This window comes from Bos javanicus, chromosome 6, assembly GCF_032452875.1.
Source record: "Bos javanicus breed banteng chromosome 6, ARS-OSU_banteng_1.0, whole genome shotgun sequence".
Lineage (NCBI taxonomy): Eukaryota > Metazoa > Chordata > Mammalia > Artiodactyla > Bovidae > Bos > Bos javanicus.
In genome coordinates, this window is record NC_083873.1 from 59,530,110 (window position 1) to 59,674,288 (window position 144,179).

A 144,179-nucleotide genomic window follows, 5' to 3' on the forward strand; every position below is an offset into this window, starting at 1 on the left:
GGATGGGGGTAGAGGAATAGGCAGGGGCCATGTTTGGAAGGGCTTTGAAAGTCAAGCTGGAAAGTTCAAGTTTGACAATAGGGAGTCAAACATATTCTTACATTGATATAAATTTTTCCAGGGGTATATACTGCCATACCTCATTTTATTACACTTCATTTTACTGTGCTTCGAAGATACTGTATTTTTTAAAAAATAAATTGAAGGTTTGTGAAAACCCTGCATTAAGCTAGTCTGCTGGTGCCATTTTTCAACAGCATTTGCTTACTTCATGTGTCCAAGTCACATTTTGGTAATTCTTACAATATTTCAAACTTTTCATTATTATATTCATTATAGTGATCTGTAATGTTACCACTATGACTTGCTGAAGGTTTAGATGATGGTTAGCATTTTTTAGCAAAAAAGTATTTTTATTTTATTTTATTAATTTGTTTCTTGGCTGCTCTGCAGGGCATGTGGGATCTTAGTTCCCCTGACAAAGGATAGAACCCATGCCCCTTGTAGTAGAGCATGGAGTTTCAACCACTAAAACGCCAGGGAAGTCCCAGAAAGTATTTTTTAAATTAAGCTATGTTCATTGTTTTCTAGAGACAATGTTATTGCACACTTAATAGACTATAGTATAAACATAACATTTATATGCACGTTCAGTTCAATCACTCAGTTGTGTCTGACTCTTTGCGACCCCATGGACCGCAGCACGCCAGGCCTCCCTGTCCATCACCAGCTCCCGGAGTTTACCCAAACTCATGTCCATTGACTCGGTGATACCATCCAACCATCTCATCCTCTGTTGTCCCCTTCTTCTCCTGCCCTCAATCTTTCCTAGCATCAGGGTCTTTTCAAATGAGTCAGCTCTTCACATCAGGTGGCCAAAGTATTGGAGTTTCAGCTTCAACATCAGTCCTTCCAATGAACACCCAGGACTGATCTTCTTAAGGATGGACTTGTTGGATCTCCTTGCAGTCTAAGGGACTCTCAAGAGTCTTCTCCAACACCACAGTTCAAAAGCATGAATTCTTTGGTGCTCAGCTTTCTTTATAGTCCAACCCTCACATCTATACATGACCACTGGAAAATCCATAGTGTGTGACTGTATTGTGATATTTGCTTTATTGTGATGGTCTGGAACCAAACTCATAATATCTCCAAGGTATGCCTGTCTATGTGAGTTTATTTTATATTTTTTAATGTAAAGATTGTAACCTGTGAGGCCCAGTATTTAAAAAATAGAGGAATGGATAAAAATAATCTATTGGTAATTTTATCCCCCGAGACAATTCCTGATAGTTATTTGGGGTTGTTTCTTCACAATCTTTAAAAACATTATTGTAATCATAGCGTATATACAATTCCAAGTCCTGTTTTTCTTTTTCCCCCCACATAATCTTACATCATGTAACCACATGATTTTCCCACATGTTATTTTTAACTAACTTTGTAATAGCCCAGTAAAATAATCTACCTAACCACTGTTTTTCTTTTCCAGATTTATTGAGACATATATGATGAATAACCATTTCTCTATGACATTCTGCACTGTTGGCCATTTAGTTTGGGTATTGGCTAATTTTTTTACACTTTGTAAGATGTTGATAGCTTCAGTTGGAAAATTTTTGTATGTTACTACATCATTAGAAGCCATTCAGTTGCAAGTGTTAGAATAACAAACTGTGGCTTAGATAATGCATGCATTTAATTATCTCACATAATAAAAATTAAAAGGTAGCAAGTGGGTCAACAATGTTCTGGCTCTGTGTCTCTTCAGTGTTTTGGGCTTTCCCTCTTGTCCTGAGATGACTGCTGTAGCCCTCAGAACATCGAATTCTCATACGACAACAGTCAAAGCATGAAAGGAGCACAGGTATTTTTTGGATGTTTCTCACTGTTCTAACCAGTAAAGAATACTTTTTACTGGAACAGCCAAAAAAACTTTCCTGAGTATTTCATTGAGCAGAACTGGGTCACATGGCTACCCGTAGCTGCAAGGGAGGTTGGGAAGCCAGAAACCAGAGGAATCTCTCACACTACCTTAGACGGGACATCATGATTCATCCCCTGATTTGGGACACTTTGCCTATCACCAAATGGAGATTCTTCTACCAAGGAAGAAGAAATGGCTATTGGGAAGCTACTCATCCAAGTTAACAGTAAACTTTGGGACTTATTGCAGACATGAAGAAAATTGCAGAATTGTTTTTTCAGGTTACGATCTCAAAAACCTGCCCTATATTGCTACATGGGCTAGAAGAGAGAACCAACTCTTCAGAATATGGCACTGTGATTTCACATTACTTTAAAAAAAAAAAAACCCACATATGCCTTTTTTTTTTAATTAAAAATTCCTAGCAAATCAAAAAACTGAAGTGAAACCACATAGAGAATCACTGACGAGAATAAACAGTATGTTTAGATCACTTTATTAAAGAAAGCTGGTAATGTTTGTTTGACAGATTATAGAGTTAATCCTTACTTATAGCTAAAAATTTGAAGAATACAAAAAATTAGAGAAAAATAAGTGAAAAAATTCTCTCCAATTTCACCAGAGATAATCACTATTAATTTTTGATATAATTATTTTCAGTCTTTTAGACATGAATAATTTTTTCATATAAAATTAGAATTTCATTGCATAGATACTTTATTTTTGTATCTTCTTCTTTATACTAGTAAATCTATAACAGATTTTCTGGATTTTTTTTACATGTCTCTATTCAATGTGAAGGACAGGGAAGCCTGACATGCTGCAGCCCATGGGGTTGCAAAGAGTTAGATATGACTGAACAATAACTTCAGTGTTTATTTTGTATTATATTTTAATAAATCAGTAAGAGTAATTTGCTTTTTGGCAGGGAAAATAATATAGAAGTAAATTGATCTAGAGAGTTCTCTTACTGACTTGCTGCGTGGTCTTATACAAATTGTTTAATCTTTTTTAAGTTTCAGTCTTTTCATTTATAAAATGAGATTCCTGAGAATAATATTAATACAGGTTTTGCTATTTTACAGTGATCCTGTGAGGACCAAATACAGTAATGTACATAAAAATAGTTTGTAAATTGAATCTGAAAGACAAAGATTCAAAGTTATAAGAAAACTTAGCATTTTTCTTCCAAAACATTAAAAAAACTCATTATTTTCATTTTGAAGATTATTTTAAAGGATAAGAAATATAGAGAGCAAAACAATCTTATTTTATGTTTTGAACAATAAGCATACCCTAGAAATAGCTTTGTTGGGAATTATAAAAACCATTCTGTTTCCGATAAATCTTTGAGAACTTAAAATTTTTATTTGGAAAAAATATTTTAATAGAAATTTTGCCTTTTTAAAGGTTTATGTGGTAAAAAAAAAAAAAAAGTAAAGGAAATAGACATTTGTTTAGGACTAATCTTGAAATTTTATGTATAATTTTAGGTGTCATTTAAACAGAAAGCACTCATTAAGGAGAATTTACAAAAATACTCTCTTTTCTCCAAAATGGTTAAAAAATGCAGCTATAATAATTTAGGTAATAATAGTCATAAGAAAACAGCAGGTTTAGTTTGAAACCAAATCTTGTAATCGTTGACTGCCCTTGTCACAAACATGTTTACCTTTCATAAGCACCAAGCATTTCCCACTACCTCTTTCTTTTTGAGCTCAGACACTGAATAAATTTCCCGGAAACCTCACTTTTATTTCTGAGTACTCCTTTATCTTTCCCATCAGAAGATAAAGTTACTAAATAGCCTAGGCTCTTTCCCAGCTTTGATTCCTATTTTAAGGGAAATTTAAGATAGGATTTCTAAGAGGTTTAATGTGAAAGCCTTTAGAATCCCTTATTTTTGAGTCTATGTGGAAGTAGAATTTGCATTTGGTTGGAATCATTTAAATGTGACCCTGTATAGGCTGAGCAATGAGGAAGATGACTTTGCAAGGTTCAGCTTTGGTTCAGTGATTCTCCTCTGAAAATCAACTGCTATAAAATCACTGGTTATTATGCAAAACATACTGTGACGGAAGCAGTAACAGGGTTTATGGGGAAAAGTTAGGTGGACTTTCTCAATGCAATTAAAAAAACCAATACTTTTCTATATGGGTCATATAGTTGTTTTTCATAATATAGAAAATTTGAGAAATACAGAAAAGGAAAACATAAAAATTAGTGATGTCCTGTCACCTAGAGGGTTACTCTACTAATATTTGCATATGTGTATATATGTGTTCGGAGCAGACAATGGCACCCCACTCCAGTACTCTTGCCTGGAAAATCCCACGGACGGAGGAGCCTGGTGGGCTGCTGTCTATGGGGTCACACAGAGTCGGACATGACTGAGCTACTTCACTTTCACTTTTCAGTTTCATGCATTGGAGAAGGAAATGGCAACCCACTCCAGTGTTATTGCCTGGAGAATCCCAGGGACGGGGGAGCCTGGTAGGCTGCCGTCTATGGGGTTGCACAGAGTCAGACACAACTGAAGTGACTTATTGAATTCAAATTCAAGTTTTGTCCAGTTTTTCTTTGCATTAACAATATATTACATGTACATTTCCATGTTATTAAGCACTTTTTGATTCATAGTGAGCTGAAATTGCTTGCTTCTTAGGACTGAGTCACCATCAGTCAAGAGATGAAATCAGTGTCTTGCAGAAGCAAGTAGTTGCCTCTACTGCCTACACCAGCCTCTCTTTCATTGCACCCATAACCAGTGTTTCTAATAAGCAATGCCAACTGTTGTCAAGTCTCAGCTGAATGACATGATGCTTTGTTTGATCTTATCGGCCTGATAAATATTTTAAATAAAAACTTTTGCACATATGTTTCAAGCTAGTTCTCTCCATGAAGGCTGTGTCAGTAATAAAGTGAATGGAATTCTTAATTTTACTTCATTGAGTCAACATTTATCATTTAAGCAAGTGGGTGTTTCCAACACAGGAAGTTAACTGTTAAGGAAGAAGAGCTAAGCTCATTTGAATCTGGCTTCCCAAAGCTCAGGCCATATTATTCCAGATTTACCAAACCAGTCAAATATAAATTTTCTGTTGAAATAAACATTGGTTTAAGAAGTATTGCTACTTTCTGGTGAGCTTAAAGAGATCATGAGCTGGTTTTCTTAACCATTTGTGATATTGTAAACAGCATCTTAAAAAACAAACAAAAAACAACATTCATCCAAGGCCAAAAATTTACATACATTCCTGGTATTTGTGCAAAAAAAAGTTTAGACTGCTATATGTAATTAAAGCATCAATGGTCATCTTTTTTTTGACTCAATATACCCTGACAATCCACATAAACTGTAGTTTTATGTGCTTTTAAGACTAGTGAATTGCCTCTTCTATAAATCAGCATTTATCTGTAACAGCTTCCAGAACTTTATTCAGGAGGTCATATGAGAGCCATTTTTACACATGTCCTTCATGTTGTCAGCACAACTTTCAGTAGTGGGTGAAATTCCTCTTACTTATTGGTATAGTGCAATAACTAACAAAAATAGAACCTAAAAACAAAAATGTCTAACATTCACGCCTATACATTGAGTTATCTTAGGAAAAAAAGACAAAGACAAAAAAGAGGCAAAGAACTATTCTTTAAAAGTAGACAAAAACAATATATTTTTTGAATGAGCATAATGACAGCTTTTGAAATTTAAAATCAATCTTCATTAACAAGCCATGTGGTAATTCAGGATCAGGCAAACAGGTTTGGGATGTTGATGTACCCATCTGGTGTGAGAGACCCAATAAATAACATTTAAATGATATAACTGTATCCGGTAGTTAGGTTACCAAAGATATTGGCAAAATTCAACAGGCAACCATCATAAAGAAATGCAGATGGAATATGGAATCCACGTGTGCTATTTACTGCTTTGAGATCTTGAACAAGATTCATGACCTCTCTCTGCCTCAGTTTCCCCCTCTGCAAATGAAGATAATAATGCTACCTACCTCATAATTATTGGGATGATTAGGAAAATGCATATAAAGTACTTGATTGGCATATGTTAAATGTGCAATAAATGGCAAGCCAGTGTGACTTGTTATGACTTGGTTAAAAAGATCAAGGGAAGACAGAATAATAGCAAGTTGAAGGACAAGGCAGCATTGAGCCACTGTATCTGAAAAAACTTACTACTCTGGAATCTTCCACTAGGTACTTAGTTTTGGTCATGTATCTTTGGAGTTATCAGCAGTCCCTCATGAAAATGACTTACAAAGATTCAGAGAAGAGAGAGTCAGAAAGGACCAGGAAAGGAGGAGAAGTGAGCAGTTAAGTGAAGGCCTGGGGCTGACAGGTGAGCATGTACGAGTTTCCCTTTCAATCAGGGGAGGAAGGGGAGCTGTCCCACTGAGCTGGGTGCTTGGCTCCTCTCTCCCAAGTTTGAGTAGAAGAGGAAGCAGATCTTGCATCACTGAGAAGGCCAACTGATCATCAAATCTAGGGATGTATGCTGATGTTAAGGACCACTGCTCATTAAAGTGGTTATTGGACCTTGAAAGACTTTATTTCTCTCATCTTCACACCCAGGATTTTCCTGAGCCATCCTGTTTAAATATGCATCCCACCCAAGCTTCCTGTCTTTCCCTGCCTTATTTTCCTTTTTAGTAATTAGCACTCTGTAACATTTTATATTACTGAATTATCTCGCTCATCACTTTTCTCTCCAGTGGATATACAAGAGCAGGCTGTTTTACTTTGTGGTTGTTATTGTTCACGGCTGTCTCCCTGGTGCCTAACACAGAGCTCAATAAATATTACAGCAAGGGTTCAATAAATATTTGTTGAATGAGAAAGGAAAGAATAAATTCTCATTTATCTTAAGATGTTTGTAGGGTGGTGAGCAGATGAGTTCAGAAGACGTTTCTGGAGATTCCGTGATTGTTCAAATTGTGCAAAAAGAATAAATTACCAGTAACAATTTGTTTAAAAATTTTCTAGACCATGTAAAACTGTTGAGACAATCAACATAGGACTTAGAATCCTGTGCATGGTGTATAAGCTTGTACAACTTGATTCAACCAGAATCTGGCATTGGCAAAGCTTCTCAAATTCTGAAAGTCAACAGTTATCATTTAAAGCGGGAGTAGGAATTGAGGGAAAAAACTTCAGAAGGTGAAAGTCCAAAACAGGATAGATTATGAATAGACACCATGTACTGAGTGTCTACTACATTCCAAAGACTCTATAGCCATTTTCCAAAATCTTTCCCAGGGAGGTGTAATTATACCTATTTCTCAGCTGGGAAGATCAGGGCCTCCTCCTTGCTCATAAGTGGGACTGAGATTTGAGTCTTACGTTATCTGAATCCAAATTTATAGCTCTCCAGAATTTCAGATTGTTTTGGGTACAAGTTTTAACCTAATCCCTCTAGAACTGTGCAGGAGATCTGTTATTTTGAAAAGATGGCAAGTTAGTAGTCATGGCCCTGCCTTTTAACTGAAACGTCTGCAACCCCCACTCTGAGCAGGTGTGCGAAGATGCAGTTACCCTGTGATGTGTGTGCCCAAACTGAAGATTCCTATCAAAACAACGAGTAAAATATGAATGCGAGAAGAAGCAGTGATGGCCTTTTTCTTTTTTTAAATGAATCAGATATTCTACATTAGAGAGGAACTCCCCTGGGAGTTCATGCACTTGACCCAAAGACACTCCTTTTACTCATATTACTTTGCAAACTCCTCTCCAGGATTTGCTGTCAAAGCCCGAGGCACATTCTTTCAAGTTTCTTCAATGATAGCCCATCTTTGTCCTTTTTGGGTGGATTTGATTTTGCTTTGGACCTGTATCCAGTGAATAAGGTAGGTGAACAAACCAGATTATACTTTGAGTCAAAGGCAAGTTGTGAATAGAATGTAACACTACTGGTTTTTCTCTTATAGTTTAGTAAGCTGTCTCTAAAAGTTCTAAAAAGGTCCTAAAAATGCTTTGCCTGATGTCAGCAGGGTTGCAAAAGTGCATTAACTAACCAGGGATGGCTTTGAAGGGTAACGGGCATTAGACGATAATAACCCTATTCTGACACTTAAAAAAAGAAGTTACACCACAGCTCGAATGATTATGTTGAATGCTATCATCTTTTGCAACAAGACCCTGCATTGTTATGAATTATGGCTCTGCAATAAAAAGAACCAGGATGTAAATGTTTGCTCAATAAACACAGTTATACACAGCAAACAAACCAGGATTAAAATGGCAGTTGAGGATCCTGAGAACCTGACATTCACTGAAACAAAAAGCAATACATTATGTTACAGTAAAACAGTTAAAGAGAAAATAGATGATGAGAATCACAGCAAGGGAAATGGTTTTTTTATAGCTATGGCTAAAAGAGGGAAGCTAAAAGATGTTTGAAATGATATTCTTACCTGGTTAGGAAGGCTGATGTTTATAATGATTCAAAGTGCATAAGGAGGTAATCATTCATGTGATTTCTAGCCTGAAACATTTCTAGCATATTTTAATATTTAGAATTTAATGGGTATTTTATATGAATGTATCTTTACACTGAAAGTGACACATACTAGTTAACCTTTTTCTCTTCTATAGAGCTAACATTTTATAATCCCCATCATAAAATTTCTCAGTCAGAAGGAATGCATGTTTTGGTTTAATACAGTTGCTTATCACATAGTGGGGAACTGGGTAAAAATAAATAGTCTGTCTAATGCCCTAGGTTTGAAACTCACAACAGTCAAAGTTTTCGTACATCTTCAGAATCCACTGAAATATTTTATTTTGTTGGGTGGCGTATTGTGAATGAACGTCTGTGTAAACATTAAAAGCTACTCACTAAATCTAAATCATTTCATTAACAGAAGAAGGGGGAGGCATCTTACTGACTCAGGGTGAAAAATAATTTGGTAAATGATTGATATCACAGTTTCCAAGGTTTACTATTCATTACAATTAACACTGTCATTAAGAGTTCTCTCTGGTATAAAAGGCAGAGACCTTTGCAATGGACAAAAATATTACTTATGTGTGAGTTCAGAGTACTCAGTTGTTACATTATTTTAAAACCCTCAATAAAAGACATGCTCATTCTAGGAGACTATTAAAGAGAAAGCAAGCTATTGGTCTGCCATATAAGAAGACATCTCTTTTTTAAAATAATTAATTTTTGGCTGCACTTGGTCTTCATTGCTGTGTGCGGGCTTTCTCTAGTTGCAGAGAGTAGGGCTACTCTCCAGTTGTGGTGCACGGGCTCCTCATTGCAGTGGTTTCTTTTGTTGCTGAATACAGGCTCTGTAGAGTGCTCAGGCTTCAGTAGTTTGCAGTTCCCGGGCTCTAGAGCACAGGCTCATTAGTTGTGGCTCAGTGGCTTTGTTGCCTCACGGCATGTGGAGTCTTCTTGAACAAGGAATTGAACCCATATCCCCTGCATTGGCAGGCGGACTCTTAACCACTGGACCACCAAGAAAGTCTGCTGCTGCTGCTGCTAAGTCACCTCAGTCGTGTCCGACTCTGTGTGATCCCATAGATGGCAGCCCACAAGGCTCCCCCGTCCCTGGGATTCTCCAGGCAAGAACACTGGAGTGGGTTGCCATTTCCTTCTCCAATGCATGAAAGTGAAAAAATAAAGTGAAGCCGCTCAGTCGTGTCCGACTCCTAGCGACCCCATGGATTGCGGCCCACCAGGCCCCTCCATCCATGGGATTTTCCAGGCAAGAGTACTGGAGTGGGGTGCCATTGCCTTCTCCACCAAGAAAGTCTAGGACGTTTCAAATGAAGATCTTTTTGAGAAAGCAAGTCTTGACCTTTAGCCAACTGTGTTTGGCAGAGAATCTCAGAGGAAGGGTGCTCAGAAAACAGAAAATGGACCTGTGGCTTAGGGTTTAGGCTGCTTCCCTGTCCCCACAGCCCCACTCTCCCCCTTGGGAGCCAGCAGGGTGAAGAGCCACAACGGATGGATGGGTTGGGCGGGGGTCTTTGTTCTGCTTTTGTGGTCATGTACTTTCATGCAAATTACTTAGCCCGCTGAGGTCTTCTTAGCTGTAAAAATATATTAAAAAATGATTACCATGTAAGACTGTGGTGAGGATTAGATGAGAGAATCAGTCCATGGATCAGCAAATGGTTCGTCAGTGGCTGACTATGAGGTGCCTGAGATGCACCAATGAGCAAGGCCAGGCCCTGGGCCTCAAGGGCTCTGTGCTGGATGAGACAGGGCTGTTTGGTGAGTGCTTGGCAGTTAACAGAAGGTGCTGTGGGAGCTTATGGGAGAACACTAGTCCAACTCACAGTGTGGTGAGTGCTTGTCATGGAAGCTTCCCGAATATGGCTTATGAGAGGCCAGATCCTACTGGGAACTCCACACCCAGGATTTCCTTCCTTCCCACCACTTTGAATTCCCCAGGGTTTCCCCTCATCTCAGTCCCAAGGCTGGGCCTCATCTCTGTTCCGAGGCCCTATACAGCCTCAGGACTTACATACCCACAGGGGTGTGTGTGTGTGTAAGCATGTAGCATGTACATGTATTTTAGGTTATTTGCTTCCTCCCCTCACCACTACCCCTGTCTGTTAAAAGAACGAGAGAGAGAGTGAGCTAGAGTGAGAGAGAGAAAGATTTCCAGAAAAGGGAAAAGTTAGATAGCTGTCTCCCAACCTTCTCCTACTCCCCTTCAGAAAACCTCCTCTGACATTAAAATATATGTGAAGAGTCTTATATATTAAAAATATGTTTAGTGAAGACTAAAGATATATAAGAGGCAAGAGGAAAAACCGTTTCTCGCTGTCAGGAGCGAGAGGCTGCACAAAGCCTGACTCTATGAGAACATCTAAAACTACAGTTACCTACACAGAGAGAGCAAGGCCATCAGAAGAGGCAGTGGGGGTGGGGGTGGTGGGGTGGGGAGCCGGGGAGCCAAGCAGGAAAGGAACATCTTACAGCCAACTGGCAGTACTCTTCCCAGCACCAGCCAGAGCGGGTGGGAGCTCTTGGGCCTTCAGACACACCCTGATTACCCTGCCCTGGAGTATATATGTTCCTCTGTGAAGAAAATGCACAAGGCCCAACACCCTGAAATTACAAACCAGACTGTGGTGCCTTTTGCTCTGTTTCCCAAAGGGCAAAGTCTTGCCTTCTTATGGAGGTGAAGCGGGGCTACCCCTGGAGGCAGCTGTCCTTGCTCAAGGACACTCCTCTGCTTTTTCAAGGGGCGCTGGGTCACTGAGAAAACCACTGGATCTCTTCCTGGAAGCACTACCAATTTTCAGCTCTTTGCTGCCTTCAATTTTTTAGAAGCTCAGATGAGAAAACAATTTTATCCTGAATTTGCAGAAGCATTTCTGAAATCTATTTTCATCTCTGCATTAAATTGGCATATCGAATCAGGACCCTCTCTGATGTGCCCCTGGGATTGCTTTTAGTGAAGTTTTTCATGAGATGAAATCACCCTATTTTACACTGAGGAAAAATATGAGGAGCCATCTCTCGAGCTTGTGGCGGGCTGGGTTTAGTCTAAGGGTGGTGTTTCACTTCGGTTGTGATGTCCTTCTATGAGAATGCAGGTGCCAAATTTCTCTTAGCACCCTCTCAGCACCAAAGAGCCAGGAAGCCCTCCTCATCCTGAGCAATGTGCTCAGTTTTCTGCGTGGTAGTGTTTACTGCTTCACACCAGTTGCTTAAATGCTTAGAACTACATGGTATTTTCATTTTCTCATTCAACCTTACCCCTGGCTTTAGCTTAATTTTCATCTTCATTTCTTTTGGCTTCATCTTTCTTGTTTTAATTTGCTTTATTTTGGTAAGGTATATGTATTTTTATATGCCGCCCTAAATCTTTTGATGACCCAACTAGAGGTAAATAAAGTATCCACCAGCCATATGTTCTGCTTACCTAGTGACATTATGATGGTGATCTGACTTTTCTGGGAAATTTTCCTAAAAGGAAATATGTGCTTATCAGAGGGCTCAAAGATCTCACCTCCCAGACTGAGTTCTTATTGCACCTTAAAAATTGATGCCTGGGTTCAGGGGTTAATGAGTCTCCTATGGACTTAGTAGTTGTATGAGCATCTCTGAGAATGCTCATTTTTCACCACTTACGCCTGTCATCATTACACACCAGACACATCAATCCTCTTTTACTTCCTTGAACATGCCAAGCATTTTCCCACCTCAGGGCCTTTACACATTATTATTGCCTCTGATTGAAATGTCTTTCCTTCTACTCCCTTTAGTAGAGTACTAAGTACTAGAAAGTAGTACTACTCCCTACTTTCCTTCTACTCCTCTTTTTCAGCAATAGAGAGGTAACTTTACATTATAATAATGGGGGGAATTTATACTGATGCCCAAGCCCCAAGTCAGACAAATCAAACTGGAGTCTCTGGGGATGGGGCCTAGGTACTGATATACCTATGTAATTTTTTGCCTGTTGGTATTGCATTAGAGTTCTTAGTTCCCTGACCAGGGATTGAAACCATGCCCCCTTGTAGTGGGAGTGCCAAGGCCTAACCACTGAGCTGCCAGGGAATTCCCTAGGTACTGGTATTTTTCAAAAGCTTCTCAGTCAGGGTTGAGATTCACAACTTCAAGTCTCACTTTGATTGTCAGATACACAAAGAGGCCCTCCTTGACCACCACCCCTGGGATGTACATCTTGTCTTGCTCTGTAGTTCAACTTCTTTTCTGATTCCTTTGCAATAGTTATTACAATCTGTAATGATGCATTTGTATGAATGTTTCTGTCTCCTCTGACTAGGATGCAGGTGCTGAGAGCACAGGGAATACGTCTGTCTCAGCCTTTGTGTTTCTCTTCAGTTCACGGTATCAGGCACATAACAGAATTCCGCATCTGCAACACTGAGGGCATGAGGGTGGCTATCAGATGATGCATACACATCTGAGTGGCTCTCTGAAAGTCAGTCGAGTCTCCCTGGGATATTACAAAAGAATCCATGTTAACATTCAGTAGCTATCCTAACTGGCTAAAAGGTTGTACACACTTTCCTTTCAACTGACTCCGGTGTCCCAGGATTTTTCGCGTGAGATTTTTTTTTTTTTTCCTTTTGGCTATGCCTTGAGGCATGTGGGATCTTAGTTCCCTAACCAGTGATTGAACCTGTGTCCCTGCAGTGGAAATGCAGAGTCCTAACCACTGGACTGCCCAGGAAGTCCCTGGAGTGAGATTTATAAATAGATCCTGACTCACAGCATTTCCTTTATGTCCCCATCTTTCCCCTTCACTTGACTTTGACCATTATGAGTGAGAGATTCCATCTTGGAAAATCCCATGGACGGAGGAGCCTGGTAGGCTGCAGTCCATGGGGTTGCTAAGAGTCGGACACAACTGAGCGACTTCACTTTGACTTTTCACTTTCATGCATTGGAGAAGGAAATGGCAACCCACTCCAGTATTCTTGCCTAGAGAATCCCAGGGATGGGGGAGCCTGGTGGGCTGCCATCTATGGGGTCGCACAGAGTCGGACACGACTGAAGCGACTTAGCAGCACAGCAGCAGCAGCAACACCCTCCCCTACCCTAGCACTGGACTTTGCACACAGTAGGGGTTCTATAAATGCTTGTTAACTTGAGTGGAGTTGATTTTATCCTTTTGGTGTGTAGGCATTTTGACAAAGACTTCACCCTGGGAGGTAGCGTTGATTAGTTAGGGATTTGAGGCGGGTGTAGCGGGGAGACTGTGACCATATCATAAAAGTTAAATGTATTGGTACAGGCAACACAGTCATAATCTAAGTGTGTGCAGATGGTCTCTACACCTGGATTGCACTGGAGGACAGACGTGTAAATTTGGGTTTGGAGGCAAGTAATGAAACTCCGAGGAGTCTGAAAACAACTCTTAGTCACGTATCTCATAACACAGGTGTGGGTCCATCCAAGGGTAAATGTGTGGCGGGGCTGTCTGAGCTCTCACTAAGGCTGAGTCTGTCCTTTCCAGATTGCTGTTTGGTAGTTAGTAATAAAACAAAGTGAATCACCCACATACGGCTTTCCCTCCACAGTCAGTATGTTCACCAAGTTGACATGAAGATATAAGGTGCTTTTTCCTAAGCTTCAGTGAACCAAGACCAGTCTGTGGAGTGGCCCTGTGGCCTTTTTTTTTTTTTTTCTTGGTTTGTTTCACTTCCTTAAGGAATCATCTTGGTTTTTTACTTTTCCTTTCCACAATTTTAAGTAGGTGGTTTGCTGGTGGGAAATTGGGGGAAGGGGAGAGGGAAATGGTCCCCCGAGAAGTGATAAATTCAACACAAATCTGCCATGCAGCAAAGGTCTTATTCTGTCTCTCATTCTGGGGAAGTTTTCATATTGTCATGGAGGAAAACACACGTGCACACACACATACACACATCACTAAACCCACACAAATGAAACCCTCTCTTCGGAGAAGCCAGCTACAGGAAATTGACTTATGCACAGGAACTTGCTAATCTCTTGTCACATTCGGATTGTTCCTGCTGCCTCAGTCACCACTCACACCAAACCCAAGCATCTTGGGTTTGATTCTCTACCAGTCCAGCTCTCAAAATTTTAGGTCTTCCAATGCGAGAAAAGATAGATCCTAGAAGGAAATCATAGCAGTGAAATGACTTGGGCTGCTTTTGTTTTTACTTACCTGCACTGAACAAATTTGACTTCCGGAGTCAGTCATTTTGGTGTCAAGAAATTTCTTCAGCATTCTACAACAGGTAAGACTTTGACTTCTTTAAAAATATTTATTCACTGTCAAAAGAAATCTTTCTGATTTTATTTAGCTTTTACTATAGATTCAACATAGTGATTACTCTGTTCAACTTGTTATGAAGTATAGAACAGTGTTACTCAGGCAAAGGGAGTTAGTTTGATATCCAGCTACTCCCCATGCCTGCCCAAGTCTAACAGGATGCATTTAGTTTCTGAAACATTAAACATTATATAGTTGGCTTTTTGGTTTTCCAGATAGTCTCCTAGAGAATTCATATGCTTATAATTGGCTATGATTGAGCTCAAATATTTTGGTAGTTTAAATATCATCCTGTTTGATGAAGTAAATCCAAAGATCCTCTAAACTGTGCAAATATGAGTTTAAAAATTTTCTAATTCAGAAAAGAAACAGAACCAAAATCCAAATGATGTAGATTCATATCTGAAATTCCTAGCTTGTAGTTTCACCTATTCTCAATGCTAAAGTCCCTTTTTCTAAAAGTGATATTTGATGTATAAGTACATATTTTTAAATGAAATCAAATTTAGTTTTTTGAAGTGGTCTGATTTGGAGATAGGCTGTGAGGTATCACTTGGTAGCCTGGGTTGTAACTAAATAAAGTTAGAGAAATCACTGGTTTGGGTTTCTTTACTAAATTAAAGCTAATATTGAAATATTCAAGAAAGCTGCAAGTAGTTGATTATCACTTGTTGATTCTAAACTGGTGTTATGAAGGATGTAAGATAAATGTAAAGATTCTCTATTTTGAAGGATCTAGTAGATGTGATAAGAACTAAAATCCAGGAAGCAGTGCAAGATGGGAATTAAGGAATAGATGGAATGACCATAGGCTGTAAGAGTTACAGGAGTTCTGAGAATGAGATTTGAGGGAAAGCTTGAGTAGTCTGAAAGACACAGGACTTGGAAAGATGAGAGATTTGAGTAGATGGAAAGGGGGTTAATTCACACTGGAAAAATTGTGTGGGCAAAGGCACAAAGGTGAGACTGACTAGAAGATGACCATCCCACTTAAGGAAATTGACCTGAGAAAAGATGAAAGCTTGTTTTACACTTTGGTAGGAAATAAGGTTGAAAAATTAAGGTGTAGATGGGTTATGGAAGACCTAGAAGGGCAAGGCTGCTGAGGAGAAGAGTCTACTCCATTCAGTGGCTGTCTAGGATTCTTAGGCCTTTGGGCACTTCTTTCTCAGCACTTACAGCTCTAACAATTCCATGTGCGAGGTTGCCTCAGGATCCTTGCTTCTTCGTGCTCCGGGCTTCCTCATGTATCTCCCACATCTGTGATTCTCCACTTGCTCTCCTTCTACTGTCTTCCCCTTGTACATTGTTAATGCAGAGAAAGATTTGTGTGGCTTACGGTACCTATAAGAGCTCCATTTTTGGTTACTACCTGCTAAGGAGGCCCTTCAATCATTTGGTAATTGAAGTAGACTTCCTCTTGAGAGGACAAGCTGATTGACTAATTATAAGCAAGTCTCCATTCTTCAACAGTCAGACCCCAAATCTCATCTGTTACTTCCTTGGTGTGTCTGAATGATAAGTTGTGGATATGCTGCTGTTCTTTCCCTAATGATTCCGAATACTTTTTCCCCCTGGACTATGAAATATCTGCATCCACATAATAACAAAAGTGCCTCCCAGAATACAAACCCAGACTTTGGAGCTAGATTGCCTTGTGTCGAATCCTGGTGCTGTTACTTCTCACCTATGAGAACCTCAGACTCATTACTTAACTTCTTTAATCCTCATTAAAAAAAATATGTAAAGTAGCTCTAACAATAAATTAAAATATCTACTTCAGAGGTTGGTCGTAGGGATAAAAGAGATAAAAACATGTAAAGTATTTAGCCTAGTGCCTGGGATAAAATAAACTCTCAGTAAGTGTAGCTATTACAATTCTTATCAAGAATGGGAACACTAGAATGAAGATGGCATGGTCCCTGGCTTAGGAACAACATATCTGTAAAGTTACTTTTTTAATGCCAGTATTCCTTTCAAAGGAAAGTGGGAGTGATAGGTAGAGGCTGAGATTTAACATTTTTTTTTAGCACCAAGAATAGACAAGGCACAGGGTTAGATGTATTATAGTGGTAATGTACATGAGAAAAGGGAAACAAGATTAGAAATAGATTTTTTAAGCCTTTCCTTAGCAAATTCTCAGACTTATAAGACAACTCTCTGAGTGACTGCTATACTATTTGTGGACATCTATGGTTGATGCTCACTGAATGCTTTGGGTGGAATTATAGAGTACTTGGAATTAGAGATAAATGAGTAACTTGCTTGGGCTGTTTAAGTGAAATTATGTATTTTATGATATATTTTAATTTTAGTGCTGAGAAGGCACTGCTAAAAATCCATTTCTATTTAGAAATCTGGACCATTTTGACAATGAATGCCCATAGTGCTTATTTAAATTCTGGATGCTTGGATCTGGACAAAAGCCAAGATTAAAAAGCATCTTGCTTTCCCATTCTGCTCTTCAGATCAGAGATTCTTTTGGCTTTAGAAAACGCCCTTTAAAAATGGGTATACGGCCAGTATACTCATTATGCAGGAGATTCTCAACTGCACATGTAGATTACTTTGGTTTTATCATAGTATTTTTTTTTAATAGAGCTCCACTATATTCTCAGGGTGGAAATTTGGGGGCTTTGTGTATGTAAAGGGAGGACACAAGTTCGGATGGATACCAAAGTGGAACATGCTACAAAGCAGCCTCACAGTATCGAATGCTGGGCTGGGCAGTGAGGGGTGGGGATCAGAGATGGAAAGGATGAACAGAGGGACGTGGAAGGTGCCAGAATTAAGGCTTCTCCTCTGAGGCTTTTCAGTCATTTGACTCCAACTGCTGCTTGAATGCCCTAAGCAACTTCTTGATGCCTCATGTAGAAAGTCATCATACTGTTCCCAGATTTGGATCATTGTTCAGTTTGGATCATTTGGTTTGATTTGTCTGGTTCTGGCCTGGAATCATAGTTCCTCAAGTTGGCTGGACATCAAAACCCTTTGAGAAGATTTTCAAAATTAGCAATTCTCTTGTATCACACCCCAGACCTGGAGTGGGGTCCAGGAATCTGTGTGATAAAAATACACAATTTTTTCCCACTCAAGTGATTTAGAGACAATTGTTCTGTAGGTGAGCATTTGGGAGCCATTGATCCAAACTCTCCTACCAGGGCCCCAGCACCAAGATGGTAAGTTGAGTAAGTGCTGAAAAGAGGTAAAAAACCATCTTCCCTCTATTGCTACTAACGTGCGTGTGTATTAGTTGGTTAGTCACGTCCAACTCTTTGTGACCCCATGGACTATATAGCCTGCCATGCTCTTCTGCCCATGGAATTCTCCAGGCAAAAATACTAGAGTGGGTAACCATTCTCTGCTCCAGAGGATCTTCCTGACCCAGGGATTGAAACCAGGTCTCCTGCATTGCAGGCAGATTCTTTACCATCCAAGCCACCAGGGAAGCCCTTGTTAATATCACACAAAAGCATTTTCCTTTGTTTTGAATTTATTTCTTAGGAGAATTTCTGGAAGTGGGATGATTTGGTCAAGTATGTGTTTAGAGTTTTTGTTAACCATATTTACATGTTAACTTGCAAATGTAGGGTGCTACTTGAAAAATCCTGAAGTGTTATAGACATGTAGAGGCTATTCAGTGTCACGGAAAGCGCAAAAACAGGAATTTGCTTTCACATGCTGCTGCTGCTGCTGCTAAGTTACTTTAGTCATGTCCGACTCTGTGTGACCCCATAGACAGCAGCCCACCAGGCTCCCCCGTCCCTGGGATTCTCCAGGCAAGAACACTGGAGTGGGTTGCCATTTCTTTCTCCAGTACGGCTTTCACATGAGATAGTGCCAAATCACTCTCCCACGTCTCTCTTCCAGTAAAACACAATACTAATGAATTACTTTTGGAAGAAAATTTCAAAGCATTACGGAATACTCGATTGCTTCTTTGAGCATAAATTGAAGTCTTCTAATCACTACATTAGTTTCCTGTAAAACTGAAGTCAGCAGTGACCTCTTCCCCATTTCGTAGAAAAGAAAACCAATGAAGACAGTGGTTAGGTAACATCAATATGGTTCTCATAATATGTGCCATGAGAACTACATATAGTTATCCAGTCATCGTTCAAGTAAATAAATGATTGAGTGCTTTTTAATAGGTGACCCATGGAAAAAACACCAGTAAAATGAATGGATGAAGAGTGTATTACCCAAATTGGGGGAGAGTGGGCAGAATGAATTTACTCACATAGACCTCCTGTTCTTTTCTCTCTCTCTCTTTTTTTTTTTTTGGATTATGTTTTATTCACTATGCATTATCATAATTTGCTAACTTAAAAGCATGGCTGTTGCTTGTGGCACAGATGGAATCAGGTGAATTTTCAATGGCTTCCATGAAAAAAAAAAGGTGTGCTTTTGCAAAATATCTAGTGAGATATAGGCAATATCTAGTGAGATATATGTGGGAGCCTGTACTTGCTTGCAAGAACTGATTGTGTTATTCCAGAAAATTTCCAAACCAGTTGTTAAATAGTCACTATTAAAAATTAAATTCTATAAATCCCAGTTCAATAATTTATATTAAAAATAAATGTAATATTCAAAAATCTTATTACTCCTGATTATTTACAATATTTTTCTGTCATCTGTGCTTTTGAAGTTATCATCTCCAATTTATCTGTGTGATAGAAATATTATAATGATGTGATATATATATTATATCAATATATCATATAATGATGCTATGAAACATCTGTATTCAGTGATATCATGTTCATCACTTGAAATTGGACCTGATAGGGGTATTTATACCACAAAATTGGCAAATGCTATAAATCAAACTCCACCCTTTTTTCTTTTCCTTTGAGAAAAATCTATTAAATAAACATTTACCAGCATATTGCTTAGGAAATGTATAAAATACAACCATGGCAACTTGGCAATATGTGTCAAGACCTATCCAAATGCTCATACACTTTGATCCATTAATTCTACCTCTGGGAATTTATTCTAAATAAATAATTCAAAGAAGGAAAAAAGTAACATGCATGAACTGTATTGTTCATTATGTATTGTTATTATGAAACTGTATTGTTATTAGGACAGAATGATCCAAAAATAGCCTAAATAATAACCAAAAGTGATCTGGCAGCACTAATACCTGTGCAATATTTTATAGTCTTAAAGGTCATCATTAACAGTAGCTATGAAAATATATTTGATATAGTGTTAAATTAGAAAATCAGGATTACAGTTTTCATGTCACATTCTGGTTTTGTTATGAATAAGGATGAAATGTGAACACCAAAAAATAAAGCATTTATGTTAGAATGGTGAGATACTAGAATTTTGTTTTTAGTTCATGTATTGTAGGAGTGGTGTGTGCCTTAAAAATGCGGAGAAAGACTGTAAATAAGCGGTTTTAAGTAGTCTTAATATTTAAGGGCAAGGCTAAGAGGAGTTTTGTGGACCAGATGGGGCTTGCTTTTGACATGCAAATATGTGCTGTGAACCCCAGGTAGAGTAAATGGTGTTAGGATCCAGGCAGTCTGAAGTGGTGGATGCTAAGGAGGTTTCCTTAGGGCAGCTCTGGAAGAAAGAAGCCACTGGCTGCCTATGGAGATTGAGGAAGAGCCCAGAGAAAAGCTACTGTCAAAGGCAAGAGAGAGGGAAGAAGATTTCTTAGGAAAAGACAAAGAGATGCTGATCTCAGAGGCAAGTCAGATGAGTATGAAAGTAGTTCCATTTAGATCTCAAAACAATAGGGCTCAAATCAGGAAGAAAATGATTCTTGTAAATCATGGGTTCTCTAATCTCAGCTGGATGGATGGGGGATGTATTAACAAAAGCAGCTTTTACCACCATGGATTCTGATCCAATTGGTCTGGAGGTTGGCAGGAATATTTTTAACTAGTCCTCTGGCCTCATAAAGATTCTGAAACAAATGGTCTGCAGATCATACTTTGAGAAATGCTAATGGATTAAAGGTGATAGTTTGGGTTGGCTTAGAGAATGTGCGCGCGTGCGTGTGTGTGTGTGTGTGTGTGTGTGTGTGTTTGGGAGCAAGCCTACTAATACCTTGAGGCTTAGGATCAAAAAGAGGAGTGACAACAGAGAAAGCCCCAAAGGGACAAACTATTGTGTTGAATCTATAGAAACAAACTAAAACCAGAAGGCCACACTCGTGATACCCCTTAAAGGGGAATGTAGATTATGCCGTAAAATTCCCTTCTACAGGCATTTGGACCAACTGAAAGCAGCTATGAGCAGGGGATCTACAAAAAGGAAGCACAGAGAAAAATGGTCAAATGGAGAATTGAAGACCCATGAATATTCTATTTCAAATCATTGGGAAGTGATCATCAAGCATAAACCTGGAGGAGAATACACATTGCCGTGTTTAGAAAATGTTTGAGCTGTAGTGTATAATAATATCACATTAAAGAGGTAAAGAAAGCCTGATGTTTGATGAAATGTAGTATTTTATATAGAGAACTATAGCCCTCAAAGTAATAACATCAGACATGCGCCATAATAACAACGTATGTATCACAAAATAAACATATTGAAGTAAATGCATTGCAGTAGCAGAAGCCATTGGTACTGAGATTATTGATTTCACCTGGCTTTAAAACTTTAGTGACAGTAATAAGCTCTCAAATCATCTTTAATATTTTGGTTTTTTTCTACTTTATGCTGAAAATTCTTCAATTAAAAAAAATATTTCACATTCCCTATCGTCGGAGCACTAGTCTCTCAGGATGTTCATAAATTCCTCTGAGAATCTGATGAGAACCAAAGACCATATCCCTGAGAAAAAAGCCCATGTATAGAAACTGCATATTTGTCATACACTTTTAGGAGATTTAGGGATATCCTTTAGAGTGCATCCCTGGTGGCTCAGATGGTAAAGAATCTGCCTGCAATGCAGGAGAGCTGGGTTTGATCCCTGGGTCAGGAAGATCTCCTGTAGAAGGGAATGGCAACCCACCCTAGTATTTTTGTCTGGAGAATTCCATTGGACAGAGGAGCCTAGCGGGCTACAGTCCAGGGGGTTGCAAAGAGTCGGACATGACTGAGCAACTAACATTCAGAGTGCATCCATGGAAGATCAGTAGTCCAGATGCCTCGTATTAAGAAATCCTGCTCAGAGACTGTCAATGCAACAGAGGAGGCCTTGCAGAAGTTTCAAAAATCCTGGTCATTGCTGATGTTGGACTTAGCTGCTAGAGAGAAAAATTGATAGTAAAAAGAGGACAAGAGGGCAGGTACACATGTAGTTTTATAGCACTGGATCCTTAAGCTGGGTAAACATGTGGGGCTAGAGCTGGTTCTTGTCAGAGTATATATGACCAATGTTCTAAGTCCTTAATTCTAAATTCTCTTATGTGAGGCCAAGATCAGTAGCCATTCTGGAAAATAGTCTCTAAGATTCTACTTTAATGTCTTACTGACTGTCGTGTGGTACCTACTTGGCACAAGAAATGCAGGCAGGTTTTGAATACCGATCTAGCCAACTCCAGAGTGTAGCGAGTGGTGCTCAGTGAGTACTGGATACCCAGCCAGGCTACTTTTAGAGGCAAAAGGCATTATTAGCTTGTGTGTAATGTGATCACTTCGGAGTGTGAAGTGTTGGTTTTCCTATCTGAAGCTGAACATCTGTTAGGGCCCTGATTTTGGAGATAGTACTTTTCCTGTGTAGCCTCTAGACCACAGAAGCCCAGTTGGCCATCTTCCATTAATGGGTATCTGACTTGCAATTTGGGGAAGTAGGTGTTTTTGGTTGAAAGTTCATGCCTTTGTTAATGTACTGTCCACTTGGACAGTGATAGGGACTTAGGCAGGGTATGGAGATTTACCCCAAATTCATCTGTTTAAACTGGTCAACTCTGTTGAAAGTGATAATGAGATGCAGGAGACTTGAGAGTGGGGGAGATACAGTATGGGGAGGGGAACTGCACCATCTTCAACCTTCCAGAGATAAAGTATATACAATTGGCTTAACAAATTGTGAAATTAGTGAAATTGTGATATTGAATCAGGCTTCTCTTGGTTTGGCATAATGTAAGGATTATATGTCTTTCTTTGAGGTAGAATAGGAAAATCTGTAACAAATACCAATATATATTTAAGTAAGTCGTGTACTTCACCTTCTACAACCATTTTAATTATTACAAACGCATGACTACAGCTCCTGCCAATGTCAACTCAGTGTATTCAATGTGTTTTTTGATGTATTCTGTGTATTTTATTATTATTATTTTTGGCCATGACCACAGTGTGCAGGATACAAGTTCCCTGACTAGGGATTGAAACTGTGCCCTCTGCATTGGGAGCATAGAATGTTAGCCACTGTACTGCCAGGAAAGTCCTCATTAAATGTATTTTAATTTAATACTTTTGCATGTGTGCCTGGTCAGTCGCTTCAGTTGTGTGTGACTCTTTGTGACTCAGTGGACTGTAGCCTGCCAGGCTCCCCTGTCCAAAGGATTCTCTAGGCAAGAATACTGGAATGGGTTTCCATGCCCTCCTCCAGGGAATCTTCCCGACCCAGGGATTGAACCCAAGTCTCCTGCATCTTCTGCATTGCAGGTGGATTTTTTTTTACCTACTGAGCTACCTGGGAAGGCCCTAATACATTTAAGGCATTTAAATAATAATATTGCATATAGAATTCTCAGTTACAGCTCAGAAAACAAAAATATCCCACGTGCTCCAAAGGCCACTGGCAAACTCTTCTTCCCCTTTTCTCCTGCAGATTGCTTCCCCTGCTTCAGCATTCTGCTTAGCAACCTAATTGCTGATGTGGGAAACTGACTGACATTTGTCTTTTTCTCCATACTTTTCCTTTCTTTTCAGAGCCTCCTTTGAAAAGTAGAATCCCCACTTTTCCTTTGTTTTCCCTAGTGCTATTCCAGGTGCCTCCTTCTTAAGCACTAAAAAAAATTAATAATAAATACACATATCTTATCATGAAGCTTTTTCTCAGTTGCCACAAAAAATTCTACCTGTCTTTGTTCCAATCTTGAGCTGAAAATGATCTCAACCATGATTAAGAAGTATAAGAATGCCTGTGATTAATCCTTCTAACAAAGGAGGGCCATGTATTGGGATTCAAATTTAAATAATGTAAGACCATTGTCATCTGCTCCAAGTACCCTTAAAGAGTTCAGAAATCCCTTTGGTATATTTTTATGGGGGGATAAAACCTGACTTTCCTTGAGCTCCAATAACTTTGGACTATAACTTGCTGTAATTTATATCGATAGTCATTCACTCACTCTCTCTCTTCCGCTGGCTATAATAAGGAAGTAGAAGAGGGTGTTGGACATATATACAGGAAATAGGAGGGGAAAGGCAGAAAAACCTTACATGTTGACAGTACCACAATTTCCTACATTTGTTGATATGACAAATGATACTGTCACTCTATTCCTAGGCACAAACTATCTGGTAATATTAGAAATATCTGTAATGATGTTGACTTTATAATGGGCTTCCCTGATGGCTCAGAGGTAAAGAATCTACCTGCCATTTCAGGAGACATGGGTTCCATCCCTGGGTTGGGAAGGTCCCTTGGAGAAGGAAAATACTAACACATATTTGTAAAAAATGTAGCATATGCTTTTAATCTAAATATACATGTATATATTTTATTTATGAGTACTTGGGTTTTCACGTATTAAAAACACCGTCATGCTAGTGCTTTCCCTCCAAGATGTGCAGAAACTATAGAAAGGCGCTTGAACGTTGCTTCTTAACATAAGAGAAATATAGCTGATGATTAAATGGATCACTTGAATTAATGATGGGCAAGCAACTTTGCTGACTCCCATAGGTATCTTTTCTTCCTTTTTGTTCTCTACATCTCAGGAAAAGAGATTTCAAGATGTAGATTATGGCAATGTTTCTATTAAATTCTAGAGCCATGAAAACACACAGGCAGTTTTGGCATCGTGACAGGGAAGTTCTACGTAAAACTTGGACCAAACGTTGAAAACCCAAACCAATAGTTTTGGATTTCCCCAAGGGCTACCCATTTGATATGTCATCCAGGAAAGACCCAACACACACAAATATGGAAGGAAAAACAAAAGTTTTGTCTTCCAACAGGGGCTAGACTCTTGTGGTTTTCAGTTTAGAAACTAAATTGTGCAACTGCACTCAAGAAGAAAAGTCACCAGCCTTTTCAGCTTAAGCTCATGTTCAACTTTTTCTTCCGACCTGTGACCAGTCAATCTTATGAAGTTATATTATCTTGAAGCTCCCTCGGATTTATTGTTCTTTTCTTTAGAGGGCTGAAGTGATCATATTTAAAATTTTTCCTACATTTACCCTGTTTGGAGTTTTCAGTATTAGTGCTGCTTTATATATTTGGTCATGACTGGTTTTATTTCTCAACAGGTATGTATTTCATTATTTTACCTACCGATTATAATTGCTTGTTTCTTTTGCCAATTTTGCAAGTGCTTAATGATTCTTATATACTAGATCTTTAACAAAGTAATTACAAAAATGTAGGGTAAATAACAAAGCAAATTCACTTGCCTTCAAAGAGTTTGATGAACTCTGAGTTCATCAGAGTTTGTTTAAGAGTTTGATGAACTTTTAAATTATTATCAAGTTTTTCCTTTTCCTGTAAAATAAAGGCCAAAGTACAATTTATAAATAATATCTCCAGTCAGGGAAAAAGGTTTCACATGGTGAATCCTTCTATTCACCATGTAATATGCTCTGTTCTAAATTATTATTTTAAATTACTTTAGGCGGCTATGGAAAGGCCATTCTTTTAAGAAAAATTGCAAGTAACTGGGCAGTCTGAAGGAATAGCCTTAAAATGTCCTATCCTGTGACTGCTTCTAAGAATTGATCCTAAGAAAACAGCAAGTGTTTTACTATAAAAGCAAAGCTTTTCAACACAGTAATTTTTTGAAGAATGTTTAATAGGTGAGAAAAAAATCAGAGTTTAAAATCATATATTTTTATTTAAAAAGGCTTATATATTCTTACATGAATTCAGAATATGAAGTAGATAAACTAGTATGTTAAAAGTTATCATCTAGTGTATGATAAAATTATATATGGTTTTTATGTTTCCTATATTTTCTGTGATTTGCATATATTATTTTTATAATAAAAAGGAAAAAATCTTTTTAAAAGAAAGTCAATTTATGGGGTGAGGTTAATAGTGAAACTAGTAAAATGATTTTGATGTGAGAATTATTTTGACATCTTGAAGAAAACCTAGTGCTTGATAGTCCTAAGCCTATAATTAAATTTTATCTTTTAAGATTTAAATGATCTTTAGCTTTAAAGGGATTTCAAGTTTCTTTTATCTTGAACCTTGAAAATCACTTTTATGAGAGATTTTGGAGTTATTAAATAGGTTTGATTTATGTTTTTAAAATAAGAGAATTAGCTTTAACTAGTATCAGAATTTAAGTAAAATATATGATATTCAAATGATGAATATAGATGTTTATCTAAAAGTTTTTTAACACGGGAAAAGATTCCCAGAGGGATCCTTTAAGAAGCACATATTCCTTATGTTTCTTAAATATTTAATTTAGAAATAATTGACTTTTCAAATATTTTGAAAGATACCTACTAGGCAAATCATTTGTTATAAAGTAGCAAAATTAACTTGTAGCCTTTCATGACCATTTTTCTGCACAGTAACAGATATCTTAAAGTTTATTAGTTTCAAATGCTAAATATTATTTCAAATGCTTTAACATTTATTTGAAAAGTTGATAAGTGAAGGAAAGCATTTTCCTTTAAAACATGAACAAAATCTCCTGTTTGACTGCATAATATTTCTGATCACATTTTTGTTTGCTTTTGTTTGTGCTTCTCTCTGGCTTTGGTTTAACAGTAATTCATGGTTATGTTAGACAAGTTATGGTTCATGAGACACACAACATATCAGTTAGCAGAGCTTTCAGTTGCAAGTTGCACGATACCTAACAATAGCTTACCAAAAAATGGATTCATTTCTCCCTCATAGCCAGAAGTCTGGAGGTCTGTGTTCCTGCCCCTGGTTCAGGGCTCAATGATAGTGCCTCTGCAGTTTTCCTGTGTGTCATCATAGCTGCAAGATGAGAGATCTTGTGCCTCCATTAAGTCGTAGAGTTGGGTGACGGGAAAAAGGATGCTGATCTGGCAGTAGCTGCTGCATTTTCTAGGAAAACAATAGTTTTCCCAGAGATCTCCTCAACAGATATCAACTATCTTGTCATTGCTAGGATTGGGTTACATGCCCAGCCCAGTTGTGAGGAGGGTGAGGAAACAGGAAGTAGAATTGTTACATAATTGTCTTAGGCTATGCATTCCCAACAGGGAGGCAAGTGGGGAGTGTAGTAGGATGAGGTATGGGTAGGGGTGGGGTGAGGGTAGATGGGATGATGATGATGATAACTCCTATGGGGGAGAATTGTTTATTGGTGAGGAGGAGGGGCAGAAAAAAGATATTACTCTTTTTATGTATAAAGCACAGGTATGCTTGCCATACACAGAGTACATTTATGATATTAAATTTTAATGAGTGGCATGATTAGGAAAAAAGTGTCTAAAAATGCTTTGAGGCAAATGATAATGAAAAGTTGAGAAATGGTGGCTTAGGCCAAGCCTGGTCCATTAGTTAAGGTCTTGCACATTGTCTTGCAACAAAATTGAATTCTATTTTTAGGAAAATATTATTGATATATTTGGCTACACCATGTCTTAGTTCCGACATGCAGGTTCTTTGATCTTCCTTGCGGCATATGGAGTCTTTAGTTGTAGCATATGGAGTTTAATTTCCTAACTAGAGATTGAACCCAGGCCCCTTGCATTGGGAGTGTGGAGTCTTAGCCATTGGGCTACCAGGGAAGCCCTGGATTCTATTATTAATGACAAAGAGAGGCTCGGATATTAGGTAGAAAACTAACAATGCCTGCCACAGATAATGTCATAAATTAAATTAAGGAACAACTTACATTATCTTGTAATTGGTGATCTTTTCTCACTGGATTGGCAATTTCCTAAGAATGGGAACTGTGTTCTATTCATCTTTGTATATTAGTATATAGACCCCCCAATATATATATTTTGTATGTTGAGTGGAAAAACCATTTTACTTGTTTTAAAGCTGGACCAATCACCCTAGGCAGTAATTTGAACTTATTTCCCCACCCAAAAGCCTTCAGTAGCTTTCAGTTTCTTACGGGCGCAAGGTCTACCTTCTCATTCTCTTTTCCTATCATTTCCTCAGCTCTGGTCTAGGGTCCAGGCATGCTGATCCACTTTGTTCTTAAGCACATCTTTGCTCTCAGTCCTCTGTGCTTTTGCACAGGCCAATCCATTTCTTGTTACCCTTCCAAATCCTCTCCCCTTGGGACTCTAGTCTAAGTCACTTCCCCTGGGAATCCTTGGGCAGTTCCACTTGCCTAGAAGACCTTTTCCTTCATCTCCAACCTTTTTAATCCTTCTCCTCAAAACCTAGTTTAAGCCCTGCTTTCTTGCAAGTTCTTTTTTTTTTTAATTAAAAAAATTAAAAAATTGGAGGGTAATTGCTTTACAATGGCGTGTTGGTTTTTGCCATACAACAACGTGAATCAGCCATAATGAGAAGGAAATGGCAACACTTGCCTAGAGAATCCCATGGAGAGAGGAGCCTGGTGGGCTACAGTCCATGAGGTCGCAAGCCTCATATATATATATGGGCTTCCCTCATGGCTCAGTTGGTAAGTCATCTGCCTGCAATGCAGGAGGCCCAGGTTCAATTCCTGGGTTGAGAAGATCTCCTGGAGAAGGAAATGGCAACCCACTCAAGTATTCTTGCCTGGAGAACCCCATGGACAGGGGAGCCTGGCAGGCTACAGTCCTCAGAATCACAAGAGTCCAACATGACTTAGCGACTAAACCACCAACCACCACCACCATATATATATATATATATATATCCCTTCCCTTTGCAAGTTGTTTACAGTGCCCCCAGCCCAGGCACATTTCCATCCTTTTTTCTTTTTTTCCCCCTTCCTTCCTTCTTTTTTTTTTTTAAAAAGTAATTCCAATTCTTTTAAAATCCTATAGTGTTTATGATCTGTTTCACTCTTTGGTGTACTTAATTAATTGTGTGTGTGTGTGTGCACACGAGTACGCGCATGCATGCACATGTATGCTCAGTCCTGTCCAACTCTTGCGGCCCCATGGACTGTAGCCTGCTAGGTTCCGCTGTCCATGGAATTTTCCAGGCAAGAATACTGAAGCAGGTTGCCATTTCCTAATGCAATAGATCTTCCTGATCCAGGGATCGAAACTGTGTCTTACATCTCCTACACTGGCAGGAGAATTCTTTACCACTGTGCCACTTGGGAAACCCCAATTAAGTAATTAAGTGTAGTGGTAAAGAACTCACCTGCCAATGCAGGAGACATAAGAGACTCAGGTTCTGACCCTGGATCGGGAAGATCCCCTGGAGAAGGAAATGGCAACATTTTCCTAGAGAATCCCATGGAGAGAGGCGCCTGGTGGGCTACAGTCCATGAGGTTGCAGAGAGTCAGACACAACTGAAGTAGCCTAGCACACACGCACATAATGTCTTTAATGTTAGTTACCTGACTCGAGCATCTATATCTTGTCTTCACAATGGGCTAAATTCCAGGAGAGCAGGGAATCTCTCACAATGTCCACTGTAGTGCTGTGCTTCTAGAAAGCAATTGGTAAAAGCTGATTATACTAGCTAAAAGTGACAAACATCAATAGATGAGAGCCAGTAAGTAGCTGGACGTGGTTTTCTTTGCAGTTCTAAAACCCACTGTACACTATTTGTGTTTTAACATAAATAACCAACATCGTGGGAATTCACTTATAAGAGACAAGCCTAAAGGCCAGATTTAGGAGCTGGAAACGGTTCACTAGCTTGATTCTGCCTTCCATTTCCTGATCTTCTCTGCATGAGAGAATTGGAGGTGTGGAGGCAGGGTGTAAAGCTCAGGGTTTTGGAGTTAAGCAGGGTCAAGTTATTTAATTTCTCTGGCTCTCAGTCATCACATTTGTAAAATGGGGATAGTACTATTTTCCTTGTGGGACTGTCGTGAGGATAAAACGAGGTCAGATATGAAGGTGCTTGCCTCAGGCACCATGGCACTCAATAAATGGAGCTGTGGATGGCTTAGTTTATCCACCCGATGCTTCAGGGGCAATATATCTTTGTTTTACTGAGTTTCCCTCTTAGCATTCCCCTGAAGAGAAATAGTCACTTAGGTATACTTATTTAAAAGGTATTTCTACTTAAGGAGTTGGAATAGGAGTAGTATCTACATTTCATAACATTTCAAGCTGGAATGAAACCCTCCTATCTTTTACTCAATGAAAGAAGCACCTAGAGGTGAGTGGTTACTTCTGGTTACAAGGCCAATGACAGAGATGAAATTGAACCCAAATATCCTGACTCCTGATTAGGGCTTTCGCCTCTAGACTAGGGTTTTGTTTTGGGGGGACAATTTTGTGTGTGTGTGTGTGTGAGCCAAAGCTGCTTCACATGTAAACTGGGGATATTAATATAATAATTATATTTTCCAGATTGTGAAGGTAAAATGAAAAGCTGTATGGGAATGCTGTACTTAGCTGTGTAACACTGTTTTTCCAATTTGACTGCTTCTGATGACTCGTACTTTGAAAATTGCCTCCCTGGTTCTTCCCAGACCTATTGAATGTGAATGTCCCCGTGAGGTGCCCAGGAAAACATTTTAAACAAACTCTAATTTTGAGGATGCTCACATTTGGGGATCTCTGACTTCACCTCCTGGACATTGATCAGTTTATCTGTAAACTGAGGGAATTCTCTGGTGGTACAGTGGTTAGGACTAGGTGCTTCACTGCTATGGCTCTGGGTTCAATCCCTGGTTGGGGAGTTAAGATCCTACGTGGCATGACCAAAGGAAAAAATTTTTTTAATCTGTAAATTGAGAATAATGATACTTCCCAGGGCTAATGGTATATCACATCACTGTGGGGCAAGTGCAGTGAATAAATACCAAGTGTTTCTTTAATACTGTAGTCAGTATTATATTATACTGAGACGCCAATTCTTTGGCCACCTCATGCGAAGAGTTGACTTATTGGAAAAGACCCTGATGCTGGGAGGGATTGGGGGCAGGAGGAGAAGGGGACAACAGAGGATGAGATGGCTGGATGGCATCACTGACTCGATGGACATGAGTTTAAGTAAACTCTGCGAGTTGGTGAAGGACAGGGAGGCCTGGCGTGCTGCGATTCATGGGGTCTCAAAGAGTCGGGCATGACTGAGCGACTGAACTGATAATACTAAATACTTGCAGCATTTAGTACAATGCCCAGCACATATTTAGAGTGCAGTACATATTGGAGGAATGAGCACATGAATGGTGTTATTGAGAATTGAGATCAATGACACTTCAGATTATCAGTCTGCAGACAGTACAGGAGACTGGTAGGCTACCAGTGCTATTCCGGTTTAGGAAGCACCTGGATATAGAAGGGAATGACCCACAGAATGGGATTAATGACCAATAAAAGATATCGTCCAGTGTCTTACCTCTCTTTGTATACAGTTTTTGCTTTTTTTGTGAAAATTTCTCCTCCTCCAACCAAAAGTGGCTTTGACGATAGAATAAGACTTGAACACATTCTTATAAATATGAAAACTGTAAAAAGGGCTTTACCTTCTAAGGATATTTGCGTTCCAACAAAGCACTGAACCTCTGGAGAAAGGGCTGTTTCAATGGTGGGAGGATGCGCAGCAGGGAGGGGAATTCCCACCACCCAGATGTCCCCTGTGGAGGCGGTACCTTCTGGTAAGGCTGTCCTCTGAAGGGCACGGACTGGGCCTGCTATACCAGCTGATTGGGAAGCCCACGTGTCAGACTTTCTTTCAGGGGATCCTTATCATCAGGATGGCAGCTACTACTGATAGACTGGGAAGCTGCTTCCTTTGCCATCTCCTTGTGGCTCACTGAGCTGGGCCTCTGGATGATCCCAGATGGAGAATTGTGCTGGGGAGATCTTACAACATGCTTCTGAATTACTGTCCTCCTTAAAAAGGAGGAGCCCAGAACTGTCAGTTCTACGCACGAGAAGCAGTGATGACTCCTAGTTGAAAAGACACTGGAATACAGCCTGGAGAATATCATTAAAAGGAGAAGATGGGATAACAGATCTTACATGTGGCACAGAAAGGAAGTCCTCTGTCTCTTTCTGTGCCCCATGATGCAAAAAGAAAAAAGAAATTACCTACTGATAGTTAACTCTGTGGTAGTCAAGTTTCCTGGGACTTTAGAAAAATAACAAGTGTGGGGAATTCCCTTGCAGACCGGTGATTAGGACTCGTGCTCTCACTGCCAAGGGCTGGGGTTCAGTCCCTGGTTGGGGAACTAAAATCCCACAAGCTGATTGGTGCAACAAAAAGTTAAAAAAAATTAGCAAGCATGAACTTCACTCTTCTAGTTCCTGATTGTACACATACACGCACATGTGCACTGGGCTAGTCCAGCTTCATAGGAAATGAAATACTGAAGAGTTCATGAGGAGGTTTGTGAATTTAATCTTACAAGGTAAGCACTTTGGGCATGATAAACCCCAAAGAAGTGTTCTGATGGATGTCTGCATGAGATATGTGAGTGTTGTAAGATACAGACATAATGTACAAGTGAAGAGGTGGTTAGAGGAAGATGGAATGAATTTAGGGGATTACCTTCTGTTGCATTTCAGTTCACTTTGGAATTATGAATTTGAGACATTGGCTAATGCTGATATCCTGGGGTTTCTTTTGGAAACTTACTATTGTCTCTTGTAAGTAATTTCAAGTAGGCTTGTATCATTAAGGCAAGACTTGGGTAGCCCAGTACAAGAAGATGACTAGACAGTCATCTCCTGAGAAGATGCATTCATACGAAGAGATATCGACCAGAAAAAAGAGAGTGGTGACCCATGGAAATGTACAAAACAAGCAGGTCTGAGAATTGTACTCTGGCAGTGACCTTCCATGCATTGCCAAAGAACAGAGAATCGCAGCTAACAGACTTCCTGTATTAGGATCTATTCACAAGACTATGTTCTTCCCTGGTGGCTCAGACAGTAAAGCATCTGCCTGCAATCCAGAAGACCGGGGTTTGATCCCTGGATCGGGAAGATACCCTGGAGAAGGAAATGGCAACCCACTCCAGTAATCTTGCCTAGAAAATCCCACGGATGGAAGAGCCTGGTAGGCTACAGTCCATAGGGTCACAAAGAGTCAGACACTACTGAGAGACTTCACTTACACTTTCACAAGACCATAGAGATGAAGTGAGCCTTAGGCTAAAGCATGCCCTTGACCTTTCTGATACTCAGTAACAAAAGGAAATACATTCCCATAAATCCTAACAGTGGTAGTCATCTCTATTACACAAAAAGCCTCTTTCCCTAGAATCTGAGTCCCCCCCCCGAGAGATTTTTCTTCGATGTTGAGCAGGGCAGTCTGCACAATCCACACTTCACTGGAATATTCCAAAGTGTGTGTTTGTTTGCTTGCTTTGTTTTTACGTGAGTGGTATCTGAAAGAGGAATGAGGAGTTCCAGACTGAGTAAGAAAGGAACTTACAGACTCAGTGAGACCTGCTCATCTGACAGATGAGGTGACTGTGGTGGGGGAGGGGAGGTCCTGGACTGGTTCCGGATCATTTCATTAGTCTGAGTCTGACCCAGGATCTGGGTCTCCTGTGTGATACTTTCTTGAAAGTGACTACAGTATCTGGTGATACTAGCAAATGCTATTTCTATCCAGGAAGATGCGTTTATGTTTGCAAGATGCATTTATATTTTCTTTTACAGAGTCATGAGTTACTTTTACAACTCCCAAGACCTGGGTTCAATCCCTGGGTCGGGAAGATCCCCTGGAGAAGGAAATGGCAACCCACTCCAGTATTCTTGCCTGGAGAATCCCATGGATGGAGGAGCCTGGGGGGCTACAGTCCATGAGGTTGCAAAGAGTCAGACACGACTGTGCAACTTCACTTTCACTTTCACTTGTTATAGAAGAAGTGTATATATATATATATATATATATATATTTTTTTTTTACTATGCCGTGTGGCATGTGGGATCTTAGTTCCCTGACCAAGGATCAGTCCCGCATCCCCTGCAATGGAAGTTCAGAGTTTTAACCACTAGACTATCTGGAAAGTCCTTGGAAGCAGTATATGTTTTAAAAGGAAATTTGTAAAACATAGATAAGCACACAAAAATCTGTGATTGCACCAATCAGCACATCACTAACATCTGGATTTAGCTTCTTATTCCTTTCTCTAATTTTACTGAAAAATCAGGATCATGTTGTATACACTGTTTTGAACTCACTTTTTTTTTTTCATGTAACAGTGTTGTCATATACTTTTCTCCATATTATTAAATATTTTTCTAAAATTATAAGGAATTCAATAATAAAAACATGTGTGTATTCCTTTGAAAAGTTATCCTTTGTGGCAAGTTGTCTTGTCTTTAAGAAGTTAAGACAACTATGAGGGCGAAAATGAGTAGAAATGGCAAGTCCATTCTACAAGGAGTGTTTTCTGGAAGTCCTTGCTATTAGAAACAGATTTAGGATGAGGCCTCCTCTCATGCATGTTGAGAATACCTGTGTGGAGGTGGGAGAGTTGGCCTAAAGGATGAACACCAAACTCCAGGTAGGATCTCTGGATAATCTAGAGAGAGCCATGAGTTACCACGCCAAGAGAGGATGGTTACCCAGTCCCATTCCCTGCTAGGACCTGGTCATTTTACTGTCGTGGGGACCACTTTTACAGGCCTGGGAACTTCTGTGTGGAGATTTGGGAGGCAAATGAGTGACGTGGCCAATGGCTGCTTTTTGTGCCAAGAAAAGCCGTGAGGATGCCTTAGAGAACTGAGGGATTTTGTGGGGTCTAAGTGACATTCCCCTTTGGGCCTTTCTGACACCTTGCCTACCTAGTTGTTCTGCTGCCGTGGTCTGTAAATGGGCTGGGGATTTTCTCCAGTCTCTGAAAACTCTCTAGAGTGCAAAATGTTAACAGGTTCTTTCTGTCACAAGTTAGGCCAGTGGATGCTAAATTGGACTGGTACATGTTCCCAGGAAAAGAGGTGCAAATTCTCTTTCTATCTTGTGTACTGCTAAGATGGGCGCAACTGAACACTGTCTTGAAACCAGACGCCTGCCAGGGCCCCTCATGCTTTGTTTGGCAAATGTGCCCGTGCCTCTGCATCACGGGTGGTTTCCCAAAGAATCTGCCTGCCAGTGCAGGAGACTCAGGAGACACAAGGTCGATCACTGAGTCAGGAAGATCCCATGAAGACGGAAACAGCAACCCACTCCAGTATTCTTGCCTGGAAAATTCCTTGGACAGAGGAACCTGGTGGGCTATGTATAGTCCATGGTGTCACAAAAGAGTTGGATATAATTGGTCATGCAAGCCTCTGTGTCAAGGTAGGAGGTAGAAAAGGAAAGACAGTCAAAGATAGGTGAAAAGAAAAGTCGGGAAAGGGTATCAGAGGCAGGAAGGTTGAACCATCTGCCCCTCCATGCTCTTCTCTACCAACATTTGCTCTCAAAGCAATAGCAGGGTTTAAAAGCATTGACTCCAACTTTGAGAGAAGTTCTACTGTAGGTAAAACAGCATCGCATGCTACAAAGAGATTGTTCATGAAAGGAAAAGCCCATCCATGTGGCAGACTTCATTTTTGTCTTATTTTAAGAAACTGCCACAGCTGCCCTGGCCTTCAGCAACTACCACCCCAATCACTCAGCAGCCATCAACGCTGAGGGAAGACTCTCCATCAATAGAAAGTTTATGACTTGATGAGGGCTCAGATGATGGTTAGCATCTTTTAGCAATAAATTACTTTTTGATTAAGACATGTGCATTACTTTTAGACATAATGCTATTGCACACTTAATAGACTTACAGTATGAGTTTGAGTGAACTCCGGGAGTTGGTGATGGACAGGGAGGCCTGGCATGCTGCGATTCATGGGGTCGCAAAGAGTCGGACATACTGACTGGCTGAACTGAACTGAACTGAACTGAACTGAAGTGTAGCTTTAATATGCAATGGGAAACCAAAAAATTCATGTGACTCACTTTATTGCAATATTTGCTTATTGTGGTGGTCTGGAATCCAAATCCACAATATCTTTGAGATATTGCCTGAAAATCTGCTGATAAAGAAAAAATAAATTGAGAAAAGCACCAGGGAGTAAAGAATAGTATGCTATAGTTTGTATATTAAAAAAAAGAGCAAATGTGTGTCATAATTACACATATTTGTTCATACATATATGTTTGTGAATACATGTCATGATGTAATAGCTTTGGGAAAATGCATAAAAAACTTCATATAATAGTTATCTCTGGGAAAATGGCCTGAGGCCCTGGAGGGCAGGCAGATGAGAGAGATGTATTTTTCACTTTTGTCCTCTTTGAATTTTACAATAGACATGTATTAAGTATTCAAAAGGTAAACATAAAAACACTCAAAGATTACATGTGAGCTCAAATAAGGGGAGAAAAATAATGCCTATGAGGAGTTTCAGGAAGGCCTCCTGGAGGAGATGGCATCTGAGCTGGGCTCTGGGCCAGGCGAAATTTTACCAGGAAGAGTCAGAGCAGAGAAGAAGGTATTTCAGGAGACGAGAGCAGCACACTTAAGATTGAAAGTGAAAGTAAAAGTTGCTCAGTTGTGTCTGACTCTTTGTGACCCCTTGGACTTTACAGTCCATGGAATTTTCTAGGCCAGAATACTGGAGTAGGTAGCCTTTCCTTTCGCCAGGGGATCTTCCCAACCTAGGATTCAAACCCAGGTCTCCCACATTTCAGGTGGATTCTTTGCCAGCTGAGCCACAAGGGAAGCCTACACTTAAGATTACTGAGTCAGGAAAGGCAGGGAGAGTTGGGGGATGTTACACAATCTGGAGGCAGCGATGGCTTGGTGAAGTGGGGCTGGGGAAGAGGAGAAAGGTAATGAGAGAGATGGTGGAAGGAGGTTATTTTATACTTGCCATGCAGAAATGAGCCATTTACAAATTGGCTTCAGTGTCCCTTTAAAAATGATCTCCCTCCTGTGCTTCAGTCTCAAAAGCTGACTTTCTGCCCTCCCGTTATACAAACCCTTCTCCTACGCACATCTGGACACTGGCCACTTCTCTCTGGATGCTGTCCACCAATCCCATTTTCTCCCCCGCTCTGCAAGACCTATCTCAAATGTCACTCCTTTCTGCTTCTTCCACCCCCACCATCCTGGAAGTTTTAAGCACTCTGTCCTCAGCATTCTCTTGGCATTTTGCATTTACCTTTATTATGGCATTTGTCCATTTAAATTTTAATTTTTTTTCCTGGGAGGAAGCTGTGCATGAGATCATTTGTATGTAGAAGGTTGCTTCTTTTCTCTCTAATTTAGAATTTTTTTCTCTAAGATCTCAGCTATATGGGGCCTTATTATGATGAAGAACAGCCATACCAGCTACCTTTCCATGGCCATCTCATTACCTCTTCTTAAGAATTCACTTCTTCTATAGAGAGCAACCTCAACAAAGAAGTGAGGGTCAGAGTCATTAACAAAATAGGAAAAAACTTTTTTCAAAAACAAAAAAAACCTCTGCTGCTGCTACTGCTAAGTCGTTTTAGTCGTGTCCGACTCTGTGCGACCCCATAGATGGCAGCTCACCAGGCTCCCCCGTCCCTAGGATTCTCCAGGCAAGAACACTGGAGTGGGTTGCCATTTCCTTCTCTAGTGCATGAAAGTGAAAAGTGAAAGTGAAATCCCTCAGTCGTGTCTGACTCTGTGCAACCCCATGGACTGCAGCCCACCAGCTTCCTCCGTCCATGGGATTTTCCAGGCAAGAGTACTGGAGTGGGATGCCATTGCCTTCTCCCAAAAAACCTCTAGGCCTAAGCTAAACTATATTAACATTTTCTTCATTATCTTCTGTCCCCATTAAGCTCTTTAAAAGAATTCCTAATTTAAAGGCAATTAAAGTCAGATATCCTGTCATCTATTTTCAGACTTCTATGGATTTGGAACTTAATAGAACATTATGTATGCATAAGCAATAAATTAAACAGTTAAAAGAATAATTTTGCTCTGGAGTATCTTGATAGTTTCAGGTTCATTAGGAAGTTGTTTCTCTCAGTTTCTGTAAGACCTCCATCAGAAGTTGAGCATCCAAGGAGATAGCTAATCCCACTGTTGTGTATTATAGCTGCAACATAATCAGTATAGGAAGTATAAACATCGATATTCCAAAAGGGGATTTTAAAAAACCTAAGACACGCTGTACAAACCTGTATTCTTAGGTTATTCCTCTTTGTTCCTCTTCTCCTTTAGACAACTTAGGGAGTAACTGGGCTTCCCTTGTAGCTCAGTTGGTAAAGAATCTGCCTACAATGCAGGAGACCCAGGTTCGATTACTGGGTTGGGAAGGTCCCTTGGAGAAGGAAATGGAAACCCACTCCAGTATTCTTGCCTGGAGAATCCCAAGGACTGTAGCCTGCCAGGCTCCTCTGTCCATGGGGTCGCAAGAGTCAAACACGACTTAGCGACTAAAGTACCAGCAGAGAGTAACTGCCGTGCCCTTAGTACAGTTTATCTGTAGAGGGACATGTATTGGATGACTGGAATTCATAATAAGCCTCGTTGTGTCCACTACTGCACAGATACTTTCACTCTGCATAGACCCACTGTACCCATGGTACCTTGTAAGAGGTTGTACCTCCTAACCGCCTTCACCTGTTTCACCCCTACGCCTATCCTAATGCCACTCTGGCCATTCTGGGCACTCAGGGGCTTCAGACCAGACTTGTAGATTTTCTTTCTATATAAATGAGATTCTTTAATGAATTGTTCAACTGCTTTTTTTAAAGTTACCAATATGTCACGGGTACCCTTCTTGTGCAATACATACAAGGAAAACCTAATTCTTTTTTAAAATCAAAATATAGTTGAAGTACAATATTATGTTAATTTCAAGTGTACTACATAGTGATTTGATATTTGCATACACTGTGAAGTGATCCCCACCATGAGTCAAGTCTGGTAACCATCTGTCCCCATATAAAGTTATTACAATATTGTTGACCATCGTTCTACTTAGTATCACATTCCTGTGATTTATTTTATAATTAGAGGTTTTCACCTCTTAATCCCCTTCACCTGTTTCACCCCCACTCCTATCCTAATTCTTTTTAATGCTGTATTGGATTTCATCAAATGGATATGGCACGATTAATTCAACCACTGACTTATGATGGAACTTTTAGTTATTCTCGGTTTTTTTTTTTTTTTTTTGCTATTGTGAATAACGCTGCAATAAAATTCTTGCACATATACCTTCACTACTTGTATAGGTACAACAAAACAATGCATTTAAAGAGTTGGAATTGTTGGGTTAAAAGGTATATGCATTTAAAATTTTGATAGCTACTGGCAGGGACATACCAAGGTCATAGGGGTGGAAGGGGTCCACCCCAGGTATAGGCAATAAGGGAGTGAATCATCTGTCAAGAATTTAAAGACAATAATAAAATCAATGTGGGTCTGCTTTTTGTTATCACCACGCACTGGCAGTGATAGAGTTAGTGCTTAGGGGAGTGTGTGGATTCCATTAGAGCTGACTTCAGGGATATATTGTGATTGCCTGGAGCACTGCATATTCCTGACTCCTAAACAGTAGATGAGAACTAAAGAATGATAACACAATGATTATAGAGACTATGAAACAGAACTTGATTAACTTTAATTCTGCTATTCTCTGTGACTATTTAGAGTTTTGTGTTTAGATTTAAAACAGTGAGTAGAACACAAATAGCAGAGTATAATATTTTTGATTGATAATTACAAGTTTTAGTTCATACACAAAATATTTTACTGCACTTGAATAATACTTTAAAAATTGAAATTTATCTTTGGTATAACTATTACTTGTTTATTTTAAAGCTAAAGAATGAATCAGGGAAAAAATGATTGTTCCTGACTCTTATACATTATTTTGAAACTAATTTTGCCATGTAGATGAAAGAGTTTAAAAAATGATCAGCTCCAAGTGTCAAAAACAATAAGTGTGCTGCTGGATTCTGTCAAATCGCCTTCTACAAAGATGGTGTTCTTCTGTACATCTTCCAATGGTGTGTGAGAGTGACTGCTTGAGGGAGAAATCTTTCATATGTTTTAGAAACCAGGCCTGTAGTAAGAAAGAAATCACCCACCAGCTGAAAAATGTCTGAGTCTACCACCTCACCTCCTGCTTTAATTTTAGGATTGTCTCTTAGTCTATTTGAACTGCTATAACAAAATGCCACAGCCTATGCGGTTTGTAAACAAGAGAAATTTATTTTTCACAGGTTGAACAGTCCAAAATGATGTCTCTCGTGGATATGATGTCTAATGAGGGCTTGCTTCCTGATTTTTTAGACAGTGCCTTCTCAGTGTGTCCTCATATGGTGGAAGGGACAAATGAGCTCTCTGGGGCTCTTTAATAATGACAGTAATTACATTGATGAGGTTCCACTCTCATGGCCTAGTCACCTCCCAAAGTCCCCACCTCCTATAACTGTCATCATGGGGGTTAGGTGTCAACTTAATTCACTCTGAATTTTAGGGGCACACCAACATCAGATCATAGCAGATTGCTTAGTTTCATCAAGATGGCAAAGACAGACAGACTTGCCCCAAATGAGAGAGAGAGGAGGGGAGGGGAGACAGCTCTGTGAATGGACTTGGAGGCAAGGCCTCCTCGCTAGCTTGTTCTCTTGGGCAAGTTACCTTACTTCTCTGTGCGCTCCCCAGCTGTAGAATAACCACAGTGGTACTGAACACATAATATTATTGTAATGATGAAAGAGTTAATTTTCATAAAGTACTTCAAACAGTATCTGACCAATGCTAAATACCATGTGATTATTGTTATCCTTATTCACCTAATGGCTTCCCTGGTAGCTCAGTTGGTAAAGAATCCACCGGCAATGCAGGAGACCCTGGTTCGATTCCTGGATCCAGGTCTGCTGGAGAAGGGATAAGCTACCCACTCCAATGTTCTTGGGCTTCCTTAGTGGCTCAGCTGGTAAAGAATCCACTTGCAATTCGGGAGACCTGAGTTTGATCCCTGGGTTGGGAAGATCCCCTGGAGAAGGGAATGGCCACCCACTCCAGTTTTCTGGCCTGGAGAATTCCATGGACTGTATAATCCATGGGGTCACAAAGAGTCAGACACAACTGAGTAACTTTCACTTCACATTTATTTACCTAATAGGTGTGCGGCTAGGCATGGGAGATAGAATTTTTTAATTGCCTTAAAAAATCCTTCAAACTCTGCACTATTATCCACATCTTGCAGTTCTGGTTATGTGACCTGCTGGAGGTTATACTATTAGTCGGCAATGAAGATGAGAATCTAACCGAGGCCTGGACTCCACAACCCAGGCTCTGTGCAAATGATGTAACATTACCCATTTTATACTTTGAAACTGAAACTAAGTCACCTCATTCCCTGCCGTGCTCTGGGTTAAATTTCCAAGACAAAATACCTTCTTTTATAGTTTGAACAATCTGTAAATTAAGGGTTTACCCTAATTCTAGAAGGTGTTGGAAGCCTTAATTATTGCCCCGGAAGAGAGATGATCAGTCTCTCAAAGAAAGTTAATGAGTAAGAGAACATCTGTTTGAAAACAAGTTGTATGTTAAAACTGGCAGTTATCTTTTGAGTAAAAAGCCACCTATTTGAATTATAGATCTATCTATATGGGTTTACATTTTAAAATTAAGGAAATTAAGTATGGGATATAAAATGTAGATATACATATTTGAAAAAATACAGTGTAGATGGAAAGAGTGCTGACTCAGTGATTCAGTTTCTGGGCTTCAAGTCAGCCTCCAGTAACTAAACCACTTGTCTCACGGCCTTGGTTTCCTCATGGGAAAATGAGTGGGTTGAACTAGATGACCTTTCAGGTATTTAATCGTGCGAAGTTTCTTTCCACAATCAGGGGACATACTATTTCACATGCTATTTAGTGGTTGCTCAATGATGGGGGAGTACCAGGAGTTTGGGAAGTTCTCAGAATTCATGGACACAAAAATATATAAGGAAAAATTGCTACATATGTATTTAAACAAGAAAGGATTAATATCCTTAATCTCAAAAAGATTTTTAAAAATCATCATTTAAGAAATGATGGCCACCTTACTAGAAAAGTAGGCAAAGTAAGTGACTTATGAAAGGAGAAATATGTGGTCAATAAAAGATGAATTTTAATTTTCACTAGTCATAAATGAAATGCAAATGAAAACAGATCTAACTGGCAACTATTACCCCCAATGATGGTTGTGTGATGAAATAAACATATTCATATATGGCTATGGGGTACAAATTGATCCAAGTTTTTCATCTTTCTTAGTCTAGTAATTGTGCTCATATCTATTTATACTAAAAGAAATAATTGTATATTTGTACAAATTTATTTTTTAAATGTTCACTCAGTGTTACTACAGTAAAAATTAGAAACAATTTAAATAATAGTCAATTGCTTAAATAAATAATGCTACATTTGTATAATGAGGTATGACAGTCATTAAAATTATGTTTGAAGAATCTTAATAACATAAGAAATATTAACAATGTAAATGTTAAATAAAAAGCAAAATGCCCAGCTGAATATAAAGTATGATATTAGATTTGAAAAAAAAAAAAAGGCACACTGAAAAAACGAAACAGGAAAAGGTACACTAATTTCTTGCAGCTTTTGGTTTTAGGTGGTAGTTGCTTTTCTCCTTTAGGTCATTTAGATGGTTTAGTACTTTTCAAATGTTCCATAATGTGGATGAACTACTTTTATAATCAGGGGAAAAAAAGAATGCAGAGATGATCCAGAGAAAATGAGGGGAAAAGTAAGTCAGAGTGAGGAGGACATCTTCAGTCTGATTGAATCAGCAAATAAGGGAGGAAATGTTGTTACCACTATTGGTTTGAATATGTGTGTTGAATGATGGTGGTGGTGGTGGTAGTTCCGGTGTGGGGGATGGGGGAACCCAGGGATGTGATGGTTTTCTTTGTTAGAGATGATGTTTTAGAGCTGGGAGGTATTTTGGGCTTGTGGAGTCTACTTAGATATCAGGTAGATTTCCTATTTTCCAAGTAAGTAAAGATCAGAACTACTTTAAGTCTAAAGAGGAAACATAAAATCTAAAAGTAGAAACTCCTCACTGCCCCTTCACCTTTTCAGACAAAAAAGACCCCAGCGGGGAGGGTCTGCCTCACATTCAGAGTTACTTTGATTTGTCATCTGGTTTTATGTGGGTAGTCCATTTTCACTCTTGAGTTTCTTGCTTTTTAAAAGTAATTTTCATTATTACTGTTTGCACTTTTGCAAAGAGCTAATTCTGCAGAACTGGAGCAAGGAGGGCCAAGGGAAGTTAGTGAACATAGTTATACCAGTTAGGAAGTTCAGGTAACCTCAAAGGAACTTCAAGAGTATCCTTTGGCTGGAGTATTTTCTAGACGTGGCCTTTGCTTCCCAGAGACAGGTGGTGATGACGTACTGAGATGCAAGTAGACTTGTACTTGAAGTTGAAGGCTCTCTTTTTATGACTTGGCTGGGAATCCTCACCTGGGCATGGCTTTTCCTCCTCTGTCTCCCTTCCACCAGCAGGCAGGTTCTAAGCCTCTGCACTGTCTACGTTTATGTCGTCTGTTATTTGATGCATCAATTTTCCTTCAAATACTTGAATAAGTCATTGTGGCACAAAGTATACTTTTTATTTTTTAGTGATGCTTTTCTGTATTCTCTCTAAAGCTAAATATGAGAATGAAACCACAGCTTTGACAAAATGCTATAGAAAACAAAAGATCCTACGCTTTAAAACTTTTATCGTGAAAAATTTTGAACATATATAAAGATAGTGAGGATAGACTAAAACCATATACCATCATTCAACTTTAACAGTTCTCAATATTGTCCCAGTCTTATTTCATGCATCATCCTTACTTTTTCCCCCTTTTCTGGGATAATCTAAAATAAATCCCAGACATCATATTCATTTCACCTGTCAGATAAGGACTTTAAAAATGTATACGATCACAATGTGATTATCACCTAACAAAATTAGCAAGAGTTCCTTAATGTCATCAAACACCCTGGCCATATTCAAACTTCTTTAAATATTTAGAAAATACAGGAAGGATGAAATTTCCCTGGTGGTCCAGTGGTTAGGACTTTGAGCTCTCAGAACTTGCTGAGGGCCCATGTTCAATTCCTGGTTGGGGACCTAAAATCCTAACATCCCACAAGCCACATGGTGCTACCAAAAATACACATACATGGGATTCCCTGGTGATTCAGACAGTAAAGAATCTGCCTGCAGTGCAGGAGACCCGAGTTTGATCCCTAGATCGAGAAGTTCCCTGGAGAAGGGAATGGTACCCTACTCCAGTATTCTTGCCTGGAGAATTCCATGGATAGAGTAGCCTGGTAGGCTATAGTCCCTGGGGTCGCAAAGAGTCAGACACGACTGAGCAACTAACACAGGCACACACACACACATATAATATGACTGAGCAACTAACACACATATATTTTATACATATATAAGGGCTTCCCAGTTCACGTTTAGTGGTAAAGAAGCTGCCTGCCAAAGTGAAAGATGTAAGAGACTTGGGTTCGATCCTTGGGTCAGGAAGATCCCCTGGAGGAGGGCATGGCAACCCACTCCAGTATTCTTGCCTGGAGAATCCCATGGACTTCCATGGGTTACCTTCCATGGAGTCACAAAGGGACAGACATGACTGAGTGACTGAGCACACACACACACATATAATTTTAAAAATTCTCTCATAAGGAGAAAAAGGAGAGATGGGTGGCTTAGGGCATTTTTGAGAATAGGCATAATACACACAGCTTAGCTTGTCTTCTTTCCAGGATAGGCCTTGGAAAAAAGAACCAGAAGCCAGAGATACTGCTTCTCAGAATTTTAAACAAATTCGGCTGTTCAGATATAGAGAATTTTTGTCTTCAGACACTAATGGGAGTCATAAACATTCTCTTGCCTCAAGGGACCTCAGATCACTCTTTTCTGACCTTTCAAACCTAAAACCTAAAAAACAAAGGAACACATACAAAGCACTTCAAAACTGTACACATAACTCATGTTTAATTTTAATTTTATTTTAAAATGCACAGAAGCAAGGAGAATAAAATGAGAATCAGCTATAATTCCAGGAATATAGACATTTCATCTTAACATGTTGGTATATACTGCTTTTCACACAGTTTTTCATAACTGTGCATATTCTGGAATCATACTGTTCATATTTTGAAAGCTGCTTCTATGGGGGTGGGGGCTTCCCAGGTGGTGCTAGTGGTAAAGAACCCACCTGTCAATACAGGAGACACAGGAGACAAAGTTTCGATCTCTGAATCGGGAAGATCCCCTGGAGAAAGGAATGGCTACCCACTCCAGTATTCTTGCCTAGAGAATTCCATGGACAGAGCAGCCTGGTGGGCTACAGTCTATGGGGTCACACAGAGTCAGACTGAGTGACTAACACTAACTTTATGTCATTCAGCTTAGGGACCCTTTTCCTGTGTCAGTTAATGCGCTTATACTCTGCTATTTTAACTACTGAAGCCTGGGCACTTAGAGCCTGTGCTCTGCAACCAGAGAAGCCACCACAATGAGAAGGCCAGGCACCACCACTGGAGAGGAGCCCCTGCTCACCACAACTCAAGAAAGCCTGCACACAGCAGCAAAAACCCAGCACAGCCAAAAATAAATAAATAAATATTTTACAAAATAAATAAATAAAAATAAGGTTACACCTTTACAAGAGATTATCTTCTGAAGGAGTATTTTATCATAAATTTTTAATCTTGCAAGATGTTCATTTCACTAAATCTCAACTGTCTTAGTAATAGTAGTAGTTAGCTGCTCAGTTCGGAAAAGGCAATGAATGGCACCCCACTCCAGTACTCTTGCCTGGAAAATCCCATGGACGGAGGAGCCTGGTAGGCTGCAGTCCATGAGGTTGCTAAGAGTCGGACACGACTGAGCAACTTCACTTTCACTTTTCACTTTCATGCATTGGAGAAGGAAATGGCAACCCACTCCAGTATTCTTGCCTGGAGAATCCCAGGGATGGGGGAGCCTGGTGGGCTGCCATCTATGGGGTCGCACAGAGTTGGACACGACTGAAGCGACTTAGCAGCAGCTGCTCAGTTGTGTCTGATTCTTTGTGACCCCATGGACTGTAGCTCACCAGGCTCCTCTGTCCATGGGAAAGCAAGTAGAAAGCAAGTCAGAGACCAGGTGACCTTTCCTTGAGCATGTCTTGTAGGGGTTCCACCCTCAACTCCAAGCAGTTTTTCAGAAAATTCCTTCCAACTGCTTTAAGAGAGGTTGCAGTAACTACACTTTCCCATCATGTAAATTTTGAGATGAGATTCTAGTGTTTTTAAGGGTGCTCTGGACAGTTGCCTGGCTGGCTTGCCTTGTTTTTGACTCTTAACTTGGACCAAATTGAAAACTCTAGACCTGTGGTGAGAATCCAATTATTGTGTTCCTATGAGTGGCATGGACCAATCAGGGCAGGGTGGTTGGGACAGAAGAGGGGAAGGGTGCCATTGTCCCTGCTTGGTATGGGGTCAGAGGGACAGGGCTCTGGGTTTGAAGAGGGCTCAGGGATTGGTGACAATCCATTTTAATTAAACTGTAATGGGATTACATAGGCTTTAAGTTTGCGAATGTAAATATTGCTTAAATACATTCTGGAGAACACATAATAAAAGCCACAAACCATCTTGCAAGCAAAGTTTCAGAACAAAATCCATTTGGAATACAGATTAAAAATAAACTGATTTGAAAGTGATTTCCTTTTGTGATTTGGAGGAGGAATTTAATCATTATTTGTGGCAATTAGAAATGCACTAAGGGCAATTACTGAAGTACAGTTGAGAATTACGACTTCGCTGTGGCTCAAATGGTAAAGAATCTACCTGCAATGCTGGAGACCTGGGTTGGATCTCTGGGTTGGGAAGATCCTCTGGAGAAGGGAATGGCAGCCCACTCCAGTATTCTTGCTTGGAGAATCCCATGGACACAACTGAGCAGCTAACTACTACTACTACTAAGACAGTTGAGATTTAGTGAAATGAACATCTTGCAAGACGAAAAATTTATGATAAAATACTCCTTCAGAAGATAATCTCATGTAAAGGCATAACCTTATTTTTATTTATTTATTTTGTAAAATATTTATTTATTTATTTTTGGCTGTGCTGGGTTTTTGTTGCTGTGTGCGGTCTTTCTTGAGTTGTGGTGAGCAGGGGCTCCTCTCCAGTGGCGGTGCCTGGCCTTCTCATTGTGGTGGCTTCTCTGGTTGCAGAGCACAGGCTCTAAGTGCCCAGGCTTCAGTAGTTACAGCATACAGTCTCAGTAATCGTGGCACACTGGCTTAGTTGTCTCGAGGCATGTAGGATCCTTCCGGGTCAGGGATTGAACCTCACTGCAAGGCGGATTCTTAACCACTGGACCACCAGAGAATTCAGCAGTAACCTTATTTTTTTAAAAATACTTTTTTACTGAAGTTTAATCTTTGTATGGAAAAGTAAACATATCGTAGGTCTGCAGCTTGAGAAATTTTCACAAGCTGAACACACTTGTGGAACTAGCTTCCAGATCAAGACACAACACACTTTTTGTAAATATCAAGAGCTACTCATCTGTAGGAGTAGAACTGGAGTAGGGACCTGACTGAAGGATGGCCAGAAAAACTGTCTCGAAACTGGGATTGCTCAGGAACCTTGGTTTTACTTGAGATGCCTTGGATTGGGCAATGGGAATTGTGGGGTGTAGGTGACACACGGAGCTGCTGCAGCTTTGGGGTCATCCTCTATTTAGGTCTAACTTTGTCTCTGCCATTGTTTTGAAGAGTGACTGTAGGCAGGATTCTCAACCCCCTGAAGTCTCTGCAGTTCTGAAATGTAGATCTCCACGAAGACAGCAGCCAGCCTGCTCACTACCATGCTATTAGGATCGATACAGTGCCTGCCACAAGAAGCCCCAGAAAACTGCCTTTAAAAAAAAAAAAAAGAATAAAACAGCTGATGAATACTATATACAGCCCCTGCTGCTGCTGCTGCTGCTGCTGCTAAGTCGCTTCAGTCGTGTCGGACTCTGTGCGACCCCATAGACAGCAGCCCACCAGGCTCCCCCATCCCTGGGATTCTCCAGGCAAGAACACTGGAGTGGGTTGCCATTTCCTTCTCCAATGCATGAAAGTGAAAAGTGAAAGTGAAGTCGCTCAGTCGTGTCTGACTCCTAGTGACCCCATGGACTGCAGGCTACTAGGCTCCTCCGTCCATGGGATTTTCCAGGCAAGAGTACTGGAGTGGGTTGCCACTGCCTTCTTCTATACAGCCCCTAGAAGATGTTTAATGATGTAAATAAAAGTCACAAAATGAACTCATTGATCATTAATGCTGCATTTATAAATATATTATCTAAGAAAATTGTTCCACATAATAATTACTTCCATAAATGCATATATATTTAATATATAAAATAACACTTGTTAATGACTGTGAAATACTGAAACTAATTCAAAGACTGCTAATAGTGGGAAATGGCTATGCACTTATGAATTGTTGAAACAATGGAAAACTATTTAGTTAAAACCTGGCAAGTATGTAGACTGTTGAACATAGAAAAAATTTTATGTTGAAAACAATGTTTAGAAGATATATAAAGTGTATATTTACTAGTGAATGAAACTGAGTGAGAATTTGGATTGAGAAAGTTTAGAAGTGACTCTACTTTTCCTCTATGAAGTTACTTCAAATTTTTGAATGCCTTCTCTTTTCCCAGAAGAAAACAAAATGAAATGAAGCACCAGCCCCCACGCCCAACTCCCCATACTTGGATTCGTTCATCCATCCCCAGCAGGGCCTGCTCTTGCTGTGTTGTCCCTGCCAGGCTGTTGGGGGGACATGGAGCGAAGGCACTGGCAGGAGATGAGTTACTGAGAAGCATGATGATTTCCTAATCATCTACGTGCTAGATTCACGGCAGAAGCAATTTCCTTAATGAATGAATTGGCTGCTGCCGGAGCAGGTCCTTTGCCCAAAACTCTTTTAAGAAGGATGACATTCAGATGTATTCTCTGTAATTGACAGGCCATCCTCAGCTGATGGCTGCCATGGATTCATCTTTAAAAAAATAAAATAAAAGAGTTTTTATCAGTATTTTGGCTTCCCTGGTGGCTCAGATGGTAAAGAATCCATCTGCAGTGTGGGAGACCTGGGTTTGATCCCTGGGTTGGGAAGATCCCCTGGAGGAGGGCATGGCAACCCACTCCAGTATTTCTGCCTGGAGAATTCCCATGGATAGAGGAGCCTGGCAGGCTACTAGGTCGCAAAGATTTGGACACGACTGAGCGACTGAGGGAGAAGGCAATGGCACCCTACTCCAGCCAGTACTCTTGCCTGGAAAGTCCTGTGGATGGAGGAGCCTGGTAGGCTGCAGTCCATGGGGTCGAGAAGAGTCGGACACGACTGAGCGACTTCACTTACACTTTTCCCTTTCATGCATTGGAGAAGGAAATGGCAACCCACTCCAGTGCTCTTGCCTGGAGAATCCCAGGGACAGGGGAGCCTGGTCGGCTTCCGTCTATGGGGTTGCACAGAGTTGGACACGACTGAAGTGACTTAGCAGCAGCAGAGCGACTGAGTACATCAGCATTTTGAAGTAAGCCACCTCAATCAAAGCCCAGATAACCTAAAATGTGCAGTAACAATTATTAGTCAACGAGTCATGATTTCATCTTAGTTTTATTTTGTTTTTCTAAGCAATAGTTTATATTGTCTATTATTGTTTTTCTTTTTTAGATTATTATTTTTTATGCTCTATCATTATGAAGGAACTTTCTCATAAGACAATCAAGAGGTATTCTTGGATGTACAAAGTCTTATAAAAGTACAAGCATCGATTATTGCTGTGTTGTTATCATTTCCATCTGGTCCTTATGAACTCCCTGTGAGAAAGCTCTCATTCCAGTTTTTCAGGTGAGGGAGACGTGCAGGAGGACCAACCATGTGAGCAGTGTGATGATGGAGGCACAGGGGGGTATTATGGCAACACAGAGGGGATATCTGATCTAGCAGCTGGTCAGGTGATCAAAGATTTTTCAAGAAGAGGTAGAAGTTGGAGGAGTGAGTCTTTCCTGGAAGACAGAGTACCGGAGAATGTGTCTGAAGAAAGAATGATAGTGGAAAGTATACGGTAGTTGGGATGAGAACTGAGGCTAAAGTGAAATGAGGCTTTCCTACTAGACAGCCCTCCAGAAGATAGAATGGACCAGGATGCGTCATCTCTAAGCCCTCCGTTTTTTCTGTCTCTGTGCCTTTGCTATGATAGATGCTATTGCCTTTGCAAGATGAAGCCTCCCTGCCTTTTTCCTATCTCTGTGTGTGAACCATGGGGCTCTGGGAGAGCATCTTTTCTGTGAAACTTTGGAAAGAGGAGAGAGGGAGGTTACTGAGACCCGAGAGGCTCTGGACTTGAAGGTTCATTAATTCCAATCTGACTTAAGTCCAAAAGGGTCACTCACGATGCTATCTGAAGTCACTTTTGGTAACTCCTCCGTACTGACTGACATAAAATTGGAGCACCCCTGCCAATTAGCCACTAGCGAAATATCATTGAAAACCTGCTTCTATTTTTCACCCAGAGCTCCTTTGAGGAGAATCTTTCTCTTCAGGTGAAATTTTCCACTGAAATAAAGCCAGTCAAACTTCCACACATTATGTAGTGACCTGTAGTGGCTCTGTTGTGGGCATCACCTGAAGGTGATCTATCATATCTGTATAGGATGTTGCTCTAGTTTAGACTATAACTCCTCCCACTACTCCTTTCCTAGATCCATATTTAGCCATCTGCCAAAGGCTACACATGTCATCAAGTTTTGTCATCTGTCTTTGCTGCTACACTGGTGCTCTGGAATAATATGGAGTCATGCAATTGTATTTGTGCTGCAGGCTATAAAGCTTTCTCCTTTGACCTCAGTTTCCATAGACCTGCAGAGAGCTAATCTTGTCCAATCACTTTATGATTTGGGAAACTGAGGCCCTGAGAGCTGGTTTGATGTGCCTCTTAGTGCCAGAACTGCCTGGGAATAAAGGTCACTTGACTGAACAGAGCTTTTTTCTCCAGTCTGAGTCTTCGGACTCTGAGTGGCAAAGCTGAGGCACAAATTTCTTTGTTCATATCATATTTTATTTTTATGCTCAGTTCAGTTCAGTCAGTCATGTTTGCTGCTGCTGCTGCTGCTGCTGCTAAGTCGCTTCAGTTGTGTCCGACTCTGTGCGACTCTTTGCAATTCCGTGTACCGCAGCGTTCGAGGCTTCCCTGTTCATCAGCAACTCCTGGACCTTGTTCAAACTCATGTCCATTGAGGCAGTGATGCCATCCAACCATTTAATCCTCTGTTGTCCCCTTCTCCTCCTGCCTTCAATCTTTCCCAGCATCAGGGTCTTTTCCAATACGCTAAAAGAAGAATATATATTTTGTAGAATATATATGTATTGTAGTCACAGCTGTGTATAAGACTCTTAGAGCACCCTTTGCCACAGAAACCTTTTAGTGCTACTTTGAATTCCCCACTGACGATATAAAATTGCTTATTATTATATTTGATGAGATGATTGGATGGCATCACTGACTCGATAGATATGAGTTTGAGCAAGCTCCAGGAGCTGGCGATGAACAGGGAAGCCTGACGTGCTGCAGTCCATGGGGTCGCAGAATTGGACATGACTGAGCGGCTGAACTGAACTGATTATTATATTTAGTAATTCCTGTTCAACAATAATTTTAGTAATAAGGACTGTTTATTGTGTTTTCTATGTGGTGACTATGTACTTGCAGTATGTACTATGTACATATTGATGTACTACGTGATATACTATGCTAAGGATTTTATATATTTAATCACATTTAATACTCTCAACAGCTCAGTGTTAATAGGTATTATCACATCACATTTTACAAAGAGGGAAATTGAGGCTTAGGGAGATTAAAAAACTCTTCTAAGTTCACAGCACAGGTAATCAGTTGGTCAGTTCAGATTCAATTCCATATGTACCTGATTTTAGAGCCTGCATTCTTAACAGTTTTGCCTCAGCAACTTCCTTTTGTAGATATATACTCAGGAAATTTGACTTTATTCAATCTCTTAGAAATTATTTAATAACCAAAATACCTGACACATGCATATTTTTCTTGGTCCTGGTCCTACTACATTGGGGTCGACATCAAACTTGAAACATGTCTTAAGTCTTGACAATGGACTCAGTAATGAGGAGGTCACAATTGCTTCATTTAAATCATCCATAGGTTTAAGGAGCTAAAGTCTGAGACCCAGGGAGCTCCTAAGGGGACCTTACTCAAAGGTCTGGTGACAAAGAGGTGTCCAGGACCATGGTGTATGAGAATGATTCGATGTGGAGTCTTTAAAGTCTGGCTGAATATCTGACATCCCATCCCCTACACTTGGACAGTCAATATTTGGCATTTTAAATAAACAGTAGTAGAAGTTGAAAAATATGGTGCCTGCCCATAGTTTCCATGTGCCATGTTCTGTGCTAAGCCAGACTCTCCATATACTGAATTGTTACAATAATTCCATCAAGAAATTGCCTTTATTATTTTCATCTTTATGAAGAAAGCAAGGCTCAGAGAGGTTAAGTAACTTGCCCAAGGTTACCCAGCTTATGTGTGGTAAAAGTGAATATGTGAAAATCATGTGAATTATTTATGTGATCAACTCGTTTGTAAAGGCTGCTGTGCTGTGCTTAGTCACTCAGTCATGTCTGAGTCTTTGCAACCCCATGGACTGCAGCCCGCCCGGCTCCTCTGTCTATGGGGATTCTCCAGGCAAGAATACTGGAGTGGGTTGCCATGCCCTCCTCCAGGGCATCTTCCCAACTCAGGGATTGAACCCAGATCTCTCACACTGCAGGTGGATTCTTTACCGTCTGAGCCACCAGGGAAGCCCAAGAATACTGGAGTGGGTAGCTATACCTTCTTCAGGGGATCTTCCCAACCCAGGAATCAAACCGGGGTCTCCTTCATTGTTGGCAGATTCTTTATCAGTTAAGCTACCAGGGAAAACTGTAAAGGTTATTATGTCTTATTAAACAGAGACTGTAGGTGGACAAGGATAAAAATGTCTTGGAGGGGAATGTCTGAATTTAGAGGAGTGATTTTTAAAAATTATGTTTTGAAGTGGACATATCCTATAGATCTGTTTTACATTACTTTACATGTGACCTGTCAGGAAGATTGCCAGTGGAGGAGGTTATAAGCCCAGATTGTATTAATAACCTTTACTTTGAAGTTTGGCCCAAAAGACCTTTCCCTCATCTGAAGCCGGGCTGCCTTGTGATGATGTCCTTCAGCAGACAGGATACCGTCTCCAGGCTGATCTCATCGTCTGGAGCCCTTTCACCTGCAGTGAATGAGAATTTATTTGACCCTTTCATGAAATTTAGATGCCGCCATATTTATGCGGCCTTGTTTAAGTGACAGGCACTGAATACAGCTGCTTTTAAGCAAGTTATTTTGTTTAACCAGAAGCCTAGCAGAGTTCCTGATATATAGGTAGCTGTCCAGAAAAGAGAGAAACAATTTTATCCCCACAAGATCTCTGAGAAGTTGTTCCTAAATTTATCACAATCTTGCAGATGACTAAACTGGGTCTACCGATTAAGCAAAGCCGTATCGTTGCACAGGTAATGGAGTCTGACTTGAGATGCAGAAAATGCCAAGGACTGTGCCCTTTCCATTACATTTGTAGCCAGTTTTTGGAAACACCTCAAGGGAAAAACCACAGCAAATTTTAAAAGTTTTGGTGATTTCTTCCCTCTGACCTCGGTACAAATTCCCTCATAAATCAAACACTGGCTGATAAATCAATAAATGAAAGGAAGTGCTCATGGTATCTGAGGCTCATCACATTGCTCTCTTTTGCAGTTTCCAGAGTGGCTGGGATCCATTAGAAACTGAAGCGGCGGAGACCTCTGTCAGCTGTGGTCCCCACTTCTTGGAGCAGAAGGCCAGAGAGAGAGAGAGCTGTTTGAACACGTCTCATTCACACCAGGTTGCTACTGAGGTCTTTTTCATGTTGCTGCCAGAGCGGCTGCTTGTATTTTTATCGCTGGGCTGATTTTAGAGATCAAATCAGCTTCTGCTTTTTGACTGGGTGGAGTTGTGGGTTCCAATGCTGGGGTATAACAGATTCAGGCTTTCGCTGCTGGGGTAAGAGTGGCTTAGACAAGCGGGGTCGGGCGGCTCCACAGAGATGGGACCCCTCATTAATCTGTTTGCCAATGAGGAAGATCCCTGTCATCAAAAAAGGCGGAAAAGACTCAATTTCTCCACTTCTCTTCCTTGTTCCAGTTGAACACCAGCCTTTGGATACTTTCAAAGTAGACTGTGTGTCTCCCTTGGATGGCCCAGAAAAAGTAACATCCTGCAAGCAGCTGTCAGAGGTCCTGAGAACACAAAGCTGTCTGGTTGTCCTTCCCCCTCGTGTCGAATGGCGTCTGTCTCAGTAGCCCACTGAGGGCTGTCTTCCTCAGGATTCTGAACTTGTAACTAGGAGTCTGGGCCGCGAAGATGCTGAGTTCCATCAAGTGTGTGTTGGTGGGAGACTCTGCTGTGGGGAAAACGTCTCTGCTGGTACGTTTCACCTCGGAAACCTTCCCTGAGGCTTATAAGCCTACAGTATATGAAAATACAGGTGTAGACGTCTTCATGGACGGGATCCAAATCAGCCTGGGCCTCTGGGACACGGCCGGCAATGATGCCTTCAGGAGCATCCGCCCTCTGTCCTACCAGCAGGCAGACGTGGTGCTGATGTGCTACTCCGTGGCCAACCACAACTCCTTCCTGAACCTGAAGAACAAGTGGATCGGTGAAGTCAGGAGCAACCTGCCCTGCACCCCGGTGCTGGTGGTGGCCACCCAGACGGACCAGCGGGAGGTGGGGCCCCATCGGGCCTCCTGCGTCAATGCCATCGAAGGAAAGAGACTGGCCCAGGATGTGAGAGCCAAAGGCTACCTGGAGTGCTCGGCCCTCAGCAACCGGGGCGTCCAGCAGGTATTTGAATGTGCCGTCCGAACTGCTGTCAACCAAGCCAGGAGACGCAACAGAAGGAGGTTCTTCTCTATCAACGAGTGCAAGATCCTCTAAACTCCAGAGACTTCATCCCACATTGACTTACTCACCACAAAGACCAGCTGGGACAGAGAGAGCAGGCAAGCCAGAAAAGGACTGTTGCTCTTTCTGGGCACGGCCTGACTGGCTTTTACGATAGGATACAGTTGGTGATGGGACTTGGCCACTGGATATTTTTTATAATATGTACTCTACGAATGAACTCTTTGTCCAGTACAATTAGAAGATTATTTGGGACACTGTAATGACTATTTCATCTTTGATTCAAAAACCAAAGTGGTCTCCACAATTTTGGACAATGAAGTGAGTTTTCCAAAGAATACCATATTTAAAGACACAGTTTATTTAAATAATAACAAATGAACAGCATTTGTATATAATTAGTTTTCACACTTGGAAAGTCTTTTCCTCCGTACTCACAAACTGATGTGTGAGTGAAATGACCTTACAGGGCTCTGACATATGTTCATAATGTTAGCATTTTCACCTGAAGTACTAATTTTGTTGAAATCACACTTGCCTGTTAGATTTTATTAGGTAACCAATTTTAAAATCACTGTAAACTGATCCTTGCAATTAATTTTCCACTCATTTGTTATTCAAGGTTATATATATAAAATAAAGTTAAATGACATAAGGTTACTATAATACTGCCTAATGATTTTTAAATGACTATCATTTTATGTCTGTAATTATTGAAAAAAACTATTTCTTATGGTATTGCCTTTCACCCAAAGAATTTCAATTGTGCACTAAGTATTCTGTCATTCACTGAAACAGATTGAAGGAAAACTTATCAGGTAGAGAATCAGACTGCCATGATAACAGCAGAACTTGGAACAGATGTGAGGAAGTCTTACTTTCATTTCAGAGACTGCTGCACTTTGCCTGCTTCCTAACTTATTGTAGGTCTTATGAAAGAGCAGGCTCAAAGTTATCCATAATAGATTTGTTGTTTGAGCTCTAAACCGAGCTAGCATGGCAACATAATTCATTAATTTTAGGGTCTAATCAGAATAATTGGGGCAGTGTCTACATGAATGATATGTGTTTAAAGGGAGAAAGGGAATTTATAGCTTTTACTATTTCTTGAGTATGAAACATCTGAGTGGAAAAAAAAAAGCACAAATTCCAAGGACAGGTAACAGGAAAACTGTATAGCAATTGTAATACAAAGTTATCAGGGGAAATACTGAATCAATAGGAACATCCCCCCACCATTCTATCTCATAGCTTAAAAGCAACAGTATTAACCATCTATTAAAGCTGAAAACAGAGGACTATGTAACTTAAGAAATTGTAAAGCCTGGAACCCTCATATTGCATTTACTTACTTATTCAAATAAAACCTAGAACTCCTCTGAACCGTGTTTATTAAAGTCCGTCATTGTTATGGTGTAGCACACCGTTACACACCAGTGGAAAGGCAGCTGGCATAAATGGCTATGATTAGACTTACACTGACCTGACCAAACCAATTTTCTAGTTTCCTTATGTGGTCATTTCTTTATGGCACTAATCAGTGTCAAAATCAAAAGTGTGCTCATCTTTACACTGCCTTCTCTCTTGTTCCTCTTCTCTCATCCACCTCCAGTAAGGAGACTCAGACCCGGGGTCTGAGTCTTTGAGTCTGAGGTTCCCTCAGTTCCCTGGGGCAGACACATCTGCCTGTACCCGGCAGTGCCAGCTCTCGCTCTCCAGTCCCATGGCTTGTCGTCGCCTCTGTGTTACCTGTTTCCCGTGACATGAGAGCTACTCTATCCAACTTTCTATGTTGGGCATCCAGGGAGTGGAGGCCTTCAAAGCTGGCCAGGCAGGGGCAGTGATGGGAGCACATTTCCTCCTGATATGCTTGTTGACATCCCTCCTCTTCTCCAACAATCGCAAATGGTCTTAACTCATGCAGGTTTTCCTTCAGGGCCAGTCTTTAGGGTGGGAGGTATTGCTCAGTCATGTCCGACTCTCTCCAACCCCATGGACTGTAGTCTGCCAGGCTCCTCTGTCCATGGAATTCTCCAAGCAAGAATACTAGAGTGGGGTACCGTTCCCTTCTCCATGGATCTTCCAACCCAGGGATCCAAGCTGTGTTTCCCACACTGCAAGCAGATTCTTTGTCTTCTGAGCCACCAGGGAAGCCCCATTTACTGTGATAGCAGGAATAAATTTCTAATGACAAAATTGGCTGTTTTCAAGCTTTTCTTTCTTTCTTATGGAAGGGAGATTTGTGGGATGATGGGTGGTGGAGATAGGGATCTGAAAACGGGAAGGGCAACTGACTCTAAGTGAGGGAAGAGGAAATGATTCCACAGTGGAAGCAGTGGAGGAAGGGAAGTCCAGAAAGACACAGTCCAATGACTTTGCCTTCGCCTGGGCACATGGATGAGTCCCCTGCCTGTTGGCTGGGGCCAAACTCAAGGACTTCCTTTGGGAACCCTCTTATCTGAGAATAGGAATATATGTGGAAACCCTCACCAGTGATGGGACCTGGCAGAAACTGAGGCCAACTGGTGTCTGTCTCCCCTGCTAGATGATAGTGCTTGAAGTCAGAGCCACCTCCTTAGGGTTCCCAGCGCCCAGCTCAGGGAAAGAATTGCAGCTGAACACAGTCGTGTTGAACTGGAGAAAAGGACAAGAATTGGACTCTTGTGTTGAAAGCGGTTATGGGAAGGAACCCCACCCTGTGGGGGTGAAGGTTGGGGAGGGAAAGGAGTGGAAATAGGTCATTTTGTTAGAATTCATGCAGTGTATTCTGCGTGAATGTTCTGTGTGACTGTATATCTGTTTCTCCTGCCTGGACTCCAGTATGTGTTTCTTACACTTTAAAACTTACAGGACTTTTATTTTTTTCTTAAATTAATTCTTAAAATTGTTGATTCTTAACCATCCCACGTAGCAACATTAAATATGTTCTTGTTTACATTGAAGAGTTGGTTTGAGTGGTTGAATAACTCATCCTATTTTCTCTTCCTTTATACTGACAAAATGGGCTGGTAGAAGCTAGTGCAATGAAATTAGGCTGAGTGACAAGAGAGTAGAAAGCATTCCAACAGTTATAATTTGTTGAGGGCTTTGGAAATGCTAGGTCCTGTGCTAAACACTCGAGTGTTTGTTGTCTCACCATGTGGTGTGAGTACCATCTTATGTGGGGAAACCGAGGCCCAGCACACTGACTGATGGGTCCAAGGCCCCACAGCAGGTGAGTAGCAGCACCAGGAGTCTCAAGTGTGTTTGCTGAACTTCAAAGCTGTGCTCAAAACCGCCGTGTCGAGAGCAGCCTGACTGAATGTCTTTGCCACATGTGATCTCATATAACCTTGTAGGCCCCAGCTCTACCAGTCAAGTGGCCTGTATTTTAAAGCTGACTTTTAATAAAATATTCCAAGTCTGATCTTTGTCTTGCCTTTTTATTTTTCTTCCTGGCAATGAGAAAGGGACCCATCTAAGGCATGGAGCACCATCATTTACAAAGGTGTCCATGTCCTGACATAGAACTTAATCCTTAGTGGTAGATAGACCACCATAACATGGGAGTTAAGAGGCAGATGGTTGTGACAGATTTTGGAGTCACAAAGTCTGGGTCATGTGTCTTTCAGCCTCAGTTTCTCTAAATTAAAACAGATACTAATTCCTGGATTTCTCTAAGAATTCATACAGTAGTGACTGTGGAAATGTTTTCTGTCTGTGAACTATGGTTCATGGCTGTTTTCATGGTTTGGGTGGGTCTCTGTGCAGATACATGGGCTGAAGAATCTAGGTCTGATCAGAATATTCTAGGACTTGTTGATACTGGGCCACATAATGGGAAATTACACAGAAGCAGGTGCTGTTTGTAGCAGGGCTAAATAGAATACGATGAGTAAAATGGCACATAATGATAATAGCAACAAACTATATTTGATTCCTACTGGTTCCAAGTTTGTGCTAGGCCAAACTTTACATACACCATCTAATTAAATCCTCAGAACTACTCATAAGGTAGATATTATTCTCTTTCTTTTGATGAGAAACCGAGGCTCAGACTAATACATAGAGATATTTTCCTTGCATCTTTACTTTTCAAAGTGTAATTTTGGTGTAATTAAACTCCACCAGTTAAAAATTATACAGTGAATTATATTTAATGCTCATTACACTTGCTACCTTAGCTAAGATGGTGAAAATGACTCTTGTTACATGCGGATGATTAGGGTTTGGCAGTCTTCCTTTGTGAGCTTCCTTTTGTCACTTTTCCTGTGAGAAAGTCTCAGATTGTTCCTATCACATGCTCGTGGTGGTCTCTGCTGGTTGTCCCTACTCCCCCGTCTCCATTTTTCACCCTTGACTGCCCTCCCCTGTGGCTGAGAGGCTAACCCTTGGACTGCATCACCCAGGGTCTCTTCCTGGCTGGCTTTCACTTGGATGCAGCTGCTGGGAGACTCTGTCTGGAAGTCAGAGGGTAGAATAAGAGAATAGTTGGGTGTTTTTTCCTTTTTTTTCCTGCCTGGGTGATGCTTGTCCATAGAGTCCCTCCCACCTGCTGAGCAGCTTCTCCATGTCTCCACAGGGCCTCTGGACTGTATTTCCTCTCTCTGTCTCAGTTCTATAGGAGGTCCTGCTGGTGCTAGTCTTGGGATGTGGCTTTAATCCAGACCTCTCCCAGTAGTGCTTTCATTCACATCTCTTCATCTGAACCATCTGGAATAAATTTGGTTTCCTATGGGATTTTGGCTGGTATACTCACCAAATATTCAAGGTCATCTGTATGTGCTGGCAGTCAGTGAGCACTCAAAACTCTTCTTATGTGTTTTATGCACTCTTGTGTGCCTGATGTATTTCGTAATTTAAACAGATTAGTTTTTTGTTTTTTTTTTAAAGTTCAGGTTGTACAGTCAAATTACCAGAATTTGAGTTCCAGCTCTGCCACTCACTAGCCTTGCAGCCTTGTGCAAGTTAACTCCCCTCTCTGTGCATCAATTTCCTCATCTGTAAAATGGAAAAAAGAGTATCAGAAGGTGGCAAGGATTAAAGAAAAGAATGAATATAGGTAAAGGCTGCAGTATGACTGGCACATAGTAAGTTTCCAACAAATGGCAGCTGTATCACTCAGTTGGCGTATTGTGTATCTCAGAGCTGGATCTGCTCTTCAGTGGACAAAGACATTATAATCCTGGACTGTTAAATGGCCGTACCAAAGCTCTATGAGCTTGTGGCAGACAAGGTCCACCTCATTCTCGCTACCACCCTTTGGATTCTCTTCCTCTCAGCTTCATGAGTAGAGAGGTTTTGTTTCACTTGTTCACTTTTCATAAGCTCACTTTTCAATCCAGGTTTCCTGTACTTTGTAATTTATAGTACTCTTTCTTAGCACAAAACAGATGACTTTCAGTGCCTTACTGAAGGTATCAACAGAGCCTTCAATCCTTTATTCATTTATTCATCATTTACTAGGCTCCTTATGCTTCCCTGATGGCTCAGACAGTTAAGAATCTGCCTGCAATGCAGGAGACCTGAGTTTGATTCCTGGGTCGGGAAGATCCCCTGGAGAAGAGAATGGCTACCCACTCCAGTATTCTTGCTTGGAGAAGTCCATGGATAGAAGAGCCTCGCAGGCTACAGTCCGTGGGGTCACAAATAATTGGACATGACCGAGCAACTAAACCTTGATGTTCTTTAAAAGGGGTGAGTCAAAGAAAGTAGAGAACTCCATCACTAAAAGAGATATAGATCTGAGCATTTCTCCATCACTGGATTTATAATGTTATTTCATAATTATGTGTTTATGTTTCCATGCCCCATTGGACCATGACCTTCTTAGCACCAAGACTGAAAATAGCCAAAGCTACTGCTTCTGTGGAGTTTAGGATCTAGTTAGGTAGGGATAGCTACGTATGTGCAGATAATAACTACGTAAACAAATCTGATAAATGTGGATGTATGACCAATGCTATAAAGAAACAAATTAGGAAGAGAGAGAGAGGACATTTGGTAGTTTATTCTCTGAAGTGAGGAGAAGTCTGGCTGACGTAGACAGACTGCATTGTTTAAAAATGAACCACCCCTCTGAAAAAGAGAGCAAACTTAACTTTGCTGGCCTCAAAAAAGGGACACTCATGCTTTTCACAGTAATCAGTGTTCAACACCGTTCCCTCCAGAAGTGAGACTTAACTGGGGATTCCAGCCCATCTGGCAGTTCCAACCCCATTGGAATCAGTTCCAAGAGATGAATTAGCAGACTGGCTCAGAAAAGTGACATGGTTTACAGAAGCAGGTTGATGCTGGGAGCTTACACAGGCAAGTGGTTTCCAACGGATTCTGAAAACAAGGAAGGAAATGACTTAGAACTCATAGAAGAGATAGGCCGCAAAGGAGTGCCAAGAGCTTGCCTGCTGTACTCTGTGGACCTATTTCAAGAGTTGGTGCGTGTATGGTGGCACAGGCTTGAGAAAGAGCAAGGTTACAGCACACTAGAGCCCATCTACTGATCCAGTTGAAGTACTTTGCCCTTTATGGCCGTGTTGTTTAAATAAAGCATAGCAAGATGCCCAATCTGTCTTCTGTCTGTGGAACTTTCATGCAGAGGGAAACAGGCAGGGGTGTAATTTACGAGTGAGTCACTGGAATTAACCGAAGAGCAGTTGTTGGATGGTAAAGCCGTCATTTCAGGGAACTAAAGACTTACTGAGGATTTTGATTGAAGCTATTTTTTTTTTAAGTTTTCAGAAAGTCTTCAATAAATCACTGCACGTATGTACTTCTCAAATATATCTCTCCCTCCCCATTTTCTCTTCCTCGTCATCATTTCTCTCTGCAGCCAGGTACCCCTGTCACCCATCTCTGGTTGCTCCAGCATCTGAAATGGGGCCATGCTAATAGTAGACCCTGACCTCTATTTCCTGAGTGAATCAGTCTCCATGATCACCATCCCACACATTCATTCATGGAGCACTTTAAATGTGTCCAAAGTGCCTTTCCATGTCTTATGGTACTAATCGCCAGTGTTTGCTTAGCATTCTCTAACTTTGTGTACATTTTCTCCCAGGACCTCACAATAATGCTGTGTGTTATTATTTGGCCCATTTTACAGGCCAGGAAGCTAAGACTCAGGAAGGTTGCTGCTGTTGTTCAGTTGCTAAGTCGTGTCTGACTCTGCAACCTCATGGATTGCAGCACACCAGGCTCCTCTGTCATCCACTATCTCCTGGAGTTTGCTCAAATTCATGCCCATTGAGTCGGTAATGCCAGCTAACCATCTCATCCTCTGCTGCCCCCTTCTCTTGCCCTCAATCTTTCCCAGCATCAGAGTCTTTTCCAATGAGTCAACTCTTCGCATCAGGTGGCCAAAGTATTGGAACTTCAGCTTCAGTGTCAGTCCTTCCAGTAAATATTCAGGGTTGATTTTCTTTAGGACTGACTGATTTGATCTCCTCGCAATCCAAGGGACTTTCAGGAGTCTTCTCCAGCATCACAGTTCAAAAGCATCAGTTCTTCAGGACTCAGCTGTCTTTATGGTCCAACTCGGTCATCCATACATGATACTAGAAAAACCATAGCTTTGACTATGGTGGTGGTGGTGGTTTTTGACTATAGGGGAAGGTTAAATGACCCCATCTATGTACATCTAGCTAATGTTTGGCAAAATCAGGATTGTGCTTAGATCTCTTGGTTCTGAACTCCTGTTTTTTCCACTCTATCAGGATTTCATCTGAGGCTCAAGATGACCCTGTGAAGAAGTGAGAGAGAAATGAGAGCCAGGAAGGTGATGTGATGTGTCTAGGCCGTGCACAGTTACTGTCCAGAAGTGAGGTCCCTTCTAAGCCCAGCTCGCTAATAGTATCATCTTTATTATCAGAACACATTAAAAAAATTGAACCCACTTCTATGTGTTTGCCTCTGAGCAACAAATTGAAAAGTCTGAAAGAAGGAAATTATCTGTCCAGGTCCACACCATATTTGCACTAATTCTCTGTACACTGCATGCAAACTCACACTAACTTTTTTTATTCTCTCCTTCTGTTAGTGTATATGCTTCTGTTGAGGGTCTAATATCTAAAGCAACATGGTTGGAACATTTTCTTGTGTTCTCTATTATTTTTGTCTTACTATTTTAATTATTTTACTGTATAGTATCACTGTTTATATATTATATTATAATTATTATATTATTATTAATGTGCTATTACTAGACTCACATTTTTGGAGTTGGAAGAAATCTCAGGGAGGATTTGGCCCAAGCTTATCACTTTGCAGATGAAGAAACTGACTCTCGTAGTTGCCCAAGACACAGAGCTGCAGGCAAAGCTGAGACTTAGAGGCCAGGTCTTGGCCCTGAGGAGCTCCTCCATCTTCCCTCAGGCCTCAGACCTCCCAAGCTCTGCCTTTGAGATTTGGGCTCTGTGTCTATTTGTTTCAGGTTTCAATGATGGAATTTTAAAGGTTTACTCTTTGCTTAAAATGTCAGGGACATTGGCAGGTGATTAAAAAAAAAAAGAAAATGTCAGAGGGAAAGGCCAACACGTGAAACCAGAAACAGTAGAGGAGCAGGAAGGTGTAAGACACAGCAGCCAGTCAGCAGCGCTGCCTTGCATGCTATTAACAAGCTCAACAACCAGAACTATGAGCCCTGAACAACTCAGAGCTGGGCTTTCATGGGTTCAGGGGAAACCAGAGACACACTCTCCCTTCCTCCACCCAAATGCTCAGAAGGGAAATCAGCAAACCAGCCTGGTCAGGACAGGTTAAAAGAGTCATAAAGGAAAGAGATTCTTGACATAGATATGTATTTCTTTTTTTTTTTTTAATACAAGTTTTATTTATTTTTGACTGCACTGGGTCTTCGTTGCTGCGCGGGCTTTTCTCTAGCTGTGGCAAGTGGGGGTTCCTCTCTAGTGTGGTGCACCAACTTCTCACTGCGGTGGCTTCTCTCGTTGTGGAGCACGGACTCTCGGGCGAGTGGGCTTCAGTATTTGTGGCACGTGGGCTCAGTAGTTTCAGCTCCTGGATTCTAGAGCACAGGCTCAATAGTTGTGGCACATGGACTTTGCTCTTCCGCGGCATGTGGCATCTTCCTGGATTGGGGATGTAATCCGTGTCTCCTGTATTGGCAGGCAGATTCTTTACCACTGAGCCACCAGGGAAGCCAAGATATGTATTTCTATGCCTATCTTCCCAGATTATACAAGTATTGCATGCCTGTTATTTAAAAAAATTAGAAAAAAGCAAAACAAAAGACAATAATTAAAATTACTGTTTTAATTATTATTGATAACACTGATAATCACTGTTAAACGATTTTTTTTGTATTTACCCCTCCAGAATTTTTCTTATATATGTGTGTATCTTTGCAAAAATGGGATCATAAGGTACAATCTGATTTCCAATCTACCTTTTAAATATTTCTATATTGGGAACAGCTTTCAATGCCAGCATATTAATGAATATACATACTCCTATGCTGTTGTATGTAAAGCAGCATGGTAACTACTTCAGATTTTTCCCAGGAACCTGAAACCACATATTTGTTAATTGCATCTCTGGGCGTCTATTGAACTTTGGGAAGCGTGTGTGTGTGTGTGTGTGTGTGTGTGTGTGTGTGTGGCCTTGCTTAAAGCTGTAGTAAAAACCACAGATTTATCTGGCACTATGTGCTTTATGTATGTTAATTAATTTTCTTGTAAGCACCCAAATGAAGTTAATATTATTATCCCCATTTTACAGATGAGGAAACTTACCCAAGGTCAGACACCTAGCCTGCATAAGAGTCAAGATTCAGTCCAGGCTATGTGGGGCAAGCTTATGCTCCTGACACTACACTTCCAAGAATGGTTCCACATGTTCGGTTTCACACTCTAGCTCCTGTTACATAACTGGGGAGGGGGTGCTGTAGGAACTCCAATCCTAGAAAGAAAAGTCTTAGTATGACAGATATGAAGTCCAGAGAGTTCTTGCTTTCCTATCAAGCTACCTGTAAGTTCATCACAGAGTTTAACGACCATCCATCCAGCTCTTTTTTCTCTGGTCTTCTCGACCATCTTTCCCTTCCCTGTCATCCCATCTTTTTCTACTTTCTCTGCCCTTCCTGCAGGCTTGGGCTCCATGTAGAAGGTCTCCAGGGGAGGCTTAAGCCCTTCCGAGTGAAACAGTTATGAAACAAACACAACTTTCCTTGGTTACTATTGACACCTGTCAGAAGTATTTGATGTTAGCCTCTCACAGTCACTTTCTTCCATTTTACCAGACTTCCTCCCAGGAAGGGCTGGGAGGGGATCTTGAGGAGGAAGGAAAGAGAGTGAGGGGGGAAGAAAACCCCCATCCTGCCACAACACAGAGCTTCGGATTTTGCTCCGCTTTGATGCTAACGTCTCTGATTCTCCCTGGTTCATTCTGAAGCTTGGGGGTGAGGTAGGGAGGAGAGCACGAGAGCCGCTGAACCTCTGAGCTTTGAGAAGCTGTTTGATGAGGACCCTTGAGTGGACACCTCTATTTCCCTCCCCTCCAAAGAATGACAGTCTTTGGTAAGTCTGCTGTTAGAGCTGACTGGCTGGAGGTTTGTGTAGGACAGACTCAGAGTCTCATCTCTTTCAGGTTTTCAGAATGGAACTTGTCATGTAAGAAAATCATCTGGCCTTTCCAGTGGGTCTGTGATCTGATTAAATCACGATGGTAAAAGGCCTTTTCTTTTTCTTTATTTCCCGTTGTTGCAGACCAATACTGCTTAAAAGTGCAATGAATTTGTGGAATAAGAAGAAAAGACAAAGATTTAATAGGAAAAAATGAAGTAAAAAAAGACAAAATGCAAGTCCTGTTTTTATTTGTAGATTCAATAGACATTATCGAATTGCTAAAAAACTTTCTAAATACATACTCTTGATTTCTCTGCTCATCTTGCTGTGGTCCAGTAACAGTTTGCAGACCTGCCCTTTGGATCACAGTTTGAGTAACTTTGATCTAGTTCACTTGTCCCTTCTCTGTTTGGAAAAGTTCATTCATTTGCCCATTCATTCTCTCAATAAACATTTACTAAGCACCTGTTACAGGCCGGGCATACAGGTTGATCCTGACTTTCTCAGGTTTACTCTAACACCATGATTATATGTTATTTTTACATAATTAAATTTCGATAGTCCTGGAATACATAAAGATAACGTGATGTTCATCATAATATCATTGGAAATAAAAATTGTCTTAGACCTGGTCTGGGACAGATTCTTTCTGTGTGTGATGTCATTCAAAACCTCTTACTGGGGAGAAAATCAATGCCCCTGATAAAACACCTACACAACTTTCTGATAGACTGTAATGGGATTGAGACTTGTTCTGGGAAACCAGTCACCCTCGCACTTCCTTCCCCCATCCCCTGTTGACCGTTAGACAACTGTGTAGTTGACATTTAGCCATACATTCTTTTCTTCCCTTTTCTAGTCTGATTATCTGGCCATTCCTATCAAGCGTGAATCTTCGAAACGGACTCCTAGAGACTTCTTCCCTTGAAGAAAGCCCACAGCAGTCTGCCACATGATCGTATCTAAGGAAGGAGGAGACAGTTTTGATGGGTTGGTGGAGTTGGCCAGAACCTGTGACCTTGAGCAAGCTTTGTAATATTTCTGAGTTTCATTTCATCTATGAAATGGAGAGCATAATACCTCAGGTTGTGGGAATTAGGTGAGGCATTGGATGGAAAGTGTTTGGTAAGTAACATGTACACCGTAAGTGTTCACCATTGTTATCACATTATTGACCAGAGACGTATTAATATGTATCGATATGTCTTTTGTTACCCAAACATTATTAACTGGATAACTGGAGACGTTTCAATATTCACTTACATAACAAATTGCTGGCCACAGGCATAAGTTTCTGCAAAAATCCCCCTGGTCAGTGATGAGTTAAGGTGATGACTGTGGACTCTGGGTCTCCTTGAAGTCAAAAGGCCTGGGCTGCCAAGTTGCTCCTCTGCTCCAAGTCAAGCTCTGGGTTTTAGCTCGCTCTGGTGGGAACGAGACTGGAGGCACAAACTCCACCAGGGGCCTCAGCAAAGGAACTACCCAGGGCAGCAAAAGCCCAGTCCCTCAGGGGAGGAGGGGACAGCCCGAAGTGGGGAAAGTCGGCCAGGCTTGCTGACTGACGGGGTAACACTCTATTTCCCACACCTTGAAATCTCCCCCTAAGGTCAAGGGGAGGGCATTAAGCTCGAATCTGCTTGGGGCCAATTCTGGCTGAAAGACTTACAGCAGGTGTGTGAGCTGGAAGCCAGCCAAGCCGACTCACCCCACAGCTGTGGGAGAAGGCAGCGGTCTCCTGTGGTTTCAATTCTGTGGCTGTTACTCAGGCACCGTTTATGGGCTGTCCTTTTTCACAGCTTTTCTCTTCGCTCCTCGAGGTTTGGGTTGAGGGGAGGAGGGAGGTCTGTTTTGTTCTTCGTGCTCTTGGTAGAAGAAGCACACTTGTCATGTAGTGAATAATTTTTCTCCTTCAACCTCGATTTATTTTTTTCTGAGAGAGTAGAGTCTGTGTGTAAGAGGCTCTGGAAAAGGCATGAGGGTGAGATGGAAGGGTGGAGTCAGGGAATGGGAGGAGGGGAGATAGGAGTCTGGCCAGTGTTCCCAGACCGTTCTCTGCCATAGTCCGCTCTCCGCATAGAAGAGGAGGAAGCAGCAGAAGAGAAAGAATGTTATGCAGGCGGTACAGCGAAACCAGCCTGCAGAGCACCTGTGTGAGAATTAGAAAATGGCGCCTGCTCTGGGTGCTCACGGCCCCACCGAGCTTGGCAAACTCAGCACGTGTGGGCCTTCAGTCTCCATTGTCCCCTCTGCCTAGAGTTTTGTTTGGTGAACAGCCTACTCGACTGTGACCAGCAGCTCTGACTGGGGGACAACGGTTCCCAAATGCTGTGAAAGATGAGGCTTACAAGAAACTGACTTAAGGTGTAAAACCTGCCCTGGGTTACGGCTACCATGTTTGCTGGGTGTAAAGATACAGCGCATTTCCCGAAAGAAAGCCTTACTTCTAGGCAGTCCCTCTACTCATCCTGTACAGTCTTTACTTCCTCCATGAGGCATCAGTCAAACCCTGTATAATTGAGTTCTCCGCTTCCTCTTTCACCAAACCTGGGCTCCATCTCTGTTTTCCCTTTATATTGCTTCTTTTGGCTCCCCAGGAAGAGGCTTCCTGGACTTCAAAGTGAACTTTCTACCCCCAACATTTCTGCTACTAATACTACCTCTTACGGGAAAACTCTGGTGCCTTATTCTGCTGAAAGAATCTTTTTTTCCCTTCTTACCAAACAGCACCTCTTTCAGAAAAGAGAAAAAGAAAAAGATAAGAGGGTAAAGGAACATGAGATTGGATAAAATCCTGTCTAGTCACACATAACTTTTTGCTTAAATTCATTCCCCACCTCCCCCACCGTGGAGAGAGTGTCTAAAGCTTTCATCAGATTCTCAAAGGAGTCTATGATCCTAAAATTTCAAGAGCTGCTGCTATCAAATGATTCACAGAATCCAAATGAAAAGGATGTAGAAAGTTCAGGGAGGGTTTATTAAATTTATTTTATCACACTGTCTGATTTTCAGGAGATTATCTAATTTCTTTTAGACCTTGAGCGTGAACACTGCTGCTGAATGTCTTACCTGGCATGGATGGCCCCCAGAACCACATTATTCTAATTGCCAACTAGTAGGCAATCCCGTTCTTCATCCCCTCATCCTCCATGTGTCACCAGAGTTACAATCCTAAACTGTATCTTTCATTATATCTCTGTATATTTCATTATAACTCCAAGCAGCTCATTGGTGTCAAACTCCTCCGTTGTCTGGCCCACCCAACCTCCCTGACCTTATCTTGCTCTGTTCTCTAACTAGTCCTCCAATTTAGCTGGATTGGCCAATGTACTGCCTGCCGCATGAATATCATGACCATCAGCCTCTGGGTTTTTATCTTAACTTAAGTCCTTGTTACCACTTTCCCCTCAGCTTGTCAGAACCTTCCCATCATTTAAGGCCAGCCCTCTGATGTGGCGTGCCCTGCTTCTGCGTTCCCACAGCACCCCATTTCCTCCATCACAGACTCCATGACTGTGTACAGGAACTCTTGCCTTCCCTCTTCACCTCTCCCATTGGTCAGTGAGTTTCTTCAGGACGTGGTTTGTGTCTGGCCAGCGATCTCAATATTGCCTGGAAGTTAGGATGTGCTTGGTAAACGTTTGTTGGATAACTGAAGCCTTCTCTGACAATTGTAGTGCACGCCTCCACTGGGGCTGTATTTTCTCAAACCTTCAATATGTTTGTTGTTTTTACCAGTGACTGATAATCAGAATTACTAGGAGAGTTCTTATAAAATACAAATTCTCAGAGCTCTGTTCTAGCCCTACTGAATTAGAATCTAGATGGGTGGGGCCCAGATTCTATATTTTTACCAAGTTCCCTAGATGATTCTGATAACCTAGTTTGTTTTAAATCTGCAATTCTCAAACTTTCTTTTTTAGTCTCGGGACCACTTTACACTCTTAAAAATCACTGAAAAATCTAAAGAGTTTTTGTTGATGTAAATTGTAGTTATTACTGTTAACCAAACTAAAATTACAATGGATAAATGACAAAATATTTATATATTCACTTAAAGTAATCATGTATGGATGTGAGAGTTGGACTGTGAAGAAAGCTGAGTGCCGAAGAATTGATGCTTTTGAACTGCGGTGTTGGAGAAGACTCTTGAGAGTCCCTTGGACTGCAAGGAGATCCAACCAGTCCATTCTGAAGGAGATCAGCCCTTCAGATTTCTTTGGAAATTTCTTCAGATTTCTCTGGAAATTTCTTCAAATTTCTTTGGGATTTCTTTGGAAGGAATGATGCTAAAGCTGAAACTCCAGTACTTTGGCCACCTCATGCGAAGAGTTGACTCATTGGAAAAGACTCTGATGCTGGGAGGGATTGGGGGCAGGAGGAGAAGGGGACGACAGAGGGTGAGATGGCTGGATGGCATCACTGACTTGATGGATGTGAGTCTGAGTGAACTCTGGGTGTTGGTGATGGACAGGGAGGCCTGGCGTGCTGCGATTCATGGGGTCGCAAAGAGTCGGACATGACTGAGCAACTGAACTGAACTGAAAGTAATGATAAATCCATTCACCATTAACATAAATGACATGTTCTTGATTCAAAAATATTTCCCTAAACGCCAATTTTAATGAGAAGCATACCATTGTTTTGCATTTTTGCAGTTTGCTTTAATGTCTAGCTTCATAAATGACACTGGGTCTCAGTCTGCTTCTGCATTCAGTCTGGCACAATTTGCAATGTGTCGTTTTGGATGCGATATATGAAGAAACTTCAGAGCTTCAGCTTCACATGAACAAAGAGATGCACTTTAATAGGCTTTTTAGATCATTGTGGATGTTTCTTCTTTGAAAGTGCTCCAAAAATTGATGTTATGATTTCTTAAAGGTGAGTTGCAAGGTAAAATCTGAACCACATGGATGAACTCTGAACACTTGCAGAGAATGAGAGAAATAGGTCTGTCAGTCCTTAGTGTTATTATAAAATAATTTTGACTTTTTTTTTGAGGTTTCTACAGTGATTATTGTTCATTACTTTTCCAGCTTTTTCATGAAGATGATTCTCATTGTTTAACTGAATTGTTTAATTCACTCAGCAAACGTTGTTGAGTGCTGTGCGGCAGGTGGTATTCTCAGCACTGAGGCTCTAAATGTAACCTATCCCACGGTGAAATTAATTGACCACAGAGGCCCCAGTTTCAGAATTGCCGCCTTGAGAACCCAATTTCAGGGTTGCTGCAAACTGCTGGGCCATCTGACACCTTTGTGTATACAAAGGCCCCCACTTCTGCAAGCAGAGCCCCCTCCTTCAGGTGGACATAACCTCACACTGGACACAGGGCTTGGCGAAAGGACTGTGGGTATAACTGTAGCTACCACTCACTTGTTGGCTGAGTACTTTCGTGCAGTGAACAACTTAGGCAACTGCTCGAGGTAGTCTTACATGTTGTATATTTCTCTTGTTGCCTAAGCCGGTTAGCCTCAGAGCCAGAATTTGAACCTAGGTGGTGAGGGTTCAGAAGGTTCCAGGAAGTCTGTGATCTTAACTACTGGACTATGTAATCCCTGATGCATAGCGGACTCTCACCAAATGGCAGGTGTGTGAGTGGTAGTTTTAATATTACCTCCTCTTAGACTTTAACAGATTTCTGTTGAGAGATTTATGTGACTTGAAAGATGTGGTACTTCCTAAAGACTAATAAAAAGAACTGAACTTATTTCACAGAGGGGCATGTCCACACCACTTCAGCACAAACAAATGTTCAACAACTACAAAGAATACTGGCCCATTTTGATGTTAACTAAAACTTTGTCACTGGGGCATTGGTAACCTCTCAGCCAAGTGACAATATTACCTGGTCACTTACCCATTCTTCAACTGTGTCAGATGCTACTGGGTTTCAACTGGAAGAGAACTGAGAACTGGCTGTTGGATTTATTAACATAATAGTAACCTTATCAACAGCCCTTTCATCTGAAAAGCACTGGCAAAAGCTTGATTAGAATGTGTTCAATTGGGTCAAACTGAATTTTTTGATTGGATCTCACTGAAATGTCAAAGAATGGGCCTTCATCAGCTGTATTTCTACAGATCTCTGTATTTTGTATGGTTATATTTCATTCCTTTGCTGCTGCATGAATCCTTGCAAAGTTTGGAGATGCAGGTCTGCAGACATCTCAGCTGTAATTGTTGGTGGCCAGAGGGTGGCGGAGACCCGCTGTCTGCGGCAGAGTGATGAGACTACCTGGAATGTGGTGAGCTGAGAATAGCTGAGGTCTGGGGGAGCCTCTCGCCACCGAATCAAAGCTCTCACCTGCAGCCCTTCCTGCACCTGTGTGTGGAGCACTAAAAGCAGGCCGCCCAGCAAGTACAAACAGCTTGGCAGATGACCTGACCGAGGGACTGAGGATGTGGTTGGTGGGGGATGGAGGGGGGATGGAGCAGGGAGGGAGGGAGGGAGACAGAGATGGGGAGAGGGCAGGTGACTTTTTCAGTGCTTCCAAGAATCATCTGAACAGAGACTAAAGCTCTGTGGAAGGGGCCAGGAGAGAATTAACCAAGGCTTCGCAAAATTAAGCTTGGACTAAAGCGTTGTGTGGTCATGACCGTCTGTTGTGCCAGCTGCAGTGTCTTCTATTATGAAAGGAGGTGACTGGTTCCTGTAACCTTGAAAGTCCCTTCTGGTGCTCTGAGCTGATATAGCATGACTGTAAGTTTTATGAGTTAAGAGTAATGTTTTAAAAAAGCAAAACTTTTTTTGGTTTTTCTTCCCAACAAGTAGGAAAGAGTGTTTCAGAAATGAAGTTTGTTTTGGAACCTATACTACCTCCCCAAAATAATAACATAAAATGTCCTTTCACTAGTCTTCTAATATGTCTCTTCTAGCCTTTTTGGATATTTAACATGCTTCCCTAGGATGCTTCATAAATTTACATCAAGAGCATATGGTAGGAAGGTCAAAGGCCAGGTTTTAGCATTATCAGATGGATCTGAGTTTAAGTTCTTTCATGGCCATTTGTTAGCTGTGTGAACAAAGGCAAATTATGTAGCTTCTCCAAATTCCTGTTTTCTCAAATATAAAATTGGGGATAATACCAATACCATTCTCATGGGTTTTTGCAGGGATGAAGTGAGATAAATGAAGATTAAAAGCTTAGCATAGGGTCTGGCACATAGCAGGCTCTCATTGGCCGCTCTTACCAGCATCATCACCATCATTATCACCTATGAAATAAGAAAGGGCAGAGAGAATCATCCATTTTACACCATGGAAAACCAGAGTCCATACTCAAACTACAAGATTCAGGAAGAAAACTGAGTTCCACCAGCTCATCAATTAAGCTGTCTTTAGTCAGTAGCTCCCTTCCTCCATTGTGAAAGTGAAAGTGAAGGTCGCTCAGTAGTGTCTGACTCTTTGCGACCCCATGGACTATGCAGTCCATGAAATTCTCCAGGCCAGAATACTGGAGTGGAGAGCCTTTCCCTTCTCCAGGGGATCTTCCCAACCCAGGGATCGAATCCAGGTCTCCCGCATTGCACATGCACCCAAACCCTCCTTTAGAGGAATGTCTGATGGATGGAGTGGCTTCTACTCCTCAGCGGCATCCAGGGGGAGGGAGATCTTCCTTTCCACGTGCAACCAGAGGAGGACCTGCTGAAAGCTGACTGTGACTGTGACACCCTGGGTGTGAATGTTTCATCAGACAACTTGGAACCCAGAGAACAAGGATTATGCTGTGTTCAGTCCACCGGGCAACACGCCTGGTGGGCTGAACATAGCATATTGTCACTGGTGAGGATGAACCTTTTATTTCCCTGTTACAGTCTGATCGAGAGCTAGAAGTGTTGAAATTTTGCTTTGTTCTGTTTGGTTTTTAACAACAAGAAGGAACGAATGTGGTTTGGGAGTAGGAATGAAAGAATGAGTCCTAGTGTAAACATTCAGATTGCTGGTTTTAAGAGAATAAAAATTTTGCTTATGTAATAGCTTTTTCTTATGTCTCCCAATGAAACATATCAATATTCAATTACATTTATGATAAATACCAATAAAATAACATATTGTGATTATTCACTTTGAGTAATAGCCTAAAATACTTACACTTTTTATGATGGGATAGCATAATGATCTGTATTTTCCATACTTTAGAATTAGAGTATACTTGATAATTTTCTTAAAATTTTAACTGAAAGGACTATTTATATTATTCAATATCCTCTTCCAAGTGTTTTCAATGTGTACTGTATTTTTGTAGAATTGCAATTAATGTGTATTTATTATTTTGTGCATGCATATTTTTCATTTAACACTATTTTCTGAACACATTTTCATGTTTTCCCACAGTGATATTTAAGGTTAAATATTCCATTGCATGAGTAGATGCTGTAATATCTAAAGTGTTTTCGCCTATGCTATTTTTCTGAAGTATCTTCAGAAGGTGTTTTTACCTTGATCAGAAGGTATAAATATTTTATAATTCTTATCAAAGTTATTTAATACTCAACAAATTCACATTATTTTCGTCCCTATCAGTTCTTAGGATATTTCCAAATAAATAATCTGCTTTAAAATTAGCTTTAATTGATAATAATTTACCAGAACCAAGTAAAGTTCAGAAATAATTCTTTCAGAGGAAAGGGACTAAAGTAATTTCACTGAACATCTATTAGAGATAGTTTGCATCTGTCTAGGCACTATTCATGGATTTAGTTAATAAGTGGGAAATCTGGGATTTAAACTTTGTCAACCTAGCTCCAGAATTTATGTACCAAATCATTGTCTGTTCTGCTAAACTTAATTCTTAAAGAATCCACCAAGGCATGTGTGCGTGCTAAGTCACTTCAGTCATGTCTGACCCTTTGCGACCTCGTGGACTGTAACCTACCAGGCTCCGCCATCCATGGGATTCTCTAGGCAAGAACGCTGGAGTGGGTTGCCATGCCCTTCTACAGGAGGGCTTCCTGACCCAGGGATCCAACCGAACCCATCTCTCTCACGTCTCTTGCTTTGGTGAGCGGGTTCTTTATCACTAGTGTCACCTGGGAAGCCCAAAGCCTGTGTTTTTAATCTCATTTTACAGAGAAAACTGAAGCCTACAGGGTTTCAATCAAGAGCTCAAACTAAGGTGCTCGTAGGGAGTTGGTGTAAGATGATGCTTTTCCCTCTACTAGTTTTGCTTAGAATATAAAGCTCTCTCAATCTGTATTGATACTCAAGATTATAAGAACTCTTGGTTTGCTGTTAACCGAATGATGAGGAAAACAACCACTTAAGAATGATAATGAGATGTTACTAGTGAGAGTTAAGACCTCTCAATTAGTCAACACAAACAACTTAAAGTTTAAGATGACCATTCTTGTTAAAGATCATAGGTAAAGACAATGTGGCCAAGGGAATGTTTATGACATGACTTTGTCAAGCCTGCTTGTGACTCGAATAGTTAAGTCACTTAAGCTCTCAACCTCTGTTTCTTCATCTTTAAAATGTGAACAGTAACATCTACTTCCAGAGAAGGCAATGGCACCCCACTCCAGTACTCTTGCCTGGAAAATCCCATGGACGGAGGAGCCTGGTAGGCTGAAGTCCATGGGGTCGCTAAGAGTCGGACACGACTGAACGACTTCACTTTCACTTTTCACTTTCATGCATTGGAGAAGGAAATGGCAACCCACTCCAGCGTTCTTGCCTGGAGAATCCCAGGGACGGCGGAACCTGGTGGGTTGCTGTCTATGGGATTGCACAGAGTCGGACACGACTGAAGCGACTTAGCAGAACATCTACTTCATAGTGTGGTATAGAAATTAAATGATATCATGCACTACAGCACATGTAACTGTTCAATCAGTGTTACCAACAATGCTGTTGTTGTTCAGTCACTCGGTTGTGTCCAACTCTTTGTGACCTATGGACTGCAGCATGCCATGCTTCCCTGTCTTCCACCATCTCCTGGAGCTTGCTCAAACTCATGTCCATTGAGTCGGTAATGCCATCCAACCATCTCATCCTCTGTCATCCCCTTCTCCTTCTGCTTTTTATCTTTCCCAGCATCAGGGTCTTTTTCAGCGAGTTGGCTCTTCAAATCAGGTGGCCAAAGTACTGGAGCTTCAGCGTCAGCATCAGTCCATCCAATGAACATTCAGGACTGATTGCCTTTAGGGTGGACTGGTTTGAACTCCTTGCTGTCCACGGGGCTTTCAAGAGCCTTCTCCAACACCACAATTCCAAAGCATCAGTTCTTTCATTCTCAGCCTTCTTTATGGTCCAACTCTCACATCCATACATGATTACTGGAAAAACCAAAGCTTTGACTATATGGACCTTTGTCAGCAAAGTTGTCTCTGCTTTTTGACACACTGTCTGGGTTTGTCATAGCTTTTCTTCCAAGGAGCAAACATCTTTTAATTTCATGGCTGCAGTCACCATCTGCAGTGATTTTGGAACCCAAGAAAATAGTTTTTCACTGTTCCCATTGTTTCCCCATCTATATCCCATGAAGTGGTGGGAAAAGATGCCATGATCTTAGTTTTTGAATGTTGAGTTTTAAGCTTTTTCACTCTCCTCTTTCATCTTCATCAAGAGGTTCTTTAGTTCCTCTTTACTTTCTGCCATAAGGATGGTATCATCTGCATAACTGAAGTTACTGATGTTTCTCCTGGCAATCTTGATTCCAGTTTGTGCTTCATCCGGCCCAGCATTTCGCATGAAGTACTCTGCATATAAATTAAATAAACAGGGTGACAATATACAGTTACCAACAATAAAACTTAGTAATCCTACCGTTATTATGCCACGACTCTCATTGTTGTTCCGTACTTTGAGAAAATAGATCTATAAAAGAGCATATGACTCATTAAAAACCAAAAAAAAGAATGACAATTAGTGTCAACTTTCACTCAGCTTCTATGTCAGAAAGACAAGAGGGTACAGTGGCAGGAGCAGTGAGGAGTCGCAGCATTCCAGCCTCCTCTCAAGGGGGCTCTGCTCCCCCCAGTTAAGTATGGTCACGGGGGACAGCAGGCCCAGCATGGCCAGGTATGGCAGTTAGCTATTGCTACCTGACAAACTACCTCCAGACTCAGTGACTTAAACAATAAGTATTTATTATTTACCTATAACCTATGGATCAGGTAGGTAGCTCTTCAGTCTTGGCTGGATTCACTCATGCGTGTGAGGTCATCTTTTGGGTCAGCTGTGAGCAGTTTGCTGATCTTGAATAGGGTCTCTTGTGTGTCTTGGGCCTTGGCTGGGACAACTGAGATAATTTGTGTCTGTTTGATATGATCTCTTACTTTCCTGTGGGTGAGCCTAAGCTTGTTCACAGGGGGCTTGGCATGTTTCCAAGAAAAGGAGTGCTATGTCCAAGGCCTCTTAGGTCCAGGCTTAGGACTGGCATGCTCATTTCTGTCATATTATTATTTTAGACAATTTTAAGATAGTTTATTATTAACCAAGAGCCATTAGGATTTACAAAAAGGAATAAGCATAGCTAGCTTAAGATAGCTGTTGCCAAAGAACCTCAGGAGATTCCTGGGAAATAACACTTTAGACTGCCCAAGACCTCTGGCACTGCAGTGGAAGTTTCCTTCTCATGGGACTAGAGAAGATTAATAAGTGATGACTGTTATTCTCAGGTATGGCATACTTAGATCCATTTTCCCTTACTAAAAATAGGATGTGCATTCACAGCTATGGAGAATGATGCCTGCAAATTTCCAGCAAAATGGTCATATTTGTTTCAAAATTCGTGTGTGTGTAGTTACTCAGTGGTGTCTGACTCTTTGCACCCCCATGGACTGTAGCCCACCAGGCCCCTCTGTCCATGGGATTCTCCAGGCAAGAATACTGGAGTAGGCAGCTATTTCCTTCTCCAGGGGATCTTCCCAACCCAGGGATTGAACTGAGGTCTCTTGCACTGCAGGCAGTTTCTTTACCAACTGAGCCACCAGAGAAGCCCCAAAACACAGTGCAATGCATCAGCTGGGAATCGAACCCAGGCCTCCCGCGTGGCAGGCAAGAATTCTACCACTGAACCACCAATGCAAGCCTCAAAATTCTTACTGGCATATTTCAATTAAATAACTGGGAGGATCTTGCATTTCAGGGGTCCACATGAGATCAGAGTGTTTGGATTAGATGTCTCCATAACTCATTTCTGTCATATTCTGTTGGCCAAGGCAAGTCACAAGGCTTGATCCAGAGGCAAAATGTGGGGACATAGGTGTCAACTGTTTATGGGAAGTGCTGTAAAGTGACACTGCAAACTGTGTGATCAAAGGGAGGGGTGAGGAATTGGGGCCAGCTTTGCAACCAATCGACCACGTGCTGTCTTCCAAGTTTTCAGCAGAAGTTAGAAATCCAGATCTTTATACATGAAATCTCCTGAGTTTTACGTACTACCAACTAATTTACAACTTTCAAGACAGTGGTGGGTCAACACTCTGTGGGCCAAACACATCATGTCTGAGTTGGATGTGGTTTGTCGGCCGTTTGCAACCTCTAGGTAAATAATTTGCTGTTTCCACAGTACTTGGCTGAGAAGGAGATTTGAACCAGGGCTGTCTGGACTCCAGGCCCATATTCATTCAGCAAAATTTTCATGTCTTCCAAGTAAAGGCTTTGAAAAACAAAGATAAAGAAAACACAGTCCCTTCCCTAAAGGGTCTTCCAGTCAAAAGTGGGAGACAATATGTAAACAAACATTTAATTCGTGTGATTAAATGCTGTGCTGGGCTGTGCTTTATCACTCAGTCGTGTTCAAATGTTTGTGCCCATGGACTGTAGCCCATCAGGCTTCTCTGTCCATGGGGATTTCCAGGCAAGAGTACTGGAGTGGGTTGCCTTGCCCTCCTCCAGGGAACCTTCCCAACCCAGGTATCGAACCCAGGTCTCCCACATTGCAGGCAGATTCTTTACTGACAGATTAAATGCTACAGATTGATTAATATAACTGGCTCTCTCTCTGCCTTTTCGTATATGCCACACCCTGAGGACTGATGCTAAAGCTGAAACTCCAGTAGTTTGGCCACCTCATGCGAAGAGTTGACTCTTTGGAAAAGACTCTGATGCTGGGAGGGATTGGGGGCAGGAGGAGAAGGGGACGACAGAGGATGAGATGGCTGGATGGCATCACCGTCTCGATGGACATGAGTTTGAGTGAACTCCGGGAGTTGGTGATGGACAGGGAGGCCTGGGGTGCTGCGGTTCATAGGCTTGCAAAGAGTCGGACACGACTGAGTGACTGAACTGAACTGATCCAACCCTTTGCATATTTTCCATCTATCAAAAGAGACTGCAGACTGTCAGATTGTGCCGGCTGGGGAAGCCCGTCTTCCTTACCAGCTGCAGCCAGAAGCTCACCCGCTCACTCTCCTTCATTCTCTGTTCTTCCTCCTCCCAGCGTGCTGTAGCCAAGATGAGAAGGACTCAGTCCCATGGAAGGAATTTCATGTCTCTCTAGCAGTTTGGCAGGATAAGCATGAGAAGGAAGCCACATCAAAAAAGGAGGCTGCTGCCACCATTAGGTATCTGTAGTGCGAATGAGTCAGTCAGAGCCCTCATTTCCATGAGGTGCCTGCAGCTACCTTAGGGGCAGTTAATACTTTCCATTCACAGAGGTATCTGTGACCATTTACAGCATATGCGTAAGACTCCCCATGACACAACACCTCCCATGTCACCTCATGTTGACAAGTCAATTCTGGGCCCAGAGTAGACTTGGTTTAATCAGTACTGTAATGTTCTAGATCCATTCTCTGACCAGGAGACAATATCTGGGGAAGTAAAAAAACCATGGAGTCAGACAACCTGAGTTAATTAAAACCCTAAACGACTTTATTTTTAAACCTTTTTTTTTTTTAGACTTATTATATGTGAACCATTTTCAAAGCCTGTATTGAATTTGTTACAGTATTGCTCCTGTTTCATGCTTTTAGTTTTTTGGCCATGAGATATGTGGGATCTTAGTTCCCTGACCAGGGATCAAACCCACACCTCCTACATTAGAGGGCAAAGTCTTAACCTCTGGACCCCCAGGGAAGTCTCCCTAAATGACTTTAAAGACGTTATCAAACTTTTAAAATTTCAGATTGTGGTTCTATAAAATAATAATTTTTTATTGAATAAGATAATGATAATACCCATCTCATAATGTAATTAAATTGAAATGAGGTAATGTACTCAGCATGGGAGTGGGGCATATGGAGACTCGGTAAAAAGTTCACCTCTGTCATTCCTGGGGTATCCCCAGTCTTGCTGGTGACAGAGAAATTAAAGAGGTAATAAAATGTACTACTTGGTCTGACAAAGGTTGTCCACAGTGCACAGAATGTACTTCCAATGCTTCAGTACCACTTGAAGTTGGAATATTTCCCAATCCAGTCAGGTCTTAGTGAGTTGACCAGGCACAGAGCTGCCGATGTCTTTTCTCATCCTGGAGACAACAGGTGGAGGAGGCAGGGCTCCAGTTGCCCCAACACAACTGGATGGAGCAGGGAGAACCTGTATTACAAATACTTTAGGCCAAAGCACCAACCAGAGTGTGATTCTGAGAGGCATCAAGGGAAGGCTCTGAGGTCAAGTTGGAGAAGTGGAAAAATGTTGAGAAAAACAGGAGTGAGAGTGAAAATAGAGAAGGTTTGACTGAACTCTCACCCTCTGCCCAATTCTCTCTCTTTTTCTCTCTTCCTTGAAAATGTGCAGCAGATGCTACCTGGCTGCACTGGGGCTTCTTTAGAAAGGGGGACATGTCTTCTGCAAGAGAACCTTCTCTGGGGAAAGGGACAGGCCCAGGAGTGCACAGGACTGTTCACTGAAATTTCTGTCTTACAGATGGGGAGTCCCTAGTGGGTGGTGGGCTGCCCTGCTGCAGGGGGTGGGGGAGAATGCTTTTAGTTCCTCAGGGTGTGAACCAGCTGCACTTAGAGAGAACGGAATATTCTCCTCCTTACATTGATTTAGTCTGATTTTCACTGTCAGATTCTTTAATGAAGGCCCTGGGAGTGGGTTGCCATGGTTATGCTGGTTTTAACATCTAGGAATTTAGGGCTAAGTGGCTTCCCCCAGGCCCTGCAGCTTTTAGCTGCTGCATTTAGATTTTTAACTTCTTCTCCTGGGAGACACTGTTCTGCAAATGGGAAAAGATTGCAGACAGGCATGTCCTGGGAGCCATGGGGGAAGGAGGTGACTTTGATTTGAAAGAATTTATGCTTTCTCCGTAGAAAAGAGATAGAAAAAGGTGGTGATCAAGGGAAAGGGCTTTGTCAGAATCCCAGCTTTGTCGTATACCGTCGATGAGACCTTAAGCTGATGACTTTAAGCATCTGAACAGTGTGCACTTGAAGAGTTAAACGAAATGATATATGAGTCATGAGAAGATTCCAGTGAGTGTTGTTCATTAGGGTCTTTCACTCCTGTTATCGCAAGAGCTCCTGAAATAACCCCAGATGCTGTGTCAATGGCTTCCCAATTTTCAGGAGGACTGAAGCAGGTGCTCAAGGACCTCCCTCTCTGGCCTTTGAGACTTATGTGTGCCTGTTTTGACATCATCTCCCTCCACTGCCACGCCTGGCCTGCCTCTTACTGTCCCCCTCTTTTTGATCCTCAACCCTGGCTTTTCATGAGGACTTCCTCAAGAGGACTTTCCTCTTTTTTAAAAATATAATTTATTTATTTATTTTTGGCTGTGCTGGGTCTTTGTTCCTGCATGGACTTTTCTCTAGCGGTGGAGTAAAGGGGCTACTGTCTAGCTGGAGTACGTGGGGCTTCTTACTGTGGTGGCTTCTCTTGCGGAGGAGCACCAGCTCTAGGGTGCATGGACTTCAGGAATTGCAGCATGTGGGCTCAGTAGCTGTAGTTCCCCGGCTCTAGAGCACAGGCTCAATAGCATGTGGGGTCTTCCCAGATCAGGGATTGAACTCTTGTCTCCTGCATTGATAGGTGGAATCTTTACCACTGAGCCACCAGGGAAGCCCAAGGGAGGCCTTTCCCAATCACCTTAATGGGAGTCGCAGAGAGTCAGACAAGACTGAGCACACACACATACACACACACACATCAGCTACCCTACTTACTCAATCTCTGTCACTTTGTTTATTTTCTTTAAATTAATTATAGTCTGAATGGTTTTATCGTCTTTAAATAGCTCATCATCAACTGAACTTTTGTGTTTATTATCAATTTCCCCTGATTAGAATGCAAGCTCCTATTTTTCTTACTATATTCCTTGGGTTGAACCTAAACTTGGAGACCCTCTGGAAGCTGTGCCTAGCATTTGGAGGCTATGAATTTAAATAAAACAAAAATTATACCTTTATTTTCACTAACCCCTAACTGAAATGTAGCATTTCCTTTCGTTGTGAATGTACGCAACAAACCACAGTCCTTGAACTGTGCTTGAGACTTTGTCAACCACTGCCCTTTTACAGATATCTTGAAATGTCACTTACGCTGACCACTAACAAGTTAAAGCATTTTCTAGACCCACTGCTGGATCTTATTATTTAACGCAATAGTAAAGAAACCTATACGTTACTGTATCAAAATTTTCAAATGTTTAATCACCATTTTAATACATTTGGCTTCTTTTATAATCCCTTCTGTTTGTTCTATGAATTTAAAAAGCATTAGCCTGGTCCTTCCTGGTGGCTCGTATGCCAAACAATCTGCCTGCAATGCGAGTGATCTGGGTTTGATCCCTAGGTTGGGAAGATCCCCTGGAAGAGGGCATGGCAACCTAATCCAGTATTCTTGCTTGGAAAATCCCCATGGACAGAGGAACCTGGTGGGCTACAGTCCATGGGGTCACAAAGAATTGGACACGACTGAGCCACTAAGCACAGCACAGCCTGGGACATAATTCAACGTACATAACAGCTTTCTTCTTCCATCTTTAAAACCCTCAATGACAGGTCAAGTCCCTCTCAAGTCTCAAATCTCTCCTACTTCTCCTTCCATCTTCTCTAACTCTTCCACTTTCCTTCCTTTTCCACTTTTAAGGGCACATTTGATTACACTGGACTTACCTGGATAATCTAACGCACTCTCCCTATAGGGATAACCTCCCTATAGGGATAATCTCCCTAAAGTCCTTAATTTCATTTGGAAGGTTTTTTGTTGTTAGTTGTTATATAACATAGCATATACACAGATTCCATGGACATTTTAGGGGAGTTATTATCCTGCCTCCCCTATCAACCTTCATTGTAATCTTTTCAACTGTTTGTAATATGTTGGGAAAAAGAGGAAGTACAATAATATCTACCTTATCTAATCAAAGTGGTGAGGTTCAAGTGAACTAAGTAAACAGTGATATAAAGTGATATTTACACAGAATTCATCATCCTAAAAAAAGAAAAAAGCATTAGCCTGAGAAAATGGTCCATAGGTGTCATCAGAGTTCTAATAGAGATCACGGCACACACAAAAATATTTATCTCTGTGGCCGAGAACAGTGCTTTGACCTATAGTAGGAGCGTGATAAAAAATGTTTTTGAGTGAATGAGTTAGTAGATGAAAGGAAGTAGAGAAGGAAACGGTGTCCTAAGCAGAGGAAATAGCATTCAAGGGCTGGGGGCTCTGTACTCTGTTCTAGAAACAGAAAAACTGTCTGGTGTGGTTTGGGCTTTGAGAGCAGGGCGGGGGGTGGGGTGTTTTAAACTGACACTAACAAGGTAGGCTGGCTGAACCTCACCCCGGGGCAATGGGAGGCTGACAGAAGGAATTAGGCAGGACGGGAATAATGATATTTGGGTTAAAAAAAAAAATCCCTATGACTTCCAAGAGGAGAGGAAAATGAAGAAAGCAAGGGCAGATGCCAATTAAGAGGCTACTGTAGGTGGTTTGAGGTACACTGGAAGTGAAGGTAGAGAAAGTGAATGGATTTGAGAGTGACTTCAGAGCAGAAGTAGACACCACCCGAGGGCTGATTAGAAGTAGGGGGTGAGGGAAAACAGGAAGTATAGAACCACTGTGGCTTTCCTGCCTGAGTTCCTGAGTGCTGGTGGTGGCTCACTGAGGTGGGGACACCGTGGTAAGGAGGAGCAAGGTGTGGGGACAGGTCCCAGAGTGCTGCAGGTAACAGTGTTCTTCCTTTGTTCAGCCTGGCTTTGCTGAAATGCCTTAGACCGCAAATGATAGTGTGAGACCCCAGTTTCAGTCTTAGTTCTGCCAGTGACTTGCTACCTCAGGCACTCCTCAACTTGTTTGTTTTCTCAGCGGAACAATGGGAAACACTTGGTCCTGAGACACCTTACAGGCTAGAGTGATGCCCTGCTCCACCCACTGTCCTTGGGTTATGTCAGAAACATTTGAGCTTATGACTTTGCCAGAGAAGTCTCAAAGTTAGCGATTGTTCTCTAAGCCTTGATTAATAGCTAGGATCTTATATGAATATTGTGATGAAATTAACATTAATAAAGGCCAGTCAATATTTCCTTCATCATATCTTGCACACTCTGTTGAGTGTTTTATGTACATTATTCCTTTTAATTCTCTATAATAACCCTATGAAAAGATTGTTTTTATTATACTCAAATTACAGATAAGGAAACTGAGGCTAGTATTTTAAGTTACTTCCCCAAAGTCACATAGTTGTAGTTGGTAGAAGAGAAATTGAAGCTCATTCAGTCTGATTCTAGAATCTATACTGTTAATCACTACACATTCCTGCTTTAGGGATTAATTATTGTTTCAGTCCAGGTGTTTGTAGGAGTTATCCTGACCCCTAGGTCCCAGATTGAATTGAATCATCTCTCCATTCCATACCCTGTGTGATGTCCAGGCCCTCCCCGAGACGCTGGGAATTCAGGTGGGCTTGCACTGTCATGGCAATCTGGCTTGGAGCTCCTGCTTCTGTGGAATTCTTCTGGTCCCTGGGCCATCGTGCATGTGTTCTCTTCCTTGTCCGCATTCTGTTAGCCCAACTACGGGACCCAGATACTTTCCCTAATTTCTTCCAAGCCTCTTACACATTGTAACATATTTTGCCAAAGGTCAAAAGATGGAGGTTTTGTAGCACATAAAAATGCAGATTTAAAGAAACTGAATAATAGCTAGCTCCATTTTTCGAAAGTCCCCTAGTGATTTTGCCATCGTATTAGTTAAGACTTAGGCTAAGCTGCTGAAACGAGATCCTTCCCGCACAAGCCCTGCTGACTCTCCCGCCAAAAAACACGCCGCTTTCTCTCTCCCTCCAAGTCTAGGCTGTGTCTGGTTTGGTTCCCACTGTGGTTGGAAGAAGGAACTTCTAACCACAGTCCCTTCTGTCTTGGTGCTTTGGCATCCCCTGGGAGTGACTCTATCCTCTTCTGTATAGACAAAGCCAGGTCAGACCACAGCTACAAACAGCCCATGGGAGACAGAAGAGGAGGGAACGGTGGCCAAGGATTTCCTCCAGAGCAAGCAGATGCTCACATCACTTCCATTCTCATTTCATTGGTTAGAATGTAGTCACGTGATCACACTGGCTGCAATGGAACCTGGGAGATGTAGTCTCAGGGTGGTCATGAGCCCAGCTGGGATTCTGTTACTATGCCAGAAAGGAGGAACTGGGTTTTGAAGATAACTGGAGGTCTCTGCTTCGACCAAGCCTCTTGCCCTTTGCTTAAACTTTCCCTTCTTCTTTCTTTCTTTCCATTTTCCTTTAATTTCAGCTGTCTGCCTCTGCCTCCCTGCTCTGCCCTCATTCTTATTTGTTTTTAAAGCAGAATATTTTAGCCATCTCTTATTTCCACTCACCTGTTCTCCCATGACTGAGGGAGATTCATTTTCCATCCCAAAGGACCTATAAAGCTATTGTCCTAAGCAAAGGTATTTTATATGCAAAGCAAATTGGGAGTTGGTGCCAGCTGTTAAGATATTTTTTTCCTACCCTGGTACATGGTAAAAATAAAACAAGGCATCATTTAAAGACATCCCCCTCCCCCATCCTCCCCAAAAAACTGAGTTAAGATCCAAAAAAATCCATTCGCCTGTTAGGTAAACATCCCAAATACTAAGTGACTGAATAAACCCTCAGGAAAAAGAGGCTGCTTACTGCTTAAAATGATACAATTTCACACTGCAACAGAGCAGAAAATCTGGACTTCCAAGAAAAAGTTGCATGAAAGGCAGCTGTTACTTTTGTTACTTGAAAAGTAAAATGATCTTTGTGAGAGAATTTTATACTCTCCATCCCCACCTTCCTAGAGACCATCTGCCCTCCATTCTGCCAAACCACACAAGCATTTCAAGTTTTTGCTAGGATGGGTATGTCATGTCTGATTACATTTCACTGGGCAAAGCAAGTCATGTGGACAAGCGCCAGATCAGTGGATCAGGAATCTCTCACTCTCCCCACAGGGGGGACTACAAATTATAAGGCAAAGGGTGTGCATGGACAGTGTTATTTTTGTGGGGGTGGATATAATGCATAATAATCAATTTATCAGGTCATGAGAGGTAGGATTGGGAATGGAGACTGAATTCTGGACATGGAGACTCCTAACGTTAGACCATGTAATTGGGGCTTTATTGGAAGACTACAGAGAATAGCTGAAGATTTTGAGCAGGTTGCTGATGTTATCAGGAATGCCAGTTAAGGGCAGGACCTCTCCACCTTTTGAACTTACTTTCATGGGAGAAACTGTGATGACCTTGAATTAATGAGTTGTTACAAATCAGCATTTTATTCCAGCCTCTATCTGGACAATGGGATAATTGGACGATGGGATAAGCCATTGTAATTGTCAGGGTTCTTCTGAGAAACCACTAGTATATATACCAATAATAGTAATAGTAGCATACACACGGAGAAGGCAATGGCACCCCACTCCAGTACTCCTGCCTGGAAAATCCCATGGACGGAAGAGCCTGGTAGCCTGCAGTCCATGGAGTCGCTAAGAGTCAGATACGACTGAGTGACTTCACTTTCACTTTTCACTTTCATGCATTGGAGGAGGAAATGGCAACCCACTCCAGTGTTCTTGCCTGGAGAATCCCAGGGATGGGGGAGCCTGATGGGCTGCCGTCTATGGGGTCGCACAGAGTCAGACACAGCAGCAGTATACATATAATGGAAAATGGAAATGGAGCACAGGTTGGCAGGCTGGAGACCAAAGGAAGAGGGGCAGACTGCAAGGAGGATTCCTGCTTCGTCTGGGGATTGATTCTTTTTCTTTTTTGCTAAGGTCTTCAATTGATTGCATGAGGCCCATCACCTTATGAAGAGCAATCTGCTTTACTCAAGTGCATTGATGTAAATGCTCCTCTGTTCATGGGATTTTCCAGGCAATAGTCCTGGAGTGGATTGCCATTTCCTTCTCCAGGGGATCTTCCCAACCCAAGGATTGAACCCAGGTCTCCTGCGTTGTAGACAGATGCTTTACTGTCTGAGCCACCAGGGAACTCCTACCAAGACTGATTTAAATGTTAATCTACCCTAAAAATATCTTCATAGCAACATCCAAACTAGTGCTTGACCAAATTTCTAGGTACCACTAGATAGCCTGGCCACCTTGACACATAAAATTCACCACACCAGCCACAACCTTTACCTGTAAAATAGGCATCAATTCAGTTGGACTATGGGGATTGCATGGGTAAGTGGCAGCTGGAGAGAAGTTGGTAGGAATGAAGGGCTATGGCATGGCTCTAGAGGCTGACATCCTCCTTAGGCAGCCAGGCCTCCCTCTATAAAACCTACTACTGGAGGGACTTCCCTGGTAGTCCAGTGATTGAGAATCTGCCTCACAATACTGGGGACAAAGGTTTGATCCCTAGTCAGAAAACTAAGATCCCACATGCTGTGGAGCAGCTAAGCCCGCATACTACAACTACTGAGCCCACACACTCTGGAGTCTGTGTGCCACAACTAGAGAGTCCGTACACCACAGTGAAAGACCCTGCATGTGCAACGAAGATCCTGCATGCCACAACTATGACCAACACAGCCAAATAAATGAATATTTAAAAAAAAAATCCTCCTAGTGGAAAATTGTCTTCTGAGAAGTAGGATCAGTGAAGTACTCCAGTGACCTACCCTCTTGGCACGGCCTCTGCCCTAGTTCAAGCCTTTATGACATTTTCTCTAGATTAAGGCACTTCTTCCTTATGCTGCCACTCCCTTTTCCCAAGCACAAATCTGAGCATACACTCCTTAGAAAAACCTCCTCAGTGGTGCCCCACCGCATTCCCACAAGGCTGAGTATGTTAGGCCACCCAAGCCCTGGCCGCTGTGCTACAGATCTCTAGATCTACTCCAGCGCCTGCCTCCACCACCACCGCCCACCCCCCTTCGCCTGCCTGTGGAATCTTAGGCCCTGTGAGACGTGCCCTATCAGCCCTCTCTGGGGAGGCATCCCCTACAGCCCCTGATTGTATCTGTTTTATCTGCTGGGTTCCCACATGCAATTTTTTTGTTTGAAGAAAGGATTCTGTGTGTGGTGGGGGAGGGAGGGTTTGGCGCGTTTGATAACACCAAACTGCTCAGAGTTGACTGCATCCTGCATGTCATTTCACACTTCTGCTTCTTTGTTTATGCTGCTCCTGCCCCTCGGAATGCCCATCTTGCTCTGCCTGGACGCACACTTCCCTTGCTATGGACAGAATGTTTGTGTTCCCCCTAAAATCATACGTTGAAGCCATACTCTCCAGCGTGATGGTATTCAGTGAAGTGGGGCCTTTGGGAAGCAATTAGGCTTTAGGAACTCCAGAAGATGGAGCCCTGTGCTGGGAATAGCGCTCTTATAAGAAGGGACAGAGGAGAGCGCCCCCCACCCTGCACCGTGTGAAGACACCCTGAGAAGGCAGCCTTGTGCGAGCCAGGAAGTGGGGCTTTCACCAGACGTTGAATCTGCAGGCACCTTCGTCTCGGACTTTGCAGTTTACAGAACTATAAGACATACAAGTCTGCGGTTGAAGTCACCCCAAATCTGGTATTTTGTTATAGTATCCTGAGTTAACTAAGACTTTCCTCAAGCTTTAGCTCAAGAAACTCCACTTCCAAGAAGCTGATCTAAATCGCAGGGTGGGCTAATGTGCTTTGCCTGTGTTCCCACTGAAGCCTGCATGAGTATCTATTCTAGTATTAGAACAGCTAATACTTTCCCTATTAGGCAATATACTCTTGAAAACAGGTATTGTTTCTTTATTCCCTCAGTACCTTGTGTAGGTGGGGTTTAAAACACTGTGTGTAAAAAAAAAAAAGCGTTGTGTGTATTAACATTTATAGAGATATCTTTTTTTTTTTTTTTTTGGTAGATTCTGAGAGCTGGAAGTTTTACATGCACAAGAGTTAAGACCAAGTTAGCTCCTAGAAAACACTTGGCAGTTGGCTGATGGTTTGCAGACAGCTTCTGCATCGTTATTTCACACCCTGACATGCTGGGGCTGTCAAAGGATCAAGTTTCTGCTCATCAGCTGGCTTCAGTTCTGCTTCAAAGAGGACTTCAAGGGTCAGTTAACCCTAAAGCTTCCCCATTTTTGATGGCATAGGGAGCTAAAGAATAGTCCTCAGGTTTATTCTGAGGAATGCCTACCTAGCTGCACTTCTCTCAGGAGAACTTACATGATGTGACTAATGTATCCAGTTCTTATTAGATTTTAAAAAATTGATAAAAATAATTACCGTGGGTCATAAAAATACTCGATAAATATCCAACAAAAATTAATTATTATGCGTTATGAGAGTAAGTGCTAAACTAATAGTTTCTAAGAAAGAAGAAGTAAAGCTTGTGGTAGCTAACCATGACCCTCAGTTAAAGTTTTCTGAGCTATACTGTAGCGTTTCCATTATTTAATTCAGTATACTGGGCTTAGGAGCTGGTTTTCACCTGAGGCCTCTCGTGAACTTGAAGTTGGATGGTGACTGGGGTTGGAGGCATCTCAAAGGCTGTCTGTTGTCTAGGGCTTCAACTGAAGCTGAGGAAGGGAAGGTCTATTCTTGGCCTCTCCATTGCCACCTGGGCTGCCTCAAAACATGGCACTGAGCTTGAAGAGGAAGCACCTCAAGAGAGAGAACCAAGCTAAAACACCTCTTATAAACTAGCCTCAGAAATCACACAGTGTCCTTAAGTACAGCCCATATTCGAGGGTACGGTAATTAGATTCTAACTCTTTATGTGAGGAGTGCCAAAGAATACACAAACTTTTTTTTTTTTTATTTTAAAGAATTTTTTTTTAACTTTCACAATGTTGCGTTGGTTTCTGCCATACAACAATGCGAATCAGCCATAATTATACACACATTCCCTCCCTCCCTCCCTTGCCTCCCTCCTCTCCCCCATCCCATCCCTCCAGGTCATCACAGAGCACCAGACTGGGCTCCCTGTGCTATACAGGAACTTCTCACCGGCCATCCACCTTACACCTCATGATGTATATATGTTGATGCTACTTTCTTCATTCTCTTGTCCTCTCCTTCCCCGACTGTGTTCACAAGTCCATTCTCTACATCTGTATCTTCTAAAACCATCATATGTAGTAACTCTGCAAACTTTATGGTTTTCATCAGAGAACGATCATTCCTCTGTTGACTCTTACAGTGGGCTCATTCTCTGAACATCCTGGGGCACACACAGAGCTTTAGCACACATCCACCTATTCTCAGAGGCCCCCATACTAAGTGTATTACCTTTTAGGACAAACAGCTCTATGATGCCATCTATCTCCTGGTTTTCGTCACTGCCTTTAAAAACCCTTGATGGTTCTGAAAGTGCGTTCTGGGGTCCACCACGATTCTCTGCACACGGCGTCAAAGGGGAAAGGCTGTCTGCGGAGGCTGGACGAGTGTTCCTCTCTCTGGTGGACTTTCCCTCCCCAGAAAGCTGCATGGGGTGACTGAGGTAAAATGGAAGGCTATGCTTAAGTCAGCAGCAGGTAGCAACTGTAAGGAGGGCAGCCATCAGAGAAGTAAATAGGAAGTGGATCAACCCTTTTTTGGACCACGATTTCGTTGCTAATAATACTGAGCATTTATTGAGCTCTTCCTGTGTTCTGGGCACCATGCATGGTGCCTGCATTACCTCATTTAACTACTCTTCTCATCAGCTTTAAGTGATAGGCACTATTTTAATCCTCACTTTACAGAAAAGAAAACATTGGTCAGAACGGTTGAGTGACTTCCCCAAATCTGCACAGCTACTATCAGATAGAGCCTGAATTTGAACTCAGTTATGTCTGACTCAAAAGGCAGTATAGTGGTTGTGAGTGTGACCACCGGGCTCAGAGCCCTAATGCTTGGGCTTGAAACCTCATTTTGGGTGATCTTGACCATTAATCTCTTTGTGTTTCAATTTTCTTGTTGGCAGATAGGGGATGAAAAATATAAATATATATAAAAAATATAAATATATATATGTATTCATCTCACAGAGGTTTTAGCATTAAATGGGATGAGGTATATAAGGTGTTTAGCACTCAAAAATGTTAATTATTCCTCCTCCTCCTCTATTATTTACCTCTACTTGGATGGTAACTTATTCAAAAGCATAGTATGCTAAAGATCCAGAGGTCTCCGGAAGTACAGAATAAGGAATCAGCCTTTGACCCACTATCAGACCTCATTTCAGTTCTGAAATTTCAGTTGTGACTCTATGTTCCATCTGCAAAGTGGGCAGAATACTGAGACTTTGTGATGATAAATGGAGGTCTCCCAGGTTTCTCCACTATGGCATTCCAAGCCATCTCTATTTCCAGATCGAATTAAGTTTGCAAACCAGGTACTAAACCAAATGCAAATTATGCATAATGGAAATTGATTCAGGAGCTCAGGATCAGAAAGGAGGGCTGGGGACAAACCCTCTCCACCTCCTTTCTGGGTTTCAAGCACTTTCCATTCCCAAGTGGTCAGATTCTGGTCTCTTCTCTTTGGGTTAAAGTCTGAAGAGTAGGGGTATGATTTTCTAAAATGTGTTTAAACTGCAGGAAAGCTGTAATCTGCTGCAGTAGGATTTCTTCTGCTGTCTATATGAGTAACTTGGAGGCTCTGGCTGGAAAGGGCCCAATGCAGAGCCTGGAGGGTGGTGTGGGCCTCCCTCTCCCATCAGTGTTGCTCAGCTCCCTATTATTGTGGCCTACCCAACCCAGAGAGGCTAGGAGGTTCTTACACCGGCCCCAGGCTGTCGATGAGTGTGGCACAGCCCCCTCCTTGGCAGGCTGATTTGTGAATGTGCTGAACTCTAGAACACTAGGCGGCCTAACCACAGAGAGAGGTGTTTTGTTTCTCTACCGGATACACCTGCCCCAAAAGCAGCGTTCCCTCATGCTTCAGGCTCTGGTTTGTTTTACTTTTGAAAGATTGCACCCTCCAGATAAACCATTGTGTGCACTGAGAACCTTTGGAGGCTGAAAAGCAATGAAATTGCTTTTCTTTTCTTCGGGGGCCAAGGGACAATTGTACAAAACTGTTTTTCCATCTAAATGAACATTCTCCACTTTCCTGTTGGTTGGTATTTCCCAAGGCACACCAAGAGGAATTTAGGGATTTGGGATACATGGATGCAGCATAAAAGAGCATTGAGTCACAGACTGAGAAACTTAGTCCCTTTCTATTTATTTTTTTTCAATCTTCCTGATTTTGTCAGGAAAAAATTTTTCACTTGAAGCTTGAATTTCTTTAACATCTAACACTTGTTCATCTCCCTTTAAAAACACATATACACAAAATGAGTACAGACCTCAGATTTAGAGTCTTTAATTAGATGTATTATAATATCTACTATAATATTGTCTAGATAAAATTTGATAATAATTTTGCTGTGATTATTTCTAGTATTATATTTTTAATTTTTTAAGGTTGTCTTTAATTTATGGCAATGGATAGCAATTTACCATTTATTTTAGGGATATTATGTTTCTTTTAAAAATAAGTATATTCAAGTTTTAAAAATCAGTTAAAGAAAAATGATAAGTAAATAATTGTACAGGTGCTATTCATAAATAGTGTAAGTCATGAGGATAGTTTGTGGTGGTGTTTGGATGTGCTAGAAATTGGGGAGTACACAAGTATCTGACGTATGACCAATTAATTTGCAAAACCATGAGAATGGCAGTTTATTACTCACTTTAGGTTTTGTGAAGACAGTGTATGAAATGCATGGTCCTGGAACATACTCAAGAAAGTCAGCCATTATTATTATTATTGCCAGGAAACTACGCTTGTGTAAGCAGTGCCTGGCACATAGCACACAGAAAAGTGTAACTGTTCCCATCATTGCTGTTTTTATCATTAGCATCATGTGTTAGTTTGTGTCTGCTTCGAAGCAGGGGTCCATATGGGATTAGGTGTGTAAGGGATTTATAGGGGGGAAGGCCTGTGCAGGATGAGGGAGAAAGGAGCAGGAGGAAGTGAAGACAGAAGTTTTGTGAAAAGTACGTGGCATGGGCTGAAGGAGTCTCAGACTTCAGCGCAGTTACGAGAAAGGTTTGGCCAGGTGGATGATGAGTTCTGGAGTCAAAGTTGACTCCTGGAGAAGTCTCCCTTCTGTGCTCAGTCATTGGTTGGGAGCATCTCACAGGACTTATATGCAGAGTACATCATGTGAAATGCCAGGCTGGATTAATTATAAGCTGGAATCAAGATTGCCGGGAGAACTATCAACAACCTCAGATATGCAGATAATATCATTGTAATGGCAAGAAGTGAAGAGGAACTAAAGAGCCTCTTGAAGAGGGTGAAAGAGGAGAGTTAAAAAGCTTGAAACACAATATTAAAAATACTAAGATCATGGCATCTAGTCCCATGACTTCATGGCAAATACAAGGGGGAAAGGTGGAAGCAGTGACAGATATTATTCTTTTGGGCTGCAAAAATCACTATGGTCAGTGACTGCAGCCATGAAGTTAAAAGATGCTTGTGCCTTGGAGGGAAAACTATGACAAACTTAGACAGCATATTAAAAAGTAGAGATATCATTTTGCCAACAAAGGGCCATATAGTCAAAGCTATGGGCTTTTCCAGTAATTGAGTATGGATGTGAGAGTTGGACCATAAAGAAGGCTGAGCACCGAAGAATTAATGGTTTCAAATTGTGGTGCTGGAGACTCCCTTGGACAGCAAGGAGATCAAACCAGTCAACCCTAAACGAAATCAACCCTGAATATTCATTGGAAGGACTGCTGCTCAAGCTGAAACTCTGATATTTTGGCCACCTGATGCAAAGAGCTGACTCATTGGAAAAGACTCTGATGCTGGGAAGGATTGAAGGTAAAAGGAGAAGGGGGTGGCAGAGGATGAGATGGTTAGATAACACTACCAACTCAATAGACATGAATTTGAGCAAACTCTGGGAGATTAGTGGAAGATAGAAGAACTTGGTGTGCTACAGTCCATGGGGCCACAAAGAGTCAGACATGATTTAGTGACTGAACAACAGTAACAACAACTCATGGAAGTATGGTCTTCATGTGACCATAGCAGCATCTGGGTCAGTTATGTTCCCTGCTGCTCCCTCCCCCGACCCCAGCAGGAGACCTGAGCAGCACTTTTTGTGACTGTCATGCAGATCATCTTCATCTTACTCATAAAAAGGGGGCCTGAGCATTTTCTCTAATTCATTTATCTGGTTAACTAACACCAGGTCATTGCAACCAACAGAGAGATTAAGATTATTTTACACCTAAAATTAAAATATGAAGTGAAGTGAAGTTACTCATTCATGTCTCTTTACCACCCCATGGACTGTAGCCTACCAGGCTCCTCCATCCATGGGATTTTCCAGGCAAGAGTACTGGAGTGAGTTGCCATTTCCTTCTCCAGGGAATCTTCCCAACCCAGGGATTGAACCCAGGTCAATCCTGCATTGTAGGCAGACACTTTACCCTCTGAGCCACAAGGGAAGTCCAAAAATTGAAATATAATATTCGACTAATGATTTTCTTGTCTCAGCGCTCAGCTAACAAACCAAACACATTATTTACTTTAAAGCATTTATCATGATCACAGCTCTTTATTAACCTTTTGTCTTATAGCTCTAATTTTGGATTTCAAAAGTTTTGCATTTCAGGCAGAGAGTGAAACACAGTTGACACCTTCACGCAAATTGCATCTAATAAAGGGTCTCAAATGTCAGTATTTAAACACTGTATTTGGCTCATACAGTGTTTAAAAAAATTTTTTGGGTCAACATTTTAAAAGCGGGAGATAACATTTTTTTTTAATGTTGTTAGCAGGCTTCTCTTGAAAACCACAGATCTGGAACACTGAGCCTACATTTGTGCATGACAGTAGTATCTAGGATGAAAGTAGCTGCTGCTAAAGTGGGGCTCTCTTGTTTGCTATTAAAAAGCAGAGATGTTACTTTGCCAACAAAGGTCTGTCTAGTCAAGGCTACGGTTTTCCCAGTAGTCATGTATGGATGTGAGAGTTGGACTATAAAGAGAGCTGAGCGCCAAAGAATTGATGCTTTTGAAGTTTGGTGTTGGAAAAGACTCTTGAGAGTCCCTTGGACTGCAAGGAGATCCAACCAGTCAATCCTAAAGGAAATTAGTCCTGAATATTCATTGGAAGGACTGATGCTGAAGCTGAAGCTCCAATATTTTGGCCACCTGATGTGAAGAACTGACTCATTGGAAAAGACCCTGATGCTGGGAAAGATTGAAGCAGGGAGGAGAAGGGGATGACAGAGGATGAGATGGTTGGATGGCATCACCAACTCAATGGACATGAGTTTGAGTAAACTCTGGAAGTTGGTGATGGACAGGGAAGCCTGGAATGGTGCAGTCCATGGGGTCACAAAGAGTTGGACACAGCTGAGTAACTGAACTGAACTTGTTTGCTTCAAGACCTACTACTCACATAAAATATGCATATGCCCTTATACCCAGCAGGCTTCACTGATTTATAGTCATATCCGATCCTTTTGTGCAGAGAGTGCTAACTTTGCCTCAAAATTACAGTCTCCCCTTCTTCTATAGTGAAGTTATAGCTGCAGGCATGACTGCCCATCTAGGACTACACTTCCCAGTATCCCTTGCAGCTAGGTGTGGTCATGTGACTAAGTTCTGGCCAGTAGTATGAAAATGGAATTGACATTTGAAACTTCCAGACTGCTTTTTACAGAAAAGTCTCTTCTTTTTCTTACAAGCTGCAAAGTGAATGTGATGGTGGGAGCTGGAGCAACCATCTCATATCACAAGATGGAAGCTACGTGTATTGAGGATTAACAGGAAATAGGAAGAAACTGGGTCTCCAACATCAAGGAGTTACATATCGGCTCTGGAAAACTTATGCTCAGACTGTTACATCAGAAAAATTAACTTCTGTTTTGTATCCCCTTTTTCACAGCAGCATCATCTGTATCTTAATTAACACAACTGTGTTTGCAGTTGAGTCTGTGGCATAATTGGAATTGAGGTCTAAAAGAAAAGAAAATGTATGAGTTGGCAGATTGTTTTTCCTTATAAATGGGACCTATGTGGCCAGCATCAGGTTGCACTGAAGGCTGAGATGAGGCATAACATTGCTTTATGGTTAAATCAATATTGGAAAACCCTGGCCACGTCTCACAGGCTCTGTTTGCAGGTGGTGCCACTTTCTGGCTGTGAATGATTTGTCCACATGGCTCCTCAGGGGCTTTTATATCCACAGCTACACATCTCAGGTCCACAGGCTACACTCTCATCTCTTCTTCATCTCTACCGTGTCTTTGAAGGCCACACTTGAGCAAGCAGCCCTCCCACCTTTTCTCGGCACAGCTCTTGAGTGGAAGAGAGTAGAAATTTCTTGGTTGGTACTATTCTGGCTCTCAGGGGTCCAAGAGAGGCTTCCTAGTGCTAAACACAAAACCATTGAGGATTCTCACAGTTTCGATTTGAGCAGACCCTGCTGTATTACGTGAGGGTAAAGGCCTAGTTATAAAAATGATCTATGACCAAAAAAAAAAAGAACTTACTGCCTCCCCAGAGGCAGGAGCCAAAAATGACATGTGTTCTTTAGAATAATGAATGAAAGTATTGAGTGAACTTTGGATAATAATAATGCTGAATGACTTAGTTTGTTGTTAATCAATCAGTTGTGTCTGACTCTTTGTGACCTCCAAGGACTGTAGCCCACCAGGCTCCTCTATCCATGGAATTCTCCAAGCAAGAATACTGGAGTGGTTAGTCATTCCCTTCTCCTGGGGATCTTCATGACCCAGGGATTGAACCTGGGTGTCCTGCATTGCAAGCAGATTATTTACTGTCTGAGCTACTTAGATTGCCCATAAGTGTCCAGACTGGGATTATTTTGGGCAACAAAGACGGGAAGAAAAAACTTAATGTGCCATGAATATTACATACATTTTCTCATTTAATTCTCATAAATCCTATGGGGTAGTATAACTATTTTGTTTCTTCAAAGCAGAAATGCTAAGAAAAGGTAACTTGTCAAAGATCATATAGTCAGGACATAAAACAATCAGAATTTTGACATTTTTTGACCTATGTTCATTCCATATCATGTAGCCTCATGGATGCTCTGAGGCTGGCCTGATCAGGAGGAAGAGTCAAGCATGATCACAGACAAAACTGATGGGGATGGAAGTATCTGGGTGAGGAGTGTAGCCTGGAATGGAGGCATGCAAACAAGAAAAGAAAGCAAGAGAGAGGCAAGTTGGAGAGACTGTATACCTGCATCAGACCATCCTAAGGTCCCCACAGTACACAAGACCAAGATGAGTGCAACTGTCTGCTCCCCAAAGGAGAAGGGGTTCTGAAGAGGAAGCGGGAAGAAACATGTGGTGATGGATTACCTGGAAGCAAGAGGAGAAAAACCTGAAAAAGAACATTTTCTATGCTCCTTATATTGAAGGATCTTGCTGAATAATTGGTTGGTATGTAGAGAAGGAATTACAACATAATAGTTAGCCAGTCAGTTTCTGCTTATTTAATTATGTGCTTTTCCCATTCCTGGCAAATTCTTTTGATTGACATATGTATCCCCCTTCTTCTTTTATATAGATGCTTCTATGTCCATTCACACTCTTCCTCAAGACCAAAAGGGAAAATAATTCCCAAAGCAATGTTCTGGGACAAGTAAAGCTATCAAACATCAAACAAAATTGCATCATTTTTTTCCTTCTTTAATCATCTCTTACCTTCTGCCTCTTCAGAGAAACAGTTCATCTTTATTTTCACTTCGTGATAAAGTATTTTCTAACCACATCAGCAAAACTCCATTCAAAGTCAACAACCAGTTTTTTAGACATAAAACACATGCCAGTTCTGTCTGGCACAAAGTAACTCTAACAGATCTAATATATTTCTTTATCTCTCAGCCACTGATGGGTATCTGATGGTTCCAAGCTCCCTAAACATTAAGTCAATTAGTTAGATGGATAAAATTCTCAGAAGTGGAGACACTGCCTTTAAGATGTAGCTATTTACATTTCAGGGATGGTGGGGAGACAAGCTGGGGTCACCGATGTCTACATTCAGGCTATAAGGAGAATGATGTCCTCTGCCGCTGCTGCTGCTAAGTCGCGTCAGTCGTGTCCGACTCTGTGCGACCCCACAGACGGAAGCCCAACAGGCTCCCCTGTTCCTGGGATTCTCCAGGCAAGAACACTGGAGTGGGTTGCCATTTCCTTCTCCAATGCATGAAAGTGGAAAGTAAAAGTGAAGTCGCTCAGTCATGTCCGACTCTTCATGACCCCATGAACTGCAGCCTACCAGGCTCCTCTGTCCATGGGATTTTCCAGGCAAGAGTACTGGAGTGGGATGCCATTGCCTTCTCTGATGATGTCCTCTAACCTGGGTCAATCAAGCTCTTTTTACAGAATGAGTCTCAGGTGACTGAATACCATTCTCCAGACAGGAGCAGGGAAGGATATAAAATTGAAACATTAAGATGAAAAATGCATTTAATACTCCTAACCTAACAAACCAGCTTCCCCCATGGCTCAGCAGGGAAAGAATCCACCTGCAATGCAGGGAGACTCGGGAGACACAGGTTCGATCCCTGGATCCCTGGATCCCTGGAGGATGAAATTTGACAACCCAATCCAGTATTCTTGCCTGAAAAATCTCGTGACAGAGGAGTCTGGCAAGCTACCGTCCAAAGGGTTGAAAAAGAGCTGGACGTGCCTGAGCACACACGTGCACACACAAAACTACCAAACATCTTATCTTAGCCTAGCCTGCCCTAAACGTGTTCAGAACACTTAGATAAGCCTGCAGTTGGGGAAAACTCGTGTAACACAAAGCCTATTTTATAATAAAGTATTGAATATCTCATGTAATTGACTGAATACTGTACTGAAGGTGAAAAATGGGATGGTTGCCTGGTTACAGAATGGTTGTAAGTGCGTCAGTTGTTTATCCTAGAAATTGAGGGGCTGATGGGAGCTGAGGCTCACTGCCCAAGCCCAGCATCCTGAGGGAGGGTTGAATCGCATGATCAGTTCAGTTCAGTCGCTCAGTCCAGTCCGATTCCTTGTGACCCCATGGATTGCAGCACGCCAGGCTTCCCTATCCATCACCAACTCCTGGAGCCTACTCAAACTCATGACCATCGTGTCGGTGATGCTGCATATTGCTAGCCTGGAAAATATCAAAAATTACAGTTTCTGCTGGATGTATATCACTTTGCAACATTATTAAGTTGAAAAATCATAACCTGAACCATTGTGAGTCCAGGACTGTCTGTAGTTAGGAACTGGAAAGTACATTGACTCACCAAGCTCTTTGACTTAATTCTCTTGCCGGCCTCGAACTGATAAAAACGGAAATGCAGCTTTCAGTGCCATGGACAATAGTTCTCCATCGCTGTGACCCTGGCCTAGTGGGGAGGAAATGAAATTAATTTGGGCAAAGACATGTCCTGTCTGTCCTGTCCATTCTTCCTGTGGGGGCCCTGGCGTAAAAGCAAAGGGTTTTGCATGTTGAGCTAGAATATTAGGAAAGAGGAAACAGTGTCTAAAGCAGGACTTTGGGGTCAGGGATCATTCAAAATATAACCATTTCCTTTTGCTTTTTCACCTTACCTTTTCTTTCATTTTTAAAGTGAAGTTTCAAGTAGAAAAGGCAATTTTTGCCAAGTGCTACAATTTACACCGATTGGGTTCTGAACATTAAGGCCCTCTTTATTCTGGCAGTAATTTAAAATAATAATAATGGAAGAGCCCTGAGTTATAGGTGCCTTGTTTAATGCTATGATAACCCTCTGAGACAGGGATTGTTCTCCTCTCCTGTGGATGGGGAAATTGCAGCTTAGAGAGGGTTATGTGGCTTGCCCTCAGTCACTCAGCCGGTAAGTGGCAGAGTCTGGGGTTTTCTCTTTCTACCACACTGATCACCGTGACTCTCACGTAGTAACAGTCGCTTCAGATACACGTGAAGGTTTCTATTCCCAGCAGCCCTCTGGGCTCCATGTGATAAGCAGCTGTTACTCTGCTTCCCACGGGTGTGTTGTGAGGCTCCCCAGAAATTCAGTTCTTCCTCTCCCCATGCATCCAGAACAAAGGGCAAGTGAATTCCATAATGATAACTTTAGAAGTGATAAAAATTCCCAAAGAGAATTTTATTACTGACATGGAGTTGGTAGCCTTTTTTCATAAGGAATGCATTGTGGAATGTTCTGGTTTGGTGAGGAGGAGACATTCTTAGAAATGGAAGACGAAGAAAAGGGAGGAAGTGGGGGAGAGTCAAAGGGAGAATGTTCATGTAGGATCAGGAGTACTGGCTCTTCTTCTTGCTCCTCCTCTTTAACTTTAGGGTTCTCTGCCTTCCTTCACCTGGGAGAGAGGAAGCACCACCAACTTTTAAGTCAAATAGATCGTTCTGTGAAAAAAGAGACAATGGGCCTCAAATGGAGTCACTTGTGCCAAGCCCATGTCACCAAATCAAAACTTAAAACTAACCTAATTGTAGTTTTTATATCCACCAGGAATGTCATCTTAATTCCTGTTTGAAAATTTCTGGTGAGCACCAATGAAGGAATCTACCACGTAGATCTTTTTTCATCCCCCAGAGGAAGATACGGCAATTGCTCTTCTCTTATCCCTTCCCCATCTTGCCTGCAAAAGTCTTCTATTCTGTACAGCTCCTTGGAGGTCCTTTTATATGCTAGATGTGGTGCTGTCTGATTCATGAATTGCTGCTTCTGCTGCTGCTAAGTCACTTCAGTCGTGTCTGACTCTGTGCGACCCCATAGACGGCAGCCCACCAGGCCCCGCGGTCCCTGGGATTCTCCAGGCAAGAACACTGGAGTGGGCTGTCATTTCCTTCTCCAATGCATGAAAGTGAAAAGTGAAAGTAAAGTCGCTCAGTCGTGTCCGGCTCTTAGCGACCCCATGGATTGCAGCCTACCAGGCTCCTCCGTCCATGGGATTTTCCAGGCAAGAGTACTGGAGTGGCTGGGTAAAGACATTTTGAAATTCAAATTTACTCAGTTGAATTTTGTTTCTTAACAGATCAAATCTCACCTCTGGTGAAAACTCGTGTGAAAGCTATTTAACCTCAGTTTTCTCGTCTATAAAATGGACTAATATTAGTATCTTTTTTGTTGGATCATTGGGGGAACTGAATGAAATAATGCAATGTTTCTCCAAGGAAAATATTTATATGGTTTTCTGATGATACATTTTTTTAATGTAATAATTAAGCCACATATAGATAACTAGCATGCTAACCTGTCATTTCATAGGTTATATTACTTAGGGCAAGGCTAAAAAAAAAAATCCAATTTAAAGTCTATTTCTATTAAAAATAAAACAATCCAATTAATTTTTTTTATTTTTATTTTTTTGTTTTAACAATCCAATTTAAAATCTCTTTTGATACAAGGTTGAATGTGTGATATAGACATCGCAAAAAGTATGTAGGGAGGGAACTCTGAGCCAGTATGCAAGCTGCTGGTCCAGCCTCCTCCCTTCAGGAAGCGACTCCTCTCCCACTAGTCTTGGTTAAGGAAGGCATCTTTGGACAAAGAAAAGCTGGAAGACTCAGGCTGGACAGGAAAGCTGAGTTACACTGGGGTCCTGGAGTTGTGGAGGACCTGAGCTGTGGAGTCCCTGGAATGTCGCCTCCTGCTGCTGCCCTCCCATGGTAAGGGCTGGCCCCAGAGTCCTGAATACAAGTCAAAGTCGACACCCAGCACCCCACACCTCCCTTTCTGCCCCATTTCTCACCTCTCCTCACCCTGCCTCTGGAACTCCCCAACCCCCATCAGTCCCCCCCCGGCCCAGGCCCACCCTTCCCGAGGCGTCACTTACTCCTCCAACCTACTCACAGCAACTGCCCTTCCCAAGATTCCTTATAAATCATCGGAGGACATCTGATTCTCAGGGGTGCACCACCAAGGGTGGCTTACCTTTCCTAGGGGACATTCGTTTTAAAAGAGGAACTGCTGCTGCTAAGTCACTTTAGTCGTGTCCCACTCTGTGTGACCCCGTAGACGGCAGCCCACCAGGCTCTCCAGTCCCTGGGATTCTCCAGGCAAGAACACTGGAGTGGGTTGCCATTTCCTTCTCCAGTGCAGGAAAGTGAAAAGTGAAAGTGAAGTCGCTCACTCGTGTCCGACCCTCAGCGACCCCATGGACTGCAGCCTTCCAGGCTCCTCCGTCCATGGGATTTTCACAGCAAGAGTACTGGAGTGGGGTGCCATTGCCTTCCCAAATAAAGTCAAATTGGCAGGAAGTACAGTGGCTGTATCACCATGATGGGGATCTTTCTTTGGCTCTCACCTTTCTTTATGAAACATACCTTCTCTTTAAGTAGGCATCTAGATCCAAGAAGTAAAATCTTTTTATTTCTTTCCAGGAAATTGTGCCACAAACTTTCAAAATAGTTTTACTGCTGGTGTTAGAATTACAATATTTTGCTTGAGATTAAAAACCCAAAATAGCAATGGCTTAAAAAAGATTTTTGATGGCATCACTGACTCAATGGACATGAGTTTAGGCAAGGTCTGGGAGACAGTGAAGGAGACAGGGAAGCCTAGCATGCTGCAGTCCATGGGGTCACAAAGAGTTGGACTTGACTGAGCAATTGAACAACAACAACAACAACAAAAGATTTAAAAATATTTCTCTCTCATGACAGGACTGGTATAGTTTCCTTCTATCTTGTTTTTTCACTTTCTTCAATGTTTGGCTTCCACCTTGTGGCTCAAGACGGCTGCTCCAGCTCCAGACCTTGGGTCAGCATTCCAGTTACTGGTCAGGAAGTCAGGTCCCAAGAAGGGTACCCTCTAGTCCTTTAAAGCACTCACCACCTTCCTTTAAATCTTCTGGCCAGGACTTGGAAGTGAATTCATTGTAAAGCATACTAGGAAATGTGACATTTTTCCCCCCTGAGTAGCCTGTGCCCTGCTAACATTTGATATTTTATTACTGAAGAATGGGAGAATGGGTTTTGGAGGCAATTACTTCTCTTTCATAAGCCTATTCCTGGGACTGTGAGAAATGTTCAGATGCAAGTAGGAATCCAGGACTAAAATCAGGCTCTCATACTTTTTTCTGCCATTGTGAAAATGCTGCTTGTGCTGGGATAAGGCTTTAGATCACAGCCAGAATGCTCAGGGTCTAGTTCCAGCTTTGCCGCTAGCCAGTGTCACTGCCTTGAGAGAGAAGTGTAACATTCCAGGACCTCAGTGTTTCTAAAATAAGGTTACATAATTTGATCTCCAGGGTCCCTTCCTGCTCTAACATTATGACTTTATGTAACTGTCTTGGCGTCTGTAAGATCAAGCAGTTAAATAAAAAATAAATATGCTTTTTCCTTCTCTCTGTGGCCATTAAATGCCGCGGGTAATTAAGCATAGATTACCAGTCCCTGGCCCCCAGGTATCCTTTTAACCTTGCCAGCCTCCCACAGGACTCCTTCCTGCTGGAACTGGCTAGAAATGCGGTTGGTGGCCAGGAGGCCCACTTTATTTTCCCATTGAGATTTGGAAGCAAGAGGGCTAAAGTGACCAAGAAGGAACCTCACGGTTGTAAAGTTTCTGTTTATATCCGGTAGTAGCGGCTGCAATCGCCCATCTCAAACCGCTGGGACAGGAAGTATTTGCAGCCAATTGATAAAGAGGGTACAGTGCTGTGCTGTGAGCATGCTAATCTCGAGGAAATGGGGATCCCAAGGCACCTGGATTAGCCACAGACCAGAAAGGGGCCCTTTTAGGGTTCCTTTCAGTTGCTAAGACACACTATGTTTGAAAAAACACCTCCTCCCCCACCTAGAGGGAGAAAAACGAAAGCTGTCATTGCTTAACTCCCTTTCAAATAATCAACCAACACCAGCATCTGTGCCTTAATACGTGGCTAATCTGCAAACAAAAACACCACCTTGTCTGCTTCTTGGGGACAGAGAGTGGACCTGTTCATTCGTTAGTCATCAGGGCTATGAGATAACTACTTTTCTAGCTCTGGGTGACATAGCGGATGAGCCAAGGATGGTAACAGAAAGAACAAAACTGGACATCCAACCAGAAAATGAGTCTCCGGTCCACAGGCCTGTCAGGCTCTCAGTCGCAGCAAGTCTTGCTCCTGACTGGAGAGACACTCCCCAGAGACTGGCAGGCCTCACGAGGAGGATGGGAACTCCCATGTGTGGCATCTGGAATAGTATTTTCCTTTTGACTACAATAACTCCTCAGAGTCAGGGAGGCAACCTTGCATTTTGGGTTGGAAGGACTCTAAGTGGGGCCGGAAACACGCTTCTTCCATTTGGATCTACATAGCTTGGTGGTGGTGGTGGTGGTGGGGGTCTCTTCTTGCAATGACAGCCCTTTAAAGCAACCACTGAAATAAGCTGAACCCCAGAAAAATTGTAATAGAAGATGTTAAACTAATATTTTTTAAATATAATGAAGCATAGTCAATCAGACTGCTCTTATCGGAAGAGTGAAAAGGATCACTTTGCCAACAAAGGTCTGCCCAGTCAAAGCTATGGTTTTTCCAGTAGTCTGGTACAGATGTGAGAGTTGGACCATAAAGAAAGCTGAGCACCAAAGAACTGATGCTTTTGAACTGTGGTGCTGGAGAAGACTCTTGAGAGTCCCTTAGACTGCAAGGAAATCCAATCAGTCCATCCTAAAGGAAATCAACCCTGAATATTCATTGGAAGGACTGTTGCTGAAGCTGAAGCTCCGATACTTTGGCCACCTGATTCGAAGAGCTGACTCATTGGAAAAAGACTCTAATGCTGGGAAGGACTGAAGGCAAAAGGAGAAGGGCATGGCAGAGGATGAAATGATTAGATAGCATCACCAATTCAATGGGCATGAATTTGAGCAAACTCTGGGAGATAGTGGAGGACAGAGGAGCCTTGGGTGCTATAGTCCAGAGGAGCCTGTGGTTGCAAAGAGTTGGACATGACTTAATAACTGAAAAACAATATATAATTTTAACATTATAGAAATAAATAAGTTTAACTTACCCCCATTAGAAGTCCATGTGACTGTATGTTCTATCATGTAAATAATAATGTATTAATAAAGTATGTATGTATATCAGTTCAGTTCAGTCGCTCAGTTGTGTCCGACTCTTTGCAACCCCATGAATCGCAGCACGCCAGGCCTCCCTGTCCATCACCAACTCCAGGAGTTCACTCAGACTCACGTCCATCGAGACGGTGATGCCATCCAGCCATCTCACCCTCTGTCGTCCCCTTCTCCTCCTGCCCCCAATCCCTCCCAGCATCAGAGTCTTTTCCAATGAGTCAACTCTTCACATGAGGTGGCCAAATTATTAGAGTTTCAGCTTTAGCATCATTTCTTCCAAAGAAATCCCAGGGCTGATCTCCTTCAGAATGGACGGGTTGGATCTCCTTGCAGTCCAAGAGACTCTCAAGAATCTTCTCCAACACCACAATTCAAAAGCTATAAATAAATAAAAATTCATAAATGACAGGGGTATATGTTCAAAATTTTAATCAACAGGAGTATAAATCAGAAAAGTTTGGAGATGAGGCTGCATAAAACTTAGAAACTTCTGTACAGTGAAGGAAATCATTAACAAAATTAAAATTATAGAATAGGAACCACGTATCTGATAATGGGTTAACATACAAAATATACCCAAAACTCATACAACTCAACAGCAAAGAAACAAACAATCCAATTTAAAAATGGACAAAAGACCTGAATAGATATTTTTCTAAAGAAGACTTACAAATGGCCAGCAGCTACATGAAAATGTGCTCAGCATCACTTATCATCAGGGAAATGCAAATCAAAGCCCACAGCGCGATATCATTACACACCTGTCAGAATGTTATTTCAAAAACACAGTAGATAAATACTGGAGTGGATATGGAGAAAAGGGAACCCTTTTGTGCTGTTGGTGGGAATATAAACTGGTGCAGTCACTATGGAAAACAGCATGGAGGTTCCTCAAAAAATTCAAAATACAACTATGTATGATTTAGCAATCCTACTTCTGGGTATATATCCAAAGGAAATGACATCATAACCCCAAAGAGATAGCTGAACTCCCATGTTCATTGCAGTATTATTCAGTTCAGTTCAGTTCAGTAGCTCAGTCATGTCTGACTCTTTGCGACCCCATGAATTGCAGCACGCCAGGCCTCCCTGTCCATCACCAACTCCCAGAGTTCACCCAAACTCATGTCCATCGAGTCGGTGATGCCATCCAGCCATCTCATCCTCTGTCGTCCCCTTCTCCTTGTGCCCCCAATCCCTCCCAGCATCAGAGTCTTTTCCAATGAGTCAACTCTTCACATGAGGTGGCCAAATTATTGGAGTTTCAGCTTTAGCATCATTCCTTCCAAAGAAATCCCAGGGCTGATCTCCTTCAGAATGGACTGGTTGGATCTCCTTGCAGTCCAAGGGACTCTCCAGAGTCTTCTCCAACACCACAGTTCAAAAGCATCAATTCTTTGGCGCTCAGCCTTCTTCACAGTCCAACTTTCACATCCATTCATGACCATAGGAAAAACCATAGCCTTGACTAGATGGACCTTTGTTGGCAAAATAATGTCTCTGCATTTGAATATGCTATCTAGGTTGGTCATAACTTTCCTACCAAGAAGTAACTGTCTTTTAATTAGCAATAGCCAAATTATGGAGACAACCTAAGTGTCCATTGATGGATGAGTGGATAAAGAAAATGTGATATATATGTATATATATCAGGTGTGTGCACAGTCATATCTGACCCTTTGCAACCCCATGGACTGCAGCCCCCAGGCTCTTCTGTCCATGGAATTTTCCAGGCAAGAACACTGGAGTGGATCGCCATTTCCTCCTCCAGGGCATCTTCCTGACCCAGGGATTGAACCTGCATCTCCTGTGTCTCCTGCATTGGCAGGCAGGTGGATTCTTTACCACTGAACAACCTAGGAAGTCCTGTGTATATGTATGTATGCATGTGTATGTATGGATTATTATATTATTCAACCTTTGAAAAGAAGAAAATCTTGCTATTTCAGATTCATGTGGATGAATCTGGAAGGTATTATGCTAAGTGAAATAAGCCAGACAAAGACACATACCACGTGGTATCATTTATATATGGAATCAAATAAATAAAGTTGAGTTCAGAAACAGAGGCTAGAATTGCGGTGGTCAGGCGCTGTGGAGTAGGGGAAATAGGGGAGGGACTAGTAGAAGTATCAACCTTAGGTTTAAAACAAAAAGAAAACAGAAGAGGAAAAGCCCGGAGACTTCCATAGACCATAATACTAATTCCAGGGGTAAAGCTGGTGCTTTCTGTCACCAACTGTTCCCTCTCCCAGTGACAGTGCGGTATGAGTGGAGCAGTGTAGATTCAGACCCACTGCTGGGAGCCCAGCTCACTCAATATGCTGCGAGTGCACTAAGAAGTTCTGTCCATGCAAATAAGTGATGGTATGTCACCAAATGGAATATTATGCAACTTCTACAAAGAATAGATCAATTTAGGTTGATGTAGAAAGATGTCTAAGATACAGTAAGTAAAACAAGTCATAGAACAATGTATAATGTCAAATAAACTAATATATACATATACTTCTATATTCATAGAAAATTTCTGATAGCAGTGGTTACTCTAGGAAGTGGTACTAGATAGACAAGAGAGGGAAATTTACTTTTTAATGTCCTGTTTAAATATTACATGAACAGGGAATTGCCTGGCAGTCAAGTGGCTGGGACTTGGTGCTTTCATGGCTGAGGGCCTGGGTTCAATCTCTGGTCCAGGGGGCTGAGGCCCCACAAGCCGTACAACACACCCCGCCTCCCCCAAATCATAAATAGTTCAATATTTAAAAAAAAAAAGATTTTTAAATGATCAGGACTTTGAAATCCTTTTTATGAATTTTTATCCTGAGAAAATATATAGTAAATGTTTGTACCAACATGATCATGACAGCATTTATTATTATGCTATAAAACTGGAAATAACCTAAATGTCTAGCATGAAGAGAATGGTTAAGTAAGTAATGGAAAAAGGACTAAGACTCTTGAGAGTCCCTTGGACTGCAAGGAGATCCAACCAGTCCATCCTAAAGGAAATCAGTCCTGAATATTCATTAAAAGGACTGATGCTGAAGCTGAAACTCCAATACTTTGGCCACCTGATGTGAAGAACTGACTCATTGGTAAAGACCCTGATGCTGGGAAAGATTGAAGGCAGGAGGAGAAGGGGATGATAGAAGATGAGATGGTTGGATGGCATCACCGACTTAATGGATATGAGTCTGAGTAAACTCTGGGAGTTAGTGATGGACAGGGAGGCCTGGAATGCTGCAGTTCATGGGGTCACAAAGAGTCGGACACGACTAAGTGACTGAACTCAACTGATAATGCAGTCATCTACAAAATCAATTTTCTGAAAATTTTAGCCAGATGGGGAAATGCTGACACTCTACCAATGGAAAAAGCAAGCTCCATGTGAAATCAATATTAATATCAATGAGGTAAAAAATGCATCGGGAGAAAAATAGCCTAGAAGAAAACATTCCCAAATGACAGTAGTGGTTGCCGCTGATAGTAAGATTATGGGGGATTTTTTTCTTTCTGGACCTTTGTATTTTCACATTCTTTTCAATTTTTTGTGCAATGAGTAGGCATTATTTTGTAATGTGAGAGAAAAGGAAAGTAAAATACTGAGAAAACCATTACATGTATTCTTGGCATGAGTCAGGAGCTGAATTTTTATGTTTAAATTAGTTTCAGAAAAACAGGAGTGGTTTCTAGGCAACCTGTTTGGGAAATCATGTTCCTTTCCATTGTTGCTGGAGTGTGCGTGAGTGTCTCTAAGAAAATGGACCTCAAAGATGAACCCTTGCGAAAGCAGACTCCTGTGAGGAAAAAACAAGCTTTGTCACGGAGGCTTGAGTTTCTGTGACCCCAGAGACACACAGGGACCCTGTGGTTTTTTTTTTTTTTTTCCTGGCCGATGAGTGCTTGATTTTAATGAGGATCGCCATAGGGAGGTAGAGTAGGACAGCTATTCGAGTCTCTGCAAGTGGTGGGAAATTGGGGTGGGGGAGGGGAACAGGGGCCAAAACCAATAACCCAGGTAGATGGCTTTCCTGAGAATCCAGGGCTGTGGATTCAGATAGTGGTGAGTCTTTACAAGACAGATTGCAGCTCAAGATGTGACAAGCCTGCCTCATCATCATGTGAGCCATTTACTATCATTATAGACAATCCTGCTGAGCCAAAGGGCTTTTAATCAGGAAGAAACACTGAAAACTGGAATCGGAGCCTAGAAACCCTTGGCCCAGCCTGATGGGCTGTGGAGGATGGGCTGAGTCAAAAATGATTTTGAGCCTCAGGGGAGCCGTGTTCTTTACAAAGGGTTTGTACAAGGTGCAGAAGGTGGTGTTCTCAACCCACAAGGTATGCTTGTGGATCTCAACTACATTTTTTCAGCAAGAAAACAAAAAGCATTCTGCTTGGTAAATGGGGTCAGACCTCAGCTACTTGCTCCTACACCCCCTGGTGGTAGTCTGTTGTAATTACAAAAATTAAGTAAGGAAGTAAACAGCAGGCAGGGCTTCCCAGGTGGCTCAATGATACAGAATCTCCCTGACCATGCAGGATACACAGGAGACACAGGTTCCATCCCTGGGTGCGAAAGATCCCTTGGAAAAGGAAATGGCAACCCACTCTAGTATTCTTTTCTGGGAAATCCTAGGATTTTCCTAGAGGAGCCTGGAGGGCTACAGTCCATGGGGTCTCAAGGAATCAGACACGACTGAGCACACAGCACAAAAAGCATTTGGAGCAATGATAGCAGTTGACTAAGGGTTACTGCCTCTGACCTTGGCTCCCTCTAGACCTCATCAGAGCTCAAGGGGGAAGCTTCAGATCAGGAGATCTGGCCTCAGGAGCTACAGATCCAATTCCTAATAGAAGGTGGAACCGGAGGGCAGGAATCCTCCACAGAGGATGTGAAGTAAAGAGCCTATTCTGTCTCCAAACTTGTGAACTCATGTTCTGAATTCCCCCTAGTCATGGGCCACTGGATCTGGCCACCTGTCCTTTAAAGTGGCAGATGCCTAGAGGGTCAAGGAAAAGGGGGACTAATATTTTTCTACCCCTCCTCACGTGGGCTTCCCAGGTGGTGCTAGTGGTAAAGAATCCACCTGCAGTGCAGAAGACACAAGAGATGCTCAGTGATAGAGAATCTGCCTGCCAATGCAGGAGCCGCTAGAGATGTGGGTTCCATCCCTGGGTCTGGAAGACCTGCTGGAGGAGGGCATGGCAACCTGCTGCAGCTCTTGCCAGGAGAGTCCCATGGACAGAGGAGTCAGTCGCAAAGAATCGGACACGGCTGAGCATATGACCACACACTTCGTGTGATAGGCTTTAAGGGCAAGACCCTTCTCTTTCCATCTTTGTACTCCAGGACTTAGCACCTGTGTTTGTGCAAAATGTTTGTAGTCTTGAGTGATGTATGGAACCCATGAGGTAGATAACATTACCCCTGTTTTTCCAGAAACTGAAGTGCTGCTGCTGCTGCTGCTAAGTTGCATCAGTCGTGTCCGACTCTGTGCGACCCCATAGACGGCAGCCCACCAGGCTCCCCCGTCCCTGGGATTCTCCAGGCAAGAACACTGGAGTGGGTTGTCATTTCCTTCTCCAATGCATGAAAGTGAAAATGAAAGTGAAGTTGCTCAGTCGTGTCCGACTCTTAGTGACCCCATGGACTGCAGCCCACCAGGCTCCTCCGTCCCTGGGATTCTCCAGGCAAGAGTACTGGAGTGGGTGCCACTGCCTTCTCCAAGTGCAGAGAAGTTCAGAAATGCCCAAGCTATGTAGCTAATAAATGGCAGAATAGGAACTCAAACTACAGGTTCCAAAGGATCTGTTCTTTCCTTTCTACCATGATGCCCCCTCCTGCCACCTCATGCCCTCTGGCTGGTCCAAGCTGTCAGGTGGAAACCCCACTGTCTCTGTCCTCTGAGTCAGTCCAGCCTGGAGGCCCACATCTTCCTCCTTGTCTGAACTTCTCATCTAACGCGAGTCACCCCTTCAAGGCATATTCTTCTTATATCACTTGTTTAACTCTGTTACTATTATTCAGCTTTCCCTAGAGGTTTGTCTTTTTCTCTAAGAAGTCCATAAGTATCTTGAAGGAAGGAGTAATTTATTCATTCTTCACTAAACTGTGCCCAGCATTCAGTAAATATCTGCAGGAAGAATGATTTTAGCAGCAGAATTCTGGTCAAAACATAACTTCCCAGGGCTCATTGGTACTAGGAAACCAGCAAACAATTTTAATTTTTATCTGAAAACATTCTCATCAAAAACATCTAATTAAATGACTTTTTTACTGCCCCCCCCACACACACACTGAGGGGTTAACTACCTAAGATAAGTGAAATCCAGATCTCTTTTTCTAGGAACTTAGCATCTTGAGCACACGTGTAGCTGGGCTGTTCCAACACTGGATTTGGGTCAAAGGTGAAATCTAAATTCAAATTCACCTCTTCCATTCTAACTGGAATCTGTTGGTTCCCAGGCCAGATATAGGATTCTGCTCCAACAAGCTGCGACGCGGGTGGACCCGGGAACAAGTAGCTGGCTTCCCAGCTAGATGCATTTATATCCAGATTTGTTTTGCCTTCTTCTTACGGCTGCCCTCCAGGGATCCAAGCCTGGCACAGGTACACACATAGTCAGGTTAAGATCCAAAGCGCTCAGCCCCCAACATCCTCCCACAGTGGACATCAGACAGCACCAGTCCTCAGGGGAAGCAGGCCAAGACCACCAGGGGCAAGTGTGGTGTGGGAGGGTGTCAGCTGGCATCCTGACAGGCTCTGGCCTCTCCAATCATATATTTCATGAACATTTATTGGACACTTCTTGTTTGCCAGACAGTGGGGATACAGTGACAAAAGGGCATTTGAGAGGTGCTAGTCTAACACGTATCCATTGTAAACATACAATTGGATACACGTTAGAAGTGTGTGTGAGACAGTGATAAGAGAACAGACTCTGTGAAATTTCAATACCTTTAGATCATAACCTTTAGATCATAATTTTTGCACCCTGTTTTATGTCCCTGGATATGTTCTGCTGTCTCCTAGCTTATAGTCTATGGAAACTTGATTAGAATTTGTATCCTACTGTTGTGTGAAAGTTGTATAAATCTTAGTTATGTTGAATTGGTTCATGATGCTCTTCAGGTCTATCATATCCTTCTACTTTTCTGTATATTCATTACTTTTTGAGAGTTTGATTTTGAAACTCCAACTAAGAATCTTAATTTATCTACTTAAAAAATGATTGTAATATATACTGGAACTGTAAAAAAAAAAGAAAAGAAAAAAAGATAGAGAAAGAAGTGTGAGAAACCTCAAGAACACAGAGGGAATAGTACAGAATTCTGCCCCAGGAGGCTGGGAAAACCTTCACTGATTAGGTGATTCTCAAAATATCTTGAAGGAGAAGTTGTTCTGGTTGGGTGAGGCAGGCTGAGGGCTCCAGGCTGAGGAACAGTACGCACAGTAGCATAGAAGCGAGAAGGGATGTAGGGAAGGCACCTCGTTACTAACACTGGGTGGGATGACCCAAGATGCGAATATGAAGGTCCTCTTCGACTTAAGTTGGGTCTCCATGCTCTGGATAATGGGAGAATGTGGAAGGATTTCAAATGGGGAGGAGCTGTAACACAGATTTCAAAATATCTATGTAATGACAATGAGGGTTTCCCTGGTGGCTCAGACAGTAAGGAATCTGCCTGCCATGCGGAAGACCTGGGTTCAACCCCTGGGTTGGGAAGACCCCTCTGGAGAAGGGAATGGCAACCCACTCCAGTATTCTTGCCTGGAGAATTCCATGGACAGAGGAGCAAGGTGGGCTACGGTCCTCAGGGTTGTGAAGAGTGGGACAGGACTTGGCGTCTAACACGTTCACTTTCAATGGCCACGTGAGGGTGGGGCTAGAGGAGGCAGAGCCTGAAGTAGAGGGACCAGTGATCACAGGCGGCCAGGCCACACCACCCTGTCTGTGTCAGGAGAGATAAGAGGGGCGCTGTGGCCTTAGCTGATGGGACTGAGGAAGCCTGGCTAGTGACAGATGGGCTGTGGTGGTTTGTGGGGGGAGTCTAGGACATGCCCAGTCTTGGCATGGGGAGATGGGAATGGTGGCCCCTTTCACCAAAATCAGGAACACATGGTGGAGGTCAGGGAAGGAGGTCAGGGCAGTGGGTGAGTTACATTTTGACCACATCTAAATTGCATGTGGGACCTCCAAGCAGAGCTGCCTAGTAAGTGGTTGGTGTTTGGGAATCCAAGCTCCTGGAAGAGGCTGGTTTCTGATGGTAGAGGCTGGATTGGACTTCTGTTTCTGCAGACATTCAATAAACATTGTTTTGAGAAGCTAATTAATGATTACAGGGCACTGGGAAAATAGAATGATGTTGCAATGTAAATGTGGATGCTCTTACAGTAATGGACTGATGGTTGCAGAAACGCTCAGGCTAAATAACACTAATTTTTTCCAGCTATAAATAGACCTTCTTCTGCAGTTGGGGTTTTCAATTGCACAGTGAAAAGAAATGCAGCAGTGGAAGCGAGGAAGCGGGGCAGAGACATCTTGTTTACAGGGTACAAATGGTAGCAAAGTCCAGCCACAGTGGAAAGGTAGGGGTCTGACTTGGTGCCAGAGTTTAGAGTCTAATATTCTGGGTTCAAATATTGATTCCTCAACTAATTGGTTAGGTGTCTGTAATAGATTATCAGATGTGTAATAGATGTTTGATAACTACTTGTAGAGATACAGTCACAGTTTTAAGCGCCTTCAAACTTCAGAAAAACCTCACAGTATGTCCTTTATTAAGCTTCCTTTGGAAACTAGTAAACTGAACACAGAGAGTTTAAATGATTTATCCAAGGCCACTCAGCTAAAAAGTGGCATTTCCAATATTTGAATCCAGACAGTCTGGCCCAACTAGTGCCACCTGGGAAGCCCCAGAATCCTTTTAAAAAGAGGCAGTTAACTACTGTGTTATGCTGCCTTTCCATGTAAAAAAAGTAAAAATAAAGGAAACATCACTTTGAGCTTTCAGTTTATCACTGCATGGATTTGGTAAAGGGAAAATCACCTAATTTACATTAAGGCCTAAATCACAGGTGGACATTTTCACTGTGTTCTCCCATAATTGATCCTTCAAGGAAGCAGTGTTCAACAATTTGTTCCAGATCTTCTTTCCACGAAAAGCTATGGGAGTTCCTATACTTGTGTGACTTTGTATTTGCAGACCGTAGCAGGCTCCCTGAGCAGCATTACCATTCAGTAAGAGATCTGTTAAATTCAGTGTAATCTTATTGAGGGCTTTCCAGATGACTCCGTGGTAAAGAATCTGCCTGCTGATGCGGGAGATACAGGAGACCTGAGTTCGATCCCTGGGTCGGGAAGATCCCCTGGAGAAGGGAATGCCAACCCACTCCAGTATTCTTTGCCTGGGAAACCCCATGGACAGAGGAGCCTGGCAGGCTATAGTCCATGGGGTTGCAAAGACTCCAGCGTGACTGAATGACTAAATAACAACAACAATTATAATGATCATGGGCTCCTGAGTCAGGGAGACTTTGGTTCCATCCTGACTCTGCCTGGCGGTATTACTTAAAACTCTTTAAGCCTGCTTCCTCATGTGTTCATGGGATGGTATTAATTAACTACATAGAGTCATGAGGGTTACAGAAAGTGGTACAGACTTCATGATCCAGGGTAAGAGTCATTAAGGACACTAAGACACAAACAGATGTGTGAAACGGGGAAAACGCATTCTAGGAAAGAGGAACTGCAGAAGTCTTGCTTTGGGAGGGAACTCGGAGTGGCTGAAACACTAAAAGAATCAACAGGAGACCGTCTTGTAAATTTATTTAGCAATTAGCATTCTATTAAGTCTTCAACAGTCAGCATTTCTCTCTCTATAGGATGTATATGACTAATAAAGCAAAACTCATGATTTTAAGAAAATAATTTCCCTCAAACATTTGAATGCTGATTGTGAGCCTAAATTAATAAATTCTTTCATCCATTTAATTAAAACCACAATGTGAGCACACTGGATTTTCATAAATGCATCAGAAATCTTAAAAAACTGACAAGATGCACACTAAAATTGTAGTGGTTACAGAAATTATCATGCAAAATGTATTTTTAAATTGCTATTCTCATGGATTTAAGTTGGTTGTTCATCCTATCCCTTGTTAGCCATATTTTAATTTTAATTTTATACCTTCCTGGAATTTCTATTTCTTTATTAGTTTATAGCAACAATAATCATAGACATCACCCCCACCATGCCAAAAAATTAAAGTCCAGCCAAAGTTGCAGATTTTGAATTATCAAATAGTTGGTTCTTAGTGAGGAAACCATACCTAGCAATTCAAACCTGCACAATTAGTCTTTAGGTTGAAACGTTTAAAAACAATCAAGTCTCATTTTTGATGCCACAGAACTTTAACGTCCCTTTTAAGTTCTAATAGATTTTGAGTTTTGAAAACCAAAAGAAGCATGGGTTCTTTAAAATGTTCACAGTCTGGTACACAGTGGGGGAAGGAGAGGATGGGATGAACTGAAAGAGTAGCGTTGAAACATATATGTTGCCATATGTAAAATAGCTAATGGGAAGTTCCTGTATAACAGGGAGTGCAACCTGGTGTGCTATGACAACTCAGAGGGGTGGGATGGGGTGGGTGATGGGATGGGCATATGTATACTTATGGCTGACTCACATTCCTGTAAGGCAGAAGCCAACATAAAACAATTATCCTCCAATTAAAAATAAATTTTAAAAAATGTCCCACAATTCAACCATCATAATATATTGATCTGATCTGTTACTAATTGGCAACTTGCATGTGCTTTATTAATACCTCATTATAATGGTGGTGTCATCTAGAACCTCACTACTCAAAGTGTGGTCCACGGACCAGCAGCATCAGCATCATGTGGACAAAGAATCTCACTTCAGACCAGCAGACTCACAACCTGCATTATAATAAGATACCAATCTACCCTATGATTTGATTGCACTTTAACACTGAGAAGCACTAATATAAAGAACTCATCTGCTTGGAGATGACGGGTCATCTGCAGCTGGCACTCCTCTTCTGGTCATGCAATTCATTTATCCTCTTGGCAGCCACTATCGCTCCCCCTCTTTTCTTAGTTTGAGCTTTCATTTTAACTGCTAAGATTTTCTGCTACATTGGCCAAGAGAAGCAGGCCTGGGACTGAATCCGAGGAATTCAGTACTGGAAGGAGTAGATGAGGTTGAGTTGTCCAGAAATCTAGGAAAAAAACAAGAGAGTGTGACAGTCATGGAAACCCAAAGCAGAGACCTTTCAAGGTTCTCTAGTCAGGTTCTCCTATCACACTGATGAGCACATAGTAAGTCCTCCATAAACATCAGCCATTGTTCCTGTAATTATTAATAGTAGTAATTAAAAAATGAAGAACAGATGCTGTGTTGAACAAGCTAGGGAAACCCAAGAAGCATCAGTACAGAGATTTCTCATAAGAGTAATATTCCTGGATCCTTTGAGAAAGGATTTATGATCCCTCCAGGGTATTGAGTGAAGAAGAGCTGATTTGTAGAATAAACTCAGGAAAAAATTTAAGGTCAGAGGAAATAGTCTGTTCACTGGTGTGTTTACATTTCTTTCTGAGGGCAGGATAAGTGGTGTAAAGGAAGAAGATAACACATCTAAGTACACTGACTTGTGCAGAATGGCACAACTTTCCCACCACTTTGTAATCTGGACCCTGACCTTGAATACTGTTTTCAAAATTTCCTGCCCCAAAGAAATGAGAGATCTAGTCCTACAAATCCGATGAAGAGTCAGTTTCCCTGAGACCTGATAGTGCTCTGTTAGAAATTAATCTGGGTAAGGAATGAGGACAGAATAACCCAGGAACATTCTAGAAAGTATGTTGATTAGGACACACTAACTCTAGTAATAATCTATTTCATAGCTTAAATCTGTTGGTAGATTGTATTATCATAAGCATTTAGCTATTAGCCAGAAATCCTAGATAAACCGATGGATCTCTGTAGCTTTTGTATCTGATGCTGTTGCATTTCAAGCTGTGTGTGTGTGTGTGTGTGTGTGTATGTGTGTGTGTGCGCGCGCGCGTGCGCCCGCCATCTCTTTAAAGTTGGCTGAAAACCAGATTTCACTTGTGACGTTATCTTTAATACTCTGTGTGGGGACGTGCAGGGAGTTGACAGCGACACCTGGTGGCTGATAAGGTAAAGTACCCCGGCTTTGTTAGAAAAGAAAGGATTCGAATTGTGTCTAAAATTTGGTTTTTGATAGAGAATTCTTCATTCCAGTTCTTTTTTGAAGAATTGCAGTTACATGTTTAAAAAAATAGGCTTTTATTCTTTTAGATTATTTTTATATCCTTCAGCCTTTCTTTCCTAAAGAAACCATCAATCAGGTGGATTGGCTAGCACCATAGCTAGGCTAGGAAAACCAAGACTAGGCCGAGGCAAATGCAAATTTAAGGAGGTGCAAAAAACATCAGTAATGAATATAGATCACATTCTAATGCAATTAATTTAAAAAGTCAAAATTAATGCAAAAAATTCATTATAAATAAAAATAGTACAATTTTAAATACAGGAATCATTATTACTGATTTTCCCTTTTTTATCTCAGGTTCCAATATGGCTCCAAAGGCACTGAAAAGACCCAACAAACTCGATGGCCTAGCCCCTCACCGGGTCCTCGCATGTTCAGTGAATGCATGGCAACCACCCCACCTCCACCCCTGGTTTCCTTGTCCCTCCTGTGTCTCTTCCCACGTCCTCTCATTCTGGTCAAGGGTAAGGAGCCTAGGTCAAGGGCAGTGATCGAGAAGAAGAAAAAATAGAGAACAGAAAACTTAAAGGTGGCCCTGGGGGAAAAATAGGGAATGGAATCTTCCATTTCTCCTGTTTTCCTTTACAGCACCCTCCTTCCTCCATGTTCTTCCCAAACCTGCTTCTCAGGAACAGGGCCTGAGTCACTCATTCACACCTAGCTGCTGTCTGCTGAGTGGGCCTGAGGTAGAGGAGGGCATTGTTCCAGTGAGAAAGTCCCTTCTTGCTTCTTTTCTGCTTTAACACGCTCGCTTTGTTCTCCTGTGGCCAGGACCAGGGCAGGGCGTGGGGGAGGGAGAGGTGAGAGTCTGGGACCTCAGGAAGTGCTGGTTCTCTGGGGTGCGTGTCTGTGGGAGACGTTGGAAGCTAGTCTATCTCAAGTGGCCTGGAAGGGTGGGAGTTCAGTTCCCACGTTTCCTCATTCCTCTTCGCGAGAACTGGCAATACGGAAGTAGCCTGCTGGGTTCACAAGAGGAGAGGGTTCCCCTCCTGCATTCTCCTCATCTGCCTTTCACCTAACTCTGCCTGGTAATCAGACTGATGGTGACTGCAAATAGCAGGAAAAGATTGTGCAATTGGAACCACAGAAGCCGCTGTGAAAAGAGGAAGTAAAGCCGGTGGGTTGAGAACTTACTGGGGTGAAAAAGGATCAGAAACTCAAGAACAAAGAAGAATTTCAAAAAAGCCCTGAGAAGCAAGTGACCTTGACAAGGAGGCCCAAAGACTCTCATGGATGGGGCTGCTCAACACATAGTAAAGACAAACGCCACAAATAAGAGGAAGCCAAGAGGTACTCACGCTATACAACTGTGTAAGGCGTTATGGCTTTCCAGTATAATACCCCTGGGGATTTCAGGAAGAAGCTCATGAGCCCTCTGACAAAGCACAGACATCAGAGCCGGCCCCAGTCCCCAGATCACTCACCGGGACACATCGGATACCCTAGATCACGTATCAGCTGTTCTCCTGACCCAGAAAACTGCACATCCCTTATCACCTGCTTGTGGCTCTTCATGAACCTGGCTCCTCTCTCGGCAATATAATGGGTCTCTTTTTACCAGTAGAGGTTTTGCTGACTGCTGGAGCCCATGTGGTCAGCAGGGAACATACTGACATTTATCCACAGCCTGCTATACACAAGTCTATGTTTGGCGCTTTATCTGTTTTCTCTTTAATCATCACAATAAGCCTTTTAAGTAAATCGTATAATTATCATTTTTACAAAATGACAGAGTGAGTGAAGTGAAAGTCGCTCAGTCGTGTCTGACTCTTTGCGACCCCATGGACTATACAATCCATGGAATTCTCTAGGCCAGAATACTGGAGTGGGTAGCCTTTCCCTTCTCCAGGGGATCTTCCCAACCCAGGGATCGAACTCAGATCTCTGAGACACAAAGAAATTATATGACATGCTCATGCTCACGTAAGTAGTAAATGATGGTTCCAGGATTTGAACCTGGGCCACAGGACTCCTACTCTGTCTTTATGTTCTTTCTGTTGCATTAGGTCAGCAGAAACATGGGGAGACGGCTCCCCACCCTCCTCCTGCATCCATGGCAGACACTGCTAATGATGTTTGTGGTTGTTCCCTTCGATCTAGGGCTGTATACAAGGCACAGTCTACATATAAAGAAGTGGAAATTATGATCCATGTTATCAAGGAGTTTGCTTTGACACAGGTTAAAATATAATGCAGCTGTAGACTAGCAATATAAGGCCATAAATAACACTCCAACCTTGAGTGCTAACGAGATTCTGGCAAGCTTATGAATCATAGGAAATATATCCAGTGTCCTTTGTCTGAAAGCTGGCCTTTTCCCTGCTTTCTAATTCCTTGGATTTCTTTTCTCAGCCTAGATATTACTCATTTATTCAATCAATAGATATCTTCTCTGGGTCTAAGAGTACAGCACAGAACAAGGCCAAGTCCCTACTCTCAGGGAACTTAATTTCCTGTAGGAAGACAGACAATAAGCAAGCAAGCACACAGAGACAGGCACATACTTCAGCTAGGCATAAGCGGGATGAAACTGAAGCAGGGAAGATGGGCAGACGTGAGTGGAGTGTCGCTTTAGGTAAGGTCATCTGGGAAGGGCCTTCTAATAAGGTGGCATTCTAACTGAACCAAGAGGGAAGAGAGAGAGGGAGCCAAGAAGATATCACCAAGGGTCTTGCAGGCAGAAGGAACAGGAGGAAAAAGCCTGTTTGTGGGATGGCCAAGACCAGCCTGGCTGGAGTGCAGTCAGTGAAGGGAGAGTGTTAGAAGTAGAAAGTCAGGGCCTTGTAGTTGCTAGTAAGGATTTGGGCTTTTACTCTGAGCAAAACGAGAATCTACTGGGGAGAGCTGAGTGGAGGGGTGGCATGGTCAGATGGACACTTTACAATGCTCACTGGCGTGGGGTGTCAGCACCATGTGGACATAAGCAGCCCCCTCTGCCTGTGTTCTTGGAGGTCCTCTTTTCTTCCCTCTGGAATCCCTTTTGTTCTGATTTCACCTGCATTTCCCCAAGCCAAATGGATGTGGGCACAATTGAGGGGCGGTGGGGTCACCATCCTAGAAATAGAGTAGCGATCTGGGTTGCTACTCAGTGATGCTGCTGGAGTCCTGCCTCCAGGGTCTCTCTGTCTCCTTCCTGGGGACCCAAGAGGGTCTCACGTGTACTTCTGAAACATTCCTCTGCTGCTCACTGCTCTCAGCTCCTAGCCTGGCTGTTGCCACAGGTTCTATCACCACTGCATATGTCACCCATATCTGGGGACTCTGATTCCCTGCCAGAGTACTTCTGTGGTCACTATGTGGGAGTGAGGACAACTGTCAAGCCTCCAGACATCAAACAGGACAGATGTGGGCTCTCCAGTTTCCATGTGTTTCTGTTCAGTGGAAAGTCTCCTTTTACGTGGAGAGCTCCCTCTCTCTCGGAATCTGGTACAGGACCCCTGGGAGCCTGCACAGGAAGACAGGTGGGATCTAATGGAACTGGCTGAGCTGAACTCAGTGTCAGCTCCAGACTCACCAGGCATCGGCCTACAATCATGCTTGTGCCTTGTGACTCTCTTTTCCCTTCAGGCTATGATCCATCTTCATCTGAAATGCTGATCCCTACTGCAGTTTGTTTGAGCCTGGTTAAGTGGATTTAAGGGTTTGATGAGATATATTAAGAGCCAGCAAACTCTGACAAGCCACCTATTTTTGTAAATAAAGTTTTATTGGAACAAAGCCATGCCCATTCATTCACATATTGCCTTTGGCTGCTTTTACAACATAATAGCAGAGAGGAGTGGTTGCTAGAGAGACCATATGGCCTGCAAAGCTGAAAATATTTACTATCTGGCCCTTTATCTAAAGAGACTGCCAACCTCAGTGATAGATTTAGATCTGCTAACTCTCACAGAGCAGAAAAGAAGAGTAAGGGCTTCCCTGGTGGCTCAGTGGTAAAGAATCTGCCTGCTAATGCAGGGGACATAGATTCTATTCCTGGTCCAGGAAGATACTGCACACCTTGGGACAACGAACCCGATGTGCCACAACTACTGAGCCAGCGCTCTAGAGCCTGGGAGCGACAACAAGAGGAAACCCCTGCAAGGAGAAGCCCAAGAACCTCAATGAAGAGCAGCCCCTGCTTACTGAGACTAGAGAGAGCTCGTGCACAGCAGCAAAGACCCCGTGCAACCAAAAATAAAATAAATAACAATGAATGAATAAATAAATCCTTAAAAAGAGTTAAAAAGACTGTTACAAAAATATGTAAATAATGAAATCCACAGTGGATTGACAATAGTACTAATACTGCAATGAAAAAGGAGGAAAGAAGACAATGGGAGCACTCACATTCTCCCACTCATAGTGCAGATTGCTTGTCAGATAAAATAATAATTCTCTAATCAGGGCTGTCAAGAACCTGGAAGAGAGAGAAAGAGGAAGAAGGGCAGGGGGCAGGGAGAGAGGAGAGAAATGAGTAGATGATAGGTAAATTGTGGCTATAGTTTATATGTTCAGTTTTTAAAAAATGCTAGGGTTGCATTTTTCCCCTTTCATCGTCACTTGTTTAGTACTTTTTATAGTTAAGCACTGTTATCAGGGTGTTACCAAGTCAAATTTGGGTCCTCTCACCCAACTCAAAGCAGAGCCAATCTTCTGACACCAAGTTGTGCTGAAGAAAAGGGCAGCATTCATTTCAAAGTGTCAAACAAGGAGAATGGGTGGATAATGCACGAAGACCTAAATTCCCCAGTGGCTTTCAGGGAAGGACTTTTAAAAACATCATTAGAGGTGAGAGTTCTGGGGTGCTTCAGCAGCTCATGCACATTCTTCTGATTGGCTGATGGTGAGCTAATAGAACAATAGTTCAGAAGTCAACAATATCAGCCTTCTGTCTCACATCTGGGATCTCTGTGATGGTGGTCAGCATGCAGTTAATGTCTTCTACCTGGTGGTGGTCTTAGTACCTACAAAACAACTCAAGGATACGGCTCAGGATATTATCTTTAGCCCTTGAGGAAGAACTGGAGACCCTTGATTTTTATTTAGGGCTAATATCCTAACATTATATTTTGGGAACAGACAAGTCCCCTGAAATTTGTCCATAGAAGAGGATTTGGCTCATAGTAACTCTGAAATGAAAAGGACATCTTTTTTTGGTGTTAGCTCTAAAAGGTCTTGTAGGTCTTCATAGAACTGTTCAACTTCAGCTTCTTCAGCATTACTGGTTGGGGCATAGACTTGGATTACTGTGATATTGAATGGTTTGCCTTGGAAACGAACAGAGATCATTCTGTCGTTTTTGAGATTGCATCCAAGTACTGCATTTCGGACTCTTTTGTTGACCATGATGGTTACTCCATTTCTTCTGAGGGATTCCTGCCCGCAGTAGTAGATGTAATGGTCATCTGAGTTAAATTCACCCATTCCAGTCCATTTCAGTTTGCTGATTCCTAGAATGTCGACATTCATTCTTGCCATCTCTTGTTTGACCACTTCCAATTTCCCTTGATTCATGGACCTGACATTCCAGGTTCCTATGCAATATTGCTCTTTATAGCATCGGACCCTACTTCTATCACCAGTCACATCCACAGCTGGGTATTCTTTTTGCTTTGGCTCCATCCCTTCATTCTTTCTGGAGTTATTTCTCCACTGATCTCCAGTAGCATATTGGGCACCTACTGACCTGGGGAGTTTCTCTTTCAGTATCCTATCATTTTGCCTTTTCATACTGTTCATGGGGTTCTCAAGGCAAGAATACTGAAGTGGCTTGCCATTCCCTTCTCCAGTAAGTAGGAAGTCAAGAAACACCTGGAGTAACAGGCAAATTTGGCCTTGGAATACGGAATGAAGCAGGGCAAAGACTAATAGAGTTTTGCCAAGAAAATGCACTGGTCATAACAAACACCCTCTTCCAAGAACACAAGAGAAGACTCTATACATGGACATCACCAGATGGTAAACACCGAAATCAGATTGATTATATTCTTTGCAGCCAAAGATGGAGAAGCTCTATACAGTCAGCAAAAACAAGACCAGGAGCTGACTGTGGCTCAGACCATGAACTCCTTATTGCCAAATTCAGACTTAAATTGAAGAAAGTAGGGAAAACCACTAGACCATTCAGGTATGACCTAAATCAAATCCCTTATGATTATACAGTGGAAGTGAGAAATAGATTTAAGGGCCTAGATCTGATAGATAGAGTGCCTGATGAACTATGGAATGAGGTTCATGACATTGTACAGGAGACAGGGATCAAGACCATCCCCATAGAAAAGAAATGCAAAAAAGCAAAATGGCTGTCTGGGGAGGCCTTACAAATAGCTGTGAAAAGAAGAGAAGCGAAAAGCAAAGGAGAAAAGGAAAGATATAAACATCTGAATGCAGAGTTCCAAAGAATAGCAAGAAGAGATAAGAAAGCCTTCTTCAGCAATCAATGCAAAGAAATAGAGGAAAACAACAGAATGGGAAAGACTAGAGATCTCTTCAAGAAAATGAGAGATACCAAAGGAACATTTCATGCAAAGATGGGCTCGATAAAGGACAGAAATTGTATGGACCTAACAGAAGCAGAAGATATTAAGAAGAGATGGCAAGAATACATAGAAGAACTGTACAAAAAAGATCTTCACGACCCAGATAATCAGGATGGTGTGATCACTGACCCAGAGCTAGACATCCTGGAATGTGAAGTCAAGTGGGCCTTAGAAAGCATCACTACGAACAAAGCTAGTGGAGGTGATGGAATTCCAGTTGAGCTATTCCAAATCCTGAAAGATGATGCTGTGAAAGTGCTGCACTCAATATGCCAGCAAATTTGGAAAACTCAGCAGTGGCCACAGGACTGGAAAAGGTCAGTTTTCATTCCAATTCCAAAGAAAGGCAATGCCAAAGAATGCTCAAACTACCGCACAATTGCACTCATCTCACACGCTAGTAAAGTCATGCTCAAAATTCTCCAAACCAGACTTCAGCAATATGTGAACCGTGAACTTCCTGATGTTCAAGCTGGTTTTAGAAAAGGCAGAGGAACCAGAGATCAAATTGCCAACATCTGCTGGATCATGGAAAAAGCAAGAGAGTTCCAGAAAAACATCTATTTCTGCTTTATTGACTATGCCAAAGCCTTTGACTGTGTGGATCACAATAAACTGTGGAAAATTCTGAAAGAGATGGGAATACCAGACCACCTGATCTGCCTCTTGAGAAATTTGTATGCGGGTCAGGAAGCAACAGTTAGAACTGGACATGGAACAACAGACTGGTTCCAAATAGGAAAAGGAGTACGTCAAGGCTGTATATTGTCACCCTGTTTATTTAACTTATATGCAGAGTACATCATGAGAAACGCTGGACTGGAAGAAACACAAGCTGGAATCAAGATTGCCGGGAGAAATATCAATAACTTCAGATATGCAGATGACACCACCCTTATGGCAGAAAGTGAAGAGGAACTACAAAGCCTCTTGATGAGAGTGAAAGAGGAGAGTGAAAAAGTTGGCTTAAAGCTCAACATTCAGAAAACGAAGATCATGGCATCTGGTCCCATCACTTCATGGCAAATAGATGGGGAAACAGTGGAAACAGTATCAGACTTTATTTTTCTGGGCTCCAAAATCACCACAGATGGTGATTGCAGCCATGAAATTAAAAGACGCTTACTCCTTGGAAGGAAAGTTATGACCAACCTAGATAGCATATTCAAAAGCAGAGACATTACTTTGCCAACAAAGGTTCATCTAGTCAAGGCTATGGTTTTTCCTGTGGTCATGTATGGATGTGAGAGTTGGACTGTGAAGAAGGCTGAGCACCGAAGAATTGATGCTTTTGAACTGTGGTGTTGGAGAAGACTCTTGAGAGTCCCTTGGACTGCAAGGAGATCCAACCAGTCCATTCTGAAGGAGATCAGCCCTGGGATTTCTTTGGAAGGAATGATGCTAAAGCTGAAACTCCAGTACTTTGGCCATCTCATGAGTTGACTCATTGGAAAAGACTCTGATGCTGGGAGGGATTGGGGGCAAGAGGAGAAGGGAACGACAGAGGATGAGATGGCTGGATGGCATCACTGACTCGATGGACGTGGGGCTGGGTGAACTCTGGGAGTTGATGATGGACAGGGAGGCCTGGCGTGCTGCGATTCATGGGGTTGCAAAGAGTCGAACACGACTGAGCGACTGATCTGATCTGATCTGATCTAAACTCTGAAATGGCTGAAATACTTTATTTTGGCAAGGAATGCTGCTTCTCAATACCTTGGCCACCTGATGCAAAGAGCCAACTCATTGGAAAAGACCCTGATGCTGAGAAAGACTGAGGGTAAGAGAAGAGGGCAGCAGAGGATGAGATGGTTGGATGGCATCACTAACTCAATGGACATGAGTTTAAGCAAACTCAGGGAGATAGTGAAGGATAGGAAAGCCTGGTGTGCTGCAGTTCATGGGATCACAAAGAGTCAGACGTGACTTTACTAATGAATAACAACAAGCTGCTTCTCAAAAGATACAGATATTGAAAGGATTTGTGCTCTGTAGAAATTTTCTGAATTGTAGGTCCCTGGGCAGGGCCAGAATATACTCCCTCAGATGGTGATATCACACAAACTATGGTGAAATGCTGTTTGGAATTTCTACCCATGATCCAGGAAAGGTAACTGCTGGCCTGAGTATCATGAACTTCCCAACTTAAATAGTTTTGTGCTCTGTGAACCTGAGTTAATATGCTAACAGATGTGACCATTCCAAAGTTAATGGACTCTAAGGAAATGGGATGTACCCTGGAGATTCCAGATTTCTGGATGGCTGTGGTTTATTTAGATAATCTTCATTGCCTGAGAGTATGATTTAGAAAGTCAGTCTAAATTATGTCTGCTTGCTTTTTAGCCTTATTGAACTCTAAATGGTGAACTTAATGGATTACTTCTTCCACTAGTTTCTTACAAGTTATAGGACCACTATGTTAAAGACGTCTCGTCTCTCTCTGTAATTTGGAACTAATGGGAGCTCAGTGACTGGGTAAACGCGTGTGGGTCCCCAGGAGAACACCTAGTGGTTGTTTTCTTTCATTTAAAATTTTCTTTCTTTCTTTATTTTTGACTGAACTGGGTCTTCTTTACTTTGCGTGGGCTTTTTGTACTTGTGGTGAGCAGGACGACTCTTCCTTGTAGTACACGGGCTTCTCGTTGTAGTGGTTGTTTTTAGAATGAATTTAAGAGTACATCACGAGAAACGCTGGGCTGGAAGAAGCACAAGCTGGAATCAAGATTGCCGGGAGAAATAGCAATAACCTCAGATATGCAGATGACACCACCCTTATGGCAGAAAGTGAAGAGGAACTCAAAAGCCTCTTGATGAGAGTGAAAGAGGAGAGTGAAAAAGTTGGCTTAAAGCTCAACATTCAGAAAACGAAGATCATGGCATCTGGTCCCATCACTTCATGGCAAATAGATGGGGAAACAGTGGAAACAGTATCAGACTTTATTTTTCTGGGCTCCAAAATCACTGCAGATGGTGACTGCAGCCATGAAATTAAAAGACGCTTACTCCTTGGAAGAAAAGTTATGACCAACCTAGATAGCATATTCAAAATTAGAGACGTGACTCTGGCAACAAAGGTCCGTCTAGTCAAGGCTATGGTTTTTCCTGTGGTCATGTATGGATGTGACAGTTGGACTGTGAAGAAGGCTGAGCACCGAAGAATTGATTCTTTTGAACTGTGGTGTTGGAGAAGACTCTTGAGAGTCCCTTGGACTGCAAGGAGATCCAACCAGTCCATTCTGAAGGAGATCAGCCCTGGGATTTCTTTGGAAGGAATGATGCTAAAGCTGAAACTCCAGTACTTTGGCCACCTCATGCGAAGAGTTGACTCATTGGAAAAGACTCTGATGCTGGGAGGGATTGAGGGCAGGAGGAAAAGGGGATGACAGAGGATGAGATGGCTGGATGGCATCACCGACTCGATGGACATGAATTTGAGTGAATTCCAGTAGACGATGATGGACAGGGAGGCCTGGCGTGCTGCGATTCATGGGGTCGCAAAGAGTCGGACACGACTGAGCAACTGAACTGAAGAGGAGTTTGCTTTCTAGTTATTAACATCTTTGCCCTAAAAGGCAGAATTGCCCCCTCAAAAGTATTGGGTTAATTTGGTTTGTGTTAACATTGACAGATGAGCCTCAGTCAGTTCAGTAGCTCAGTCGTGTCCAACTCTTTGCAACCCCATGGACTGCAGCATTCCAGGCCTCCCTGTCCATCACCAACTCCCGGAGTTTAGTCAAACTCATATCCATCGAGTTGGTGATGCCATCCAATCATCTCATCTTCTGTCGTCCCCTTCGCCCACCTTCAATCATTCCCAGCATCAGGGTCTTTTCAAATGAGTCAGCTGTTCGCATCAGGTGCCCAAAGTATTGGAGTTTCAGCTTCAACAATAGTCCTTCCAATGAATATTCAGGACTGATTTCAGGGCTCTTACCATTTTTTAAACGAATTCCAAGTGACCAACTGAATGAACTGAGTTAACGGAAAGCAATCAGACTACCAAAGATGATTGCTTTTGAGGCGGCTTTCAAGCAGCTGGAGCAGTAGCTAACGCCATGTGTGTGTTCACTGATCACTTATTCCCAGGGGCTGTTCCCAGTGATGGGGCATCAAAGACAGAAGATAGAGCATCTCTCCCCATGAGAAGAAGAGGCCACGTTAGCATGGGGAGCACATTGAGCCGGAGTGGGTGGCCTGGATTCTGTGTCTGGCCAAGTGCTGCTGGAGGCAAGCCATTCGAATCTCTAGACATCAGCTTCCTCCTGTGAAAATGAGGCACTTGACTCCATTTCAAAAGGACCTTCAGCCTCTAAGATCCCAGAGTGGATGGTTTTTTCTAGGAGGGAGGGCTGTGCGTGGGCACCAGGAACTGTGTCATCTGATGAATGAGTCAGACTAAGGGCGTCAGAAAAGTTACATCTTCACGATCAACACAAGGGCACAGGCAATTAAGAAACACACTTAGCTGATGGTTTGAGTGTCTGTTCCATTCGGAGGTTATATTCCTGAAGAGGGACAGGCTGACTCATCAGATGGCTGTAACCTGATGAAGTAGAGCTATCCAATTTCCTTGCTCTGATTCCAGGCAACCGAATGATCTTAATTTAGTTTTCCAAGGCAGTTTCCCCAGGCAAGAGAAGGGACAGACTATGACAATTGGAAACTGACATTCTTTTGTGTGAGCAGAATTAGATCACACAAAATTATAAAGTATATATAGTAGCATAAAGTATATAAAGTAGCATTCAAATGCAAAGCACCATTAGTTATGAATCATTCTTATACATTCTTAGCATTTGAACTTTTTTTTTTAAGTGCTAGTAAACCGTGGATGACTTGGTAAATGCAGAAATTCTGTATCTGCAAAGCTGATCAGAGGTGAAAATTACTAATATTTACATGAAAGTGAAAGTCGCTCTGCTGCTGCTGCTAAGTCGCTTCAGTCGTGTCGGACTCTGTGCGACCCCATAGACGGCAGCCCACCAGGCTTCCCCGTCCCTGGGATTCTCCAGGCAAGAACACTGGAGTGGGTTGCCATTTCCTTCTCCAATGCATGAAAGTGAAAAGTGAAAGTGAAGTCGCTCAGTCGTGTCCGACTCTAGCGACCCCATGGACTGCAGCCTACCAGGCTCTTCCGTCCATGGGATTTTCTAGGCAAAAGTACTGGAGTGGGGGTGCCATTGCCTTCTCCGAAAGTCGCTCAGATGTGTCCAACTCTTAGCGCTTTACAATTTACAAACGGTTTCTACATACAATACCCCAGTAACTCTGGGAGAGAGGGATTATTCTCCCTGTCTCTAGTTCAGGAAAGCTGTGTATAATGAGGGAGGGTTTGGACTAGCAGTCAAACCTAGGTCGTCTACCGTTAGTCCAAATCACAGGGCTGCTGCAGCTTCCGAAGGAAGCTAATGCTCTGTTCCCATCCACTGGTGCCCCCACCCACCTACGCGCACGCATGCGCACATGCAGACTCACGCAACAGTGTACAAGGTCCATGGTCAGTGGGACAACTGAAGGAATGATGAGAAGCAGAGGCAGAGAAGAAACCCAAAGATCATGAAACTGCTTCTCTTTCCCTCTTCAAAAGGCACTCAAAGCGCATAGGGCCTTTCTGGATGGGCTACCCCATGGATGGGTCAGTTCAGCTTTTCTTAGACCCGGAACTCAGACTGAATCTACTCACTGCAGGTGTAGAAAATGCCTGGTCTGGATAGGTGGAATCTCAGGTGTGTTGGGCTCCCACCTCTCTTCCTTTGAAAGATTGGTCTGGATATTCCTAGTGAAGGTAGCTGGGGATTCTCAACTGGGGCAGCTCCCGCAGGGCAGCACTGCCTGACCTAACCCACCTGGGGCTCCTGGCATCTTACCTGCTGGAGCTGCTAGTCTCAGATTACTGATGGGGAGGGGACCTGGCAAGCTTGCTTTGTGTCTGGCAAGCCTGAGCTCCCCATCTGCTGTGCAGAGACAGAAACAGAGCGGCAGCTGTGTGCCCAGACCCTTCCCACTGCTGGAGAAGTGGGAGACGGCAGTGCCTAGACGGGGACTTATAGACACTTAGGGAAAAAGATGAACTGGCCCCATTCCTGCATCTCCTTTTGCTGGATTTACTTTGCTGCCTCCAGACTGAGAGGTAAGAGGCTGGTGGGTGTGCAACTCTCTTAGCCCAGGGATCACTTCTTTGGTGGAATGTTGGGTGGGCCAGGAAAAGAACAGACGCTCTAACTGTGAGGAAGTATTTCAGCTTCTTACAGTCTCATGCTAATCCTGTAGGGCCTGCCAGAGAAATAACTCCACTTGACCCAGAGCTTGTCCCCAGCTGATGGTAGGTAGGTAGATAGCTAGGATGGTAGGCAGGGATGATAGAACCAATGCTAGTCCTTGGTCTGTTGCTCTTTGCCTTGAAACACTCATAACACTGAAGCTTGATCCAGATCCCGCTTTTTGAGCAGCTGTAGAACCAGCAGATGGAAAATATGCTCAGAAGTTGTTCAATGACCTTTTTGAAGACTACTCTAATGCTCTTCGTCCAGTAGAGGATACAGATAAAGTCCTGAACGTCACACTCCAGATTACACTTTCTCAGATTAAGGATATGGTGAGTAACATAGTGTTGACTCTTCTGAATGGTTCGAATGAAACTAACAGTGCTTTCTAAAGGGAATGTCTTACCTGAATTTGACAGAAAATGAGAACAGACAGCTCTGTGTGCAAGATGGAGGGAGAAGGGAATTCCAGAGGAGGAACACTTTCTACAAAATTAATTGCACTAAATTACCTGAGTCTTTCCATGAACATTAACAGTCTTAGAACATCTCAAGAAAGTTGGTTACGCATTACATGTTCCATTTCTATGAAATGTGTAAAGTCAGCAAGACCATAAAGACAGAAAGAGGAGTTAGGTTGCCAGGAGCTGTGAGAATGATGAGGAAATAGTGATTTACTGCTTGATTGTCATATGATTTCTCTTTGGGAATGACAAAATGTTCTGGAAGCAGAGAATGGGGATGGTTGCATGACATTGTGAATAAACTGGAAACCGCTGAATTGCACACTTTAAATAGTTAAAGTGGTGAGTTTCATGCAATATGAATTTTATCCTAATTTTTAAAAGATGTTTTAAGATGACATACATTAATGCTCATATGTGTTTAGTTACACAAAGTTATGAAACTTCAAAATCTTTTCTTCTGTACATTGTTGATGTTTGCTGACTTTTTCATAAAAAAAATAATTCGTCAGTTGATCAATTTTCAGAGAAATTTGAGCAGTTGACCCATGCATGATGATTTAAATATTTGTCCACTTGATGTTCCAAACACTAATCAAGCAGGAAAAATATAACCTTGGCAGACAATCAAGGGGATTGATTTGAAAAAACTCTCGCTTACTTATTGGAAATAGATTAGCGCTCTTGGAATTCCTGTTTTGAAGACAGCTGTTTTACAGACAAAATGTGTTTGGTTGAAGTGTCTACTGGACAGTTATATCTGGGTTAATTGTGCAGGATGAGAGAAACCAAATTCTGACTGCCTATTTGTGGATCCGCCAAATCTGGCATGATGCGTATCTCACATGGGATCGAGACCAATATGATGGACTGGACTCCATCAGGATCCCCAGCGACCTGGTGTGGAGACCGGATATTGTCCTATATAACAAGTAAGTGCAAGTCAGTAGCTTCTCAGGAATGAACTTGATTAGGCAGAACGTAAACATAATGTGGCCTCCCTGCTGGCTCAGTTGGTAAAGAATCCATCTGTAATGCAGGAGACCCAGGTTTAATCCCTGGGTAGGGAAAATCCCCTGGAGAAGGAAATGGCAATCCACTCCAGTATTCTTGCCTGGAAGATCCCATGGACCGAGGAGCCTGGCAGGCTACAGTCCCTGGGGTCACAAAGAGTCCGACATGATTTTAGCAAGTAAACCACCACCAACCACCAAACATAATGGAAGAGGAAAGTTTGAAACATGCATGAAGTTAAGTCAATTCATGTTCCTAGATCCTGAACTGATAGTTAGAAAACCTCAGATAATAAAATAATAATGGTCATAAAAATCTTAGAGCTACATTCTCCCTTTCAGGTGAGAAACTGTATTGGAAGTCCTGTTAGTTTTCTAGGGCTACTGTAGCAAAGTACTACAAGCTGGGTGGCTTAAACCACAGGAACTGTTGTCTCACAGTTCTGGAGGCTAGAAGTATAAGATAAAGGTATTGGCAAAGTTAGTTCCTTCTGAGGCGATGAGGAAAATCTGTTCCCTGTCTCTGCCCTAGATTCTTGGGTGGTTGCTGGCAATCTTTGGTCTCTTGACTTGTACAAGCATCACCCCAATCTCTGCCTTCTTCTTCACATGGCATCCTGTTCCCTGTGTCCCTATTTCCCCTTGCATTGAAGACACCAGTCATGTTGAATTAGATGCTCACCCTACACCAATATGACCTCGTCTTTTTTAAAAAATTAAAGATAATTTTATTGTGCTTTTCTTAACACAAAAAAATTACAGACTTACTGTTTAAAAAAGATAAAGTTGTCTAAATTAAGGCACTAAGACAGAAGTAAAAATTACTCATAATCCCACAGAATATGACCTCTTCTTTTAAATACATTTAACTACTAATTACAGCTGCAATGACTGTTCCAAATAAGGTCACATTCTGAAGTGCCGGGGTAGGATTCAACACATGAAATTTTTGCAGATGCAATTCAGCCCATGACAGTGGTGCTTCCTTGTCAATGATCATGTATGGAAAATACATGTTACTGTTAAGATTAAGGGGCTTTCCAGGTGGTGCAGTGGTAAATCTGCCTGCCAATGCGGGAGATGCAAGAGACAGGGGTTCAATTCCTGGCTTAGGAAGTTCCCCTAGAGTAGAAAATGGCAACCCCCTCCAGTATTCTTGCCTGGAAAATTCCACGGACAGAAGAGCCTGGCGGGCTACAGTCCATGGGGTCACAAACTGTTAGGCACAACTGAGCTACTGAGTACATTAAGATTTAATCAGAATGGACCAGCTAAAAGCTGGCCCATGGATTTTGGACTTTGTATAGAGTGAAAGATGAACTGGACCATAAGATCACCAGTTGGCCTTTTCCTGGTCTGAGAGCAAGGGGTCTTAGTGAGTGGGCAGGTAAGGCTTCAGTTTCTAAAATTGTAAAGTGGGCATGAATCACCTGAGGAGCCTGCTAAAATACAGATTCTCATTCAGTAGGTCTGGGGTAGAGTTGGTCGTTCTGCATTTCTCTGAGCTCCAGACGGTAGTGCTGCTGGCCCATGGACCACACTTTGAGAATGAACCAGATCACTCTGTCACAACTCAGGCTCAGCTGCTCCACCTGTTGTCAAAGGGGCTCTCTCTCTTTTTATTCTGGAACTCAAGTCTCTCAGAGTTAGGAAAATTCCTCTTTGAGCAGAGAGAGATGAATGAGGAGCAACTTGGACAGGGGGACTCTCCTGGGGACTCAGCCATCTGTTGGGCGTGAGTTTCCCTTCAGGATGCCACACTGCTTGGTTGCAGCCTGGATTTTAGTTTCAGTCCCTACTCAGCTTGTCCAAGGGTCACAACCTTGTGAATCATACCTCTGATCCTGCTGACTATTCCCCACTCTGAGTGGCCAGAGGTATCTTCTGTATGCCTTCCTAAGCAAGGTAACATCCAAGTGCTAAGTCTGTTTCAGTCATGCCTGACTCTTTGCGACCCCATGGGCTGTAGCCCACCAGGTTCCTCTGTCCATGGGATTCTCCAGGCAAGAATATGGGAGTGGGTTGCCATTTCCTTCTCCAAGTACTGGTGCTTTATTACCATGGTTCACACCCTGCCCCCGCCTCTCCTCCCCAGCACACACACAAATACACACATGTAGAAGGCAAGAGAATGGGCCAGGATGTCCATCACCTCCTCCTGGAGAAGAATCAGAGGATATACTTTACATAGAACACTTAAAGCATTCTGTAAGTTCAGAATTCTCCCTGAAAAAAACAGAATGCTGGTTCTCCTTTTCCTCTTGCTTTGATTGACTGAAGCAGTGACCAGCTCTTATTGAAAGTCTTCTTTGTGAGCTGGCATGGTGACCTAAGTTAAGCCTGCCCCAGACCTCCTTTATCAGAGAAGCCAGTTAATCACTAATGAGCTCACACAAACCTGTGGTGGCTTTGGTAAATTTTGTCCCCATTCTCCATCCTTCCCCTCCCTGCCCAGATCACTGGCCTCCTTGAGATGTGTGAGTTCTGGTCCCCACACAGACCTTTCCCACTATACTGGTTCATCAATTCTTTTCTGTTCGTCTGGGTTAACTCTTTAGTCTTCTTTGCTCTGCTCTTACAGTTCTGTTTTGAATCCTCTTTTCTCCTGTGTATTCTCCTTCTCAGTAACATCAGAGTTTTACTATCAATATTTAGAGGAAACCCTAAATGTAGCTGTGATTGGATGTCATTTGCATCCCTTTGAGCAGCTGAAATGAGAATGGAAGAGAGTTAGAGTATCAGGCAAAGGAGGATCTCCAGTGATAGCTGTTGCCCTGACCCTGGTCCTTCTAGCTGAATCCCTGGACCTGTAGAATCTTCTGATCTCAGATATAATATCAGTACTTCTCAGAAACCAGTACCAAACCTTGTAGACCCCGGAATGGGCTTCCTGAGTGGTGGTAGGGAGAATAAAGAGGGGTGTAGGACAGGTGATGCAGTCGTGTGTGATAAACATAGTTTGGGCAGGAAGATGCTGAACATCTAGATTCACCATTGGTGCCTGAGTCCATGGGGTAGATTATCTGGGGACTGAGTGAGCAGGATGGTGGTGTGCCTGGAAGCTATTTCGTGTGAGGAGCAGTCGAATTGATTGATGCTTAGTTAGAAAGAGAGAGGTCCTTAGGAAGACTTGATGGCTATCATAGGCAATCAGAGAGAAAATAAGGTGGAGGGAAAAGAGGAAATTCCTCCAGAGGACAAAACCCAAAACAACAAGTAGAAGTTAAAGGGTTTTAAAAATTGCATTTTAATTCAATTAAAAGAAAAACTAATAATTTGAATAATGAGTTTTCCTAAGAGGTAGTGAGCTCTATAACAATATAATGACTCAAGCAGATATTGGCTATTAGCTGTTCAGTAAAGGAATAAATAAATTGAGGCTCGAAGTTCTGGTAGGGTTGTTTAGTATAAGTCTGTGGCCAATATAATGGTTGGTGTAAGAGACTGCAAGGATTCCTGACATTTTTAAACTAGGTAAAGAGTGGATTGCAGAAATTTCAGATGTGTGTTTATTATGAGATAGTTTTAATGGTTGGATTTTAACGAACAGGTTTAACACTTGGATTTTAGACCTAATGAGAAATTAGGTACCCTGCTGAAATCAGAAGATTTGTCTATAATTTAGCTTTAAGTTCTGCTTACGTAGCTTAGATGAAAGAAAGTGTAGGAAAACTTTCAGATGAGATTGGATATACATATGTCAAATTTGTTCAAATTTTACACTTTAAATGTATGCAGTTTATTGTATGCCAATCAATAAAACTCTTTAAAAAGAAAAAAAAAGATGAGATTAGTAGTAAAGGAGGGAGAAGAGGAAAAGGTTTGGAGAAAAATGTATGGATTTATTGTGAGACCTGTTCAGTTTGGAAGACCAAAGGAACATTCGCACGGAGATGGTCAACAAAGAGATTGCAAAGGCCAGTTTAAAGCCTGGAAAGAAGGTCAGGGATAGAGCTATCAAAACCCCTTTAAGCCCTTATAGAACTGCTCAAGGAGATCTGGAAGCACTGGTGGGCCATAGGAAACCATTGCACGTGCTGAGCTGTAAAATGATGTGATCAGAGAAACCAGGGAAATAAAACAAAGTACTGGTCATGAAGCAATTAATAGTAATGTCTTCAAACTCCTCCTGAGTAGCTGGGGTGATGTTTTCAGACAGTGGGCTCCTTTACCCTCTGGCTTTTGGTTGGGTTGGCCCAATGAGAAACATTGTGAGCAGTTGGAGGAAGAAAAGAGAGTAAGGTTGGGGCATGTATTCCCTTGCTCCCTTCCTAGAGTTATTATCTTTGGCTGGCTGTATCCTTTGACAGAAGGCATGTCTTCTATGGGAGAAGGAGATGGCATCCCACTCCAGTGTTCTTGCCTGGAGAATCCCAGGGACAGAGGAGCCTGGTGGGCTGCTGTCTATGGGGTCGCACAGAGTCGGACACGACTGACGTGATTTAGCAGCAGCAGCAGCAGCAGCAGCATGTCTCCTATCGTGGTGACCCTCTTCTGCCACTCTTCCCTCCAGGTATTGGTAATTGCACCTTCCCTTCATTTCTTCAGGCTCAGGAATGGTAATAACTCTGCTGTTACTAGTCCTAAAGTAGTTGCCCTATACTTATCTTAGTAGAGTCCTTTTATTAAATCCTCCTCAAGCTATCTAATTTGAATGTGCCATCCATTTCCTGCAAGGACCATGACTAATAGAATCGTTCTAGCTCCAAATATATTCTCTCTGACTCCCAGATCTCTTGTACCAACGTAGGATAGGTGAGTGATGCTCCAGTTCTCAATTCTTGGATAGCTAATTATATATACTTTTTATTTTTACAAAGGGTAGGTTCTGGCATTTTCAAAAATGCCATTTTGTTGTCTTCACAAGACCCACATTAAAGATCCCCTCTTTAGACCTGCATTAAAAAGTGAGCACCACAATTCAGCTGCAGTGCTTTGATTAGAGTGGACACAATCAGACCATTGCATTGTGGTACCTAAAGGTTAATAAGTAGGAAAAAACTTGTAAAACATGTCAGTTCTTAGATCTAATACATCATCTTCTAGCAATTTAACCTAAGGAAAGAGTCAGTGGATAAATGCAACAGTTTGACCACGGGGATGTTCACTGTTGCATTGTTTGTAAATGTGAAAAATAGAAACAACCATAATGCGGAATATCAGTGAGCTGGTTAAATTACTATGGCACATCTCTAAAAAGGAGTATAATTGAATATCATTTAACCATGAAAATAATGTTGCAGAAGATTATGGACAGATGAACACCTACATTTTAAAATTGTCTCAGTCTTGTTTTTGGTAAACTAACTTTTTTATTTCAAGATAATTTTACAGAAAAGTTGGAAAGATGGTACAGAGTTCCTGTATACTTTTCACACAGTTTTCCTTAACGTCATGTCTTACATAACCATAATACATATGCCAAAACTGATATAATACTATTAGTGGTGCTATTGGTAAAGAATCTGCCTGTTGATGCAGGAGAACAAGAGATGCAGGTTTGATATCTGGGTCAGGAAAATCCCCTGTTGTAAGAAATGGCAACCCACTCCAGTATTCTTGACTGGAGAATTCCATGGGCAGAGGAGCCTGGTGGATTACAATCCATGAGGCCACAAAGAGTTGGGCAGGTCAGAACGACTGAGCACACAATTAAACTACAGGTTTTATTTGGACTTCACCAGCTTTTCCACTAATGTCCTATTTTCTGTTTCAGGATCTAATCCAGCATATCACATTACATTTATCCATAATATAGTTTATAGGGAAAAAAATTGTAAGGAACAATCAGAAAAATATGCATTAAATATTAACAGAAACGTATCAGTTAAGGCTGAAAGCATTGAAAACTGACTTTGTCAAAAAAGGAATTTGTAGGAAGGATATGCTCAGCTCACTGAATTAAAGGAGAAAAATCATTGATAGGGCCTTGGAAAGAACAGACTAGGACTACTCCATAGTTCAAGACAAGGGGCTATTGAATTTTTAAAAAAATTTTAAGTAATTGATTTTTCTAGGAATCCATCATCAGATTGACTCTTTTTGGTCTTTGGGTCACTCTGCTTAATATTTAAACTCCAGGAAGTGTGAATCAGTTGGACCTAGCTCAGGTCACAAGCAAGCCCCTGGCCAGGGGAGCCTAGGGTACCTTGATCATTTCATCTGCCTTACAATGGTGGTGGAGAAAGTCATTCCCCAAAGCGAAATAGAAATTTTGTACCCCCAAAATGCCAGCCATAAATGTTGATAAAGCAAAAACAAGATATATCTAGAATAAATTATCTTTTAGATTATAGATGAATAATTTTTTCCTCTGTGTTTTTCAGATGTTCTACAATAAACATGTAAAATTCTTCCAACAGCAACAAAGAGCTACTTTAATATTCTTGTGCCCAAAGTTAACAAAACCATTTAAGCAGAGCCTCTCTGTCAGATTTTAGCCTCGTTTACTTTTTGTCTGGGTATTTGAATCATTATACCTGGACCAAGAGAATGGCATTGGGAATGGAGAGGAAGGGATAATAGGCAGAGATGCTTATTTGTTTAATTTTGGTTGCCCTGGGCTGCACGTGGGCTCTCTTCTTGCGGTGAGCGGGGTCTACTCTTCGTTGGGGTGCACTGGCTTCTCACTGCGGTGGCTTCTTCTGCTGTGGATCACGAGTTCTGTGTGCACAGGCCCAGTAGTTGTGGGGCATGGGCTTAGTTGCCTTGCAGCATGTGGGATCTTCCCAGTCCAGGGATTGAACACGTGTCCCCTGCATTGGCAGGTGGATTCTTAACCACTGGACCACTAAGAAAGTCTGGCAGAGGTGCTTTAAAGGAAAAATCCAAGAGAACTTGGCCCTGACTAGTTACAGGAGGTGGAGAAGAAGGGCAAATTAGAGTTGATTTTGGACTTGCAAGCCAGTGTACCGAGAATGGTGGTCCATTGCCAAAGACACTGAAGTGATGGGAAAAGGGCAGTGAGCTGTCTGGGTTAAAGAACTTGGTGAGTTGTCCTGGTAAGCAGCTCTCATTTTCCTCCTCTGACCTCCAGGGCTGACGATGAGTCTTCTGAGCCCGTGAACACCAATGTGGTCCTGCGGTATGACGGCCTGATCACTTGGGATGCACCAGCCATCACCAAAAGCTCCTGTGTGGTGGACGTCACCTACTTCCCCTTTGATAATCAGCAGTGCAACCTGACCTTTGGCTCCTGGACCTACAATGGCAATCAGGTGGATATCTTCAATGCCCTGGACAGTGGAGACCTCTCCGACTTCATTGAAGACGTGGAGTGGGAGGTGCACGGCATGCCTGCTGTGAAGAACGTCATCTCCTACGGCTGCTGCTCTGAGCCTTACCCGGATGTGACGTTCACTCTCCTTCTGAAGAGGAGATCCTCCTTCTACATCGTCAACCTCCTCATCCCATGCGTCCTCATATCTTTCCTGGCTCCCTTGAGTTTCTATCTCCCAGCAGCCTCTGGGGAAAAGGTCTCCCTGGGAGTGACCATACTGTTGGCCATGACTGTATTTCAGCTCATGGTGGCAGAGATCATGCCAGCCTCAGAAAATGTCCCTCTGATCGGTGAGTTCAAGTCTCTTACACTTTTGAGTCAGCTTTCTGGTGACTGAGGCTGTATCTGTGCCTTTAAACTCATAGCAATTAAGTCAACTACAAACTCAACACAGGCTCATTTAGTGTCTTCAGTTGGCATCTCTGAATGTGGCTGTTCAAGACAAAGCCGGGCTCGAGGTCTCCAGGTTTACCCAAAAGAGGAATGAGAGCTGTGTGGTTTAGAGCAGTGGTCCTTGAAGTATGGTCCCTGGACCCACAGCATCAGCCTCAATTTGGATATACAGATTGTCAGGGCCCACCCTAGACCTGCTGACTAGGGTGGGGGTAAAGCCTGCAAACTGTTTTCACAAGCTTTCTGGGTGATTCTGATGAGCTTTTTGTTAAAGTCAAAAAACCACTGGCTTTTAGGCTAAGGCCTTGATTTTGAAGTTAAAGAAATCTGCATTTGAACTCTGACTTCACCATTCCTTCCTTGATCAACCTTAAGCAATTTACTTGCTCTTTGAGTCTCTACTTCATCATCTTCAGAATTTGTGTAATTGCTACCTCACTGTGCATTGCTTAGCACAGAGCCTGGCATATGGTGAGGACTGAACCAACAGTGACTGTTAGTATCTTATCACATCACAAGGGGTTTCTTCTTGGGAAAAATGGTAAACACGATGGAAATGATGAGCTAGATTTTTAAGCCTGCCATCTACCCTTGATAGAATAATTCTCAACCTTTATTAGGTATAATAGGTGTGAGAGACTTAAAAATGCAGGTAACTGGTGGTCCAGTAGTTAAGACTCTGTGCTTCTACTGCAGGGGTGTGGGTTTGATCCCAGGGCAGGAAAGTTCCACCTGCCATGAGGCTCAGCCAAAGGAAAGAAAAAGAAAAAAATACAGGTTCTCACAGCAAAAGAGGTTTTTAAAAAGCAGTCTTGGACAAGATTTGGGAATCTGAGGTGATTCTAAAGTAGATCACATTCTCAAACATCTGCAATAATGAAATGTTCCTCCAAGGGCACTGTGGCTGCCATCACTGCCTTTCTTTTCCTTCCCTCCTAATACCTTTAATACCTACTTCCTGCCACCAAGGATAACACCCAGATCCACCACCTCTGCCTCAGTGACTCATGTTGTAATAGATGCTTTCAAGAATCAGAAGCTAGATCTCGTTTTTAGTTCTGTAAAGCAATCAGTAGGGGGAAATTTCAGAACACCAAGAGACTTAGTGACCAATATAAAAGAGATATTATACTGCCTTTTCTCTCCTGAATGTAGTATTACCCATCTGAATAACATTCAGATGTTATTACGTTGGTTTCTCTGTTTGGAGATTTCTTCCTTGTCATGTTTCTCCAGGCAAGTCACACACACACACACACACACACACACAAGCCACACACACACACACACACAGACTTGCACTTGCACTCGCACTCATGCACATCTTTTTGAGAAATAGTCACAGAAAGTTCTCTCTTTTCTCATCACCACTAATAAAGAGGAAACGGTGTGTTGGTTCTTTCATTACTTCTCCTAAGGCAGAAATGATTGACAGTGATGACATCCAATCATAACCCTGTTTGAGGCAGGATCAGTAGGCAGATCCTGCTCTCTGCTTTACCAGCTAAAGTCAACAGCAAGCTGGCTCAGTTTCTGAAGCAAGGTGTCTCAGAACATGACTCATAAATTTTATAAGCATTACTTTTCCTGTGATAATATGAAATGTATCTTTTTAGGAAGGGTACACATAGATCTTTCTTGAGAGTATTTAATAGTCACAACTTGTTATTTGTAGCACCTATGAAATAGAGTTCCAGTTTTAAGAAATGTATTTACATTTCCTGCATTAAGTATAGCATTTGATCCAGGCTTTTGACCCATAGCCTTTGCAATGTTAAGAAATATTTTATTTTTAGTTTACTCAGAGCTTTTAACAAATAATAAACAGATGATAAATATTACCAAATGTATTGTTTTCATCTGTAAAGACAATCATGTGTGTTTTTTCTTTTCCTGTATTAGTGTTGTAAATTACAGTTTTCTGTTGTTGAACTAAATCCTTCTTTATCATGATGAGTTATCAATTAAAGACACCATAGATTTAATTAGCCAGTAATTTTTATAGGAGTTTCTCAAATGTATCTATAAATGAAATGGCCTTAAAATTTCCTTTCTTGTTTCTTTTAGAGTCAAGGCTAAATTTATTTCATGAAATGAACCAGTTAGGCAGTATTCCCTCTTTTCTATTTTTGAAACAACTTGCATTAAGATATGAGTTATCTGTTCCTTAAAAATTCAGTGAAACTCACCTGTAAAACCTTTTGGTTCTAGAGCTTTTTGGAAGATGGGTGGGTAGAGGTATTTAATTCCTATTTCTATTCAAGCATTCTTTCTTCTTAGACTAAATTTGACATCTTCTAGATGATAAAGAGTCTGCCTGCAATGTGGGAGACCCAGGTTTGATCCCTGGTTTGGGAAGATCTCCTAGAGAAGGAAATGGCAACCCACTCTAGTATTCTTGCCTGGAAAATCCCATGAACGAAAGAGCCTGGAGGGCTACAGTCCCTGGGGTCACGAAGAGTCAGTCACGACTGAGCAGCTAACACATGTATTTATAGAAATTTCATCTAGGTTTTTGAATGTATTATCATATAGCTACTTGTAATGTTATTTTATTGTTTTCTAAATTTCTATCCTCTTATTTTTTCTATTGCATCCTTTTTCTCTCTCCTACCACTATTCCATGAATGGCCTTATCAAATGTTTATCAGTTGTGTAGCTCTTTTCAAATAACTTGTTTTTGTTCATTTTCTAGGTTCTTTGTTCTGTATTTCGAGAATTTGTTAACTTATCTTTATTGTTTCCTTCCTTAATTTTCCTTTTTCATGACTATTTGCTTTTTGCAATCACATATTAAAGACTAATAAAGACACAATATCCCCTTTCTTCGCCAGTAAGAGTGAGATTCCATATTAACAAGGTTTAATGACAATTCTGGGAACTGACCAAGATCATTCATTGTTTATTTGTTTTGCTGAATGTCGAAGTTTTTCACATAGTGATAGCAAAAACTTACAAATCTTTTAACTCAAGGAAGAGGACAGTGCTAAAAACTTTTCCTGTCTTTTTTCAATTAAGCTTCACCTTAGTCTTGTGAGTTAGATATGAATATTATAGTCATTCTATAGAGAAGAAAGCTGAGGCTTACCAGAATTATATAACTCCCTGTAGGTCACAAGTCTACTGAATGACAGAGCTGAGATTTGAACTCAGTTTTATTCAAAAGTCTATATTAGTCACTATTAATGTGTACAACTTCCAGTTGTTTCTTCGTGAGTCAAATATGAGGACAGTTTTCCCCCCTAAATATATATTTATTTATTTGGCTGCTTCGAGTCTTAGCTGTGGCACGTGGGATATTTCATTGCAGCACATGGATTTTCTAATTGAAGTTCATGAGCTTAGCTTCTTCGCTAAATGTGGGATCTTAGTTCCCCAACCGGGGATAAAAACCACGTCCTGTGCATTGCTAGATGGATTCTTAACTGCTGAACCACCAGCGAAGTCCCTTGAAGACAGTTTTAAGCTAACTTGGTTGCTGTTATTTTCCCAGGCAAATACTACATAGCCACGATGGCCTTGATCACAGCCTCCACTGCCTTGACCATTATGGTGATGAATATCCACTTCTGTGGGGCTGAGGCCCGGCCAGTGCCACCCTGGGCCCGGGTGGTCATCCTGAAATACATGTCCAGGCTCTTGTTTGTCTACGACGTGGGTGAGAGCTGCCTGAGCCCCCACCAAGACAGGGAGCGAGACCGTCTTACGAAGGTTTATGACAAACTTCCAGAGCCCAATCTGAAAACATCCAGAAATAAAGACCCTTCCAGAAAGAAGGAAGTGAACAAACTCTTAAAGAATGACTTGAGGTACCCGGGTGAGAACCTGGAGGATGGTGACAGCTACTGTGCACGGTACAGAGTGTTGACGAGAAATATTGAATACATCGCCAAGTGCCTCAAAGACCACAAGGCCACCAATTCCAAGGGGAGTGAATGGAAAAAGGTTGCAAAAGTCATAGACCGATTTTTCATGTGGATTTTTTTCATTATGGTCTTTGTGATGACTATTTTGATCATAGCAAGAGCAGATTAGTGAGCATTTGATATGTGGGAATAAATCAATATAAGTCCCTGTGATCTACTCTAATGCACTTCCAAATCAGAAATATCTATATCCATATTTACACACAGATACACAAATATAAATAAATTAGGGGTTATGCTGTCTTTACTTTTTATTTTTAACTTCAGATCAGTATTATAGCAGTCAGTTTAAATTAAGCAGGAGGTTCAAAATTTCAAGGGCAAGACAATGAAGGAAATAGAGAAGGGACACTGCTATATCCTACCAGAGTGGTAGGTGGCTTCTAGATCACACAATTATTCTCTCCTTCAGCAGTGCAGTTAACAAAGCATACTGCATTCTGTTTAAAATTTAAAGCAAAGCCAAAGAAATTGAGTTCCCCCTTACCCCCTACTGCTGCTACTGCTAAGTCACTTCAGTCGTGTCCGACTCTGTGTGACCCCATAGATGGCAGCCCACCAGGCTCCGCCGTCCCTGGGATTCTCCAGGCAAGAACACTGGAGTGGGTTGCCATTTCCTTCTCCAATGCATGAAAGTGAAAAGTGAAAGTAAAGTCACTCAGTCGGGTCTGACTCTAGCGACCCCATGGACTGCAGCCTACCAGGCTCCTCCGTCCATGGGATTTTCCAGGCAAGAGTACTGGAGTGGGATGCCATTGCCTTCTCCTGGCCCCTACTAGAACATGCTTTTAAAAAAAGGAAAATCGTCATATATTCCTTAGTGTTAATTTAAGTCTCCATGTTACCTTTCTCATTTCTCTGGTGCATTTCAAGCTGTATTTCAAATGATGGAATAAAAACATTTTGCACCACATAAAGAAAGTCTAAGGATTGGCAACTCAGTGGGGGAAAAGAGCTTTCTTTGTATTGATGATGTCATATATGTTGGTTATGTTTTATACGAACCTTAAAGATGAAGTCATTCCTACATTTAGCCTTGGGTTTAAGTAAGATCACCTGCAAACTGGGCTGATTTTGTCATTCATTCAGCTATTCACCAAACATTTATTTTCTCCTACCTCTAATAAAGCTAAATGATTCACATTTGAAGTG

The 144,179-nt window shown here is 42.0% G+C and overlaps 2 protein-coding genes and 1 non-coding gene across 6 annotated transcripts in view; 2 read left to right on the top strand and 1 right to left on the bottom strand.

The window, feature by feature from the left end:
* Positions 1-7,602: 7,602 nt before the first annotated feature.
* RHOH (ras homolog family member H) lies at positions 7,603-55,563 on the top strand. 4 transcript variants are annotated; one of them, XM_061419959.1, is made up of 3 exons: positions 7,603-7,788; positions 53,710-53,836; positions 54,136-55,563. In XM_061419959.1, exon 3 carries the CDS (start codon positions 54,355-54,357, stop codon positions 54,928-54,930), a length of 576 nt encoding a protein of 191 aa, XP_061275943.1. In that variant the 5' UTR covers positions 7,603-7,788; positions 53,710-53,836; positions 54,136-54,354; the 3' UTR covers positions 54,931-55,563. The 4 variants fall into 4 exon arrangements, with proteins under 4 accessions (XP_061275943.1, XP_061275940.1, XP_061275942.1 ...); XM_061419956.1 differs by lacking the exon at positions 7,603-7,788 and adding an exon at positions 14,116-14,641; XM_061419958.1 differs by lacking the exon at positions 7,603-7,788 and adding an exon at positions 18,998-25,071.
* A 21,850-nt stretch (positions 55,564-77,413) lies between these two features.
* TRNAG-GCC (transfer RNA glycine (anticodon GCC)) lies at positions 77,414-77,484 on the bottom strand. Its single transcript has one exon. It is a non-coding gene; the product is annotated as a tRNA-Gly (tRNA).
* A 52,118-nt stretch (positions 77,485-129,602) lies between these two features.
* The window catches only part of CHRNA9 (cholinergic receptor nicotinic alpha 9 subunit), a 14,795-nt gene continuing 218 nt past the window's right edge, over positions 129,603-144,179 (top strand). The window contains exons 1-5 of the mRNA XM_061419960.1: positions 129,603-129,819; positions 130,139-130,284; positions 131,194-131,348; positions 138,466-138,998; positions 142,595-144,179. The exon at positions 142,595-144,179 is cut by the window's right edge and continues 218 nt beyond it. Of these exons, the coding sequence (XP_061275944.1) occupies positions 129,756-129,819; positions 130,139-130,284; positions 131,194-131,348; positions 138,466-138,998; positions 142,595-143,136 (1,440 nt within the window). The 5' untranslated portion in view covers positions 129,603-129,755 and the 3' untranslated portion in view covers positions 143,137-144,179. The remainder of the gene's footprint in view (positions 129,820-130,138; positions 130,285-131,193; positions 131,349-138,465; positions 138,999-142,594) is intronic.

What these genes read in the sequence shown, in the direction of transcription:
- RHOH (XM_061419959.1), top strand. Translation starts at nt 54,355, where the DNA reads ATGCTGAGTTCCATCAAGTGTGTGTTGGTGGGAGACTCTGCTGTGGGG.